Raw genomic sequence first — 112477 nt, 5'->3', positions numbered from 1 at the left:
TGGCCATTTATCTGCATATACAACCACAAACTCAATCCTCCATCAGAGGCCTAAGGGTCCTGGTACCATGTACACTTATGAACAACCGTACAGTATGTTTGGACAAGGTGTCCATAATAGACTATCATGACAAGCACAGAGCACAAACCATGACACACCATAAGGTTCAGATCAGGCAAGTTGTTGGTCCCCTCCATTCCTCCCTTGCCCGTGACAAACCCCTACACCACGCTAAGGTGGCAATTCTCAGAGGTGAGAGATGAGTTTTGACACTAAAATGTTTAAAATAAAGCAGTGGTCCCCGAATTGAATGCTTGCATCTTCCTTTTCTTGTTTTGATACTTTTGATACAAGATAACGTTCGATGCTTATGGGACATAAAACAATTATGTCTCTATAGTATTCTAAAAAGGGTTTTAACAAAGACCCACTTCAATAATTCAACAATTTCACAATGTTTTTATCTGTGTTTCTAATAAATGCAGTGGTTGACTTCTACCAGCTGACATTAACATGCATTGATTACACCTCTCAAAATGAGAAATGACATGTTCCCTGTCAAAACCAAGTGTGGAAGCAAATATGTAATGAAGATGTCCTGTGGTAGTGTGATACCATCCAAATACATCTTTTAGAATAATACAATGTACAACAATAAACAGAAGATTAATGCAGCTCATATAAGCCACCGTGGGGCAGCCAGGGGTCAAAACTCTGCTCCTGTGTGGCCGGCTAATACTCTCCTGCTCTCAGTACAACAAGAAAAAAAAAGAAAATCTTTCCATCACTTATCATTTGTGTCTTCACGGGAATTTCTGAGTCTTTCTCACCTCTCGCTGGCTCTGTCAGTATCACCTACTCTGGAGTAAATCATAGGGCACAGTATTACTTCTTGAAGTTATAATTAAAGGAGGAAAGCAGGAAGCTGTTGATAATTTATTTAGTGAGTACAGACAGGGATTGCCTAATTCTTGGGGGGGGGTATAATCTTTACCATGTGAAAGAAAATGCTCACTAAAGATGCAAAATATTATTAATTCATATTATAGTAATAATAAATTATACTTATTTGATCGCCTCTTATTATTAGACTGCTTCATTTGAATTTGTGCATGTTTTTGGGGTATTCATGTGGTGTTCATTGTGGGCTGGAGTTTAATTTCAGCCGAGCTGGAAATGATCCACTAAACTGATTTTGTTACAGCAGTTGTGTCCATGCTACAGCGAAACAATGCTCACGACTAGAAAAAGGTGCCACAGTCTCAAATCCAGTATGATTACTCATCCAGTACTTCACGACATTAGGCAGCACTACCACCATGTGGTCATAATGCCTGAATATATAGCATGATTTCAAAAAATGTAAAAGAAATTATTTTTTAAAAATGACATTTATTTTCACACTGCATCTGATTTTGTTTTTTTGGACTTCATGAACAACAGGAAGAAAAATAGGTTTATTAACATAAGAGCAAATTTACAGACAAATTTAAAAATAAGATACAACTACAATTGTCCGAATAATGACGTCTCATTATAAATTAGGAACACGTACAACTCTAATTTAGCAATTCAAGTTTAAGCCAATAGGACTGAAAACAGTTTTTGTATCTTACATTATTTCTCACTTGTATAGAAAATGTGTTGAGTCAGTGGTGAAACGGTTTTAAAGTTTCAGTGCAATTACTTTAGTCACATTGACTTAAACACTACAAATAATGTCCACCTCCATTATCCAAACAAGGGAATTCATTGAACACAATAGATTAGTGTGAATTCAGTTGCTGTAACTTTTTATTGAGGGATTGTGCACATTTTTGAGGAAGTGATTCTACAGTTAGTGCTCATATTTTTGGATTTATTACAAGCACTGAAAACACCACTTTGATTATGGAGAAAACCATCCCACAATTTCTGAGAAGTCCATGATGATTAGATTTCAGAGGCATTTGCTGGAAAACAGTTCAAACTCTCAGGAAAAAAAAAGAACAGCAAAGTAAAATTAAAAATCAAACAAGAAATAAATACATTAGTAGCAGTAAAAAACTGGTGTTTGATATGAAATTGATATCAACTGCTGCATGTGTACAGTTGACAGACAATAAAGAGAGAAATGGGAAACAGTGCCATATACTTTGAATTTTGATTGTTGTGTTGGCTGTCTGTGCATCAACCAGTGAATACCAAAGCCAGAAACCCACTGAAAACACATCAGTGGCAAAAAGTTCACGTCCACCTAAAATACTGACACTTGGGAAAGACTGAGACAGTTTTATTATTTTCTATTCTCGATGTAACAACTTGCAAACATGTGTGCAAAAATGCTGCCCTACATAGCCAAAACACAGTAACCACATGTACTTTCATTTTCACATCTGTTTTACCTTATATCAAAGCTCTTGACCAAGAAATGCAAAAACACAAAAAACAAATGAAAACATGTAAAATATGCAGGAACAAAAGAGGTAAACTGCAACCCAAACTGCAAGATTGCATGTTAGCTGATTAACAATTTATCTACTTGTTTTATACAGTTTACTGTAACTGAAATCAATTTGATGGACCAGTAGGTCAGCAAGTCAAGTTGTTATTCACTATAGATGTAGCAGTGGCTGAATCATCACATAGAAAAAAACAGCAGCTGAACTAGTTCAGCTAAAAGCTAACTAGAAATCGGTAGAAATTGGGGAGGGTTGCATCAGGAGGGGCATCTGGCGTAAAAACTGTGCCAAATGAACATGCGGACAATGATCCGCTGTGGCGACCATGAGGTCACGGAATAAGCCAAAGGACAAAAAAATAATAATTATTAAAATATAATAATATTTAAAAAATCATTAATTATTAGCCTTCCATTTTCAAGCCTATGCCAACCTCACAGTTTTTGTAGTTACTGCTCTCTGCTTTGGTGAGGCAGTAAGCCCGAACACTGTTATAAAGACGTAATATTGGTCAAGAGGTGGTGAAATAAGCATTGACTAAATACTAAAGCACTGGAGAAAAATACAGCAATTTGATGTGGGAATTTTGCAAATCGTTAAAGGAGCACTGTAGGTGTTAATTAGAGGCCTCTTATGTTGCACTGGAGAGTTTGGCAGTAACAGCTGACGAATAAGAGCATAAGCAGTGTCAGTAGTTATTTGGTCCGTGGTTACAGAGAACACACACACACACACACATACCTGAAAACAGCTGGAGAGTAATGAGAGGAAAACACAACACATCATGTAGACTCACACTTCTGGTAGGTAGAAGAGTCAATAGACTTAGAAAAGCTTATATTGGAGGACTTTTTCAGGAGTCTTAGTTTAGATGCACAACAAGTGGTGGGAGGAAGCAAAGCATTTCACCAGAACCTTTTCTCTCAGCTGCTCTAATAAGAAATCACTATGCATAGAAGGGAACCATTTCATCGTGAGCAGAGCTGAGTCTTGGATCTCGGTTTACTATTTTCTGTCTTAAAGGTTGTGCACATCTGTTGCCTGGTTCTTGAAGCTCTTCTAGAACTTGAGGAGTTACATTTGACTTGACATGAAATATCAGGAAATCCATTCAGCTTAAGAGCAGTGCAGTCGCATGTAATTAGACCTTTCTGAAACAGATCCCTGAGGAGCATCAGTGAAGAAACAATGTTGTTTAAAGAGCAGTTTTCAGCCTGGAAATGATACTTTAGGCCTAACCATACTTTAAGCTTTGATCCTCCAATATTTCATCAAGTTATGATTCAGTGTGATTGGCTGAAGGCCAGCAGACGATCTTCACATTCAGGTGTACTTTGTGAATATTAGGAATCAGCTGTCAGTGGACTCCATCCTCCAGAGATCCTTTAGCTTCCCAAATCTTCACAGTGCGGTCACTGTTCAAAAACACACACCAGATCACATTATTCAATACCGGCAGCAATATCTCACTTCCATTCCAAAGTTCAAGATATTTGCTATAGTCATACGTCACAGAATAGGCAAAAAGCATTAAAATTCAACAGAACATGTTTTGAGGCTCACTCTGAGGCAGTGAACAGCTGGCTGCTGTTGGTGGCCAGACCGTTGATGGGGCTGTCATGTCCCCGGACCTCGCCGAGAGGCGCTAGCGAGTCAGTGTGCCAAAGGCGAAGCAGCCCTCCCCTGCATCCGCTGAGCAGCACCTGGGAGCCTGGAACCACACCAACTGCACTAACCCAGTCTGCCTGGGCACTGGCAGACTGCTGAAGGAAATAACAGCCAGTTGGTTAATGCAGATATTAAACTGCATCTCCAATCATACAGTAATTTGTTTTTTAGCTCATACAAACACAAAACTGGAAAATAGTTGGAAAATAGAATAGTAATCTTCAATCCCTCTACGTTTGATGCCTCCTGAACGTATACAATGTTTCAACGGCATTATCTCACCTGTAGCAGCTGTTTATTGGCTAAGTCCCATTTCTTGATGAAGTAGTCTCTGGAGCCGCTGTAGAAAACATCTCCATACATAGCCAGAGACTCGACTCCATCCTGATGGGCAGGCTCAAATGTGTGGCTGGAGCTGATGCTACCCTGAGCACCTTCCATCACCTCAAACATCTGAAAAAGAAAGCACATTTACCCAAAATGCATTTGGTTCTTGTGTAGCTGATTTCATACACATGTAATCAAAGTGTCTTTTATGTGTCTACATGTCTCTTACTTTAACATGATGGTCCTTGGAGCCAGTAAGGACAACATCTTGGGCATTACCTAACTTATCAACTGTCAGACACATGACGGGCCCCAAATGGCCGGTCAGTTTGCCTGTGGAGACAAACCTAAAGAAGGACAGGAAAAGTGAGGAGATTATTTCTCTGCTGAGAAATTAATTGTAGGCCTAAAACTCCAATCTCTGTTTAAACTTACTTGCGCAGGTCCCACATACGCACAGAGTTTCCAGCAGCAGCATAAAGGAAAGTGCCAGAAGGGTTGAGAGCAATCTGGTTGATCTGACTCTCTCCTGGTGGGATGGATAAACTCCTGACGGAGGCACAGGTGTCCCCTGAACCCACCTGGCCAGACGACCTGCCGCACAAAATTGTGTATTAGAGCCCTACTGATGCATTGAGCATGTAGGTAAAGTAAAGTTAGGCTAAGAAAAACCTTAGAAGTGTGGGTACTAACGTAAGTGTGCGGATACACTTAGCAGAGTCTCTTATGTCCCAAACTTTGATGTAGGCAGTGGAAACAGTAAAGACGAGGCTGGAAGTGTACCTGCAATAAAACAAAAGCAGGACAAACAACAAATAATCTGTAGTATACCACGATTACTGCTATAATACTTCTAGTTTTACTGTAATAGTATGCGCGTACCTGACTGAGACGACACTGCTGGGATGATCTGCTAAAGACATGATCTCCTGACCAGTCACCAAGTTCCAGACTTTACAGGTGCGGTCTGCAAACACACGCAAAATAATTCATGATATGTAAGAATACAGAGACATATAATATGTTTCCAGCTATTTTCAACTTGTTCTTACCTTTAGATCCTGTGAAGAGCAGATCATCTGTGGCATCCACGCAAAGAACAGGCTTGGTGTGGCCCTCTGCTACATAGACACACTGAAGTTTGGCTCCACGGCTGTTCTTGGGGGGTGGCACAGGGTTGATCACACCTCTAGATAACTCAGAGAAAAGTATAAATATGTATTTTCTGGTTAGCCTCTGCTAGGCGTTGTAGGGCTATACTACAATTCCTGTGACTCATAAAATAAAATAAAATACTACAAACAGTGTTTTGCATGCAAAGATCTGCAGCAGCAGCGATTCCGATTGAAAAAGCTGATACTAAATATAATAATTAGTAGACGGGATTACCTGTGGCCCTCAAACACAGGTGACTCATCCAACCTGACAAAACAAATTATTATTAAACTGTTGAAAGCATTTGTTTCAAAACAATAAAGCAATAAAGCCATCAGCTATGGAAGCCCCTCTATGAGTATGGGTGTAAGATATTTAAACCTAAACCTATAAAAAGAATTCTAATTTTATTAACAATTTGTGATTTAAATAAAACATCAGGATTCAACAAAGTTATCCATAAGTGGACATGAAGCAAGATTTATGGCAAGGTTTATCAAGATATTAACTTAATAACTCAAATTACTTATTTTGGTGCTAAAGAAAAGCCAGGCCTCACCAAAATAATTGTGTATTCCTCCAAATATTCAGGCAACACATTTTAAGTGTTTGACATTTAAGTCTAAAAATAGAGGCTAAAAAAAACAAAAAGCTGATTTGGTACTGTGTACTTACAGTGATTTGGAGTCATGGGATTTCATTTTGCTTTCTGTTGTGCTAACTGGAGAGGTGTGTGTAGGTATTGTAGGTCCCTTGTCTTGCATCCTCCTTCGGGTGAGAGGTGAACGCTCCCTTTGTTTCCTCTCAGTCCCTGTAGGTGACCCGGATCCAGACCTATAAGAATAAAAGAGTCCAGAACAGTTTTGTAAATTGGTAAAGCAATAAATAAATGACTTTTTCTGTGTTCTTGCCAGAGTTTAGGTAGATCTTCGAAATCACAAAACTGCCTTGCTACCAACAATTTTGATATTTTAGTACTAGAGTACTGAATGACTAAGTTGAAATAATAATTCTCCAAATAACCACCATTTCAGAAAATAGCTCCCAGGCTCCTGATTTGTACATGACAGAGAAATGCTGCCTTGAACACTTACAAGCCAGCTGCCGTGGCAGACAGTGCAGATGGGGAAACTGTGTGCTTGTGGTCAGGGGTTTGACCAATAGTATGACCCTGCATATCAGCTGGCCCTTCCAGGCGCTCTGAGGGGGGAAGCAGAGGGGCCGGGAAGTCTCCGGTAGGGGATTCACACAACGGATCTCCACTGCTGGCATACAGCAGCTCCATCTGGGTGGTGGTTCGCCTGCGAGCCTGAAGAACCAGATTTTATTTTTTTTTAAGCTCAACATTAGGCTGACTTACAAATCAATGGAGCAGTGCTTAAATATCCCATGTGCTAAGAATAACTACTCTGTAATGGAAAAAGTTAGAAAAAAATATTCACAGTTGCTGTTCACACATGTAGATTACGAGAAAATGAGAAATTGAAATCCTACATATATTATTGACAAAATGTTGTGATGCAAATTACCTTATTTCTAGGTCTGGATTCACCACACAGCTTCATCAGATCTGATGCCAACATGCTGGAACACAGTCAGGGTAGCACAATCAACTATGACAGCTGCTAACATCAGATTACACAATGGGGAGCCAAGAGCCATTCATTCATTCATTCAAGAGTGTGGTGGTCTCCAGTGGCAGACCGGAGTTTTGTCAGGAGTGAAACCAGCTAGTATTGGACATCTGCAGTTTAAGTTCTAACCATGTGAAGAAATGTGCCAGTGGCATTATGTGCACAATATTAGCAGTGAGGATCTGCTCTTGAATTTAATTTTGCATAGCTTTCAGAGAAATAGAGATAACCTGTGAAATACAACTTGGTTTGGCATTTGTAGATTAGATATGAATCTTACTTTTGTAACTAATGTCTGTAACAACTTCATTTGTTTCCTTCAATCTATTATTACTGAACATATGTGAACATGATGTGAGAGTGTGCTTACCTGCCCTCTGTGGCTGGGCTGGGGGTGGACTCATCACTACTACTGTCATCTGCATTTTCTGCACACATACACATAAATTGGATTCCTCACTGAATTTGCAAAGCACAAGTTATTTTTTCTTTTTTTTTTTAATGTTATAGCTGCAAACACAAATTATTTTCACAGGTCACCAGGTTTAGCTGTGGATAAAGGGGAGCAGTCAGGAGTCATTAGTGTAATGTGACTGGAAGCTACAGAGCAAGAGAAGTGGTCCTTGGTAATGGTTGCATAGAAAAAGAATGAAGAAAGAGACTGAACCAAAACAACACACAAGCAGTTGTGTACACGAGACATAAGCCTCGAGTCCTGCTGCTGCATGGGTTTTGCTGCTCTTTAGTATTAGGGACGACAATGTCATTGAATGGGACTGACAAGCAGGTGAGGCCACAGAGGAAACACAACGGAACCCGTTATAAACATCCTGACGCAATTACTTCAAAACAGTTTAATCACACAACAAGATTTCTGAATCAAACATAGTAAAAGTAAAAGCGTGAATTTAAAAATATTCTAAAAGCCCCCGTGTCTTCTAGGGCACAACAACTAATGTTAGTGCAGATTAAGGTGCTATTTTACAGACTTTTTCAAATATGTGTACTTTCTTAGTACGAATAGATGTTTTTCTTTACATATACTCTTTAAAATTAAACAAGAAAAGCTATTTGCAGGAAAGTAAGACTGTGTTACATAATAAAAATACTTAAGTCTGTTGTAGACAAAAAGCAGCTTATTTGCAAAAAGCCTCAAAAAAACTGACAAGGTATTGACAAGGTTTCTTGCTAATGTTATTTGATGCATCAGTCAATTTGAGATCATATTTTCATAAATCTAGCGGAAATCTTGTAGTGTGTCCTGCTTTCTCAAACACAATGACATACTGCTAATCTCTCTGACTTACCTGGCGACAGGTAACCTAACTCTTTCACACAAACAGAGAAAACAAAAAGAAACCAAATCAAAATCAAACCAAGGAATTATAAAATGGCTACTCTTTATTTTACAGGTGTGATCCTAATTCAGGGAGAATCAGGTGTTTAGTCTAGATTAATCTTTGCACGAGTAAGAAGAGACTGGAGGCCTGTAAAATAAAATTTAGCCATATGGTGAATGAAAAGATGGCTGAAAAGCTTATTGTGACTGACATGCTCAGACTGGTCCAGATTTATTTGTGTTTCATACCTTGCAGGGCACTGCCAAGCAGGGCATCAAGCTCCGGGTTTATCTCAGCTTTCTCCTTCAGCATGTGGAAGAGTAGCTGGTTCTGGGTGGCACTGTTGATCTCTGTCTGCTTCAGCCTGCCCTCCATCACCTTCAGCTGGGAATCCTTCTGAGCTGCCTGCAGACCCTGACAGTGACCAGCACAGAGGTTGTCACAGAATCATTTTCACTGTATATCTGCAGACATCTACTGACCTGTAACATCTGTTAAACACAATTGTGAAAACAGGAACAGTCCATCTTTAGGTTTGATATATTGATTTAATAGCTTCCATTTCTTCATTTGTACTGTCATGTACAGGGCTGCTAACACATTCCCTCACTAAACCAATTGGGTTTCATGACATCTAATATTATCTAGTGTAATTTACAAATCATTTAATAAAGTTGTTTCATTTAAAGTCTCAGAGTTAAATCTTATAAAGGCTACAAAAGCAATATCTAGATAAATAAGAAAACTGTAGGGATGTTGCCACAACAACCAAATATATACGTTACATTAGTATTCAAAGTAAAATTAAGATACATTGTAGATAAATAATAAAATGAGGGAGTGCTAGTGATTGATCTGTGTTAGATTAGGGGACATGGCTTGGGGTTGCATGACTCACATGAGCATTTGTTCATTAACTTTATACATTTTCAGAGGGCACTAAGAGGCCATTAGGCCAGGCACTTAGGCTGACATACAAATGACATGTCATGTATGTGTATATGTTTACTGGCCAAGTAGTTACAAAATGCACTGTGGCTTAGTGGCTCTAAAAACAACATACAGGTTTCATTAATGTGCAGATGATTGTGACACAGTTTGAGTAGTCCCCCCCCCCTCCGGCCATGGCCCCCCTATAACTTTCCCTTATATTGTGAAATATAAGGCTTTTTGCTATAAGCCATAGCAAAAAGATATAAAGATATAAGTCGGATCCACCAACACAAGAAGAATGGCTCAAAGTATTCGGTGGAATATCTGTTATGGAGCAACTGACCCATAAGATAAGAATTCAAGAGGAACACTGCAGAGAGAAATGGGAGAAATTGATCATGGTTATGTGTCAACGACAGGATGAAGACTGGAACATTGATACATCATAAAAGAGATGTAGAGATGAGGCAATCCATAGTGTTCATGGATTCAGTTTTTTCCTCTTTTTTTCACCTATGGGTTTCCTTTCCATTGTACTTATGGACAACAAAATAAAGTGTTAAAAAGAGGAAAAAGTGGTAAAAATGACACAGAAACAACATTAAGTCAATTTGTGGTAGTTACCTTATTAATGGCCATAGTCATAAAATGGTCCAGAAGGAAGCGGGCTTCCGAGAGGTTACAGGAGCTGACCACTGCAGCTACATCCACTGTGTCGCCTTCCTCCTGTGGCCCATAATTATATGAATACATTCTATAAGGCAGCACTGAAAGTCGGTCACAGGACAGTGCATTTAGCCACATCTATCTACCAGCACATCCAACACAAACTACTTCTTATGCAGAGAGTAGCTACAATGAAATATTTACCAGGCCTGGTCAGCTGTATATCATGACAAGCCAATTGACAAAACTAATTCGTCTGCTAAATTTTTCAATCAGAAGAGAGGACATTGCCTATTATTGACAAGCATAACATGACACAAAATGACTAAAACCACATATTCACAAAGTGCTACACATGCACCTTTATAGTATAGGCATCATTTTGCAGGCTGAAGCTACTCATACACTTCACTGTGATTATCACTGTGGCATATCTGACTATAAAAATCCTTGCATACATCTTAGCTAAACTTGCAAAACATTACAAAAATATTTACTGTAACCACTAGAAAGTAATTCATTTGGATCATCTCACCTTGGCTTCTTCCATTTGCATGATGTTCCCCTGACAGTCAGCAATACTGTCGTTGATGTAGTCGATGTTGGCGCTCAGAGACTCCAACTCCTCGTTCAAGGAAGCCAGGGAGCGGTCGGCATCTGTGCCCTCCACTGCCATTTTTTCTCTCTTCCTGGACACACGCTCCCTCCGCCTGGTCAGCTCTTCACGTTGCTAGGACGGAGGGGGGATGGAGATGAGAAAGGAAGTAAAGAATCCCAAACACTTTCTAAGCACTGATTATTATGTCCATATTAGATCAGCCAGCAACATGTTAAGTAGCTGCATGATTACAACTCCTCCATATTCCCAAAGTTACCTTCAGCAGTCTGTTCATATCATTCTCCATGTTGGAGATGGTCATCCTCTGCATGATGATGTCACTGACACGTCTCTCTAGTGACTGCCATTTGGCCCTTGCGGTCCTACTGAGGTAGGTACCTCCCACCCTTACTGGTGAGATCCTGAGGAATGTGACAGGTTTTAAAACCGCTAATAGTAGCACTCCTTAATTACACACCACATCAAACATAAACCTGCTTAGGTGCCATACCTGGCTCCGTTTGAAGAGTTCGCTCCAGAGGCCTGCAGCCTTCCTTGGCTGGCTCTATGTGATGGCTCCTGTAGAGGTTCTGGTAAGCTCACTTTCCTGCTCACCTTTCCAGACGTGGGCCTCACCTGCCGCCTAAGAGCTGTCACCTGACAAGGTTCATGAAAGAGAATTACAACAAGATGTGGGATAAAGTGGCTTCAAACTCCAACAAAGTCCTATTTGTCAGTATTTTTCCCCCTGCGGCATGCGACTCTCTATCACCCCACCTCTTCGTTCTTCCTACGCAGAATCAGCTCCTGTTGTCTTTTGTGGGCTTCCAGCTGCCTAAGTTGATGCTGTAAACAGAAACACAAAGAGAAATTTTAATGTACTGTTCATTAGAAAATAAAAAGGTGTAACTTAGTGTAATTGAGAAAGTAGTTCTGACAAGAAGCAGGGAACTACATCAAGCTATATCTGGTATATTAAAGGACAGTAAGTATATATCTAACTTAAGTCAGGTATTTTTTACTCTTAACTTTATCCCCACTCATTTGCAAAAAGTCTAAAAATGGTGATATGAAAATAATTTCTATGACATGAAGCTCTGTTTCCATCCCTCTTACCTCTGCTCTGCGCTGGTCTTTCTTCAGCGAGGCGATCTCCCTGTTCCTGCTACACTCTGCCGCTCTGTTCCTCTCCTGCTGCTCCTTCATCTGGCGCATCAGCACCACCTGGTGCACATATGCAGCACGACAGGGCATTTTAAAAACCACCTTCAATAGGACAATTTTGCGAGAGCTGCTCAAAAACAGAACACTCACCTTAGTCTTCTTCATCTCTGCCACATCCTGCTGGAGTTTCTTGAGCTGTTTCTCGTACTGCGACTGGTTCTTCAGCAGGCGAGCATGCTCCTTCTGAGCTGACTGGAGCTTCTGCAACTCTTTATTCATTGAACTCAGCTTCTTCTCATACTCTGCTTTGATCTTCTTGGACTTTTCCTCTGTACATGACTCCACGGAGCCTGGAGAGGAAAAGGACAGTGATGATAGCATAGTATGGCTCAAACAGATTGAGCTGTTTTTGTCATCAGTTACATTTTTTACAGTAGTAATTACAAGTCCATCACCTGCTTGAATATATCTCTTACCCATATTGTGCAGCACTTTGTCCCTCTCCAGTTGTGTGTCTCTGATCTTGTTCTGCAGCATCATCAGCTTCTGCTCATACTGTTGTTTGAGAGTGTGCAGGCGCCGCTGGCTGTTCTCCAGCTCGTCTATCAGCTTCTGCTTGATGGCGATCTCACAGGTGATGTTGGCCAAGTCAGCCTGGACGTTATCTACAAGCAACCATCATCAGAGTCTATTGCCACTTCTATTTTATTACCATTTTTCTCTCAAAACAAGTGTAGTGATTTGGAACATAACAGGAAATAACTGATTCCCCTGCTAAAGTGGAGTCTACCTTTCTCTTCCAGCTCTTCAGAGTCAGACTCATCAGATGTCTCCTCTACGACCATGTCAAAGTCCTCCCCCTCTCCATCGGCATCGTCACCCTCTTCATGATCGCTGACCTCCTGCTGATGTTACACGAACAGGAGAAACCCAATAAAAACACACTCACTAACTGAGTCTGGTAACATAGTAACTAATAATCCAAAAGCGTCATTCAGAAGTTTTTCACCTACCACTTCTGCCTCCTCATTGCCTCGATCTTGGTCATTGTCAGGAACGTCTTCCTTGACAGTACTACAAAAGGACATGAGATGAGCATTAGCACTGTCTTTCAACCAGGACACAAATCTTAAAATATGCATTTTAATTAAAACAATGATTTGTAAGGGGCACATGCAAATGATTAGATAAGGAGCAGATGTGGAATCAGTGTTGATTAATTCACCGATTACATGGGGGGCACCATTAATGATAAGCTGGGAAGGATAACATGATTGAAAATGAGTCACAGATATTACCATCCACATTACCAACTGGTTTCACTGTAAGAAGGGCTGCCACACTATGAAGATGTGTTGACCAAATGCTACAGCCTTGGATCGAAAAAAGCTTTTTGTAAATCAACCCTTATATTTCTGCATTTTTCCTCAACATGGACAACAATTCTCATCTTTTTTTTAAGGCTGAGACACTGAGTATGATCTGATCAACATCTTCCAATGTGTGGTGAAGACAAAAAATGATTAGGAGCAAAAGGGAAAGAGTGGTTAGAAGCTGGTAAAGAGATCTGCTTCCCTCCAGGAGAATAAAACACTAGTGGGTGCAGAAGAAGAGTTCAGTTACTTTGGGAACTTGGGTTAAACTCGGGTCAAGAATCAAGTGAAATCCTTTCAATTACTTCGTGCATTACAATCTCAACACATAAAGGACATTATCTGCACAGCTGGACCACCCAGCTGGTAATTGAATTAGTTTCAGATTGTGTCTTTAACCCCATCCTGGATGGGATGTAGCAAACCTGGCTTGTTTAACCTCACGGTCGTGATTCTCCTCATATCGCCTCAGTCTTCAAAGTGGGGGTGAGAATGGTCAGACGTGGAGATGAAAAGGAGAGGTAGGAGAGAGACAGGTTGCGGAAAATGGGGCAAGTGGGGGAATATTACAAAGAGAGTCAGAAAACTGCAAGAGAGACCAGGTGAGAGCAGAGACTCTAACAGTGTGTTCAAATCATGAATCCTGGTTAAGAAGATGTGTGTGATAAAGACAGATGTCTGCTAAAAAAAAGAAAATCACCAGATCACTTCTGATGCCTTTCACATGTAGAGAAGCCAAAGAGCAAACTCTCTCTCTCTCTCACACGCACACACAGAAAGGGGAAATGATTCTTGTGCTACACCGTGCCACAGATTGTCCGACAACCATCATCATTAACAGTGGTCACAATCATCTTGTCTAAATCCCGCATACACTCCATTAAAGAAACATCAGGGTGTACAGTGCTAATGCAGGGAGCCAGGAAGTTATTACCCATAACTCACCCTCACCATGGCAAAAGATAAACATCAGACATATTTATATTTTGGAAAAAAATCCCTGTCATGCTAAGTCACCCATGAGGATAATCCAGAAGGTTTTTGCAGCAATAATATGACCCTGACTTCTCAACAGTGGGAGAAAAAAAAAACTGGAAGAACCACAACAGGCTGTCATATACCTCTTCTTCTTCTTTCTCTCCTTCTTCTTGAGTTTTTCCAGGTCTTTCTTCGCCATCTCAATGACCTCGCTGGCCTCTTTCTCAGGGGCGAGGAGGGCAGAGGAGAAGGAGCTAGGGCCTCCGTACATTGAAGAGCGAGTGGAGGCCCGAGACAGGTTCTTCCTCAGGTTCTCATTTACCGCCTCACTTTCAAGAAGTTTAGCTCTGCGAGAGGAAGAGTTACATTCAAGTGTGCTGGCTTGTTCCACGTCTTTTATGGCCTCTTCAAATTTCATAAAATGAGTATATGTGCAATTATTTAGAAAATAATCAGCATTCCGGTCTTGTTTGTGCTTATTTAACTACTTTATTGTAGAATGATAATTAAAGAAAATAAACATTAAGTAAAATCTGCACACATACCTGAGCTCCTCAATTTCTTTGATGTAGTTCTGAATCATGTTTCCAATCTCTTCATTACCTTCACCTACAGTATAAGCAGGCATCACTTTAGTGCCTAACATACATTCATGGAGACTTGTCAGGAGCATGTAACTTGAATCACCTGTTACTTGAACTAAACTACTAATTATTAATAAAATACTTCTTGAAGACCTATTTCAGAAACATTGTTTCTTATTAGCAATGACAAGCATTTAAAAAAAAAACTGCAAAAATCAGCATGTTAGCACTATGAATACATCTGATAGGAAGCTGTAATATTAGTGATATTTCTATTACACTATATCATATTTATAACTGCATACAAGCTATGCTGAATATTCACATACGCCTTTGTGTATGTGCAGTGATATTTGACAACAAAAGCACCTGTCTCATAGATTGTCTGAAATGAAGATCACGTTGAACACAGATGCATCTACTGACCACTATCATAATAAATACATATAAAAAAATATACTGCCTGCTAGTTGTCTGCTCCAGCAGTATAAATTGTACAATTTTTTTCTTTTTTCTTTTCATCATACACAGCCTACCTCCTTTAGCCAGAGCCTGGTTGGCCTGGTCACTGAGGATCTGTGTGAGTCTTGCTCTCTGGGCATCGATGGTCTCCTGCATGGCCTTCACCCTCACTCTCAGGTTGTTGTTCTCTGTTTGTAGCATTGAGTTCTCATGCACCAAGTCGTTGATGCCCTCCATCCCATCTTCACCCACCATACGCTTTCCCTAGGCATCGGACAGAGCAGTTTTTATAAGGCAATAATTGCATTTTTCCTATCATATCTTTTACATTAGTTTGAAATTTTCATCCTTCTCCCCGTCTCGGTTCTTACCGTCCTGTACTCCATCAGTTCCATTTGCAGTCGTGCTATCTCGGTCCTCAGAGCGCTAATCTGCTGGCTGGCTCTGTCCTGGTTCACCATCACCTTGTTCTTAATGTTTCGAGCCCGGTTGGCATATTTCAGGGTGTTCAAAGTCTCCATAAAGTCCCGGTCTGACGGGCTGATACAGGCGATCATCATTGTTTGACTGCACAACACGCAAGGAAGATAAGATTTATAACATCTGCTGCATGGAATTATTTCCATCATAGGAACAGTAACTGAAGTTTTAATGGTAAAAGACTTTAGTTTGAAGCTCTTTGATGAAGTTCAGCTTCACAAACCTGTTGCCACCTAGTGAATCCTGTAACAACCTGGTCAGCTTGGAGTCTCTGTAAGGCACATGAGTGGAGCGCTTACTCCTGTCTCCCAGGGCACTGATGACATTTCCCAGGGCAAGCTGAGGTAAAGAGTTGGAAAAAACATTGAAAACTGTGATGGGAAACGTGATGGTGAAAATACCCAAACTGCAGAATAAAAAGAATAAATGATAACTGCACTAAATAATAGTAGTAGTGAAGTGTGTAATTCATGTTCTAGCCACCTGGGGTCTCTCTCGTACCACAAAATGTCCTGTCACTGAAGGACAGTGCCAACACAATGCTACATTACAATGGATCAAACGCATAAACACAACACATGACTTTGTGCAAAATCAGATATGATCCCAGCTTCCTCACCAGCCCACAGTTGATGGAAATGCCCTCTTTAGCCCTGTCTCCTGTAGCTCCGGTTCTCTTCAGTCTCTCAGAACCAGCCAGGTCAACAAAGTGAAACTTGGCTGTCAACGTCTCAAACTCATTAATCTCTGAGTCATTAGCCAAACGGTTGTCGGTGACACTGTCCTGGAAGAAAGAGAACAGAGCACAAACACTAAAGCCAGCACTGTAATTGTAATGTTCTATAGTAAAATTGCAATTGGGTGATAAGTTTACTGTAGATCATCAATAACAGGTTCTTTAGGAGAAATCCTGTCTGTTAGGGTGCATACGTCGTTGTCAGGAGAGCAGACTCGAACTTGGCACAGGTGGATTGTGAAGATTGCGTGGGAACGTGAACTCTGGACGTTCATCTGGGTGCTGGCCGTGGTGCGGGACAAAGCGCCCAGCTTCAGACACTGTATCATCTGCGATGGAGGAGAGAAATCAATTCGACAAAATTGATGTATTCTCACATCACTGGTATATTTGGCTTAAGTGCACAGCTACACAAGAAATCCACGATGATGCCAGCAGTATAAAAACTGATACAAGCAGAGAACTAGTCTGTAATCTTCATTTGGGCAAATGTAGGTTTGCCGCAAAAGGAAACAGCTTTGTGGATGTGTTTACGTGTGAGGCTGACCTCAGCTGCAGACGTGACAGTGCGGGTGGTGACCCCCACGGTGTAGATGCCTCCATTTGCATCCTCGTGGATTTTTACGTTGGACTTCTGTTTCCTGGTTTCAATGTCCCGCACTGTGTCAAACAAGTCCAGCACTTCCTCATTGTACAGCTGTACAGATAAAGAATGCAAAAACAAGAGACAGAAACCAGATAGCAAACTCTGATTATTGTAGAAATACTCAATTATTGATACATCTTCAATGCTGTCACAGCCCTACACCCCTGAGTCCCTTCAGCTGCTTCCTCTCTAGCTGTTGGCAGCCACTTGTTGGTGGTTAAAAATAAATCCAGGTGTTGACCACAGAGACAAATGAAAGACAATTTAATGGCTGTTGGGTCATGTGGAGCTAAACCCTCTGCTGACCTTTGACCCCTGGCTGTCTGCCTGTTTTAGCTGCGTCTAACTAATCAAGTGGACTGAATGTTTCTTAGAGTAAACTCCCAAACCAACTCCCAAATACCTAAAGAGACTGTCTGTTCCCCGACCAACTAAACCCATCAAAAATGACCACAAGAGGAGTTAATCATAATAACCTAATACATTTAAGACTACTCCTCTTACAGAACAAAACCCCAAAACAATTAAATGTGAATTATTAATTATCAGATCTCTCTCATCTGAATCTCTGTTAGTAAATTACTTGAAATGCGATCATCAATTCGATTTATTTTGTCTTACTGAAACTTATTTGCAACAGGAAGAATACGTCAGTCTCAATGAGTCAACCCCCACATGTTAATTATGGACTCATGTTAATTATCATGTTCCTAGGAGCACGAGGTCGAGGTGGTGGAGTAGCGGCAATCTTCCACTCAAGCTTATCAGTAACCCATAGACCTAAACATAGTTCTAACTCATTTTAGAGCCTTACTCTCAGTCTTTCACACCCAAACTTGAAAACTCAAAAACCACTTCTATTTGCTATTGTGTAGCGTCCTCCAATCCCCTATTCTCCTACATCCGTCCCAAGTAAACCCCCTCACTCTTTTAGTCACACCCTAGACCTTGTAAATGGTCTGCACTTATATAGCACTTTTTTACCTATTGGCACTCAAAGCACTTTACACTGCTTCTTATTCACCAATCCACACTCACAATCACATACTCTCACACTAGGATGGGGGAGCTGCTATGCAGCTGGCCTACACTCACCAGGAGTAACTAAGTTGGGGTCTTACTCAAGGACAGTTCGAATGTGACTGGAGGAGTCAGGGACCGATGGAAACCACTTTACCTCCTGCACCACAGCCACCCCAGACAGCATTGGAATTGATAATTTAACAGTATTTATTCATAATTCTCTTTTGACTGACCAGTTTCTAATAACATTTGAATTTATAATAATTGACTATTCAGCAGTTAGAAAACAAATCCACTAAAGTAGGTGTTTAAGTGAAAATGCTTTGAACAAATTTAAGCAAATGATTCTTTCATCATTCGCTTCACCATGTGTCAATACAACAGGGAGTAGCCACCTTAACTTTACTCCTGTACAAGTTGATTATATTGTTGCTAATTCTGCAGCCTCACTACACACACTCCATACTGTTACCACTCTGAAAAAGAAGGCAGTAAAGAAAAATGGTACAGTTTATAAACTTGCAACTTAAAGCAGGCAACCCGAAAGTTAGAAAGGAAGTGGAATTCCACTATTTTAGAAGAATCCAGTCTAGCCAGGAAAAGCGGTTTAAAAAGCTACAAAAAAGCCCTCCATAATGCCAGAGCAGCATATTTCAGGTATGTAGCCACAGTGACTAAGAGTATTTCCTTAACTCTGAGCAGCAATGACTTCATGACTTTCTTTATGAATAAAATTGTAGTTATGAGAGAAAGAATTCACCAGATCTTCCCCCAGGTATTACAGATAGATCTTCATGGTCAACAGTGCTAGAATCATCAATCCCTCTTAGAATGCTTTTTACCCAATGATCCCGCTGAGCTAACTTCAACTATTATCTCATCTACACTAACAACCTGTCTGCTAGATCCTATTCCAACTAGACTGCTTATAGACACGGTCGTATTAGATATCATTCATCTATCTATAGAAACAGGCTATGTACCAAAGGCCTATAAAGTTGCTGCAATCAAACCGCTACCTTATAAACCCTGTCTTCACCCAGGTGTTTTAGCCAATTACAGAACAACATCCAAGCTCCTCTTTATTTCTAAAATCCTTGAAAAAGTAGTTGCGAAGCAATCATGCGACCACCTACACAGGAATTATTTGGATTTATAGTTCTGCATGACCTTATCTTTGTCTGTTCTTTCTGTTTCTGTTTTTCCACTCCACTGTTACCTAGGACTTGCTCAAGGGGGATTTGTAGGGTTTTCTCTATATATCTTTACATATTACAGTGAAGACTATAAAGTGCCTTGAGATGACTTTGTTGAATAAAGTCGAATAGAATTGAAATGAACTGAATTAAAATACACTCACTCATTCGAACACTTGATAATTCCTACATTTATACCCTGTGACATCTCTCAGTTTTTAGTCAGCCTCTGTTTGTTTTTGTGAGTGTTTCCACACCTCTAGGAACTGTGCATTGATCTTGAACTCCGGCACAGGCCTGCCCTGCTCAGTGGCAGCCTGTTTGCGTGCCTCGATGCCTCTGAACAGGTGGTTGACAGCTCGGGGAATGATACCCAGTTCGTCCTCTCCGATATTGACGTCGAAGCCGGTTCCCATGGTGTAGGTCTTCCCTGAACCCGTCTGGATGTGGGGGAGAAGAAAGAAGCATGACTTACTTGTGTGTAGTCATGTTCTCATCACAGTGTGCTTTTCTGTGTGCTTTTCATCAACAAGTTTCTTGTCCAAACTGTATCACTTAAACATTTAACTGACTCAAACTACTCAAGTCTCTGAGACTCAGGGGTCGGGGTCCATCTCTGAGTAGTTAATCTCCAACTTACTGGGGTGTGAGGGGATGGGGTTGTCACCATGGTGATAAAAAGAGGTATGCAACACTGAGCTCAAATATCACCATGAAAGGTGTGTGTTTGTTTGTAATTGGGTGTGATGATATATGAAAATGTGTGTGTGTTAGTGTGTCAGTGTATGAGAAAGACAGCGTGTTTGTATGTTTAATTCCATGTGACCACACCTGTTTGAATACTTTTTGTGCACTTGCTTTTTTGTATATGTGTGTGTGTGTGTATTCAGCTTCGACTGGGCCCCGTGAAAACCCCTATGACAGCAACACAAGGGTGGCAGGAATAATGGGAGCAGAGAACAAGGAGCAAGAAGACATGGAGTGGAGGGAAAGATTAGGAAGAGGGGAATTTTAACTGCTGTGTTCATCTAGAGTGTCAGCAGTCAGAGAAGCTTGGAATGAGTTTTGTTACTGATGGAAGCTGATTTTTTACAGATCTTAGCACCTACTTCATTTCGTTTTCTTACTGTAGACAAATCCTTTAAATCAGTTTAACAGTTACAGTCCAAATAGATCAAATAGATTTTAGGGAGTTTATATCAACAGCTCATAAATCTCAATAAATGTGCATAAAACTGTTTAACTTGTGTTATATACATTTAACAAATATGCCTAATATCTTTCTTAGATATCTCTAGTCACGTGCATAAATTCCTTCAGAGGAAAGTTATGTATTTATCCACAAGCTGTTTCCTTCCTTAACCTAAATGCCTTTCCACAACTTAGAAAATGGGCGTGAACGAGATCCATTTGTTGTTTCACACATACTATGGTGTAATAAAAAGAAGAGCAACACCATTCTCAGTGAAAAACACCATGTAACATGTCTGTGGCTTCCTTTCTCGTCTACCAAGACTCCACTGCTCTCTCCTGAGCCCCAGCTGCACTAATCTCTGTAATTTGCTATAAACAGATCAAAAAAACTCATCCTGACTTTTAGTCTCTGATGATGCGCTGGATTTACATGTGTAAAAATGTGCCATATAGTTTTTTTGAAAAGTGCAGCACTGAATTGTCAGCGGGCAGGTTACTGTTTCAGCTGTTTAATACTTCAAATATGTTTTGACTTCAGGTTTAGTTCCCCGCTCTGGAATGAGGTGAAGCAATCTGTTCCCACTTTGCTTTGATTGGGTAATCAACTCCCTTTTCTATCTCCCCCACTCAGGCCAATTTATCAGAGCCAATATAAAGCAGTGGGGGTGAGAGCAGGTTGGAACATGTCAGCTGATAGCGTATTGACAGAGCTGGTGTGGCTGAGAGGCTTGTTCACTCCCTTATTACTTGTCTGAATGAAATCAGCTTCATATCAAATGCTGCCATAAATCTTCTGGAAGCAGCTCCTTCCCTTCAAGCGATTCAAACTTGAAACATCAGTGAATTTGAACCCTCTGCCACTGTGCTGATCTACTAACCTGCAAGAGAAGACAAAAATAACAAATGCAAGCAGTACAGAGGCTCATGTGTGTGTGCCAACCTGTCCATAAGCGAAGATGGTGGCGTTGTAGCCCTCGAAACAGCCTTCAATAAGTCTCTCTGTGCAGTGGGTGTATATGGTTTCCTGCTGGGTGTCCATGTCAAAGACGTAGTCGTAGGTGAAAGCCTTGTCCTTACCCAGAACCACCTGGGGCTCCCCGGGCATCACACATGTACAAATGTGACAACCCTCAATCTTTTCTTTGGCCAGCTGGGGACGGATCCTGGTAGACAGAAAAAGACAAAGTGAAACCACGGGTAGGGACTGTTAAAAGCCAGTTCAAAATGGTACAATCAATCAAAATCATATGTCTCTTAAGTTATCAATTCCTTTTGTCAAAGCGGACATGTCTTCCCGATAGTTACGCATTGCAGAAACTCATGCGTCATGAACAACGTAGAGGATGGAGAGGAAGACTGTTTAGACTCAGATATAACAATACAACTGTGTTGATGCTAAAAAGCAGTGTAGGTCTAATTGTTTTCACACAAAACTCGATCAGTCATCAGTAAAAGAACTGATAAAGAATTGGACCAATAAGCAAAATAGATAATGGTGTTTCACTTTCATAGTAATCCATTAAGTCACTGTTGAGTAATGTCACCGAATCATCAGAATTATCAACCTCATGGTGGCACTAGAACATGCATGTGAGCAATACCAAATTCAGTTTAATTCATCCTGTAGGGAGCATGAACGTGCAAAAATGTATATTCACATTTTAAATTCATAAACTCTGAGAGACTGTCGAAGGTTTTGGTTAAGTGTTTTCTACGGGTGTGTGTGCAACTGAACTACAGAGGGTAATATTTGTCACTGAGCTGCAAGCCGATGAGTGCAGCCACTGTGAAGTGTGTGTCTGTGTGTGTGTGCTTGCGTGCGTGCGTATGTGCGGATTTGTGTATGAAGGAGCATGCAGTGCCAGTTCACAGTACAGTGACCTCACTGTTCACGAGAGAGAGAGAGAGAGTTAGAGAGCTGTGGGTAAACAGTGCCACTCTGGCTTTCCTTAAGGAATAACGCTGTTTGCTTTTATTCAAATAAACACACATTACATAATTTCCTCCCATGATGCATCACTGTCTCTCATCACTGAACTCCTGTCTCATGCCCTATCCACCTGAAGAGGAAGTGGAAAGATCGTTACCAGACCAAGGAAACATTTAGACACAAATGGAAGCATTCAAATGTGTTTGTAGCTTCAACAGGAAAATACTAGGGGTCTCTACAAAAGAATGTAGATAAAAAATATTGGAGATAGTATAGAAATGTTTGAAAAAGTAAATATCTTATGCTAAAATGAGAAATATCAGAGATTAATGAGAACTGCATTGAAAAATGATAAGCCAGACACCCGAGGATCTCAGAAAACCATAGTGAAGGGCTACTACTGTTGCTTTCTGCTGGTAGGCACTGACACAGTGTGTATAAGCTTTGCATGTAGTTTGTATACTGTGTGCAATGCTTCTAAAAAGGACTCACATTCATCACAGTAAGAGTCTACAGAAGAAGTGAATGGCATGAAAGTACAATGTGAGAGAGAGAAACAAAAAGAGAGAGACAGAGACAGAGACAGGGAGAGAGACAGAGACAGAGAGAGAGACAGAGACAGAGAGAGAGAGAGAGACAGAGAGAGAGAGACAGAGACAGAGAGAGAGAGAAAGAGAGAGAGACAGAGAGAGAAACACAGAGAAACAGAGATAGAGAGAGAGACAGAGAGAGAGAGAGACAGAGATAGAGACAGAGAGAGAGACACAGAGAGAGAGAGACAGAGAGAGACAGAGATAGAGACAGAGAGAGAGACAGAGACAGAGAGACAGAGACAGAGAGAGAAACAGAGAGAAACAGAGATAGAGAGAGAGACAGAGAAAGAGAGAGACAGAGATAGAGACAGAGAGAGAGACAGAGAGAGAGAGAGAAACAGAGAGAAACAGAGATAGAGAGAGAGACAGAGATAGAGACAGAAAGAGACAGAGAGAGAGAGAGACAGAGATAGAGAGAGAGACAGAGACAGAGAGAGAGAGACAGAGACAGAGAGAGAGAGAAAGAGAGAGAGACAGAGAGAGAAACACAGAGAAACAGAGATAGAGAGAGAGACAGAGAGAGAGAGAGACAGAGATAGAGACAGAGAGAGAGACAGAGAGAGAGAGAGACAGAGAGAGACAGAGATAGAGACAGAGAGAGAGACAGAGACAGAGAGAAAGAGACAGAGACAGAGAGAGAAACAGAGAGAAACAGAGATAGAGAGAGAGACAGAGAAAGAGAGAGACAGAGATAGAGACAGAGAGAGAGACAGAGAGAAAGAGACAGAGACAGAGAGAGAAACAGAGAGAAACAGAGATAGAGAGAGAGACAGAGATAGAGACAGAAAGAGACAGAGAGAGAGAGAGACAGAGAGAGAGAGAGACAAAGATAGAGAGAGGGCAAATCAGAACCCAAGCGAGGGAGAAAAGATGACAAAGAGAAAAGCTACATCCTCTGAGGTGTCATTGTGTGTGTGACATCAGATCCCAGCTATTTAGCAGACACTCTCTGGGAATAAAACCCTGATGAGAAAAGAGGACAGAGCCAAGGATGCATGATAAATGCAGATATGCGAGCGAACACCGGTAATTCACTGAAAAAAAATCTCCTAACTCTACGTGTTGACTGGAATATCTAATAAAAAAACTTATATTTTCTTAACAATATTTTCTTAATCCAATGCCTTGTCAGCTACAAATGGAGCTCAGTAATTAAGACAGAACACTGCACATAACAGATGTTGTTTTAGGTAAAATGACTACTACTCCAGCTACGTTGGTTTTACCGGGGTAAAACCAACTTAGCTGTTGGTGTCGGAGGGTTTAGGTCATCTGAGGAGACTGTGATTTAATAGTAGGATGGTTTAGTGCATTACAGGAGGGAATCTGCATTAATCCCTTTGGCCACTTTCCCAAAACTTGGCAGGGAGCAATTTCTGTAATCCGGTGTAACAATGGAGGCACTCACTTCTGCTTACAGTGAGGGCATTAAGTCACTGAGGTATTGTTCACTTCGAGTGCTCGCAAACGTACGCTTGAACGAGGAATTTGAAATTCAGCAATAAATGACACGTCACAAAATCAGTCAGCGTTCGCTCAAAGTGAACCAAAAAGACAAGTGTGTATTAACGTAGTCCTACGTAGTATGTTTGTCCATGTGCATGTGTTTTTTCCTCCCTAAAGCAGTGGTGACATGCTTGTCTCTTCTGTGACACCCCCAGTATCCCCCATTCATAAAGTGACCCAGGGTGGGTCAAAAAAGCAGGGACACAGACCAGACGTAATGCTTGCACCCCAGACAAAACACAAATGACAATCTCTGCATTAGGAAGCAGCCACAGTCCCTCCACTCAGACAGACCTATTATAAGCCTGCATAATGATGGGTGTTCGAGTAACAGGAGCATCACACTGAACTGATTCAGTACTGAGGCTTAGCCTTTGTTGTTTGTTTGCTTGTGTTTCGTCAAACAAGATTTGTGGTTGAAGCAAATGAAGAAAATGCTAACATTATTCGATAGCTGTAAAAGAGCCGAGAAAGTCAGATGTGCTACTGTGTGGCTCACACCACCAGCTTCTGCAGTGCTACAGAAAACATATTGGCTGCAGATAGATGCTATGAAGGTTCTAGAGAATGCGTGTTTTGCATCATTATATTTTCATGGTGGGTAACAGATGTCAAACCGACAACCTTTAAGTGCGTTTTAGTGTTACATTCATGAGCACAATGTGCCTCTGTTGCTTCTTTGAGTGTTTTGTATTCACAGCTTTTACAAATTGTACATCTCAGGTGAAGGATAAAGTAGGTGTGAAGCACATCATGCTGGTGTGTTATTAGTGGGACTGACTGACTTTAGTGATGATCTTGCTGGCTTCACTCTGTGGTTCAAACACTCCTTTTCCCCTTTCTGAATAAGGGCTGCCCTTCAGCGCTAATCCACCTTCTAGAGTGACATACAGAGGCTCTATACGGGTTGTTTCTTCAGGAAATTTAACTCCACCACTGCCTAAAGTTACATTTTAACCATGCGCACAGAGCAGCATAACTAAACCTTTGAATAATAATAACTGCTCAAAACTTTAATCAGCTATGACATTTTAAACCTGTTTGAGGGAAAACAAAGAAGGAATACTAAGAATTTTGTGCCCCAAAGATGCTGCTAAAATTATATCTTTAGTTGTTTCCCCCTATTTCAAGCCTTTATGTTCCTCCGCTTTAGGCTTACACTCTCCTTGTTCCAGCTTTGAACTAAGAGTTGTCCTCATTTAACTCTGGATATGAGTGATGTTAGGAAGGCCGAGACACAGTTCACTGAACACTAAAGGGATGAAAGGTAGGAGCACGCTCATACACATACAGTATACACGTCTACCTTTTCAAACACACACACAGAGGGTCTTTGTTGGGCTCTCCCCATGTGACAAGTCCTGTTAGTAGGCTCCAGATTTTAGTCTCATTACTGCGATTACAGAGGCGGCCTAAGAAACAGTCACCCCCCTCCGACTAAATTAACAGGGAAAGTGGATGAGACAATAGAAGAAATGATGAGATGCTTTTTTTTTTAAAAATGGAGATGAGTCACTCCCTCACTACTGAGCTCACCCTTTCTGAAACACAGTTTCATCACATCCTGACATCACTCCTCCTGACAATCAGCCATTCAGTTCACTCCCCAGAGATGCAGCTGATCACTCAGCATATTCACTGACAACAACATATATCATTCCTACCTGCCTAATCTAAGCCACAATAATTTAGAAATTGGTTTAATGTTTTTGCTTACTTCAATCACAGGCTGCACACAGTGATTCAGCAGAAACAGACAGGAACATCTGAGCCCATGAGGCAGCAGACAACAAGACTCTTTTCTCCATATTTCATCCTGCTACTGGCTCTGACTCATCAGCTGACACCAACACATATACAGTGGCCACATACTGTATTTCCAAATCTCAAAATACTGTAGAAAATACTAAGTGAGATGTTAGTGCGTTTAAGCACACTTGAAGGGCACTTAATGCTTTGATAAATGACAGATTTCCATTCGCCAGCCACTCCAGTGCTGCCCCGTCCCAGATTTCAGTTTTTGATAATTAATTTAATAAATATTACATTTGCTAAATGTCATGTTTTCACTTTTAATGCAGGTCATTGAGTGTTGACAGACTGAACAAAATCCAACTTTAAACATTTAAAATACAACAGAAAATGCAAAAACAACTGTCTCCATATCTATACACTAAAAAAAAAAATGTCAGGTCCACTTTTTATAGTTTGTCAAATGTACATATGATACAGCTAAATAACTTTGTTTTGTTGCCTCGTTATTTCAAGCTTGTCCACATCTCCCCAAAGTGGAGTTTTATACAAACTGTGTTTGTCTCTGTAACTCCATAAACACATCTGCTGCTCTGTCTTCCCCTTCCACCTCCTCTGTCACATTGGTTATTTGGATATAAAAGTAAAACTATACCCCAGTGGTATTTGCTCTGTTTCTTGTTGCAGTTTAAAGGTGAGGGCATATTGCACAAGCCTTAAAGCTTCTCTCGCCTCTGCAGAACTCACGCAACCTCAGTGTGTGTTTGTGTGTGTCAGAGAGAGAGCTTCAGATACATTACCATGATTTACTTGTGTAACAATATGCACAAACACACAGCACTGCTCTTTTGTAGTGCATGAACCAGAAAGTGAACTTGGGTTTTTGTATTTTCTGTGTATGTTGGAGTGCATCAAATAAACGTCCTGAGCAACATGATGAATGAGGGGAAAGAAAAATGATGGAAGGATGGAGATGAAAGAGGGCAGTTAGACTTTATGGACAGTGAAAAAGGGACTGGCCACAATCAGCAGCTACTGTTTAAACTCACCACAACTCAGCAGTACAACAAGACTGTGTTTTTAGTAACAGTCTTTACATTGTCTGGCAGCTAGAGCTGAGTCCCAGAGCTAATTTATCACACTCTTCAGTGTACTTCTGTAAGCAGCAGGCTCAAACAAGTCCCCAACCTGTGAGAGGCTGATTACAGCCAAACCTCATGTACATAATGCATCTGTACACAGAATAGGATGGTAATAAATAATCTATTATGAAGGCAGGGATGGATGGGTTGCATCCAAATAGTAATTTTGTAACAGATTAAAAATTAATATGCACCATGATACTGGATCACTTCACCTGATCGATTAGTCTGACTAGTCTGAGATAAGGAGCATAAATTACAGGTTGTATTTCAGCCATTTTAGCATTATTGTAACAAACTGGAATAATATTTCATTTACTAGTGATCGTGCATAATTTAATTATTGTAAACCTTTTTGAAAGAAAATACTGTGTCCAATAATTTAAAATTTGTGATTTGGTCATAACACAAAAATTCATGCATTGAGGCCTAATGCATTTTTAATAACAAAACTTCACCTCATATGCATTGTGCGTAATGTTTCAGCAAAATCAACATGACTGTAAATTTTTTGTTATTATATAATAATTAGCAAATGCTAAAATGCAGATCTGAAACTATTTATTAGTCTGTCATGGTCAGTCAACATAAAGGGTCCTGATGATAGTCAACTCCTTATTATTATTATTATTATTATTATTATTATTATTATTATTATTATTATTATTATCATCATCATTAGTATCATTTCTCTAGTAAAAAAGTTAACCACTCCCTAAATCCACCTGTTATGAGAGTTTCCTTTTTCAATTTATATGAAGAAACTAGATATATTTGGATTTCAGACTTCGGTTGTTCCAGGACTTTGTGAGGGCAATTTTTTACAATTGTCCAATGTAATAATGAAATAACTACTGAAGGCAGTAATGGGCAAAATAAGCATTACTTGCAGCCCAACTGACCAACTTAATAAATTCACACACATCCTCTACGTCCTCTTTTTTTTTAAGACAAATGAGATCTAGTACACACTTTCATATTTTTCAGTGGTGAACAAACTGACAAGGACCTTCCCTCAGAACAGGAATTTAGACCGAGCGCCAAACTCCTGTTCTCCATATTGGGACTAACTGCCATTCACTGTGGCCTTCACTGTGCTCCCAAAGCATTCAAATGACCCACGGACACCATGGCAACAGCTGAAACAAACTCCTACAGGGAAATTCAGACCAGGTCACTGATCACATGGTCCTGGGTTAAAGGTCACTGGGCAGGAAGGTGGGAGAGGTGACTGAGAATGCTGGTTGTCTCACACACACACACACACACACACACACACACACACACACACACACACACACACACACACACACACACACACACACACACACACACACACACACACACAGTGCTGGCCTTCAGAACTGATAACAGCTTAATGGAAACTTTCCTTTTCAACGAGAACAGTTTGGCCCAGTCAAATGGAAATTCAAAATGACAACTCTAAAAATGTAGTAAAACCATGGATGGATTTCTGAACGGACCTACTGTGCACAGGCCCTAGGGCCAGAGCGGTGGAGAGGACAAAGGGCCAAAGCCTCTGGCGTCAAACAGGCCCAAAGTCACCAAAAAGAAAGGGTGAGGGTCCTTCCCTCCATGAGTGTTATCACAATATTTGTCCATGTGAGTAAAACCTAAGTTTAATGTAGCACAGCAAAACATGACATTTTGCAGAAATGTATGGTTAATTCAAAGCTGAGAAGAGGTGAAAGTAACAAATCCTGAAGTAACAGGAAAAAAAATGTTTTGGTTTTTAAATGCAGATAAAGAACATAAATACAAATGTTATATTGATTTTATATAAACTATGTTCAATTAACTACTTCCTGTCCCAGTTAGGAGCTACTGAATATGTCAGTAGCTGCTCTATCACATGAGAGCAGCTGGCAGATGGCCTGCAGCCTGCTTTGCTTTGTGTCTCAGTTCACTTGAGTTGGTTCATGAATATTTATCATGAATATGCCTGGATGGACACGGGTTTGTGCGTGTGTGCAAACACATACACATGCACATGCATGTGTGAGTGCGTACAATGCCTTTATGTAATGGCAGCAGGCTCACAGACTTTGCCCTCAAACAAAAACCACAAAGGTAAAAAGGGAGGGACTTGTCTCTGATGGACACTGATGTTGGGGTTTGCTTAAGTCTATTTTGCAATTCTCATTGTTTTTGCAGTTCATATGATTAAAATTATTTGCTGAAATAAGGATTTTTATGGAGTAGAATCTGGTAAAAACGTTCAAATTGACTGAGCAATATGACAAAATGTACGGTCAGATGATTTAAATTTGCCAACATTAGTATCCATGTTAAGGTCTGCAACTAATAGTGACTAACTCATTATTAATTAAGTTAAAGAATATTTTGTCATTTAAGAGTTTACCTTTAATTTTCTAACTTACTTATTTTGTGTGGCAAACTGTCCAATCCCCAAATACATTCAGATAACATTAACAGAAATTTAGCACACAAGAAGCTGTAACCAAAGTGTGTGTGTTGTTGGTATTTTTGGTTGACAATTCACCTAAATGACAGCTGCCATTGATGTGACTTGAGTTTTAGCAAATGCAAATCCCACCTGACATGGCAAAGCAAGCCATTCAAACATTAAAGTGAAGATTAAAAACTAGTCTGCCGCTTTCAAAAGCAGACTATTAATTCTAAGAAATTAAACAGGAGGAAGCAGGAACTATCTGATCCAAATTCAAGAATCCGAAACCTGAATCCTCGCTACTGGCTAATTCTGTCTCTCAGCTCTAAATTATTAAAGTTGCACTTTAAAGGCACTGAAAAACTAATAATTCACTTGAGTGGATCCTTCAGGCAAAATCTGTACCTTGATAAACTTCCTGAATGAGTGGTTAAATTCTTGTAATGATTTTTCATGGAATATAGGAGAAAACGTGTGTATGGCGGTGCGTGAACACACATACACACAGATGATGTGCAACACACACACAACACATTCACACAAGGGATAACCCAGTGTGTTACTAAAGGGCCCCATCTGCATGCCATCAGGTGTGAAAAAATATTCCAAACCTCAGATGGCAGCACAACAAACACATCTCATGTTTAAAATAATCTTAGTGAAGAGCAAGTGCACTTCTAAAGATACAACTTTTATGTTGCATCACCTTTCCAGTAATAAATCAAAACGCCTTTCCTCCATCCAGGCCCAAACCCCTTTCTTATTTGTTCTGCCCGTTACCTTAAAAACAGAGAGAGAATTAAGGTGATAAAGGAGAGTTTCATCAGTAAGGACCTGTAGGTACGAGGGGATTAGGAACTTGCTAACAGACAGAATTAGCCTTGCAGGCTGAGGCAGGTACTGGTAGGCAACATGCTACCTGATCACTGCAAACACACGCGCACGCACACACACACACACACACGCAGTCAAATCTTTTCAGATGCTGTAAAGATCAGTCTCACCACAACGACAAAGCTTCAAAATAATTAGAATGTTGCCACGGCAATTGATGGAGCTAAAAACACCACACGGAGCTGTGGTTAGTTGTTCAAAGGCATGAAGTCATTGATTTAGATGAAAATTTATGAGTATGACAATGATTATCAAGCGAAGATAAAGTAAGCTTTCAGTTAAAGATGATACATTTCATCACCTTTGGTAATACCCTCACAGTTAGGGAGGTACACCTCATGAAAGAAATCGAGAAAACGTTGACTTGACTTGTGCTGTTTCAGCTTGTATTTCTGTGAACTTTGTTATCAGAATAAACACAGAAACAGACATGGAGCTGGTGTCAAATATTATTGGTAAAAATACAGAAAAGCTGTTTACAGCTTCGCACTATCAGCTCAGCAGACTGCAAATCAAGTATAATGGTGTGTGGATATTATAATATCATTACACACAAGTAAGTTATTTATAGTCATGGATGTATTAATGGATTATATTTGGCCACTTGAGGCATACAGTTACCTTCTATACATTCAGCAGGCACAAAGCAACATTAGCAGTATTTTCTCATTGCATTTTATCTGATTTTTAGTCTCCTTTTAATTTGGTTTTTGGTCTTGACTAACTCCAGGCTGTTTTTGTGTTGTGGTAGTTAGTTTACCGTGTATTTAGGGACACTTCTCTGAAAACAGTGGCCTGCCACTATTTGAAATGCTTAATGAAGGTAGTAGTGAAGAGAAACTACAAAGTTGCAGACTAACAAACTAAAGTACGGAGCTAAAAGACACTAAAATCCCCTGTAGAGCTCAGGAAACCACAGCTTGTCACTATGAATGACACCTTTCATACTGTACGGTCACTTGATCTATTCCTTATTTAAATAATGAGTAGTGCATTTTTTAAGTAATTATCTAGTTTTTACGCTTTTGTTTTATCAGTAAAACAAAATGTGCTTAAGTCCAATGGAAAATAGTAAAAATGCTACATTTCCACAATGTTTTCTACATTTTTAAATTGTTCTTTGTTTTACTGGTGCTCTTTATAATTATCACTGCACCTCAAATTTATGTTTCTACTTGTTACATTTGGATGGAAACCCACTTGTACCAAAGCTGGCTATGCACATAATAATCTTAAAGGTTGCTGCATCCTAATTAGTCTTGACAGCTCCAGTGTTCAGTGGTATTATGCATGATGTGGCAGTGTTGCTTCCTGCAGGGATATTTAAATGGAATTGAGTCATCATTAATGTTATTAGCTCCACCTGAGCCTTCATTTAATGACAATCATTTCCAAATTTATGTGGTGACAAATGTCCACACTCTTTTAGGCAAATTCAGACTATAGAAAGTTGTATTCGAGACAGATGAAGGTGCTGGGCACAGTAAGATTAAGGAGCTTTGTGAGCTTGTGAACCAGCTAAGGAGAGTATCAGTGACAGGAATTGGATCTGCTCATCTTATCTGTGTGTATGTGGAAGAAAAAGAGATTAGTGACCAAGCATTTTCAGGAGCAGACGCTGCTATTTTTATAGTATCAAAATCACCATAATATAGCCTTTAATCCTTAACCAAAGTCATTTTATCTGCCTAGTATGCACTTGTAGCTTTAAGGAAAACTCCTGTTTAATGACGTTAATGGATATAGAACGAATAAGTTAATGGAAAAAAATAATAAAATAAATAAAGAAATAATGAAGCGTGGACTTCTACATAGCCTATATATTATTATCCTGATATATATATGTGGTAATGAGCATGTCTACAGTAAATTAGACAGTGCCTCCATGTGTGTAATTAGGAAAGCAGAGATATGTGATCTAAATATGATTTATATGAATATGTTTTTAGTAATGAGACTGTACAGCACTGAAAGACCTTGATGGGATCTACTGGGAGATTATTTATTATCTCTGAAGGAGAGAAACTGGCTAGTAAACTGAGTTGGCTCAGTAAACAGATTTCTGGGTCAAAGTCTGAACACACAATAACAAGAGGCCAAAAGAGAAGGAAGAGAAACATGAGAGGGACGAGCTTTTGTTCTCTGTCTCCCATTGATCCAGTTCACATGACGCTTGTCAGATATGTCTTTCTAACACACGCGCACACAAACACACACACAAACATACACACACTTACAGTCAAGCACCTGCCTGATGTCAGCTGCTGCCCTGTCATATCAGAGTATTTATGTCTTCGTTATTTGTCAGGACTTCTCTATTAATTTGCCCACACACACAGGAAAGACCTAAAAACACTGATGCAACCATGTAACCAGACAGTGACTGTCAGTTTCTCGGCTGTGCAAGTGACAGCATGGATTGGCCTTGGGGGACAAGGGTCAGATCAGCATGATACAGGAGTCAGACACAAAACTCAAACACTAAAAAAGGCCCTAAAAACGGGGAGATCAAATAGTCACAGTCTGAAATGTGAAGCCTGTCTGTGGCTACCAAAAGCGGTGTATGCTCTATAAATAATGTCAGGACTCTGTTGTTTCATTCTGCCTACAGGAGACACACTATAAAAGAAGAGTACAGCCTTTTCCCTCACTTAATCCCTCTGCACACAGATCTCCATTCATGAATCCACTACACTACACAGCATGTGCAGCAGTGCAGCCATAAACAAAAGAAACTAGTGTTATTATAGACCACTGGTGTATATCTGGTGTATAAGTCATGCATTAACCATAGAACTTACAAAGCACATGTTGCAAGATAGCGTCAACATAAAGGCACATTTAGGAAAGGGAGGGTGGGGTTGGGGGGCTTGTTTTGGAGGGATTTGATGACACAAAAGCATTACGGATGCACCTGCAGGGCAGGTAGCTTAAATGAATGTATTTCTAAAGACCGTTGGTTGAAAACAAGCCAATACAGGCAACAATAGCATGTGCACGATTTTAGCAGGTGTGACTATAGAGCATCTGTAGAGAGGAGGGTCCGCCGCTGCATCCTTACCTCAGGGCGACGCGCACCGAGCTTTCGTCCGCTCCGCTGGTCATGTTGTCACCGCAGGTTGGCTAAGACAGTCCGGTTAAAAATAGCAAGATTTCCCCCTTTTCTTGATCCTCTTACAATACAAGAGAGCACCGCGCCACCCTCGTCCCTACTTCCACCTCCCAGAAAAGCGCTTCTATCTTGAACTGCCACCGCCGCCGAGCTCACCTCCTCCTCCTCCTCTTCGCCCGCTTGGAAACAGAAGCCATGTTTCATCCGAATATAGCACCTAAATGTAATTCAGTTCATTGTTTCCCATAATCGGCTAAATGTGATCCAGGCTACGACGCTGGTCACCTCTCCGGGGGCATCGCCTCAGCCTCCAGCTCCGGGACAGACAGCAGTGTGACTGGACGAGCCTGGATCCACTTGGCGTGTGATTGTCAAGACGCAGGACGTAAGCAAACTCCGCCTCCTGAGCTGGACCAATCCGGAAGGACGGGGCAACCTCACGACTCATGAACACACAGTAATAATAATAATAGTAAACAGTGAATTTTAATTACTGATACTGATAACATTACTACAAGCTTATTTTAACGCCCTAACACGGTGTTTAGATGTTTTTATCTAATAACTAGGATGTGGATTAATTTATGTATTACTGATTCTGAGACGTATAGTAATTAAATAATTGTAGTGGATTAAAAGCACAATGTTTGACTCTGAAATGCAATGTAATGTAAGCCAAAGTAAAAGGTAGCAGAGAATGGACAAGTAGAAATACATACAATTTTTACTTAAACTACTTGGGTAAATGTAGTTACTTTCCACGACTGAATACACAGATAATGTTCACTAAATCAACGTTGCTACTTGGACGTGCTGTCATCATGTGGTCCACTGTTATTATTGCAGCTCGGAGTCGCTTAAATCAAGTATCAGTTGATTTGTCCAGGAGATGGCGCCTGGTGAATTCCGCAGCTGTGACCCAGTTCCAAGAGGAGCCAGAAGTAGTAACACTTATTGCTCAAGTAAAAGCAGTTCAGTAGAAGTAGAAAGAGCCTCACAGTTATTCATTGAAGTTGAAGCACTACATACTCACAAAGACATTGATTTCATTCAGACTGAGGTCCTGATTATTTATTAATTTGTCAAATCTGTATTTTACACCATTACACCTAATGCTGTTCATATTATGGCTGTGCAAATCTAGCTTTGAACCCACAATATAACAGATATTGGTTCTGCAGAAATCTAAACTCTTCTGGCCTACAGAGAAAGTACAAACATTGGTAACATTACTTCTTTAAGAGCACAAACAAAATTTGGATTAAAAAGTACCCACTGTAAATAATAATCGTTGCATAGTGTAATCTATATGTTATGTTACTGGCAAACAATGTCTGACACATTAATATGTAACTATCTTTACTGTTGAAGCTGGTAAAGGTGGGGCTACTTCTAACAGCTGGGTGAACACGGTACACAGTAGTAATAGACTTTGTTTTAAGAATCAAACTAACAAAAGCAGTGGTAGTATGTGAATGTGCTGGAGTTAAATGTACAGTGTTGCTCCTCTAATTTGTAGCAGAATAAGGTGTCTGATTTCTCCAAAACTTTACTTGTACAAAAAGATCAGCACTTGAGCATTAACATTATTTCCTCAGCATAACAACAAGTAAATTGAAAAAGTTTTCTTTTGTGAATGGTATTCAAGTCTTCCGACATATGGATGAAATATAAACACAACATGACCCACTTTTCAAGGTTGCACAGTATTGTTTTTATTTACAAGAAAATACATCTTCATCTTTCATTGTAAAGTGACCTTAGTACATGATTTTTGAACAGATTACTTTTTGTTGATGTACCTCTATTAGTTAAATGTTAAAGAATACAGTTGCCTACATGTGCACAATGAGATTCATTAAAGAAGGGTTTGACTACTGTTACAGAAATTCACAATATAAAATATAGTAAAAAGCAATTATATTAAGTCCAAACTTTAGTAATCCCTGGGTTTAAGGGAAAATCACCAGTTGTTGTTTCTGTGGTCCAAGACAATCTAATCCATATCTCAAAAATGTGATTAACACTTTCTCAGTCTTTCATAAATAGGGACTAGACTGTTTTGTACCAGTTAATTATTGTGAATTTTAATTTGGGAAGCATTTTCTTTCCCAAAACACCATTATATGTAGAGTAAACACAAATTTAAACACCATGTGTGTCTAATAAAATAACATTACATAAACTGTTAACACAATTATAAAAATTCTTAATTATCTCTCTCACACACACACACACACACACACACACACACGCATATACAAGAACTTGTATGACCTGACCCCATGTATTCAATGTCTTTGTAACCTAAAGATTTGCATTATCATACATGATGGATACATTCAATCTCTTACTTACAAAAGGGATGATAGAAAGAGAAAGTATCAGTACCAAAGTTTTGTTAGTAAGGATGTCATTAGTGTAAAGCAGAGTCATAAAGTTTAGCAGGCCACTACAGGCCTGATTTCACTAACAAGCTATCTTGTTTCCTTAAGGGATAAGAAATAATGAGGAGCCTCGATTGATAAAGACAAATTAACAATTTACATACAACTTCTGTCTAATACTCAACCTGCAATAACTGATTTTGCCAACTTGAAGGCTTATTTAGACGTCTGGTAGACCATGGATTCATTTGGGGACCTGATTTGGCCACGATAAAAACAAGTGTAATTTTCATTCTCCTTTTGCCTCAGGTGTGATCTCTACCTGAGGCAAGTGTCTGACTCTGTAGCATATGCCTTAGAATCTAACAATATTTTATATTACAGAAAACAGACAATTAGCAAAACGGAGTAAACTGAGCTGTAATTTAGCAGCTAAAGTAGCAATCACCCTGCAGCAGCCCCGTGTAGCTGCTACTGTGGCCTAAAGTAAGGGATCGGCAGCGGTCACCCTTGCCCCACTCTCTGTCTGCCCATATCAGTTAGTTCATCAGTTAATATGATTGTTTCAATCATCTAATGTTAATAAAAAACACTGATTTAGGCCACGTTAAAGTCATAAATGTTAAGAAAACAAACAGATTTGATTGATTCCAGGTGGTAAATGCTCTGCACTTATATAAGCTCTTTTTATCTTATCAGTACCCAAACCGTTCTGTGTCTTGTCCAAGGGCAACTGATTTCGTGCTTGGTTAACACCTTCCCTACCTCCTGAGCCACAGCCGTGTTCTTGTTTCTATAACCATGTCTCTCATTGATAACTAGAGAGCTTTAGTCTTGGTTAGCTAAACAAACCCACAGACCAATCTTTACTAGAATTCCCATGAGACCTTCCAGAGAAACACAATTTAGACATCAGAAAAGATCTATGCAGGGCCTCAAGTGGTGAGAACCTCATGATTTCTTATCCCAGCCTTTCACTGTGAAATCAAAGCATTTCTAACTTCTTAATTATTAAAGCTATGCTCATGCCTATGAATATCAGGCACTATCTGCCACTATCACAAGCTGACCTCATGTTCCAGTGTAACTTGGCAGACTCTGTGTCATTCAGTGGTTCATCAATCCTCTGTCAACAGAGACCGACCGATAGCACAGAAAGGATTTCAGGTCAGAAACTCTAGTACAGAATGCTGTTGAAAAGGCTTGACATGGCATCTGTACGTCTGCTGCAGGCATGCTACTTTGCATACCAAATTATCTGTGTGCAGTCCAGATTATATTACATCATCACAGAGCACTTATCATACCAATAAATATCAAAAGCATTACAGCTTTTAATGTGTTACTTTTCTTCTTCAGTCACATTTGGGGGTTAAAAAAATATCTAGGTTTTGTCCTAACCCAGCAGCCATCCCCCTGAGCAAGGCTGCACCAAGGCTGCACCCAGAAGTCCTTGTTCCACTAAAAGCCAAAAGAGGTTGCAAAGGTGTAAAATATACAATGAAGAAAAGATGTCACACTTTTCAACAGCTTGGATGCAGCCAAAGCTCAGGCTAACAAAAGGCCAGAGGAATTCAATAAACCTAGATGTGCATATGCAACAAATATACATTATAAGTTTCATACCAAATTAAATTAGGAAGGTGAGCAAAGTTATATACCTTCAGCATATAAAGTACTTAACTAACATTATTTTTTGCAGAGAATAACAACGTGTATTCTGAAATGCAGCAGTGAACTTGTTTGTATTCTGCTGACGATGAGATTGTCCACTCTGCAATGAGAAGCCAACACCAACATGGTGCTGCTCCCTCCCCCAAAACAGAAGCATATGAAATAGAGAAATGAACGTTACTACACTGTGCTAGTCACTTGGTGTTGAAATGACATGGATTGAGCTTTGTTTGAAGTACAGTATGAGAAGTCCTTTGCATCCTGTGCTTGTGCAATATCTGGACCATTCATACAAATACACACAGATTTCACTACAGCCACAATTCTAATGTTGTCCTACACATGAACATGAATTTTGCTGTGAAGTCAGAATGGAAATGTTTCCGTGTTTTGTGTTAGCCATTCAAATACAGTAAAACATGTAGCATTTTAGGTGCAGTTCAATGAATGAAACAACATATAAAGCAGTATGTCTGTAGTGAAACCTGTTTACTGTAACTTAACAGCACATGATCGCCTTTCATAGTTATGTCAGTACAATCTGACAGACAAGACTCAGCCTTGATCATTGTCCTTCAACCTCTTTATGCAGCAATGACACGATAAGAATGTACACACACGTCTGAACCACAGAAGAAAATAACCTAAGCAGCCACGATCACAGCTTCAAGCCACCACATGAGAACAAAGCATATATGAATGTTTTATCAAACCTAAAATGATGTTAATATAACAAATCTAACTTCACAGTATCACAACTCCAGATAAGTTGCTGGTAGTAAACGAAGAGGCTAATATAGGAAAAACAATCAAACTGGAAAAGAAGCTAGAAAAGCCACCAGCAACTCCGGGTCGGATGTTGATCAAGAGCTGAAGTGTGTTTGTGCCAAAAATGAAATCTTAACCAGCCCCAAAGTCTGCAATGCATAAACAAGCCTAACCTCTGAACTTAATATTACTACATATTTACACTTGCAAATTTGATCCTCATATACTACAGTTAAATATCATGTGGAAAAGAAGTCTGTAATATTAAAGCACATGTAAGCACAGGCTTAATTTGAAACAATTATCAGCTTCCACCTTAGAGAAGTTGGACATTATCAAAGTTAGATGACGGCATGTGCAGTTTATTGGCATAGTAGGTCATCTGTCCACTAGCATCATGCAACAATGTGCATGTAAACAGGCTCAAATGGACCCACAGAGCACGAGCAGCACTACTGACAAAGGAGGGTCCCAGCAGGCATCTGACACACAGCAGACGCACGGCCAGTGTGTGCACATGCATCTGACTGTTGTACCATGTAGAGTTCAAAATGTACATGTGAGGCTGTTCAGACAAGCCTGACTACTAGCTCCCCTTCTCCCTCCTTTTAGCTCATTGTATTTATTCAAAAAAGCAGAAACCTACAGTTTTGTAGTCAGGCCTGCGTCACTAATTACTCTAATAATAGCTGTTGGATTGACTCTGCTAGCCGTGTTTGAATCTGCAACTGAGCCCATCTTAGTGGTTCAAGGATCTGCAATAAGCTAACAAAATCTAGGAGGAGGTATAACATAACTGTAGGGGATTGTACTGCAGCTAATACACTAAAACCAATTTGTCACATTAAGTAAAAACTAAAATCTACAGCTAAATGATGGAGATAAAAACATATCTGAATGTGGACCTTGCACAACTCAGTGCACTGGCACTGGGCATGGAATACTGCTTTGGACATTATTTAGTGGTTCTAAATAAAATGTTTTCCAGCTACCACCTGATTTCACTGTGAACAGGAACATCATTCTGAAAGCAGAGTAAAGTGCACTAAAACAAACTATTTATCTCGGCTAGATCCATCAGTTCTACCATCTGTGACTGTGGCAAATAGATAAAACTCATCTATGTTAATGTAAAACCTGTAAAATCTACAACTGAGTAAGAAGTATGATGTCTGTTCAAAAGGGGAAAAATGCTTGTGAATACATTTCACTCTCCTCCTCCATTTCTCTCAGCGGAGGAAGGCTAATGAGAGATTAAAAGAATAGGAAGAGGAGGAAGACTAGCTGGCACAAGCTCTCTAGTGTGCTAAAAGGAGAGAGTTGGAGCTAAAAAAAAAGGAAAATCTAAAAAAACAAAAACAAAAAAGTACTAAAGCCCCCTCTCGATTTAGTTTTGTTTCTTCTAGTCCCTTCTCCTCTTAATTTTCTCCCTCTGGGCCTCTCTTCCACCCTCCCCAGCCCCCTCCCCTCACTTTCACTCCTCGGCTGTTTTGAGGACAGAGTCGTCTCCCAGGATCTTGCAGAGCTCGTTGAGGCGATGCTGCATCTTGGGAATGCCGGCCAGCTGGGCCTCGAGCCTCTGTTTCTCCTCGGTGAGGGAGAGGCGCGTTGCTGTGTCCAGCTGCTCAAAGCGCCACCCTCCCTCCCCGTCGAACTGCAGCAGGTGGGTGTGATACTTCCTGGAGGAGGAGAGGAAGGATTTTAAATAGTGGTACTTTTCAGCAGAATAAATGTACTCTTTACTAGAGGGTTCAAATGTATGTTTTAAAGAATAGAATGAAACAGCTTAGTGTGACGTGTCTTTACCACAGGGAGGGTCTGTGTGTGATGGAGAGCAGGGAGATGCCAGCATCCTTGGCAGCCTGGAAAATCTTTCCCTCTACGTCAATGCTCACAGCGCTGGTACACTCATCCAACAGGGCATATTTAGGCCTACCACACACAGGAGAACTAGTTTTAATAATTGTTAACCATGCGGCAAATAAAACTGGTTATGTAGTGACTGTAAACCTGGAAAGGACTTATTATTTAGGTGATACAGTATTTTATTTTGGCATGTTGGTTTTTTAATGCACATGTTTAAAATGACCACTTGAAAAGGCTTTGAAATGTACTTTTTTTTTAAAAAATACTGATAATAATACATATATGAAAAACAAAAAAGCCAGACTGGAGCAGCTTTAGCAATGCTGTTTCAGTCTCAACCCAAGTGGTGGGCTGACCATCTGCCATCACCAGATCCTTAAAAGTTAAAAATGGTTATGTGATAGAAACAAGGGTGCGAGCTCATACTTTAAATGTATTATGGTGAATTGGTCTCAGCGCAAGACATTGAACCCCCAACAGCCCATTCCCCTTTCCATCTGTGCAGTGCCGGTCAAGCCCGGTAGAAATTGGGGAGGGTTGCATCAGGACGGGCATCTGGCGTAAAAACTGTGCCAAATCAACATGCGGACAATGATCCACTGTGGCCCTGAACTCACGGGATAAGCCGACAGGACAAAAAACAAAAGGTCTGTGTAATGGCAGACAACAATGCTGTTTCTTCTTACCTGTGGTAGAACATGCGGGCCATGCCCATCCTTTGCTTCTCGCCTCCTGACAACACATCCTTCCAGTCCAGCTCAGCATTCCACCCTGAACAAAAACAAAAAGAAGACATTGCACTACCTTCACATCATTTTCATCTAATATGTTATTTAAAGTGATGGGGATATTTTGGGATTACACTAGAGAAAATATTCTAAAGTTTTAACAGCATATTTAACACGATGTGACACAAAATGTTTATAGTGAAATGTGGAGGTCTCAGAAAGTGCACCACCCTACTATTTTATGCCAGTGAAGCCTCTAAGATACATTAGGACCTTTTAGAAGGAGTTAAATTTTAGCAAAATGTAAGCAGACACGTTTTATTTGGCAGGGGAACGGCACTGAAGGTATGGTTGCTAAAGGTGTTCAGTGAAACAGAATATAAAAGGAAATCCCTGGCTGCTTGGTTATGTTGCATGTGCACAAGTTCATTGAGGAGCGTGATCAAGACCTTTCTCACCATTTTCACAGTGCAGCCATTCATACATTGAACCCTCATACAGCTCAAAGCTTTGTACAGCAGTTAGTTCACAACAATAGGCCTGTTTGTTTGGAAGTGAGTGGAGAGTGGTTGCAAATTAGCCACTGACTCAAGTTTAGGTAATACAATTAATACCCTAGTGCCTAAGATCAAGCTTCTGGTTAGTACGCATACATAACCTCATATGTTGGATCTCAAAACTCCAGAAAACTTGCACTAAAGCTTTATTTTACAGTGGAAATATTGCACCCTGTAACTAAAACGTGACAATACACATTTTTAAGATTTAAATTGTTTTTCATTTAAATGTTTATTTTGTACATTTTGTTTAATGATGGTTTTGTCTGATAGTTATTTTGAATTTTGATATGATGTGTTTTTAGCTATTGTAATTTCAGCTCATATGTATTTATGTGCAACAAAGTCTTTGTAAAGCCGTCTTTATTACTTATCATACCTCCTTCTCTAGTGACTATGTGATTCAGGTTGACAATGTCCAAGATGGCCTCCAGGTCTTTGTCACTCAGACCTCTGACAGACATGTCCTCCACAGTGTCTGGGTAGATCACTTGATCCCGCAGAGAACCTATGGACATGTATGGTCTGGGAGGAACACACAAACACACACAAATTATAGACTGTGTTTTTTTGTTAAGTGCTTCAGACGCTAAAGACCAGAGTGTGAGTACACAAAGTGATACACACCTATAGAAAATATGCTAGAAGAGAAAGTCACCCATTATTCTAATGTTTCTATTGTGGATAGTGGAGTGGACTGTGTTACAGCTTCCAGGTGGCTGTCTCATCCTATATATAAAATATTCACCACTCTGTATGAGGCCATCAGTTGAGTCTGCAGTCCTAAGCAGCCCTGGATAAGATTACTTCAGTTCAGTCTGAGAGCTTAAAATTGTTCAAGTACTTAAAATTAATTCCCACATCTTTTTATTCTCTTTTAGAAATTCAGAACCTAAAGACCACAATCTGAGTTTCTATGCTCACATCTTAACCTGCTTCTAAACTGTGACTGTAATTTTTCACTAATAAACAGATTTTCAACTGTGGGTTGGATGAAACACATTTTAATGTTAACGTGGGTTGAGGGGGACACTGATGGTAATTTGTCTCTTTTTTCTGAGGCAGGCAAAATGCTGATTTAATTAATTGAGAAAATAATCTGCAATCAACACACTGATCCCTCTAAACAATGACGAGCTCATTAAATGTCAGGTGATTTTTATTACTAAAAGGTCAGCAGCTAAACTTTGTCTAGTTTTAGTGGAGCAAGAAATGGGTAGAAATGGCTGATTGTGGTATCCATGATCAGTCACACTACATTACAAACAGCAAAGATTAATATGCACTAAAGTATCAGATTTTTTTTCTTTGTGATCTTTAGATTCCATGTCTTTGGGTGGTATAATGAAGACATTACTGTAATTAGTATTTCAAGCTTTGTCTCTGTGGTAAATATTTCACTGTGGCCAGAACTCTGGTTTCTCTTTGTCAGCCACAGACACAAACATACGCAGATCTTGTTACAATAGATTAGATTACTGGTTCAATGGTGCAACGATCAAAACAAGGATTATTTAGGTTAGGTTAAGTCACGGCTGTGTGACAGAAGAACATAGGATGCGTGAAAGAGGATGTTTGTGTGTGTACCTCTGAGGGATGTAGAACATATGTTGAGGAGAGGGCTTTTGGAGATGGCCACCATAGACAGGCCACAAGCCGCTGAGGATCCTGAATAGCGAGCTTTTCCCACAGCCATTAGGCCCTGTGATCAATAAATGCATGCCCTCCTCTACCTGAAATGGAGAGACAATTTATAAATTCACCTGGAGCTCAGTCAGGCCTCCGGATAATTACAATACAAACTGCTACAAAAGCCTCTCCTTCTGTCAGGACATGTGACAACAAGGAGAGTAGAAAGCCATGTCTGTCGGGCATTGTTTCCTACAGTATAACTCAGCAGGTCTCAGGTCCAGAGACTCTGAATTGTTGAAATGCTAATTCAGGGATTAAGCCTATAAGGCAGTAATACAAAGAAAACACTTTGGAGTACTTGAGACTTGTCTAAGTGACAAAGTAACAACGAAAGACAAAAGGTTTGAAACAAAAGTTTCAGTGGGTGGGTGTCTTAAAACACAGTGGCTGTTCACACTGCATGCAGGGAAATTCAAAATGTCAACATCAGGACTGAAAGAACTCTCCCCAGAGATCCAGACAGCTGGAAGCCAGATCACGACGCCTTACATTTTTGCCTTTTGTTACAGCAGTTCAATCTTTTGTTTCCTCCTAAAGTACAGTAAAGTGCAAATTCATGAACATCTGATACTTAAATCTCTCATCTTTGTCTTTAATGTTTATGATATATTGATTATTATGCTTAAATATTTCAGAGCATTTTGGATGTATGCTTATCTTTTGGTGTGAACAAACTTTCCTGCTACTGTATCTACCAGCTCAGTGTCAGCAGGGTACTGACCCCGACCCTGTGTTCATAACTGGGGCCTGGTGCAGTCTGCACAGAGGTCTGTTTGCATGAGCTGAAAGAGAGACTCCCCTCAGGAGATTGTTTTAAATGATAATGATAAAGTAAGAGAGGATTTGACCTGGTCCCGAAGCTTCAGGCATCGTTTATACTAGGGAGTAAAACACCTCGGGCTACTTGGACTATTAAGCATGTGTAGCCTAATATGAGGTTAGGCAATCAGTTCTGTATCATATTATGTGCGTTAATGAAAATAACTGAACTTAGATTATTTTTTTGGTAATTGGAGAAAAATGTAGTCAATAAATTAATATTGAGATGGACACTATATGCAATCATTATAGGAGGGGACATCTGAAGGTATGTGGTTGGGCAATGATGTCATTATAAACACGTTACAGTGGCCGACAGCCAGAGGCCAGAGCCAGAGGTTGACCTCCAAAGTTTGTTTCTGTTTCCTAATGAGACTACAGTGGGTTCGTCTTAATGCTAATAAATGCTACGTATACTAAAATCTAGGGCTCATGGAAAACTAGTCCATTTAAACTGGATCAGATTGCAGTAAAGAGACCCTATAGAATAGAAGCAATGCTGTAGAACAAAGTAGGACCGACACTGAATAGAGAAGAGCTGTCTCACCTTAAAGTTCAGACAAGACACTACTACATCCCCGTTAGGTGTGATAATTGGTACATTTTCACACACAATGCCTTTGTCGACATCTATCACCTCACCTGGAGAGACAAAAGAGAAAAAGACGGATCAGAAAGAACAAACTTGTGTGTGTGTCAGAGTGGAAACAAAGATTAGACTTGCTCTGCCAGGGCATAAGAATGTACAAGTATACAGAGACCTATACCTACAGCGCAAGATTTATGAGGTTAAAATACATTTTGAAACTCATGCACTGAGACCAACCTTTGACCTTCAAACTGTTTGTTGCTTGTAAGGTCTTGTTGGTAATCTGAGAATTTATTTCGCCCAGATAAGTGCTTTGGCTAAATCTAATACACTTTGCACAAAGTGTGTCCTAAAAGTGAAAGCAGCCTACACAGTAGTGAGTATAAAACAGAAGCCCTTTTCTGGAAAGTAATAACAGATTGGAAAGTGTAAAACTGATAACTCATTATAATGTTTTCTAAATTTTACTTCTTAGACAATTAAATATACGGAAGAATAGTACTTGTATGTGTGTGTATAGCAGAGCAGACCTACCCTTTATCTCCAGAGGTCCATCTATGTGCATCTCAGGCTTGCTCTTCTTCTCTGCTCCTGTGGTGGCCGATAGAGAGGAGCGCTTGTAAACTCCCTTCTGGACATCCTCAAACACCAAGAACATGTTGTGGACCCGAGCAGTGTAGCCTGCCAGCTCTGTGACCTGTCCCAGAGCACACCCAGAGGTCAATGATCAATATCCGGTAAATGTTACCGTGACACAGAGTGAGCACCTGAAACTCCTACTGTTAGAATGTGCTGTGGCCTCTGAGAGAGTGGATAATGTACAGTACGTTGGAAATGACATACATTAATTTAGCATTTAATAATATTTAGAAGATGTACTAAACCAGCTGCAGTGATTTTAATGGCACATAAATGAACACAAGATAAACACAAGCTGCATTGAGAGTGTTTTGCATTAATATGTAATAATGAAACTCCTCATGAAAGGAGCAAAAACAGCACAAAAATCACCCCCTTGCTTTGGCTTCAGTGCTGCACCCTGCAGCGAGACAATGCAGACTGTTGATGCAGCTTGATTATATTAAACAGCAAACACCAATTCTGGGAATTTGTGGACAACATGTAGAGCTTCATTGATGTGACTGGCTCAAAGAAGAAACAAAGCAAAAGATGACATGATCAAGAAACTTTTTCATTATCTAAGCCACAACCGCTTATTGCTTTGGGGCTTTGTGTTAGGATTTCTTTAATTACTGATAATAAAACATGACTGTCCAAAACTAATAAGGTTCAGTAAGGAACAGCTTGAAAACCTACGAAGAGCAATTTGACCTGTTATAATTAAGAACTTCTAATTAAGACATTTATAATACGAAAAATTAGAGTTTAAACATCATGTTTTTGGACATTTATTGCAATTATGTACAGTTACAGAATGTTTGGTTTCGGCTGTGTACACGTGGGCCTGTGTTACTTGTTGTCTCGTAGCCCAGTATTAGAAATCTATGTCCATGTGATCTGCATAAAATAACCTAATGTGCCAAGAGTGTTACTAACCATCTCAGTCAGTGTGCCATAAGTCAGAGCGATTAAGGAAATACTGTGAGGGAAAAGTGAAAAAGATATACAGAAGGATGGAAGATCAACAGATGGGGGATAATTCACAGCTTGGCTCAGATCTGAGAGAAGGAGCTCTACACACACACACACACACACACACACACACACACCTTCACACACACACACACACACACAGCAGTGCTGATTCACTGCTGGCTGACCTACAGTGACATTAGTGGCTTGAGATTCAATCTTGAAGTATTGATGCCTATAAAATTTGTCTCTATTAAATTCTATAGTCAGAATCGAATGTAATCAAGCACATATCAGAAGACCTATTTGTCACCATTGTCTTATCGCAGCAAAAAATCGGACATTTACTTCAACTGATGTGGAATTATTATTTTATCTGTAACTTGCTCTAACTGGAAGAGTTGAATAAATGAAACTCTGTGAGTTAAGTGGTTGTTTCAATATTTATAAGAAACATTGTTGGAGACTTAAATGTGGTCAGTTTTGTTTTTTTGTACTATGAAACATAAAGTTAACTTTGATATTATAGTAAATATTAAATTGTTATCTCAAATTAACTAAAGAAGAAGAAGAAAAAAGAAGACTAATCCGGGCAAATGTTGGTGTTGACTCAGCCTCAGAAGGTGTCTTTGTACTAATTTTTGTTATTATAATAATAAATTAAATGAGGTTTAACAGCTGTGACAGTAATGTCTTTATGTTGTGGGGCAACAGATTCTCTACACTGTGTAATGTTAAAGAAATTTGCCCATTTTTGTTATTACTAGTAATATAAACTTGATTTATTTACTGCATCTAGTTAATTTTTTTATTTACAACATAATAGGTTTATTTCACCTTGTGTAGGAACAAACTGTTTAAGGTAAATTGTTTCCACTTTCTAGTATAGTCACTCCATTTGGGTTCAAAGTGCACTCTCATTATATGGCCTAAACTGTGTATAACGCTAACAAATAAAGCTTATGACCACAGACAAAAAAAGAAGAAGAAATAAACAACAGCTAAATCTACTAGATGAGTAACAAACTACCATGAGCTGGAACGTGTCACACGGCCATCTGGCCAACTCTCACACACACAACAAACTGATACACACACTGTACACTGTCATATTCAACAGTCAGTGTTGACTGACTGTTGAAAATGTGAGCAGGGTACACTTGCCTCAGGAATGTGCTCCATCCCTGCTGCATATCAAGCTGCACACACACGTCTTCACACTCACTTGGTCTTACGTGCAGGGGCTTGCTTCTGCACCCTCACAACAGAGCTACACGCAGGCTATAATTTATACTCCCCTACGGTACGGTTTTGCACCAGGTATGTGCAACAAGAGCCAGTCATGACCATCTGCTCTGCTACGTTCGTGCAGGAATAAACTCTTTCGATTGGGAGATGAATTCTAAAATTTCACTACTTTATGTTTTCTGTGTGCTTGTAGACTCAAGCTTATGTGTGCTGGCTGCTGCAGGATTACGTCCTAGTGAATGTAAGGCTGGTACAGTTGATAGTTTTGAAAGAGGTGACTCACATAGTTAAGGAACCTGACAACGGCTCGTTACACTTTTGAATAAGTTTCAATTCCTCTTTCTCAACACAAGCAGACTGTTCAGTGACAAGTCACAGACACATAAAATTTGTTGGTTCACCTGACCTTTGCTTGGATGCTGCAGACTTACTGGGAATTACTGGGTAGTCTAAAAAAAAATACATGCCCAAACCACAGGGTGTGCATATGATCAAAAGTAGATGAGTACGAGCCAACTCCACTGCAATACATGTACTGCAGCCAAATCCTCTTAATGGCCTCAAAATGCAGCCTGCAAGTGAATGCATGAATGGGTCTTGCTTTTTTTCCTTTGGATAAAAATGCAATGAGAGATCGGGGGTTTGGCCCCGAATGAATAAAGCTATTCATTCACTGATTTCTTTCTTGGCTATTTCTTCTGGACTCAAATATATTCCTGTGCATGCAAGGTGGGATTCAATCATATCCCAGCCATCCATGTGTTCAGCCACTTGTCCCTATGAAAACTGTTCATCCTTACTGTATCTATCTGTTCATCATGTGAATAGAAGAAATTAAAGCCTGAAACTCACATTCTTTAGAGCCAAGAGTCAGGTTTATTCCAGAATTGCATATGATGGATGGAAAAATCTATTTATACTGGAATGTCACTTGAATATGATTCTAGATGTCTGACAGATTTCACCTGTTGTACAGAGAAAACCATTCAACAGATGAATTACAGAGAGGTTAAATCACTGCTTGAAAAAGAAGATAATTAACCCATTGTCAAAATAATTGAAGATAACTTTTTCCACAAACATATGCTAAGCTAGGGACATGTGGTGGCAAATCCACCAGTTGTTTGTTAAATAGCGAGTTAACCTGTATTTTTACTACTTTATTACTTTTTTAAATTTCCTGTAAAACTGCAGAATTACAGGGCGAGGAAGCAGAGTCTTTAGGCACGAGCAGTGTGGCAATGTGACAAAACTTGTCCTCACCTCTTTGTAGGAGGACATGATCCTCTCGATGGCGTCGGCTCCCGAAGCCAACAGATTACGAGCGGTGGTGAAAGCTTCCGTCCTCTCGCTCACCATCACATGTGTCTGGCCATCTGCAGTTTCTAGGGGACAGAGAGAGGGACAAAAGACAGACATGTAATTCCTTAAATAGGTTCTTTGAATAGCAGCAGTTAGTGTGGAACAGTAGCACACAAGTGGCGCTGATCACTTATAGCTTTTTTTTTTTAATGCAACTGTAGTGTCATCAGGAAGGTGTGGGAGGGAGTTGCGGTTTTCACATGTTCTAATTAGCTCTTGCTTGAGGAGAAAGCTCTTGGTTTGGAGATGCTAATTCTTCATTCTGCACAGTGAAATGTGCTCACACAACAACTACTATTATTATAGTGGCACTAAAATTAGGTTTACCACACACCAGATAGAGATATGTGAGCTGGGTTTTGTTTGCCTTTCAGTCAGGCTTTGGCATGTGGTGACAGTGTGATCAACCCAAGAGTGTGTCTAACTTTCACCAGAAAACACTAGTGACACCTTCTTACCGTTGTCAGCAAAACCAGTGGCTGTGATGATTGGCACGGCCACCATTACAAGCCCACTGCTGCTCCACACGTACTTCATGAGGAACTGCTCAATCATGATGTACCAAAGACGCTTGGACAGGATCAGGTTCATCTGCTCTGCCAGAGACCGGTAGCATTTCTGCAGCTGACGCATCTCCACCTGCAACAGACGGTATTTTACAGCACATAGCACCACAGTCATTCATCACTCAACTACTTTGTCACTAGTTGTGGTTAATACAGACAACAACAAAAAAACAATTATTTTTGTTCTTGAATAAAATAGTGCTTAAGCAAACGGACATATTGAAATCCTACAGTACAGCAGTTGATATGCCAAACAGCCTCTATGGTCTGCAGTGGACTTGATAGGAACTGACGCAAATTTCTGCTGGGGTTTGACTCATTGAATCAATCTACAGTATGCGGACTGGTGAGGCTACTTCCATACTGAGAAATATGCCACCACATATTGTACTACTGATCTATATAGGCCATCTTATGCTGATCATAACTGTAATTACACCACATTTTCATTCTGCTGTTGTGTCCCAGACATCATTGACCCCAGCCTACCTTATGCCCCCTGTAGAAAGCTATTTCCTCAGCATTTGCAATGATTCTAGAGTGCACGTAGCGCAGGTAACCCTTCCGGTGAGCCTCCTCCGCCACCAGCTTGCCAAACTTGGGCGAGCATGCACGGAGCACCTTCGCCGTTGCAAAGACTACCAGTCCGGCCAGCAGGGTCGGCCCGGTCGCGTTGGCTCCCCTGGATTTGGCGGTCTGGATCAGCGTGTAGGAGGTCAGCATCACATCCAGTATAGGCTTGGTGAGGTTAGAATAGAGATGGGCCACAGACTGGGAGAACATCATTACGTCCTCGGTGAGAGACTGATCCGGGTTGGCGAGCCTCCCGTCCATGTTGCTGACTTTGTAGTAGGTTTGATCGGTGAAGTAGGTCCGGTAGGCATGGTTCACCAGCCGGGTGCGGAAGGCCAGAGCCAGTTTGCACTCCAAGTACCGGATGGCGCTGTTGACGAACGTGGCCGGGATTGCGATGAGGAGCCATTTGATCAGCTGGATGATGAAGCTTTTGGGTTTTTTCTCCACGATCGTTTTGACAATCTTTCCGTCCAAGCTGGCCACGTATATAGATAAAAACGTCCTCGATATGAGCGCAACCGAGTGCAAGGAGAGCAAACCGAGCTCTTTGGACACAAGCTTGGGGAAAAGGATTTTGCCAAGTTCCAGAATCTGCTTGAAAAATTCAGCATTTACTCCCGGGGATGCCTTTTTTTGATCCTCGCCATCAATCTGCGATTTTCCTGAACACGCTGAGCCGTTCTCCGCCTTTGAAAACCGGCGATTATTCCTGTGATCTTTGTTTTTGCGGAGCTGCTTGCAGATGATGGGGTACAGTGTTTTGACACCGTAAGCAGCAGCCGCAAGAAACACGGCTCGCTTCGCCGCAGCCGTGCGGTCCCATCTCACTTTGGACGCCGCATCGAGGATGTTGGACATTTTTCAAAAGTTATTCGCTTCTAATGGCAATCCTTACAACACCCATACCCCGAAACCCGACCCACCGCGCCGACATAAAGAGAGAGAGAGAGAGAGGACTGCTGACGGCTGGATTGATGTGAAGCAAACCCTATACATGTACCGCTACATCCTGCTCTTGTTTTGTACCAGCGTCACTAAAAACGCGCTTCAGAAAATACACTTCCGGTTATAGATGCCACAATAAAAGCTGAAGCTTAACATCCCTCGCGGACGTGGGAACTGTACTCTCACTTCACGTCTGCGTTTGTCATGGGTTTTACATTACGCTGTCAATTGGACTAACTTCCCGACTTACTATAGTTGTCTTTACTAAGTCTGTGCCACTTATTTCCGTCCAACGCCTTGTCAGTGGCTATTTTCATTGGTCGCGCCCCCGACAAAACCCTATTGGCTACGTGATGGACGTAAACGAATTACGTGTGTATATCTATATATAGATATATATATTTATTTTTTAATTTTCTTTGCTTCCTTTTTTTTTTGCTTTTTTAAATATATATTGTTGTAACCATCTTTGCTCATTGACAGTTTTGCATGAAGTGGTTAAAAGACATTTATATACGTTTACGAACATTTATCGAGTTGCGCGTGAATGGTAAACGTTAGTCGTCTCTGCTCGTGCGTCAGTTAATTTGCTAGCTAGCGAAAACTTTTATACACAACTTAGTTATCGACTTTTTGTTTTTGTACTTAATATTAGGACACCCAGGCAGTAGTAAAATGAATTGGGTTGGGGGTTCAAGGTAAGAGTAGGTAGTATTCAGCTGTTGTACTAATATTTAGTCTTGATTCAGGTTACAGAAGCTCTACGAACATGAAGGTAACGCAATGACTTCTTTCAGGAACCGGTTAGTGATGAAGAATAATGCCAAAAAGCAAAGGGTGAGGCAGCCACATGATATTCAGACGGCAGCACTTTAGTGTAGTTTTTAGTCAAATGAAAGTGGAGCGAAATCTGAACATTTTGTCCTTTTCTCGCAGGAGTTTTTTGAAAAGAGAAAATTGCAACAAAGACTGAAAAACGTGGGAATAGCTCTGCCAGCATCGCCTTCAGGAGCCACTGCTAGTAGTATGGACCTGGTGACTTTGTTTGTTGTCAACCAGATTGCTGCTAAGAAAGACTGCAAAGGTGACAAAGGGAATGACAAGCTTCCAACGAACAATTAGGACCCTTTCGCAGTATACACCATTCTTACCTATTAAATTTATAACATTTCATAATGCTATTAGATCTAGAGTACGCTGAAAAAAGTTGAACATCGGATGACACTATATTCCAACCACGAACCCATGCTGTGTGTTAAATGAAACATTTGTTAACGTTATTTGTGGCTCTTGGATATGATTATAGACCAGTGTGTACCTCTTTATTAATGTTTCAGCATGGCAAATGATTTAAGTTAAAGTGTTTGTGGTTTTCAGATCCTCCTAAAGTGGCAGTTCTTGGCAGCTGTAAAGGAGGATCCAAGCACAGGAGAAATAGGTCTGTGGTGCTCCCAATGAGCCCCTGTTCTCCATCACACCTAAGTCTTGCTGAGAGTCAGTCTCATTACAGGTAGAGGAGTGTGTTTTTTGTTTTGGAAAGCACCTGTGTCCATAACCAGAATATTTCTCTCAGTGTAACTCGGTTCTGTTAGTGTTCTTAAAAATACTGTGATGCAGTGTCACACAGCTTTACTGCAGTATAACCAACTTCAGTAATCCCACTGCTTGAGGTGGCAAAAGTTATCAGCGCAGAGGATATCTCATGTATATAAATACTCAATATCTCTTCCAAGGCATATGGCTTTCGAACATTCATTGTGTAATTTTATGTCAATATTTAGTGTTCAAGGAATGACCAAGAGAAAGCATATTATTCCTCAAGGGTTCAAGTGTAGGCAGGTGAGGAAATTTCCAGCTATTCATATGGTGCTTTTTTTTTAAGCTATCGTAGTAAAATATGCTTAACACGAAGAAACGTTAAGAGTTTCTGGCTAAAAAGTCAACTACTCTATTGTTGTCTAGCAGTCTCCAGTCCTAGAGTCAGCTTTCTCAAACAATAGTGTATCTCACTACCTGCAACCCATTGATGATCCCCTCAGCCCATTTTCCTCTGCTTCATCAGCTTCCTCAGGCCAAGGTGGTAGTGTGAATTACTTTATAAATCACACCTGCATGAAATAAAATAAAAAAAAATGTTAATGGAGCTGCTTATTTTCAGTAGGTTTATTAAAGCCAAATCAAACTGCTCTCCACAGGAACATTCCCCCTGCAGCTTAGCTTTCAGCAGAAAAGCCAGAATCCAGCACAGCTGCCGCCCCACTGCTCGCCTCCACCCTGGGACTCCTTTAGACAAGAGTGGACAAAGGTAAAGAAAAGAGAATATTATTTTTTAAGAATTGTCTCACATTATTCTAGCAAAATTATTCAGTTGTTATAGTTGCATTTGTAAAACAGACAAAGAAATAATTTGACACTACAAAGAGTCAAAAATCAAGTTTGACTTTAATTAGCTAGTTTCAGCCTTTCTCGCAGACCAGAGACATGACAGGTGCATCAAACCTGTACCTCCACCAACTGGGGACACCAACAGCAGCCCATGTTCTGTTTGAAAATCCAGAAACCGAGTGAGAATAACACTAGAATGTAAATTATTATTTTCTATTCTTGATCCAGCTGGTCATTTTGTAAGAACTGACAGCATGTGTGTGTGTTGTCACAGTAAAACAGAAATAAGAGAGCATGCAAGACATAAAGTCAGTTTCTCTCTCAGCCAATCAGAGGTCAAAGAGTGTGCATTTGACTTCATGCTTGACCAATCAGAAACTGAGCAGCAGTTTGAGGAGGATGTTTTTAGGGGCTTCAGTAATGAAGAATATGAAGGAGAAGGTAACGTGTGCATCACATTTTTTAATGAGCATGGTAACTTTTTCTAGAGGTTATCAAATTTATTTTGAGCTTTTTATTTAGGAACTGCAAAATCAAAGATATATCTCAAAGATGAAACATCAGTTAAATCTTCAACACCACAGTAAGTTTTCATCCTTTACAATAATCTAATAATTTGTTATAAAGAATGTGAAGTCAAGCTATGCCATGTTAACTAGTGGGGGACACTGTAGCTGTCTTCTGAGGTGTCAGTACTTGCCTGTTTTAGTGGTTATAATGGGTTACCTGCATATCTTTTGTTTGGCTTTAACAACCTACCCTGTGAGAAAAATCAACTTCAAATTCTATAACATGCTAAATGTATTTCTTGACTTTTAGAACTGTCCCAGACTCAGAATGCATGGGAGTTGAGGTAAGCTACCTCATACATCAGAATAAAATTAGGCTTCTATTGCCCCCAAGAGGTAGAATTTGTAGTTGCCACGAAGAGAAACAAAAAATAGAAATCAATGTTATGTGGGTGGTTCTCCAGTCATCAGAGCTTCTAACAATTTTTGTATTCCTCAGTATATAAGAGTTAAGTGCAATTTCTATGTGAGCACAGGCACTTTTTACAAAATATTTTTGTTGTATCCACAGTTCCCCAACTGCACATACACAAATGTTTGTAAGTTTGTTTAACTTTGTCCAACTAAGCAATCCATGTGTGTATGCTGGAGAAAGAACTAAAAACTCAATCGTTTTTTTTTTTTAATCTGACAGCAGGTTCTGGACATATTATCGCCCCCATGAAGGGCTTTGACTGTTTGCCAAGTTACTCTTGTAGAGGAGGTTACCTTAGTTCAGATTCAAGTAATGTAAGTTGAGCTATACTGGAAAGGTTTGTCCTTCCGAACTTTCATACTGTACCTCAGAATAGATTGATTAAATAAAATGATTTTACTAGTCATTAGATCTGTTCAAGCCCCTGTAAAGTATAGTTTTAATTATTTTTATTTTAACACAGCTGCTGTAAATTAAGTAACTACACTACTTTGTATTTGAACCCAAACAGTGATAACAAAGCATCATGCAAAACAACACATATAGTATAATAGTCATAAATTACCAATAACTACTAAAAATCAAACCACTATTAAGTGTTCTCTGCCGCATCTTTAAAATAGGGCTTTTCTTATGGTGCACTGGATTTCCCTGCACTAACAGGGATGTCTGACTACAGGAGTAGAACTGTAAGCTGAACTTGTAATGTAAAGGTGGTTAGTTCTAGTTTGCTGTTCCAGTTTTTTTTCTTTTATTGTATTGGTTGCCGCTTACATTTTTGTTGCATGTGTTCTCACAGTGTTATGCTAATTATGTTAATGGTTGATAGAATGAAGGAAAGTTGAGTTTAATCTTAGAAATATTCTGCAATCAAATACATAAATAAATCAAGTACATCACTTGCTTTATTTATGTATTTTGAAAAGCAGGCCATCAGTACTTTTTTAGGAATATATGACAAACACTTTTCTAACTATTTTAGGAAGAAGAATGCTGTCAGCCATGTCTCTCTAATTCTGCTTCTTCAAATATTGGCCAGGCCTGTGCTGATACCCCAAACTCTAACCAGGACTCACAGGAGAAATCCAAACAAAGACACTCCCAGTTCAGACCTCTTACCCCTCTCAAAAAAAACAAAATGCAGGAAGTTATGCAGAATATGCCCTGGCAGGAAAAATCCTGCCAAAATAATTGCCAACAAATCGAAAGCAGCACAGTTCCATGTTTATCTCATCACACTCTGGTTGTAACTGAGAGCTGCGGGCTTTGCAACTGCAAAAAAACATCCTGTGAAACTCAAGATGCAGGAACTCAGACTGTCAAAATCTTTACAGCAGAGACGTGCGATGCATCAACTCAGTGCGACAGTATGACCAAAGACACTGGGTTCAGCACTTACCTACCACCTGTTGATGTGTCAGTACAGCTTCCAGCCACTGGGAGGCAGACTGATACTTTTGTAGAGTCTAACACACACGCGCTTTCACCTGGCAACGGGAGGGGAGGGAAGCCTACGCCCTGGAGCAAGAAATCCAAAGATGATTTCCTGTCAGGAAGAAGCACTATAAACACAATCAACAACAGTGACAGGAAAGCAAGCCCTCACACGCATTCCTTTCTAGATGCTCTGAGCACGGCTGATAACAGAGGTATGACATGCAAATGGGTATATTGTGTGTGACTTCATGTGTACAAACTTGAATTCCACAGACTGAAGGAAAGTAATAACATGTACAGAGCTGAATTCTGTTTTTTCCTGCTGTCTTTTTTTTTTTTTCTGATCTAGTTAAGGAGAATGGCGAGGTTAGAGGTGAACAAGAAAATGTCCTTCTGATGAAAGGCTGCTCAAATGTGAGGGAGGAGGTCACATCAACAACCAAGGTTAACAGACTCTCAAAAGAGACCAAAACACTCCAGGAAATAGCTGACATTTTGCTTCTGCTCAAGCAGTTTAAGAAGGAGGGATAAGATGAGGAAAGTAGCTTTAAGCTCCTAAACATAATTATCCAGTGTTTGTTCTTAATAGGGACACAGTGGAATAAAGCCCCAGAGCACTATTCTGATTCATATGTTTATTTCTTTCCCCATGTACACATTCAAATGTTAAGATTTCATGAAGATATTTATTTTATAGAATATAAACTCTAGCAAAACATTTACAGCCTGAAACAATAATCAAATATACTATACAGCACTCATTTTATTAGTATTTCTGTAGTTCCTCATAAACTGTAGAAACACATGTAATTGTTTCACTTAGAAATAAAAATTGCAACTGTTTCACCAGAAGTACACAATAAATGTCCTTGCTGTGGTGGAGGACAGTGTTAACACAATTGGATGTTAAGGGCTGAACACCATGTCATCTTCTGCAGTCTGAAACAATCACGTTACTTATTTGGTTTACACAAGTTTTAATAACAATCTGTGTAACAGAGCAACTGTTTAGTCTTTAATAATACTTTCTGTAATAATACTTTCAGTACAAAACTAGTTTGGGTGATTTTGAGATGGCCCAGATGATGTAAACAGACAGTAAAATCTGTGCCTATACATTTTCAGAAATGTATTGGTGTAGAATGTTACTAAGGTATATTTGCTTTTTAATGCACGATGGGTCAGATCCTACAAACCCCACTTGCAGATGATACTGATCTGTTGCCAGTTAACCTCATTATTTGTGAAATGGTGCACCCAGTGATGTTTAGTTGTTGTTTTTTTTAACAATACATAACTTTTTCAGTTTTATCACACATTGCTGGCTTCAAATTCAAAATGAGCATATAGAATCAGATTTCCAACTTTCAACATATATATTGTCTTTGTACTATTTACAACCCAAAACATTTGAAATGATTTGCAAATCATTACATTCTCTTTGTATTTACATTTTACACGGCATCCCAACTTTTCTGGAAATGGGGTTTGTACATACTAAAAATAATGGACTGTCCTAACTTGTGCTGGGCCTGTTCCTCATTATTCACTTGTTTTTTTACAAAAGTTCCTCTGTAACCTAAAGGTACTCAACCGGATTTGTTACACAGAAACCTGTATTTGTAACATTAGCAAATTACGCTGAAGCACACTCCTTCACTTTTGACACAACCACCACATAGATGATACGCTCTGCAGTTTGTATATAAGGCTATGGAGGAAGACAAAAAATGTATCAAATTATAGTAAAAAATAATAGTAATCTATCACAGAGAAAATGCTAATGTGTCCATATTAAATTAAAAAAAGCTATGTAGCCCCACAGTAATTAGAATAACGATATAGAACATACTCACAGATGAATGTGATGAAAAATGCCCATCAGGCCCCTCCACAATGCACTGGCTCTAATATGTTAAAATAAAATAAAAATTTGAACAACTTAAATGATAATAAAACCCTAAACTTTTTTTTTTTTTTCAAAAAATAACATTTTAAGTTTACCACTACAAGTTTACCAGAAAACAAACTGGTTGCGTTTGCTAGATATTGAATGTACAGTAAATCCAGCAATAACAGCCAGGAAGGCTTCATGACACACACATGTTCATAACATTGGTTGATAGTGTGGGTTTTGGCAAACCTCATTACAGAGTGACATTAAACTGTAGATAAGATTGTGTTAAAAACAGCATTTTAAGAAGCAGGTAATACTGTTGAAGGCAAACCTGACTGAGAAAAATAAAGTATTTAAATAAACCACAGCAACAACACTTATACCTCTCAGTGCTACTACAGTGGAAAGTGGTTTTGTTTTTAGGCATCTACTGACAATACATGTTTACTAAAACAATATTATGTACATCTCTGTTGTTTGATTTCCATAACCACTTCAGACTGACATCAAACTAAGACGTTTTATCACGAGGAACTGAAAATAGTGTGCTATGCTACAAGCTTTCAAAACATGGAACACACGTGTTTTATGAAGAAAGGCATGATGGTATAGATGCAGCTGCTGTTAACAAAGGTTCTGTGGATGCACAAAACTGGTTTCCAAGACCACATTTACTTTACATTTTCATTCTCAATGGAAACATATTCAGACATGACGATCTGGTATAGTTGTATACTTTATGCACATTATATATATAAATAATAATGATATTTACTCACTGAATATATAAAATTTTAAAGACATCTTGCTAACACTGGTGGAGCAGAAAATCCCCTCATATTTTTTATATCTTTCCTCTGTTCACTACTTGTTTTCTGCCCAAGTGTCCATAAACTAGACACAGACACCACACTATTTATTTATTTATTAGAGAATATTATTATTATTAATATTAATATTATTGAGAATTCAGCAGGTTTGGTGTCAGTTCATGTTCAATTCAGAGAACAAGCTGAATACAAATCATTAATACTCCTGCTAAAGTGGTGTTGAGAATTTTGGATTCTTGAATTGATAGATTTAAACAGGAACGAACATTACTGACACAAGCAAAAGGCCTTTTGAAACTTTTCTTTTGAACCTCATAGTGATAAAACCAATGGCTCTTCAGTTAGCACACAAAAAAGGAGATTAGAAACCCAGCTACCCTGCATGTTGGAGTAATTACTGAAGGGAAACCACACAGATTACCAGTGCTAAAACCGTCACTAGTCCACATCTGATGCGTCGTTGTCTGATAGATGGTAGTTTGAACCTTTAACACGAATGTACTCGACCTGCCGTCCCTCGTCTGAATCGGAGGCACCGCAGGAACAAAGCTGATTTTCGAACAATGCCTCAATCTCCTCTAGACGCCGGGCTTTAGTCTCCGGCAGGCAGCCGTAGATGAAGATGAAACCCAGCAAGGCAAAGCTGGAGTAGAGGAAGAAAGCTCCTGCAAAGACAAGACATAAGAACACACGTTTACCAAGGACAGACATCCACAAATACAAGAAACACACTGCCATGACTTTTATTAACTGAGTCACTTTTCTGCAGCCTTTGTTTGTTCTCATTTATGAAATGGAAAGGAGGTGAAAGATAAACCGAGGGCAGCTACTAGATGTTTTACAGAGACAGTCTGTAAGTGTCGAGTAGAAGTAACAGCACTCTTTCAAAGAGGAATTACAATGAGGGTAAAAGGATGGAAATAACCACATAGAGACACCTAACTACCTAGGAACAAGCATTCCTACTAAATACTGACGGAGGCTTAATGAGATTTCCTGGCCACTGTGATGTCTATTTTCCCCTGTCAAAGGAGAGTTGAGAGTGTTACGTTAAATACTATTTCCATGACAACATCATTACGTTATTTCACCCTAATTTTTTACTTTCAGTAAACAAAATCAGACCAGTGGGTGAACAATTCAAATCAATCAATAACCCACTGCATCACCTCTAATAGATTGATGTCAGCTCCACAAAAGGTCAGTTCCATCCTGTCTTAGCAGGAACCTGCAGTTGGACTGAAAGAGGAAGTGTGGAAAAGGATTGGTGATGCCTTAAGGTAGCACTCAGTTGTTTCCTCGCTGTTAGTCTGGATGTAAAGTACGAGTGAATGCACGTTACACAGGGGGGTTTCGTAAGCATTGACAGAATTGGATTAGGACTGGCAGTAATTGTTCCTGACATTCTGATTAAAATTACATTAGTTCAGTTTGACTAAACCTCGTGATAGAGTTTCCCTACTACAAAAGTAAAGACTAAAAGCTCTAAAATTCTTTTTTTTTTCCCCCTCAGAATTCTGCAGCCTAGAGACTGACCGTAGTATGTGAAGTACTGGGCCAAGTGGAGGAAGGTGACAGACACCAGGATGTTGAAGGCCCAGTTGACTCCGGCTGCACAGGCGTTTCCAGTACTTCTTGCCCACAGAGGGTAGATTTCTGAGTTGATAGTCCAAGGCATTGGACCCATCCCTGAATAAAAGAAGAAACGAGTCTATTGCTATTCCTTCATGAAGAGGTGGAAAGATGAATATAAACAGAACCGACTGAAAGGTATTTTGTCTTGATTTATTAATGTACACTCACACTGCATGCATGTCTACATTAGCCTAAAAGTTATTAATTCATCGTCTGTGTCACTGGCCATGCAAAACCTTTAATATAAAATACCAGGACTGCTCTGCAAACATTTGCTACTAAGCAATACACTACATGTACAGCTGATGCTGATGGGAATTTGCAGGCATGTTCAAACCAAAATATTGGGCAAAGCAGAATTCAAATGGGGATCACTGTATTTAATATCTTCGAATCATGTGAGGAACAGGTATGTCTGCCAAATTTCATCTCAATCCGTTCATTAGTTGTTGAATATTTCACTCAAGATCACAAATGTCAACCTTATATTGGCACTAGGGAAATTACACCAGATAGCTTGTGGCACTAGACAGTCATCTCCAGGGGATTGGGAGTGTCTGAGATGTTTGTATGTTTACAAGTGCAACCAGAGAAGTTAAACAAAATGCAAGATTCCTTAGACTGCAAGAAGACTGAAGTATAGTCCCTCCTACCTGGAGCAAAAGCAGCCAGGTACAGTACCAGGCCAAGTAAAACCAGCCAGGAATACGAGGTGGGGCAGTAGTTGTAGGCCCAGTAGGTCTGATCTTTCATTAGACTGGAGTTGGAACAGCTGAGAAAAGGTGACACATTAATTGACTTTTTGATAGTAATAGATCATATTGGAGGTGAAGTGTGTCATTTAACCGTAACATCTGAGTCATACTAAAATCCTTTTTCTAAAAAACTTATTACAGCACAGTGCTGCACCCTAAAAATACATGTGCAGTATCCTGTGACTCACCTGCCCCACGCTGCTTGCTCAGTGGAGGTCTTGACTGGAACACAGGAGGAGGTGAGGAGTGCCGAGCCATTCTCACGATAACAGAATCCACAGCCAGGGTCAAGCATGCACGGCTCGCACAGCCTTCAGGACACACGGCAGACACATTGCACATTGTTAGAATTTCTCTGAACACGATCGATTGAACTGTAGCTTTTGGAGTCACATTGCTTTACTATTCATTCTTTTTCCTATAATTCATCTCTTTGCACATTTTATGCGTGACAGGACTATAACAGAAAACATCATTCCATCTACTCTAATTAAGGCTTGCATCATTGCCCATATGAAATTAACATGTGGACTGGTTCCACATAAAGGTTGTGACAAATCAAAATTAGAAACCAAATACAAATGGTCCGTAAATTACCACGATTATATTGTTTTCTTGTCGTGCCTCTGTTATGTGTTAAACGTGCATCATGCAGCAGTTCACATTCAAAACGGTTTCAAAATGATTACAACCAAAATTCTCACAAGGGGACGACATGTTTTCCATGCAGCTTCACCAGGTTTGTCGTAGCGGCGCCAGAAAGAAGCGCACGAAATATGTTTTAAGCGCTGGATGTTTTGCAGTCTGCTGATGTGTGTGAAGGCGCCTTGTTCTATTTACACACCGAGGTCAACAAGACCAAAAGAAAACTATGTGTTATTGCCTGAAGGATGCAAAGCAAATAATGTGGGGGGTTAAAGAGATGCAACAGCTTAACTTAGTACTTTATTACGTCATCTTAATAAATATTGTAAATGAATTGGCCTTGTTATAATCTGACCTTAGCAACTATGACATCTGGGCCTGTGTCTGGAATCACTCACTATTTACTATCTAGTGAACCATATCTACTATACTGCATTTAAGCTAAGGGTGTATTTCTGTAAATATAATTCAAGTGCATCCTGTATGTAAACCCCTTTTTTACAGCGTTCGTACGTATATTTAAATGGGACCTGAAGACGTTCTCAAACGACAAACTTAGTTATCTGACTTGCTAAAACAGATTACAGTTATCAGTGTCAGCTAAACCTATCAATCCTGCTTTTGCCTACTGCCGCTTGAATTTAAAGATCCGCCTGTTTCAAATTTTACAAGAAATTTCTATGTTGTGAATTTGCCATTGTAGGATAAAGCGGGACAAGAATGGAAAGCGTGACAGGTGTAGCGGCAGTAAGGAAGAGGTGCGAGGCAATAACAAGAAGATGGTCAATTGATGAATTTAAAGTAACTTCTGTCTTTTCCACCTAGAGTCATACTCCATCTTCTGAATACATCAGTGAGTGTTAGAGGCCTGTGGTGGTTCTTGTGCTTCCCCTGATGCTGTCTGTTGTGGTCAGCCAGGGCATGTGTGGGCTCACATGGAGTAAAGTGAACTCAATGGAGCCGCTATAGTCTGGTAAAAGCACTCATCTCTACAAATTACTTCAGTGTTTGTGTGTGGACGCAGTGGCGTCTGCTACAGTGCTGGATAGTGAGTCCATTAGACGTTATTTGTTATTATGATGAAAGACTGTCGTTACACGAATTTCATCTTCTCTCTGTGAAAGTGAGAGTAAATTGGAACATAGAGGCATCTGATCCATGGCTCGCATCAAAACAACAAGTGAATTGGACCCGATTTAGTCTTATAGTTTGGATGATAATACAAGTCATAAAGATGTGAACAACTTTTACAGAGCATCTTTACCCATTGTTTTGCCCAGATAAATGAATCAGAGGAACAAAAGAATAAATTTTTTTTTAATTATATTATTCAGTCCTTTCTGATATAAAGTTGTGCGTTAAATATATAGACCCAATGTTATGAACTGACTTTCAGCTTGTCTCTGCCTAAACTCCATGAGATAATTATTTTCCGTCTCTCTTTTCGAAATCGTAGCAAATAAGTTTATCACAAAACTCTTTTAAATCTATTTAAAAACTCTTATTTGGATTGTAAATTCAGGATCTGTGGCATCTTTGTGCTGTAATTTCACAGTATTTTTGTCTCTTGTTTGTTAAAAGGGGGCATGTCAGCATTCTGTAGAGGAAAAAGTTGTTTTTTGGCAGTGTGTGTCTCAGCGAAAGCTAGGCAACAAACAGAACCATGTCTAAACAAATTTGTGTGTGTGTGTGTGTGTGTGTGTGTGTGTGTGTACTCACTGGTACATGGAACAGGTAGAGTTGACCATGGTGGGGTCTAGTGGGTGGAAGGTGACAGGAGGACTGTGCTGGGCAGACATCAGAAAACCAGTGGCCAATAAACTCAAACTCAAACATGTACCTGTGGAAAAAATGATACCAAAGAATCACTATAAGCATCTGTAGAACTCTGTCTTGGGTATTAAATGACCTCTTCCTTAACCTGCACTGTACCTAAAATACTGCCCAAGGTAAGTTTCCTGCGTCCAACTCTCTCCACCAGCCACACTCCCAACAGGGTAAACAGGAAGTTTGTGAGGGTGGTGAGTGCCGACAACCAGATTGCAAGCCTGTCGTCCCGTACTCCTGACATTTGCAGGATGGTGGCACTGTAGTACCTATTTACACAGAGAAGGAAGAAAGTTAAGCTGTTGTTTTGGGATTGACGACAGATTTAGAGCCCAACAGTAAGGAAATTAGAGGTTTCTGGTTTAACTTCTTATTTTAGCATTTTTGGGCAATGTTTGTTACTTAGAAACAGACATGTCAACAGGATAGGAGATGTCAATGAATGGCGGAAAGAAATTGCTGGCTCTCTTTATTTTAACAAGGGAATCTGGAGAAATGTCATTAATGGTCACGTTCAAATCCAACTTACTAGCAAAGATTTCCTGTTGACTGTTGTTATTCATCACCACATACGTAAAAGACCCAAGAGTCTATGTCGTCGTGATAGAGATTTGTAGGAATAATATATTTTAATAATTATAATAATAAATGATAATATTTTTGTAGGCCAACCTGGAAGTTAGCATCTCCCCACCGTTACCAGTTTATTGTCTGTACAATAAAGATCCAAAACTAGTAGCTGGTGAACTTTGCTTAGCTCTCAGAAACTCTCCCTATACAACGTACATGAAGTAGTTCACTCAGTAATGAGAATTTAAGTCTCATATTCCGTCATCATGGTACTGAGCTGGGCCTATAGGGTCCCACACGAGCCTCTCTATCCCCACATTTCATGTCAATCTCTTTACTGACTGTCTACTGAATGCAAAATAATCTTCAAAACATAACAATAATGAACAACAGTCTTGGTTGCCTCTCTACCTGAATACCAACCACTCTTCAGCAGACAGTTAGCAATTAGCTATAAATAGTCTCTCACCAGTCATATTCAATGGCTCTTCTTCTATTCACTCTCCCCCTCTTATACAGTATAATTATACTCGCAATTCTGGCACCATGTTGCTCAATGTGGGAAGCTTAGCTCCAATCATCATCAACAAGGATTTAAAGTGCTTGTGGTCAACAATACAGACACCTGCATCGGGTCCACTTTGCACGTCATTTATGATATCACGTAACGAAGATGTTTTGTTCTAAGAGTTGAAAAACGTGAATGAATTGGCGGATGATGGCCACAGAAACACATGCTGCTGGATTTCAGTGTGCCAATGATGTTCTTAATGGCAACATTCATATAAACATATAGTTGATAAAAAAAGAAATACCCAAAGAGAACACAAATACAAAGGAGGCAATACTCATTAAAAAATGAGTATTGTCTGTCTCTCTGTGTATCTACAGGCAACTCAGAATTAGCATTCTGCTTTTCATCTCTTCAAAAGCATTGTTATCGCTCTCTTGCTCTCTCCCTTGCTTTCCCAAAACAAAGACATTCAATAGAGGGATTTGCATAATAGCACTTTACTTCCCTGCCACGGTATTCAGTCAGTCAGAACGAGAGAAAGAAAAAGAAATGAGGTGGCATGAAATTCTCATTTAAACACCTGACCTACAGTAGTATCAGGTGTGTATGAGGTGATAAAAGTTACAGGAAACCTTATTACTCATCTGCAAATGGATGTTCTGCGTGGACACACAAAAAATGAGTTGGTTTCGGAGCAGCAGCGAGAGTACAAGCACTTTTTCTGTTTTCATCAGTAGTACGTGCTGTGCTGCATCTTACTGTTTAAAGCACGCACACAAACACTATGTTCTGACTTTAAAAGCGACTGTGAATAACAGCCTGCAGAAATAAACGTATCATTTTTCTGACCACTGTGCCAAGAAGTGTGTGAACTGTTAAAAGCAAAGGCTTCAAAAGCAGAGACTCGAGGGACGACTTGATCCCGTCTAACTTCTAATAACAGCGATTACACATCCACGGCACCCTAGTATGTGTTCTACGTGCAAGCAGTAAAAGAACTGCCTGCATCTTTCATGTATGCACATGCTATGGGCCATCGGCTTAGTTTATGAATGAGCTTTTTAAGTTTTAAGACAAAAATAGTGATTTTAATACAAGTGATCAAAGAAGTGCTGCAGCTAATTTATTAATCAATTGATTAAATAAGTCTTTTTAATGGGCACAGTGAACACCGTGGTACAGACAGTGTTTAGCACTTTGGTCTGTCTGGGGTGTTTTATAAATGCAGAAGCAAGTTTTTATACTTTATATTGTGACATAATGAGGCTTCTTGCTATGTGAAACTTCTTGTCTGTAGTTTTTTCTTTTTCCATGTGATATCTTTAGGCTTTTCAGCAGAACAGGTTTAAGCTGTCACTCCCTGCTGTCACTCAGTTTGTCTACTCACTACTTGTCGGAGAGTGACAGAGAATGCCCCGAGCAGGACTTGAGTAAAACAGACCTCTGAGATGCCTGAACAGATGTTTGATCCTAAAAGAACAACAGAGTTTCCTTTGAAAACAACCTTCATCGACAATGTGTCGTAGGAAATGGGCTTTCAATAAATTGGTACAATCCCAGCACAGTTCTGTTTGCTGAAGAATGGTTTTAATGACAGGGGGGTCAGTGGTGGGTCATGAATTACGTAGACCCCTGGGACCTGCAGTGAACAAAACTGGGGTGTTTCTGTCCCAATAATATTCCACGAGTTGGGAAATCTATGCTCTTTTAGTCAAAAGAGCACAGATTTTTGATTTTAAGTTTTCCACTTTGTGAAATAGTGCTGAAATGGGTACTGTGCTGCTAAATTACCTGGCCCAAAAAAGCATTTTCTCACAGAAAACTGTTCAAAATTAGTAGATATATTCCACAAATTAATTCTCTTATTATTAGAATTTGTTTATTTTGGTCCAATTCTATTTAGAAAGTCTGGAAAATCATCTCTGACATGTGCAGGGAGCTGAAGCATGAAAGCGGAGGAGGATGCTAGTGTTCATGATCTATGGGCCCAAAAAATGTGTGTTGTGAAGGCGTGAGGATAAACCAGGTAACATTTGTGGCTATAATCTGGAAGAATGATGAATGATTGTGTGATGATGACCATGATGCACTGAGCAGGTTTTATAGTAATTAATGGGGGCCATGTTTGATCTGGTATCCAGTTCTTATAACACATCCATGACTGAAATAGGGAAACTGCAGAGCCATTTACAGTGCATCAGTCCCAGTCTGCCATCTTTACACACAGGCACTAATTAATGTGCAAACGTCAGAACCAAAGAGCCCCAGTAAAATTCCACGATGAGTAGATACAAACAAAGGGCATCGATTGTGGGGAGTATTATTTCATGTACACAAAGAGTAGAAGTATAATCTCTGTGTTCCACAAACACAGACACACCCACTGTCTTTTACATAACAGGCCCTGTGGAATGCCGGCATGAAGCAAACAAGAGAAGGTGTGATCCGGACCTGACCCCGGTAGGAAAATTGAAGCATGGATTTACATTCCTGTCACGTTTCAATTTCAAACCTCTCACCGAACACATTAAACGAGAGGGACAAACAGATGCAGTGGGGACAGAGAGAGACATAGAAAGAAGAGAGGAACAAACAGAGACAGTGAGACTGCAATAACTGGGCGGTGAATGGGTGAGGGGAGCGACAGGTGGAAGAGAAGAAATGCACTCATACAAACACAGGTCTCCATTTCTCGTATTGTATTTCATGACCTTTTTTGGAGCATGAGTCGTGTTCATGAGTCATGAATTTTGAAAAATAATTTGTGCACTTGATTTTTTGACCAAGATTTTTAATGTGAATTTTTAACGAATTTAAACAGTAATTTAGCCAGCCATTCTGTTTTAGGCCTATATAAAGTAGGTCATAAGGATCCATATGCACAGTTTGCTCTGTGTCGGTTTTGTAGCAGTGGAGGCCGTTGGAGATTCTAGTGGATTGATTGGTCCATGTCCACTGCTGCTCCATTGGGAAACAAATGCTATTGGCTGTTTCACCATGTTGATTTGAGCATGATTGTTTGCTCTCGCTGTCGTCCGTGGAACTGGCAATTGACATCTTTGTGCGCTTCTTGGTTTGTCTGTTAAAGTGGGTTCGCTGTCCGGGCCATTCACGCTTCTACTTGTTGGTTGGTCCACTAGTTTAAATTTGACATCTGCGTGCCAGATGATTATTTGAAGCAAATTGGAGTTGAGGGATGTCAATGAAGAACATCTATGAAATTCTCAAACTTCAAATTCCAGCTCAAAACTTATTTGTTCAGACTTTCATATGTGAGTAGCTGGCCTGCACAGATGTCTATACAGATGACGATGATGTTGATGCTGGGACAGTTGTCCATGTCTAAATGCACTAAGGATAGTTGGCCTTAATTTTACGGTTTTTGTCATTTGACAGGTTTTTATGATTACAGTGTACAGGATCGTCCTGGGGACTGCAGACTGTTGTTAGTACACAAAATGTGATCTTAAAGGAGCAGACAGATTCAGCCCATTAACTGCAAATTATATATAAATGCGAACGACTGTAGAAAGTAAAGTTTCCCATTATCTGAAGCCAAGAGAAGATCAGTGGTGACTTTTACAGTGCTGTTTCTATCTTGAACTCTATCTGTCTCTCTCTCTCTCTCTGTGTCTCTCTCTCTCTCTCTTTATTTATATATATATATATATATATATATATATATATATATATATATATACACACACACACACACACACACACACACACACACACACACACACACACACACACACGGAAACTACAGGAAAGGTTTCCTGTCACCTATAACAGAGAATGAAGTAACAAAAACTGACTTACTTACAATTATTTAACTTAATGGTTCAAATGAATTAGTGAACAGCTTTTTGAGTAAGACAGTAAGTGACAAGGTGTGACTGGAGAAACAGAAGGAGGCTGGGAGAGACAGGAAGAGAACGAAGGCGAGAAAAAAGAATGAATGGTTGGACAAAACAGAAAGAGAGATGTGGGTGGTAAAGCAAGAAGAAATGGACAGACTGGAAAGGATGTAGGGTGCGAGAAACACAGTATGTGAGAGAGAATTGGAGATTCCCATGGGAACTGGCCTATTTTTCAAAAGAATGCATACAAACTCAGAGCTGCATCACTTTTATGATCTGGAACAAAAACTCCAAACAGGTAGACTGCAGATTGGATATTCACATCCGGAAGTATACACACACACACACACACACACACACACACACACACACACACACAGAAAGCATCACCTGTCACATCCGCAATTATTCAGTAACTGATGATGCAAATAAAATGTACATTTACAAGATAAATCACTCAAAACCTAACATGTTTAATTACATTTGAGTTAAATATGTGGACTGTGGCTGGTTGTAAAAGAAGAAGAGGAAGAGGAAATACATTCAATTCTGTATTAGTCATCATGGTGGAAATGTAAGAAAATGAGAAAGGTTAAAAAGTTTTTGTGGCTGCCTAACACCTGCCAACATATTTCTACTGTGTTCATAGTTAGCTTGTCACCTAACTTGCTAGCATATCACCAATTATCTCTGCTTAGTTACAGATTTTTCTAATTTCATTAGAATTCTTCTCATTACCATAACTTGCCCGCTCTGTGGTTTAATATCTCTAGTGTTTAGAATAATTACAGGGTCTAGACATACACTAGTGTTTTCCTCATTAATTGTTATTTTGCTCAAGCTGAATTTATCATAAGCAATATTAACCTTGATAAACGTGAATTAAACGTGCAAAGAGAAACGAACATAGGACTTCTTAGGGAGGGAGATGTCAAAACATGGTCTGTGCACACGCACAGTCCTAAGAAGAGATTTAATCAGGCAGCACAAGTCAATTAAGTAAAACTGAGTATCCGTCTGTTAGTCTTGGCTGTATTTTGTCTGTCTGCTTTATATACTACATTATGTAGTAGCTGATTTTGTAGAAACGTGTATTATAGTATATGTGCAAATCCCACTAAATCTACAGGAAGAAAGCATTCACCATAAAGTGCTTCTTGCTGCGATGGTTTCTGTGCATGTTTTTTATTTGATTAGAGGGAAAATTAGAATATTTCCCATTGAAAAGGTCTGGCTGTGACTCCACTGGAGACAGTGGAGGAGGTTGGCATGATAAGCTGCTTATGAACGCTTGAATACATGAAAACACACACAGGCCCACATAAAAAAAAAAAAACTCTGTGTTTTTTGGTGTTTGAATTTTGGCATTTATCTTTACACATGCACACACACACACACACACACACACACCACAGTGGACTCTGCCAGCTCCCTGTGGGCCTGCCAGCAGAGTGACCATGTAAAACCAGTGTTTCGTGACATTTCCAACATGACATTTGTCTTTGGTACCATCTGTGAGGGCCAACTGGTCTCTGACAAAAGCAAAAAGCATAACTGTCTACTGACAACAGACACTCAGCATCATATTATTCTGTACAGTATATCATGTCACAACACATTACATCACATCACATCGTACATTGTCACATATATATTTCATGCCAGATATATAATATCAGGCATCTTTGCGGTATTAAGTGTTTATTTCTTGGCCCTTTACTTATGACATCACAGATTTACACTGCAACTAAATATTGATGTAAAGGCTGAACCATAGATTTAATATAAACGAATAATGTACCAAACGATTCAGGCTTTACTTAAATATGATTCAGAATATGATCTTTTAGGCGACTGGCATAACGGGTGTTAGTGTAAATAATTAACTAACATACCCAGGTGGCAAGGGAGACACCCAAAGTATGCATATTTCCAAGATAAAGCATTAAGTAACAAAGATATTGTTATATAAGAATAACAGCTCCAGCTCCTAAAAAACTGCAAACACAAATTCCTTTTCATCATAATTCATTGTGTATATGGACACATTTCTGACCACATTTCTCCTGATCAGAATGTTCTGTTTTTTATTTTTCACACATGGACATCTTTTGGCTATGTAATACTGTAAACGTCTCGGGTTGTTGCATCTGATGAGCCATTGTTTCTATTTTAGTGTGCAGCCATTGGGATTGGTTTTCCTTGGCTACATAAACCCTCTCGTTCTTCTTGAAAAACTTGGACTTATAAAAGCACAAACGGCTTAACACAGTTGGTACAATTCAGGTGAAAATTCAAGGAATAACAACAAAAGAAAGAATAACAGAGCATGGTTTTTTTTTCCATTCACAGCTCCTACAGTCAATGTTTTCTGTCCCTTTTGTCTGTCGACCTTTATAAATCTATCTTCCCTCCTTCGTTTTGCTTTCAGCCCCCTTCACACCTTCCTCCACCTCATCACTATCACTGTCATTACTGTCTCCTTTTTTCTGTCCTGTCTGTTTTTCCTTACCTCTCATGCTCAATTAATCTCTCTCTACCCCCACCACTCTGTCAACACAGTCTGCTGACCTGCTCTGATAGGACACACATACACACAATAGTCCCCACCAGCCCACACTGACCTTTACACGCTAGATTATGTGGCTAATTTAATCAAAATGATCCATTGGCTAATGGGCAGGGCTGATCCCTAATTTGACCCACTGCTGTACCACATTGTTCTGCATTTAAGACTGAACGAAAAGAATCAAAATGTGCATAAATAAAAAGACACAGTTGAGAATGATTATGGAGCAATGTCATCCCGGAATCTGTTCATCTATGTAATCTATATCCATGTGTTCATCCTCTGGCAGACGGTCATGTGGGGAGGCATTCAGGGACAAAACTCATTGGGGCAGAAAGACAAGCAGACTGGACACACCAACTGACACTTCTTTGGTTCCTGAGAGATGTAATATTGACAAAAACATCAGTCATCACATGGGTTTCAATGTTTTTGAGTTTGTGTGTGCGAGCAGCCAGGTTATTCATCTAACAACCAGAGAGGTCAGAGAGAGTGTGTCTGACATATGAGTTCAGCTCAATCTGCCCTGAGAAACCGCGTGAGATGTGTGGTTATGGGTGCATGCACTAACGCACCTGTCGTGCAGCATATTCTGCAGCTTTCAGCACAAAAGATATGCCTGCAGACAGAAAAACATCTTTAATGTGCTGTCCACTGCAGTGCCTTAAACCAATCTGGCTGGTCTTGTTTTTAGCCATGCTAGCAGGTCGGATATGGATTTCTCTAGAAATGTGGCTTTTTGTTAAATAGATTGCCATCAACAAAGCTTTAAAAATTTGTTTTGTGAATACCTGCGAAGGTATACACTGCTTTAATCTGCAGCTAGTCTCCAATCTGTAGACTTGTGTTTACTGGCAATTAACAGGTGCATGCTAACCTGCTAACTTAACATAAGTATTACATCAGCATATTAGCGTTGTTATTAGCATTTAGCTCCAGCTAAACTTTAGTGGTCTAGTATTTTCTGTAACTGGGTGGCTGCAACAGAAACATTATTTGGGGTTTATGAGGGCTCCGCAAATTGAACACTGGCTATGAGTGTAGTGGGTTTTACAGAAATATCCCAATGGAATAAAGAGTTTGGTTAATTCTCATTTTAACATGTGTGTATGCAGAAATATAGTGTCAGTGACTGAACAAGCACTTATCATTTGTAAAGTGTTGTTACTGTTGCGTTTAAATGTAGAAAAATAATTTATACTGACTTTAAATTCCCATTTGGCAGAATACCGTAAGATAACAAAGCATCTCAGTGGGAGGCTGTGTGATGGGTGACTGCTGGACTCCTGACACACCTGTGAAAGTGGCCTGGCTCCATCACACCTCTGCTGTTTACAGCCTCTCTGTCCCAATTTTCTCTGTCTGACAATCTGCCAGCCTCTGTGTACCCCCTCTTTTTTCCTGTGCACCTGAGCTACTTCATTAAAAACAAGTCACCTCCCAACAGGGAAAGATGGAGAGTAAGGTGCTGCAGCAAATATTCAACTTCGATTGAAACAATTGCAGCAATTTTTCCACTAAAGTCAACAAAACTAAACATGAAATATCAGACTTCGCTTTTATTGGTTGAGTTGACTGTAAATTTTTACATCCGGGCTCACTAAATGAAGAGCTTTGAATGGGACAGCCTCCATATGAGCGTATTTGACATGGAGAAATTAATCTGTGAGCTCCATCAGTCTGTTCCTGCGTAATTCCCAGCTTGAAGAAAAGCAGAGTGACAGACAATATGTGCTTTGTCTAGTTCCTTTTTCTGCATTTTTAATATTTGCCAGTCTGAGAGCCTGTCTCACTGCCCTTTCCTTGTTTCTCTGTGCCAGCCTGGTGGTTTAATCAAGGAAAGCAGCTGGGGACAGGGAAAGTGGAGCTTGTCTCTAAGCCTGGCTGATTTACCGGTTCCCCAGACCTTTATATCTCACTGGCTCATAGGACCAGCCTGGGCAGCTCTACATAGGAGCAAAACGGCAGGTGGTAGACAGGCCTTAAAAGCATATCCAGGTACGAAGCAGTCTTTCCTCGCCCATCAACAAGGTAACCTCAGTGTCCAAATCACAATTTCTTTTTGCTCTCGTCACCAGAAGGAACGAAGGACAAAACCAGACGATACCTTCAGTCACATACTAAACCCCAGTTTCACAGTGTGTGCAACATTTACATGTGTATAAATTGAATGTGCCACTGGGAATCTGAGAAATCTTAGCCTGCTGTCACGGATCAATCCAAATATTTTTTAATTGTTAAACAACTTAAACTCTCAGAACTTCCTTATGCAGTGTAAAGTCAGAGCATCCCTGTCCTATTAGTGCCCTCAACAAATTGTCCCTGTCCTTGCAGTTTCACTTCTTGGCTGTTGCTTATTGCGTCTCTGTCCGCTGCTTCCAGCAGACAGTATTGATTATAGGCTTATCTAGAGGTCTCTGCTCAGTCTCTGCTGTCGGCAGTTTTGTCCACATCCCTCTCCTCTACATCATAACTATGCGTAACGATATTTTACTGACAACAATGTTGTCTTCATTTAATAAGGGTTTTAGGGCTATAGTCTAAATATAACTACAATAAAATTGGCTCTGTTCCATTGAGTGTCCAAGCAGCACGCTGGAAGTAGTTCACCTAAATGCAGTATAACCATTACAAATAATATGAATTAGACCTGCAGTTAAGGTTTATAACACAATGTCCTGTATTTATTTTCTTGTATTGTTTTTAGGAGTTTTATAACGGACTTCTGGGATTTATGCAGAGGCATATTTATTAGACACACCCCTGATTGGAGGTAGCAGCCTAACACACCTGCTAGTGACAAATAAGGACTGTTCTAAAATATATAACAGAAATTCATATAGATTTTAGTGTACAAAAATCTTTACCTGTTTTTATTTATGGACTGGACACGGTAAACACCCGTGTACAGTGAGTGTTCCATGTCTTTACCAGCAGTGTCTTACAGGGCTCTGTTACACTTACATGAGCTCCTAATAACTTTTCCAAACAAGAAACAGAGCAAACCTGACAGCAATCAACACAAACTGAGTCACTGTTGACAAAAATTGATTGTCACCAGGATGAGATCTTTAATGCGATTTCTGAAGGATGTAATTATCACCACAGTGGGCATTTTTTACGAATGAAAGGGCAATCAGATTTGAAACTGTAGACCCGAGACACATTTTAATGTTCGGTGTAAACCTAACAAAATCTACACAACATCTTGATCGAAGACACATTAACGCTCGGTGTAAATCGGTCATGGCTGACACGTCAGCTGAAAGGCTAACCTTTTCAGAAGGCTGGCAACGACAGGAGATGAGGGTAGATATACAGACAGCCACACACATGTCTGTGTGAGCACACGTGTCACACACATCACGCAGGTGCACATGCGCACAGGTCAATAGTGTCAGGTTTTCCAAATAAAATGACACAGACGAACCCAGGCCAGGACACATTTATCCTATTGCTCTCACCTCTGATGGTTGCTAAGAAACAGCAGATAGTCCCAGATTGTTTACGGTGCCTGTAATATAGTTCATCTAAGAGGGGAGCAGAGACAGAGACAGATGACACAATCTCCTCAGATGGAAAGATAAAAAGAATAAAATAGGAAAGGTGGTCTGTCCGTTCACAGGGAAGTGGGCAGTAACATGATGAGGCTAGTGCTGTATGGTGTGTTATGAAAGATGAAAGTAATGTTTTATGATTTTCTACAGTGCTTCCGAAGTAAAGACATGTCTCAGCCTCTCTCGTGTTGAAAGGGGAAGACAGGAGAGCCACAGACTCCGTGTCATGTATCATCGTTTTGATTAACCCTGTGGGTGAAACGGATAAAGGCCACACAGCATCTACAAACCTCACTTCCAGAAAAGTTGGGACACTGTGTAAACTGCACAAACATAAAGAGAATGAAAGTCATTTCAAACCTATTTTTGATTTGAACCCATTTTTGGATTAATTGTTTTTTTGAAAAATATATGGTTGTTTGGAATTTAATGCCAGTAACACATCTCCAAAAAGTTGGGGCAGGGGAAACAAAAGAGTGGTAAAGTTGTGTAATTACAAAAGAAAATAAAAACACCTGGTGGAACTTCTCACAACAATGTGGGTGATTGACAATAATTCAGTATTATGACTGTGAATAAGAAGAGCATCCAACAGAATCCCACAGAAGCTGAGGTTGGGGTGAGGTTCATCACATCACAGTCAGAAAATCTAAAGGTATCTCTTCACACACCATTCATCTGCGATGAGACCCTGAGGTAAAAGGAGGCATGTTTAATCACACGCCTCCTAATCACTCACATGACCGTGTTGATTCCTGAAAGCTGTTGGAACATCTGAAGTCCACATCCCACCAGGAGGGCTCGCCGAGTGGGGGGGTAGGTCAGCATCCGCCAGATCACCGGGCTGTCTGGAGACACAAGCAAAGGCACAGCAAACAGTTTCATTCAAAGGAAGACGATAAGCCACCAACACCAACATCTAGAAGTACGTAGCTGATATAAAGTAAGGTCGATACAAAGGCAACATTTCTCACTAGTTAGGTTTTATAAATCATCCTTTCCCACTATAAAAAGCTAAAAAATTACTCTAACACTGACTTTTTGTAGGATTTACTGTGCTTCTGTCAGAAATGATAAGCTAGACACGAGGGTTGAAAGCTTGGCTACAGTAGATCACACAAAAAAAAACAATCATCACATTTTATTGGCTGATTTACTGTAATTTTGTCCTAAAAAACATTTATTATTTAAATGTCACACAATGAGAAGAGATATGTTGTACTGTGTTTAGCTAAGAGCTCATGTCCATCTCATAATACACAACAGACAATGTTAAATACTTCACACACACACATATACAATGTATCCTCCCAAACCATATCTAAGCAGTGGACCCAATATTCATATGTCCCTACAAAAATAAATCATGGCTGACATGTCTGTCCAGGCTCTTCTTCTTCTTTTCCTTTCAGCTGTTCCCTTTCAGGGGTCGCCAACACATCCGTCAAGACACAATGCAGAATTGATGGACATTTTAGAGACGCGTTTGGACAGAGCCAGGATAGCTATCTGCCTTAGCTTAGCATTTACTGGACTGAGCAAAAAATTAATTGAGCACATTTTCCAAAATATCAAACTGCTCCTTTAACATGAGGGGAACAGCACACAGGCTGTATGACTGTAAAACGTATGTGTTATATTTCCAAAGCACACAAAAGGAATTTGTTCATTATATTACTTATGTTAGTTAATATATAATTTTTTTTGGCCATCGAATGTATATTTGCCCATCAGGTTTGCATAAATATACTGTCTGTATGTCCATATTTCAGCACAGTAACTCCATATTTTTCCTTCTTAAGATGATACATTTCTCAGTTTGGGTATTACAAACTATTTGACCCCTGCTTTGGCCAAGTGGAATCCCACTTGGCTCAGCAACAGAGACAGACTGTGATCTCCAACACACACAGACAAAGCCGTTCCTTTGGGAGGAGAATACTTAATAGGATGAGAGAGCGGCTGGACAGGCATGGAGCTGTCGGATAAAGAGGGGGAGAGTCCGAGTGCCAAGAGATCAGGCCTGAACGCACGCACATACACACAGGTAACACATATAACCGTCTGGATACAGAAGTGCAAACGCAAGCGCATACAAACAATGAATTCACGAGTCTGCACATACTGTATCAGATCACACACGGGCTGATTATTTGGGAGCAGCTGTGTGTGGGAGGACCCCTGGACCACTGAACATCTCCTTTAACTGTTTGACAAGCTGAACAGACTCCTTGAAAGAGGCTCCTTCTGACACACAAACACACTTAAGTCTTCTCTATGATGCTGCCTGTCTGACATCCTAGAGGGACGTCGCCATCTTTCGTTCTTTTCGAATCTGAAATTCTGGCTTTTTATGTGTATGTGTACATGTATATGTTGCTTGTCTATATTTACATGTATGGACTGCTGTGAGATGATTCTTTCCATATGTTTTTGATATAGTTGACTCTAAATCACCCAGAGGTGTGAATGTGAACGTAGCTTGTCTGTCTCTATGTCTCGCTGTCTACGGTGTACGGATTGTCTCCACCATCCCCACGACCTTAACAGAGTAAGCAATGTAGATACTGGTTTGATTGATGAAAACATTTTTGGAAACATATTGACTAAAATTCATGAGATTATTTGGCATCATCTTAATGTGACACAACATATTTTTCATTTGTAGTTTTATTTCTGCTTTTAGAGTCAAGGTTTCATATGAAGTAGTGAGTTTAGAGCCTGAGTTACTTTCATGATGCTAACCGGGTGCAACATGTGCTGTGTTGATCCCCAGAGACCAGAGCAGAGGACTCTTATCTGATTAGCTCAGAGGAAAATCAGGATTCATGGGCTGAAGTCAACTATGAAGGGAGTTGAGGCCTGACGGCCTCGTGAAGAAGAACAAAATATACTCCAAACACACTACTGGATACAACGGATCATGCAAGCAGAATTTCTCTTTTTCCCACACAGAATCACATAAGTTCGAACACCGCTTCATTTCCTCGGCTGAATGCCAATCAACTGTAATTTAATCAGAAGAGACACTGAAAAAGACGGATGGGAATGAAAACCAAGACACATTACGTCTCAGTACACTTCAGTTACTGTAAGTCAGTTTTCTGCCTTGAACATTTTTATATGTACTGTATTTTTCTTTTTGTCCCTTCGGCAAATATATTATATTCTACATTTATTTGAATATAATTTGTTTTGTACGGTAACACCACTGCAGCAGTTTAAATTACACAACATGAAGGTTACAGCTATTGAATAATACAAGGCAGACGGTGCATGTGCACACATACACACACATACACACACACACACAAGCAGTTCACTACAAAGACTTGTTCCTTATGTCAGTCTTCACATACAAGCTCTGTGATCTTTCCTCTGCTGCTGTCACTACCTGCTCTTTGATTTCCAATCTAAATGACATTCAGTCCAGCAAATACTCACATGCTCCAGATCATTATAGTAATTGTTTGTACAGCAAACAGGTGAGGCCTATGATGTACTTATAAAAAGCATCAGGTCAGTCTCACTCTTCTTTTCTGCTCTTCCTCTTTGATATTCAGCGAAGGAATCTCCAATTACCTCCTCCTCTTAGGCTACCTGGTTTCATCCAACTTCTGAGCGTAACACTGTCAGTTAAAGCACCAATTTAACACAGTTAGTCCTGACAGATGATTCTTCTTATTCACAGTCAAAAGAAATGTCTGTTGGCTTAATGTAGCAGACAGCAGGGAGTGACAGGAGGCAGGCATCCATCCGCAGGACTCATGATTACTGATACCAGTACAGATTTGTAAACCGGTAAAATGTATTTTTGTTCATGGGTCAATACATGGTCAATAGTATCAGACTGGGAAAGCTGGTTTGCACAATGGCCAATCAAAGACACTAAGACGCCCGATGGTGGTCGATGAAAGCACAGGAGGATTTAAGTCCTTCTACAGTATAAAGAGGACTGAAACCACTTTTAAGGTGCACAAGAGTAGCACTTTCTATCCATCCAATCACTGTGCACTCAGGAAGTACAGTTGAAGCGAGCCCCAATCAAGGGCCGAAGCCTGAGCATGCAATCTGCAGACCTCCTACCTCAACTTCCATCTGCTCTCTAATTATGTCTTCCGCATATTATTCCTTTCAGTTCTCCTTTCTCCTCTGCTTCCTCATCAGAGTAGGAGCATGACACCTTGCAGTCTACACAGTCAATCTCCGAACAGAAGGTCAGGAATAATTGAGAATAGAAATCAAGTCTCTCACTGCAACAGTTGTCAGAACCCTTAAATTAAAGCTTAAACGTGCTCACATCTTGCGTGATTCATCTCAAAATCAATGTGGTGTTTTACAAAGGCAAATGCAAAAAACATATACGTACATTTCAATATTTATGAACCTGACCAAAACTACATCGACGCTGCAAGTGCTGCAAGTGCTGCAAGTGCACTTTGGCATCAGTGTTGCATCCTCCAGGACCATCAGCTTATGACACCACAGAAACAAATTAATATACACACAAAAAATACGTCTGCAGGTTTAGGGAAACAACTTCAGGGCAACGTTACTTTAAGAAACAACAATGGTTATGGTTAGGCACAAAAACTGGGGTTAAGGTCAAGTTAGAAGAAAAATTCCATTAAAGCAAAATGCTACATACAGTGACAACAGCAAACACATACTTCCGTATTATTATATACATAAACGTGCCCCACTTTGTAATACAACCATCAATAAAGCACACAATGTCTTACACTAGAGTCAAACCCCAGTCTCCCGGGAAAAGTCATGTTTCTTATTGTACCATCGACCCCCCCCTGTCCACCTCCCTATGAGACTCTTTCTCTTCTTATTTTACATCATTGATTTAGGCATAATGTACTGAAGTGGCAGGTTTTCTAATCGACTACACTAAAAGCTCCAATCCTCTATCACCAATGCGTATGAATACCTTAAATGTCAGCATTTCATGCAGAAGAGATACGCTTTTTCACACCTCGAGAATAAGAACAGGCTGCAAACTGCCAGGAGACAGTTAGCTTAGACAAAACAATATAAACCAGAAACAATTGCTCACAAATGTCTCTAAAGGTTTTCATTATGGTAAAATAACCCAGATACAGCAATTAATATGGAAAATACCTGGAGCAAATATTAATGTTTCTTCTGGGTCCTCAGCCTGAGTCTGGCCTAAATTAGCATTTGACAATTAATCTAGCTGTCAGTGGACACTGGAGCAAGTATGGGACCAGCTGTGGAAATAACATCAGACAGACATCTGTCTCATCTTGTCATTGTTCTCCCTCTAAATTTGGAAATATTTAGTATTTTTCTGGCCTTGATGACAAGTGTGTCCAACAGGCTCTTGGAAAATGGTCACATCTGCACCAGCTTTACTTGTTCCAAATAGCACGTAGTTTTAAATAGTTTTTACTGCATTTCTTTTTTGCCCATGGGATCTTTACATTTAGTCTAACCTGGCTGTCTTTGGACTACAGTTCTCTGTAAAGATGTAAATATGCATTATGCCACACGACCCCTTGAATTGGGGTAACTGTAAAACCACTTGAAAGTTGGAACAATGCAGGAACGTTTAGGAAGCCTTCACCAGCTTATAATACCCACTGAACAATCTTAACCACCTTGGAGCCAAGGTACTGTATGAAGTAGAAAATCCAATTCGTCAAAGAGGATCCTGTCAAGAAAGGCAATTCTTGTGTGAGCCAGAAATAGCATGGGGCTTGTGACATGTGATACTTGTTTTGGTTATATTTTGCTGCCTTAAAAGCTTCAAAATCTTAAAATATATTTTATGGAAGGAAATTCTTTCTTGGGTCAGTACATCTTGTAACTGTCTGAAGTAAAACTGACACAAAGCCACAGCAACCTGTTGATTATGAACATTTAGTATTTGAGCTAAAACTCCATGTGAAGGAATTTCTCACAAATCATTGCAGTATGGAAACAAATTAAGTTCCTTGGTAGTGTAAGTTGCAGAGTATGTAAACTATGTGCTCAACACACAGCACACCTTAAACCACATGCCAGTCACTTTGTATCTGCATGTGTGAAACAGCTAATCCGATCTTGTCAGTAGCCAAGACTCATGTCTGCAGATGCAGGGGAGCAGCTGTGTTTATCTAAGGGCACTGAGGGGCCAGTGGTTGCCAGGAGCTGTGCACCAGACAGATGGATAGATGGATGGATGGAGTCACAAACTGTCACCAATAGACTTATGCAAACCCAAAACAAATCAATCAAGCAGAACCAGAATGAACTCAGCACAATGTCTATTGTGTTCAATAGATTCTTCTTCCCTGTCAAAAGCTGGCAGCAGCATTACACACAACACAACTTGATCTTTTCTAGATGCACAACTGACTCTGAAGCCAAACAGAACTCAGATGATGAGGTGAACAGATGCTCCTGTTGTGGGGGACCTGCTGATCAATTGGCCTCTTTGATTTTAGAAATGAGTGAGGTATTTGTTTTAATACTGTAAGGACGCAAGGCACAGTGAAATAGCAAAGAGAAAGAACTGTGAACCAAGAGCAGCTGCTGTCAGACCTGAATCTCACAGTGCCTTTGAAAGCTTCAGAGTCTAGGGGTGAACGTCAACAAAACCACCAACTCTGCAGTTTGAAACTAATCAGATCAAAGGAATCGATCATTAGAGCACAGGTGGTTGCCTTTCAGGTTTTCATGTCAGTCTGTGATGCTGTTTCTGTCTGTATCCACGGCCTGGTGGCAAAAGAAGGAGCATTAGAAAACAGGAAACAGAAGGGTTTCTTGTATTATAATGTAACTTTTCTGACCGTGGTTTAAAAAGTGTTGAAAAGTCACCAGATGGTTATATAACCCAAAATCAGATAATAACAACCGTGACGCCTGAAGTTGGAGGGAGGTGCAAATGCATTTTTAAACTCCAACTCAGGTTTCTGTTATTCCGTGGTTAGACAGCTTTCCCTGCAGACCTGCTATCTGACATGAAAAGATGAAAAGTAATAGAGCAAAAAGCTCAAGGATATAACTGTTTTTCATTTCCTGTACGGGAGTAATTCTGTGCCTCAAGATGACAGTTCAGTGGTTGAACTCCGCCCATCCACTGTTTGTTCTCTATGAACAAATCCTATGCAAGAATCAGCTGCTGCTACGGTCAAGTTGACCATAACTGCATTGTTAGTCAGGAAGGACACAGGTACAGATATAATGAGTGTGAGAGAGAGAAACAGAGAGAGGGAGGGAGGGGGAGATCGCCTAAGGGGAGTAAACAAACACACACCCACACACACATACTGAAAACTGTACACACACAATTTACATTCCATATTCTATTTTTCTGCAACACAGACGGACATTTGTGCTGGACATGCACATTGTCATATGCACTTTGTAATGGCCAAATAACCTGTGGGAGAAATACTACTGGGAAATAGTGCAGTCGAACTAAATACCACGTATACACACAACACATATAAACACTGTATTCCTTTTGTTTTTCACACATCCTGTCTTATCTGGCACCTGGGGGTTTTCTACTACAGTCTGAGCCAATGTATTTGCACTGGCACAAATTCATTATCACATTTTTAAACAGGAAAATAATGCAGATGCTTCTCCTCTAAAAAAAGAGTGTGAGAGTGAACACGTGTGGTTTTAGAGCCACTGAGGGCTTCTGACAGGCATAGAGGGGAAATCATGATAGATCTGCCACTGCACAACCCTTGCTCAATTATTAATAAGCTGCTTAAAACCTACGGGGGAAAGAACCTCGGAGAGAGCTCGGAGAAACAACCTCTTTTTTCCACTATTTGTCACTGTTTTTTTTCCTCATGACTTGTTCAGTAGCACTCATGAAATCTCATCAGAGTTAGTTTGAAGACCGGTAACACATGTTGCAAGAGGCAGCAATTTCTTTTGCTAAATTTTGGTTTTTCTACTTAATCCGACAGTCAAAGAAGCCCTCTGGTGTGTCTATGTTTTATTTAATTGTCAGTAAGCTACATTTTCAACTGTCTTAAGACCTCAAACTATCCCCTTTTTAAATGTTGGAGCCTTTTAGTGCGCGGATTTTAGGACCTGCTTGACTTTTATGTGCCCACATTGCAAAGGCTACTTAAGCATCTTTAAAATCTGCTGTCTTGTTTGTCATTCAACATGCATTACAGAGACCTACATGGTCCGTTTGACTGCCACTACACCTATGGATTTGTAGCACTTGCACTTTACATTTGATTATAATGGTGAGGTGGAGTAAAAAAGTAAATGAATGCTTTTCTTACTCTAACCTTTTATCTCTGGCATTCATGTGAATTTTGTACTTGTTTTACTTCCTGATTGTCTTACACAGTGCTTTACATGTCCTAAGTTACATGCTACGGCACTGAACATCTATGTAAACAGAACTGAATCCAGACTGAAATGGGTATAAATATGATGATAGGTGGAAGAGCTTTACAGTCAGTTCTACAAAGGAAGACATGATTGCTCAGTCACATTCCACTTATGTCAAGAGTCAATCACTAAGCAGATGGCACATATTTTGAATGCAGACAGTGGATCCAATCTGCTCACCAATCTGTGTGGAAGACAAGTAATGGAAAAGATGAGTCACAAAAGCAACGTGATTGGCGACATCTGGGTTTCAAAGAGACACGCTGGTTAAAGAGTCTGTTAAGCAGCAGGAGAGCAAAGTGTGTGCTGTATTTTAAAAGGTGAATAGTCGACCTTCATGTCCGCTGGGTGGCGTGACCTGTGATTCTGAATCTGATCTCGTTCTCCTGCAGAGTCAGAGTCTATTTGAAACAGTCAGACATGTTTTTCAAATAGGAGAGGAAAAGACAAGGAAGAAACTGTAAGTTCCTCTGCATCAGTGTATAAATAATAGGAAGAAACTAAAAGACAGGAAAGAAATTAGGTGGCAGGAAAGAAAAGTGAAGGAGAGTAAAGTAGTGTAAAGGAAAGAGAAGGTGAAAATTAGAGAAGGGAGAAGAAATGAAAAGAGAAAAAAATAAGAAAGTGAATTGATAGGAGAAAAGCAAAAAAAGGAGAAATAAAGGAATGCAAAGAATGGAAAGTAGGAGCATAAAAGAAAAGCAAGAAAAGAAGGGGACTAGGAAAAGTGAGGAAAGGAAAGGAAAGCAAAGAGAAGCACACAAGAAAAAAGCAAATGACAGGAGGGCAGGGCAAATGGGAAGAAAGTAAAAGAAACCAGTAAAAAAAGGAAAAGGACTGTAGAGGAGAAGTAAATGACAGATAACCAATAAAAAGGCAGAGGAAGGAAAAGCATGGGAGAGGGCCAGAAAAAGGAAAATGGAGGAAACCAGCTGCTTTCAGACAGGTTGGGAGTTAATGTAAGGTAAACCACAAGGGGAAAAAAGATCTGTTGTCATTGGAAACAGCAGTCAAGTGGGAAACATCCATATTTAACCTGCTGGCGTTTTAATTGCCATGGCATCCTAATATATATGTTTAGTTGAAATAACTCTGGTGCAAAAAACTAAACACATTTGCGAACCTGTGACTTAAAAATAGTGGATCTTTATATTTTACACAGTCCAAAACGGAGGAGGCCTTTCCCAATTCAAGGCAGAAACAGGGACAAAGCTGCTGTTACAAATTTAGCAGCTTCTCTGATTTATTGTGTTCACCGGGAGGCTGGATGAATTTAGTGGAAAAGATCTTCTCACATCTGATCAGGCCACAATCTTTTTAAAAGCAGTCTCTGTCTGCATGAGTCACTCACAGTCTTAGCAGCCTTGGAATAAATGGAGTGAGTTCGGTGTAAAGCCTGTATACTGAACAGCTGCACGGAGGATAGATAGGGACAGCTGTGCTCAAAGCAGAGCCTCTAAAAGACGATTAAGGGAACAAATCAATGTCTGGATGACTCGTTCAAACAAGGTAAAAATTCTGAACAATGTGTGGACAAGACAAAGTGACAATTAACATTCAAGAAGAAACCCCACATTTCAGGGGAAAGATACCAGCTGGAACAGCAAGATAGAATGTGTGAATGAAATGCTGCAACTTCTTATCAGTCACCTAAATGCAGGTTCAGTGATCTGACAGAGCCACAGGCATTTATATGTGGAAGAAGGAAACAAATGTATGTTGACGAGATTTAGGAGATTTCTGGCGGCAGAAACCAGCAAACTGTGGAACTACAACTATTTATTCTCCTGTGAGATATAATCAGAAGAAACACATTAACTGATTTGTTGGGTATTTAATCCAAGTCCAAGTTTTTTTTATGAAACCCCACTGCAGCACATCCATCATTGCAATTGTCTGTTCTAGTGTCCTCCTATGTGTCCTCCCAAAGTTAAAAGGAGAAACAGCTTAGCTTATGTAACATCCTCCTTACATGATTATTGATTATTGATGCCACCACTTGAAACAGGACTAAATGAGAAAATCATTTAGAAGAAACCCAGATAAACAGGTTTGCTATAAACGCACCCTCATGGGTGGTTCAAGCATTCGCAGCTGTGTTCACAAACCAGAGACATGCGCATGAACACACATTAACACATGCTCACCCTCATCAATCCATCCATTCCCAGGTTTGCATTTTGGCCAGTAATAAAATCCCTGGAGCCATTTTGAAGTCTGCTTGTAATCAATCGAAATGAGTTTTTGAGATCCATGACTTCCCAGTTGCACACCTGCCCTAATGTAAATGACAAGAGTCTTCCTTAGGGGCACACACACACACACACACACACATGAATAAGAGCATTGGAGAGGCTTGGGGAAAACAGAAAACATTGGCTTTGTTACCCTGATCTAAATGTCCAATTCTCCATTCCACATTAAAGCCTATTTGGATAATAATTTTGCCAAAATATATTTTACTGAGCTAATAACCCGACATCTATGGATGGAACATTTGAGTCATAACCATTACTGTGCTTGTTTATTTCACTCAGAGCTCACTGTGCCCAAAACGTACAAATTCAAGAAGTGCATTTTAATTGAATAAGGCATCTCTGAATGAGTCACAGTTCCACTGCTGTCATTGCATGTGGAAGCTGGGACACTGGATCTTACAATGACATGACATCTTCAGAGGAATACTGCTGCATGTTGAAGTAGCCTTCATTTCAATTACATTGTGCTCTGCCATTCAAATAATTGCAAAGCTCCAGTGGCGCCATTAAAAAGCTCCTCCATTTGGGTCGAGGCTGACAAATTGCAGTGCACTTAAAAAACCCTCTTCAGATTTTTTGATGAAGAAAACCCCAATTCCCTCTTTGCCTTTTTCTCTACATGAAATATGAACATGACATGTTGTATTTCTGTATGTAATAACAACATTTTTGTCTGAAGCTATTATTTTGAAAGGTAAAAATAACAGATCTGAGGCCAAACATACCTGTAGCCCCAGAAAGGCATGAAAAGATTAGACGCGAGTGACAGATTTTCACATAACCAAAATGTGAAAGTGAAGCTGCAATTGAAATCTAAAGCATCACATGGGGGGCCTGCTGGACTGAAGGGGTTTAAATGTTGTAAGATGATCCTACATGGACTTCGTTTGAAGGATGCTGGGGCCCCCAGGCCACCTGGCAGAAGCCTATGAAAACCAACTTATGTACAGCTAGAAAGTAGATGGATGAGTTACAGAACCCAGAACTTTCTCCTTAGGTTGCTGATTTAGATTTCAGTGTTCATGAATAATTCCATGAAGGTCCTAAATACATTTGCAGCAGCCATCATTTGGCTTCAATTTGTAATGTCAAACTATTTGTTTAAACCATCTTCTACTTGTCGCAGGGCAATAAACTGTATATGTTTATGTTTGGACAAATTCATTGTACATTCATTGTATACAATGTGTACAATCCTTATCCTCAATAAAACACAGCAATTACCAATAACATTCATGCTCTACCATATCGTTGGTCGATATCGTTGCTGCAGGATTTCTCTAACTTTTCTCTGAACTTTTTAGATGATCTATTCTTTCTGCTGAGAAAACACCAACCCCTAGCTGCTAAGTGTGTATTGATTATTTAACAAAAAGTAATGAACACTCTTAGCACCTATAAGTGCCTGCTAATACTACTGTGAAGATTGTTAGAATTCTGCAAATGAGGAGGAGGGATTTTTTTTTAAATAAAATATTGGATACTTGGATCTAGAGTTGAATTTATTCCCACTTTTGTTTGTAGATCTACAAGAGCAAAGTAGATAGAAACTAATTACTGAACTTATAAGGGCAGATAGTTGCCTAATCTCTTCTCTGCTTTCATCAGGAGCAGCTCGACTTGCTTTGCATCTTCTGCTAATGCAGCCTCTGTGATAATTTCCCAGTTGGGACTTTGGTTTCATGTCCACGCACTTCACATTGCAACCCCTGCCATCACCTCGGTGTTGTTCAAACCGATGGCAACAAGGGTAGAAACGTGCTGTTTCTTCTTATCTTATATCAAAATATTTGCTGATTTTACCCGTGGGAACACATCTGACACCAAGCCCATTTAGGTTTGGAACAGGAAGTGGGAAAGGAAAGAAGTGGGAAAGTACTAGAGCAGAAAGCATATTTATTGAAAAGTAGATTAGGAGAGAAAACAATGCCTCTGGCATGTTTCATTTAAATTAAGTCTAATGAGAGAGCAAAGCTATGAGCCCAGTTTACATCAGCAAACAGTGATACTTGGCTTTCAGATGAATGCCACGAATTTGATGCCAGAAGAATCTCTAAGTTATCTTTTATCTGAAGAAGTTATGTTTAATAACTTATTTTACCAGTGCATAAATGTGTTGTATTGTATCTGTCATTCTTTAAACTATACAGAAGAGGTTGTCTAAAAAGTTTTTCCTCAGTATGAAGCCCTGGCGTCATTATGATTTTCTCGTAGGTTTAAACAGGCCCAGAGGAACATAAAATGTTTTATAAAATATGATGAATTATTAATGATCAGTGGGAGAATTAGGGCCACAACGGAGAGAGATGCTAAAACTCCCTCCGACATCAATTACGTGTGTGTGTGTGTGTGTGTGTGTTTAGCATGTTATTTTTTTCATAGGTGGTCATATAAAAAGTGGCAATTATAATAGTATAAAATGAATATTTTACATACATGCGGCAGGAACATAAATTGACAATGCTTTTGTTGATAGCCGATACAGCGAGCCAATCAATTATGTGGAAACAGATGGTTAAAACATTCACAAGTCAAACAGAAAAGATGGTTAAAGTTGAGATTGTTTTGGACCTCAAGTAAACACAGAGATAAACAATTGTGATATGAATAAATAAATATAAAATTAGCTCTGTATAGCTCCAATTTAATACCCAAACAGATGCTGCGATAATGTAGAAAGTCTGTCCTTTAAAATTTGGGAACTTCCAAATGAAGTCATATTCATCTTTAAACATTACAAGCATTCATCCTGATAACAGGCTGTGTCTGTTTGCCTTCCACAACATCTCATGTAATGCAGTTATCACACTGTGCTATATTCATTTCAAAAGTGGCTGACAACAATTTCCTTTCATCTCGCCCCCTCAAATCAAACCTCAGTCTAAATTCAGGAACCAAAGAACAACCCCCCCCACAAAAAAAAACTTTAAATCTGTCCTTACATAACCACCTTTTCCCAAGGCTTACAATATGGAGGGTATGCAGTACTTTTTACACCAAACATATATTCAAAAATACACATAGAACCACTGGGCTGCACAGCAGAGAAGTGGATAGTCCTAATAGAGGCTTCGGGTGATTCGGGTGCCATCTTTTAATCTATACAGTGTGTTTACCTGTGCCTGCTACAGGGGTCAGAGTGGGTTACCTGCATATCTTTGTTTGGCTAAAAAGTTGTTCAAGTAACTGAGATTTCATGGAGATGGAAAGAGATAAACACCTGGGGAAATTAGCAATACCAATATATATCACTTTATATCACTATAAATGAGTGAAGATTTGCTAATACAAATACAGTCATACCCATAAACCATAAACGTCTGACCTACTGTGATGCACCTCTGAGAATCATGACAGAAATTCAGCGCAACAATCGCTCATTCATAATTTCATGTAACACATTACAGCTACATATAAGTCTACACAATCACCAATGTTGTCACTCAAAAAATGTTATACAGTACTCATTACTTGTTACTTGGTTTAAAATGAATATTACTTGTCAAAAGTAACTTGTTATGTTACTTTTTTTAAAGGGTTAAGGGCTAAAAGACAAACAGATCATCATTAGTGAAAACTCACATTTCAACCATCGCACATGCAGCTTCACGCTTCATTAGTTCTTTGTTGCTTGTTGTAGCTGCTGTCGAGAATCCAGTGTAGTTGTTTAGCCATTAAAGACAGTAAATTAACTGTCTTTGCTGAGCTGTGTCTCCATGAGCTTTACATTGCTGTGCTGCCTTAGTGTTTAACGAGGTTTGAGGTCACGTCACAGAGATAAGAGTCACAAATTTTTTCATCCTCTCCACATCATTTTCCACCGTTTCCCAGGTGCCTACACATTGTACGATAATGTTCTTATCACATTCTTATAATAGCTTTTGTATCATGATCTGGCCCTCACAGTCACTTCCTGCCCTGGACTTTTATTTTGTCCCTCTTTTTCTCCACTTCCTGTCCCCAGTTAATTTCTCCAGCTTACCAGTCGTCAACAGTCACAATTGTTTTCACCTGTTCCTCTGCCTTTTAAAAACCCAGGTCTCCCCTTGGTTTTCTGTCAGGTCATTGTTTCTCTTATCTGTGCAACTCCCTGTTTCCAAGTCCACCCATCTCATGGTTTTTATTGCTGGCTCCTGTTCATGTGGGTTTCTGTAATCTGTGTCTTGTTCTGAGGTTTGGTTGGATTTTTATTTGTTGTCTTAGCCAATTTTTGTGAGCATGTTTTCTGGTTTGTTTTCACCTTGTTACCAGTGTTACATTAATGTTTAGTCTGTTCCTTTTCTAGTAGTGTCCAGGTGTTTTTGTTCAAACCCTCATGAGTTCATTCACTCCTTAGTTTGTCAACCTTAATCTCACTAGTTCTATGTTCACTCCCCTCATTTAGACTCTTAGTCCCCATCACCCCTGTTTAAGTTTAGTTTCTAGATGATGGTTATTGTTGGCCTGACTCTGCCTGTCTCTCTGGTTCAGTGAGCAACAGCTCCCCATCATTCTTGGCCTAGTGCATTTGTGTCTTGGATGTTGTTTAACCAGATGAATTTTGTGTGTTTATGAAATTGTGTCAGATCCTCGTCTTCCTTTGGGAGCAAATTTGTGTTAGGTGTCCGTTCTTGGTTTTTGACTATAATCGTCAAAGCCGTTTTCTCCCATCACCTCCCTCTCTCCTCGTTGCACTTGAGTCCACCCTAAGAACCACCACTGACATTTTGTCCCAACAGAATCAAAGTAATGGGAATATTTCCAGCTGTTGAATGTAGGCAGCTTAACGCTTATGATGCTGCTAAAATGTTGTTCTCAATATTCTATGAATATTAAATGTCAGATTTCAAATCAATCTTTGCCACAGTGACAAAAGTAACACTGTACCAAGTTGTTTTTGGAGGAACTAACTGTAATATTATTAATGAAACATTTTTTCTAACTCTTTACACTACTTGTTACTTGGTAAAGTTATATTATTACAGGCCAAATCTAATACTCACCAGTCTTTCTCTCCTGACTATAAACATCAAACATATCTCTTAGTTACAGAAATGTCATGAACGACCGCTGCGTGTAATGTCTGACCAATGCCTCCATCACTCAGCGTCTGCACATGCCCTTTTTTTTTTCTTACCGTTTCATCTGACTCTGATGCCTGGAAGAACAATTGCTATGAACAAGCCTTCTGAAGAAATCAATGCTTTCAATACAGAGCCCTTTGTAGTTTCTCATGAACAATAACAATTTAATAGCTGAAAGAACTGGTCTGCAATATTGCTGCCACAACACCTATTTTCCGCCACACTTCCCCTTCACCCCCAACACCCAATAACTTGCTATAGATACCATACCCACTACGGAAAATAATCAGCTTTGATCTTGATTGTGTTCTTGTCTGATACAATATTTCATCTAAGCAATAGTTCAAAGTCTCATCTGTCATATTTACTCAATGCTCCAAAGGTTTACAGTGGATGACAGGTCTGGACTATGGGCGGGCCAGTTTAGTATCTGGACTCTTATGTTGCTGTTGTAAAACCTGCAGAATGTGGTTTGCCCTTGTGTTGCTGAAATAGGCAAGGTTTTCTATGGAAAGGATCTTCTCTTAATGGCAGCATGTTGCTCCAAATGTGTGGTTCAGTAGTGGAATCACAGATGTGCAAGTTACATAATCCATGTTTAAAGATGGTGCTCCTAAAGACGGGAACATATTTCATTTGTTCTTCCTTTGACATCCGCTTTGCCTTCACAAACTGGATATCTATCCTCAAGGTCAACCCCTGCTTCATTCTGGGGATATCCAGAGTAATCTTATGCTCTTTGTGGGGATGATGACTACTGAGATCAGCCTTGCTTCTCTGCCATTTACTTAACTGCCTGTTGAAACATGATTCCAGTCCACAGATGAGATTCTCTATTCAACTGCATTTTATTCTGATACTGTAAACACGTCTCAAGTCTTTTAAGGAAACATTTCAAATGAAGTCTCAAGTCTCTGTTTGTACAACTAAAGTGCGACTCAACTCTAAGTAGCAGACTCAAGTCCTACACTCTGGTTGATAGCACTTAATGCGGTGCTTCTCGTCTTTAGCATGGAAGATTCAATGTCCATGATCCAGGAAAATGAATTTAAAATATTGACTCATCAGACCCCAGGACAGTTTTATGCTTCACCTGAGTCCTTTTTAATTGAGCTCAGAGAAGACAGCAGTGTTTCTGGATTTTGTTTATGTGTACTTGTTTTTTTACATTATAGTATTTTAATTTGTATTTATGGATTCCGCAACAAACTGTGTTCTCTGTTTTGGTTTTAACTGGTGTTGCAAAGTCCATGCAGTAATTTTCACTACATATTGTGTCTGTTGTTAATGCAGTGCTGCTTGAGGGCGTGAAGATCACGACCTTGTTCCTTATGTACAGAGATTTCTCCAGATTCTGTCTTTTAATAATATGAACCATAGATGATGAAATCCATAAATTTTTTCCTTTGTCATCTTGTAAAATGTCGTTCTCAAGGCGTTAAACAGCAATTGTATTCATGTATTTATTTTTATTTATTTTAGTTATGAACCTCAGATACTCCTCTTTATATTAAGATTTTCAAGACAGTTCACACAAAGACTGTTTGCACCAACTATGACACATTTTTAGTCTTCTATAGCCCACACTGTGATGACTGAGTAAACTGTGGACAACACACTTAATCACTGGACAGGAATGACTGGTAATTCTGGGGAGAAACACTCCTGCAAATTCCACGAGAATAGAAATTCTTACATGTTCTGGGGCAAAACAAATATGTTAGTGACGGGGAAATGTGTCTTTAAAAACAGTATAATTTGCACATAATAAATGTGAAAAAAGCAGTGAGACCCTCCATGGAAAGGCGAGGACAATGTGGATGATTAGCAAATCATTACCTAATGTGGTCTGGGGTATGTTTACAGTATGTTTGTAGTAAACATTTTATGATAATATTATGATTATATCCAGACAAAAAGTTTTAAACATTAATCAGCAACATTATGTATTGTATTTAGTAATTTAATCATTTTTATATTTCATTCTAATTCAGAGCACTTTTTTTTTTCTTTCTACCATGCAAGTTCAAGCACATGAATGGCCAAAAATAGTACTACATGTAAAATGTACTTTAAATAAGGATAGTGACTAAACTTTGATTGGAGGTGATGACATGTGATGATACCTTTGGAAATTCATGATGTGTTAAGTGTGTGTGCATAAGAGATTGAGGATGAGAGGGTTATACACACACTATAATCAATGTTACAGCTGAGGTGAGAGGAAAGTGAGAAGTGTTGTTTCCATGGTAACCGACATGTCAGCGAAGGGCCATAGTGTGCGTTTGCTTTTCTTTGTGACTACACACACGCCCACATACACACACACACATACATGCTACAAGGCTACATGTAAACATCTAGATCAAATCAACACACAGTTGAGCTGATTTATAATTGTGCATCATGCAGTACAAGTAACTACAGTCTTTTTAGCTCCATTGTTAGGCAACATTTTAGCTGTTGTTCTTTGTAGAGCACTAAAAGAGAAGAATGATTCATTAAAAGATTAATTATGGGGTCTCAGAACTGAACCAGGTTTCTCCTTAAAGAATCCTCAGCTGCAGAGTCACAGCAGACTTAATAAGTATTCTAAAGGGCAACAAAGACAAAGTGATGGAGGCCTTCTTTTCTTTAAAACCTTGGGCTTCACAATGCTTTAAAACCTTTAATGTTTGTCAAGCCGTTTGTCAGACCCACACTGCTGCACCCCAGACTTCTCCAGACATTATATGGAGAAGCAGCATGTGAGAACACAAATATCTGACTTTACCCTGCGAGTCCCCCAGTACAAAGCCTGTGTAATATCCTATAATTACCCATTAGTGCATAGGGCATTGAATTGTCTAGAGAATTTAAAGTGAGACTGGGCTTGTTGACGTTTTTATTTGGTGTCAGACTATCTATTTGCCTGACACAGCTTCAATCTGCAGCAAACCAAACATAGTTCCCATCCCAAACTAAAACAAAAGTCCCAGTGGAGGCTGAATCACATGGACTATTTTTTTGCATTGATATTTAAATCTGTATTGTTTCTTCTTTTGGGAAAAACGGCTTAAATCAATCTTAAGATGGGAAGATCAATGACTTAGTTTGTTACCTCACTGTATTTGTTTTAACATTCCTTGCTGCAACTTGTGAAAGTATCGAGTGTGGTCTGTCTGTTTAACTGTGAAGTTGTTTTATTTCACAGATCGGTCCGAGTCAAGGCTGCAGTCTAGCATCAATTTGTGAACAAGTTATGTCCAGTTCAAAAGGGTTATTTTAACAGCTACCATATGAGAAAACTGAACTGTGCAAATGCTCAAACTGTGAGATGGCTAAATATCTGACAAGCCAGAAATGTCCTCCGAATCTTCATGTAAATCGACTGGGCAAAAATTAATCCAAAAGACGGTGTTATCAATGGGCATATTTACTCTGTACGCATTTTATGGTAGCATGAGATCTACCCAGCCCTGTGTTCACAGAAAAAAACCCTCTGTGTCACCAAGGTAACGGCCTCAGTTTACTTAGTAAATGACTTGTCAGGACTAAATGTTCACACATTTGATTGAAAAGACATTTTGTACTATTTGTACTATGCCATTCCTGTCAATGCATTTCCTTTTTTGTAGACAGTGGTTTAAAAACACCTGGATACTGACGCTCAGCTGGTTTGACCTGAAAAAACCCTGTTGACAAGAGGTCCTGCTCCTACAGGTCCCTCAGGTGTGTGTGTGTGTGTGTGTGTTTGTGTGTGTGTGTGTGTGTGTGTGTGTGTGTGTGTGTGTGTGTGTGTGTGTGTGTGTGTGTGTGTGTGTGTGTGCGTGTGTGCGTGTGTGTGTGTGTGCGTGACCAAAGATGATTGAGCTTATCAGGAGACTCAGCAATCAAAGTTTTGAGCACTCTGCAATTATTTTCAGTTTTCATGAAATAATGTAGCACACATGTTGGGCTTCACTTTGGATTTTGTCAAGAGGGTGATTAAGATCCCACAAAAAAAATGTTTTTGTGCATCGAAGAAGTAAATTAAAAAGGTCAAATAATCTGTCATGTAGTTTCTGCCCTTTCTATCTGATCCCTCACAAAGGTAAAGTTTTTAAAACTTCCTTATGCTAATCTCACACTCTGAGTTTTACAAATTCCACTGTACATTTAAAGAGTAACCACACCCGTATTTTACACATGATTACAAATTGGCATTTTTGTTGTTCCAATAAAACCCACGTGTGTGTGTATAATCTGCCTGTAAACAGGTTGTCAAATTGCCATTGGTGTGATGCAGTTCCATTATTACCATCCTAACCACAATCAAATGAAAGATTGCACTGTTTACAAAATAAATGGGATGGACACTGAACAATGGCTCTGGTTTGTCTGCCACACTTAACTAGAGTTAAAGGGAAGTTCACATTTGAAACAAGATCATTCTTCAGTCTGGCTCTATCAGTTAGGTATCAGACTATATCCAGGTGGTAGCTGGCTACAAAATAACAAGCAGGCAGTGAGAGGAGCCCACCTGCTGTGTCTCTGCTCATACACAGTAAGTGATAGTGACCGTTAGAGTGATGGGATGGAGAGAAACTGAAATGAAAATGAAACACTGAGTCAGATGAGAGGGACTATCCACTGCTTTGTGTGAGTGTGTGTGGTTTTATCCATCAGCTTGTGATTATTTGTGAGTGCGACTGAGGCTGCTTTTCACTGCAGGCCACATAGACCCAGGGGATCTCTGGATGCCACTCCTTCCCGAGAAGGCTTTTCTCTGTTGTTGAGGGTTTATTAGTTGCAAGATGAATCCATTGTCCTCCTTTCTTCTTCTGTTCATAGTCCCTTTCTTTTGCTTTTCATCACTCCTCTGCCAACTGACCCTCCTTTCTTTTTTCTCCACTACTCTGCAGACTCTGCTCACATAGGCCCAAATCAGCTTTGCAGAGAAAGCTACGGAAGCAAAAAACTGTGAGCATCTATTTCTTTTTTACTGTGCTTTTGTAAATTGGTTTGAAAACTTTCAAGATCGCCCTAAGTGTTTGTAATGAAACTGTAAAAATTGAGCTAAGTCAGTCACAATTCTGCCCTCACTGAGCAGACTCCACAGTACCAAATTGTCCCAATGGACTCCTTCACTACCAGAGCGTAAGCCTACTTGCCTTTTTCTCACAACTCTCTAGCAACTCCAACCCGATGAGGCATATTCCTGCCCACTGTGACCTTGTCTGAACTTTTATTCCATTGACGGAAGGTTTTCTTTTCCACTGTCACCTTTACTGCTCCCTTAAAGGCCATTTGTTGAGTTTTTTAAACATATCTGTAAGGTCCTGTCCTTAATGACTAAAGTGCTTTGAGTTGATCTTTGTTGTGTGTTGCTGCTATATGCTTAAATAAAAGTGCAGTTATAAAGAACGCATTTGCTTTTTGTGTATCTTCAGAAGTATCCTCAGGTAGGGACAGTGCTAGGTGAAAGGTATATGATCAAATTGGCGTTTTATGTTTAATCTCCAGATTTCAACAATAGCTATATGCATTCAGTAATTACTTCCATAAATAAATGTTTTCATTGTTTCTGCTATTCCCTCGATGGACTGAAATTGATGTCACGTGTACAGTATAAGTGGAACTATTTATTTATAAAACACGATGTAGTTTGCTAGTTGTGACACGAATAAGCATTGGACTTTGTCATTTTCAGCTGTTTTTAATATTGATTAGATTTAAATATGCCGTGAACACTGAAACAAAAAGTAGCCATTTTTTGTTTGGTTGCACTGTTGTAATTGTAAACAAGCATCTCAAGAATTGTCTGCTGATGAATTAAACTACACATATTGTCACTACAGGTGATAACAAATGAGCCCGACTGCTTGAAGCATGGTGCCCTTTAAATAACCAGTTAACAACCACCTGCTGTGAAGCTGTAGGTCCTGCTCTAACATGTTACACAGGTACATAAATAAATTAAAATGAAAAGGTCAATGCAAAAAGCTTTTTTGCCTTTCTTGCCTTTCAGCCAGTCCACCCTGAACCACTCCCCCCCTGCTTCCCTTCCCATGTGCTCACCTCCTCCACTGTCCTTCTCCTCCTCCTCAATGCTGTTCTTGATGCTGTCGTACTCTTCATCGATGTTCTGGTTGCCCCGGATCTGACTCAGCACGCGGCGGGCCTTTTGGGTCAGCCCGCGCTGGATTAGCCAGCGAGGGCTCTCCGGCAGGAACAGGAATCCCATGAACTGAAGGATGGCGGGAAGCACCGACAGACCCAACATGTACCTGGCGAGGAAGGGTTTTGATAAATGGAGTGAGTAATCTTATTATGATCACAGGAACTAATACATAACCAGGTGCCCAGAGTTTTTTTTTGGGGGGGGGGGGGGAAACTGTAACTGTTATAATTTGTCTTCTCTTGAGAATAAGCAAAGTCAATGAATGAAAAAACAAACTATGTGTCTACTGAGTTGAACTTTAACTTTTTTTACTTGTGCTGAGGGTCTCCAAAAAGCCATAATCATGTAGGAATCACCCATTTAAATGATGTTGCTATCTCCAAATCTTTGCAAAAAGGACAATTCTTATCTACAGGCTTCATAGTGGTGGCAGGAACGGATGCAAACTGAAGCAGGAAAGAGCAGATAAAAGAGAACAAAGATGCATTCTGTATCTTTCAAACACACACTCAGCAAATGTTAGGGGCTGACCCATGCATGTGGTGACATTTAGAATGACTTCTTTAGGTATTTTATAGAAGTAACACAAGGAACCCTTTCTAATATCATACCATATGATAAGACTTTAGATCCTTGCAGGATTTACAAAAAGTAACTGCTACTGTCTTCACTTTGTCACTTTTTGGTGTTTATGAAATGTGTATCTGACCTCCAGCCATCATGCTGCAGGTAGCTGAAGGCGCCGTCAATGAGGCTGGCAGTGAACTGTCCTCCAGTGATGAAGAGGCTGTTAACGGTTACCAGCTGACCCCTAAGGTGGGGGGGGGAGGCCTCAGCAATGTACACGGGCACTGTCATAGAAGCAATACCTGCACAGGAGTGGGGAGGGAGAGGCAGCCATTAGCAAGGTTAGCAGGAGGTGCATTTCTCAAGAAAAGAAAATACTAATCAAATGAAGTTTGCACACATCAACCCATCAAAGCGTAACTAAAGATTAATCAATTTACCTTTAAAGATGCTCAAATCTATATTTTGATGCATCCCACGAGTTTGTATAATGAGAAAATGAACTGTTGTAGTGATACCCTCCCCCCACTCAAATCTATACGCATCTTTTAGCTATACACTGTTTGTAGCTGAATAAATAAACCCACTGGATGCAACATTCCCCACACCAAACAGCAGGCAGGCAAAGTATGGCAAAGGCAGCTATGTGGTGAAAATATGGTAGGAACTTAGTGACTGAGGAATTCGGGAGAGCAAAAGACAGGTAGAAAATAAAATGAATACTGAACAACAGAACCCTAATTCCAGATGTCAGTAAAGGTTCTCATCATTCATGTTTGGTTATCTGGAAGATGAGTCATGGACTTCTTTCTTCTTATTGTTATAAATTATAAATTGTTCTTATGTTTTGGTGTTTTGTCCATTGGGTTTGACAAGTCTCTGTCTTACTGTATTAGTGGGTTTGATGCAAACACGTATGTGGTGTTTTCCAGAAACTTCTTTGCCGTTCCAGCCACGTAAGAAATCACGATGGTTTTTTAATCTAAATCTGAGTCTCTGCTCAGTCCGTCATCTTTCTCCTGGATCTGGATGACATCGCCCTTTTTTAATAACCGTAGGCATTGAGAGCTGTCCTCAGATGTCTGTCTTCCTTGTGTTTGTCTTCCTTTGAGGTGGGGATGTGTTGCACCCTATGGTGCAGGGTCTTAATGATTCCTAGTTTTGAAGTGGGTGGCAGGAGTCAAACTGTGGGTTCTGGTCAGTGTATGTGGTTTTCCTGTAGATTTCTATTTCTAGGTTTCCACAGGTCCTGGCACTGTTCAGGAAGGCCAGTTTGTTGTCCTTAGTGTCTTTCCTAGTAAACATTATGCTAATGTGCATTGTTTTTATGTGATCTGTACATGTTGAGTGCTTCCTTCTCCACTTGCTCCATGTACATGTTGGGACCAGTAGTGATCACTGGGGAACCACGGCACAGTGGTGTTTCCGTCCGGTTGAGGTTGTTTCTGGTGTGCAAGTTGCTGTCATCTTCTCATCCTCTGTAAAGGGCAGTCAGGGCATCAGTGATGGGGATGCTGATGAAGAGGGACCTGACATCAAAGGATGCCGTGGTGTTATCAGCATCCAGTTTCAGCTCCCTGATCTCGGCTGAAAACCCAAACTCAAATACATCGATCAGCCACAACGTTAAAAAAAACATGGTGATATCTGCAGACTAGTCAAATAGCTTATGCAGACCACTGTCCACCCCAACAATAAACGTCTCAACAATAACTAATACATTTTTCTAAATTTCATTTACTACCTTTACATTGATGTGTATTGTATATAGACTCAAGTAATATTTGATCTTAGAGGTATTTTATATGGAACATTAATAAATGCAATTATGGGAACTCTGAGAGCTCTGTCAGCTTGATAAAAGCATTATAATGTAGTACGGTATTAATATAATGATATTAGTTTATGTTCACCTTAACTTCACAAGGTGATTCTACATCACTGTAGTATGACACAAACATACAGTACGTAACTTTTTCAAATATTTTTTTACTACGTGTTATCAACTTCACTTGACTGACTCATACTACGAAGAGCTACACAAGCCATCATTTTAAGCGAGCCTCTCTTTGTTTACTAGTCAGATTTAATCAATTTCTGCTTCGTTAGGTTTGGGGAATTCTTATTAGTTGCAATTTCTACAAAATAATCATACACATCCTCTCAGTTATCACTGTGACAACAGTTGTATTTGTCACAGACACATTTGATAACTAACCAGTAAATTTTGTGTGTGTGTGCGCATTTTATAAACAAATATTTTAAAAAGATTTTGATTTCAACATCAAGAGCAGCTGCAATGTGGATGTGAAATAAGCCCAGGAGACACAAACAAATACTACAGTCCATCTCAGTAATAGGCTCTGAGCTGCTTCTGTCTCACGCACACAAACACACATAGTATACACTCTCAAAACAAACATGTACAGTCACGTGGTCATTTAGGTACTCACATACACACTGAACAGTGTGTGTTTACCCTGAATGTTTCGGACGAGGTGACATGTGACCTCAGCTTTCTGCAGCTGGCTCCTGATAAGCTCTAATAATAGTCTGCCACTCCCACCCCCCTCACCTCCCATCCTCTTCCTGCTGCCATCACCCTGCCCTCAACGGCCGCCATGACTACGTGGCTACCTGTTGCCATGGGAACAACTTGCTGGGAATCCAGCCGTGGTGTGGCAGAGTGGGCACCACACTGTGGCAGCACTGGGAAGACGAATTGATAATGAGAGAAAAGAGGATTTGTTTGTGTTTTTTGCAAACTGAGCAGTTTTAAAAGGGACCTCGTCAACACTGTTATATTGGCGGAGTACATATAATCAAACATTAACTAGAAAACACTTCTCTCACAGTGTACTTCGGGAAAAGTCATGGCTCAAAGCTCAAAGCTTTGTAGTCAAGTCTCTGTGTTCACTGTTGAAGGATCCAAAGAAAATCACTCTTAGACAGAAAATCTCTAGCAAAATCATTCCCGTCTTACGTTTTCATCCAAATTGATTTTGTGACTGTGTAAACATACCATAAGGTTTTGGAGTCGATCTTTGTCTTAGTCACGGCTATAACAGAATTATCATCTGATGGCGGAAATCGGAGATGCAGATCACTGCTGAAATCTAATCAAAGGCTCTTTGGCATGAAGCCTGTCTGCTCAGGCCAATTGGATGGACATCCATTCATAAGCCTTGCAGGGATACTGCTATCAGACAATCATAAGCAAACCATAACCTGTATGGCAGGGGTTACAGTGGAGCAAGCATTTTAAAAGTAACAAATGTTCTTAGCAAATGCAGTTTATTTTGTCTCGTTTGCAGGGTAGATACCTTATGGCATGTAGTATCTCCGATACCGCTCATACGTTTTAAATTACAGTCCGACCTTTGCAGATGAGCTGCATCTTAAGATGCCTGCACACTTGGTTCAGCATTTAGCTGCGTTGGTCAAAACCTGGTATTGAAACATTAGCAGCACACTCTAAGATTGCTTTTTAGCAAAGGACTCCATCATTAAAGTCTTTTTTAGTAGTCTTTTTCCCCCAGCAGCTGCATTGAGCAGGGCTGCTGTAGAGTCATAAATGTCTGCATGAGGAAACTGTACTGAAAGCACATAGAACAGACGTGTGTCTGAACGACTTCTCCAGTCCTAGTTGTGATGGCTAGACAACTAGGTCATAGTATCTTCAAACAGCAGGTCTTGTGAGGTGGTCCTGGTTTTTGGTGGCACCACCTATAATACTGTACTTAAACATTGTTGTAAGTTGTTGCCTTGGCCTTCAATATCAATCTCATCCAGCGTCTATGGGATGAGACGTTTTGGTGCCAGATACCTGAAAACGTGCCAAAGCAGTGGTATAGAATTTGTTCGAGATTATTTTAAGACAAAACTAGCCAAAACTAATGCTCTGGCTTAAATTTATGAAACTTGATTTTGATTATCCTGTATAATCTAACATTAATTATATTATACTTTATTTTCGAAGTGGTCTTTTTTAAAAAAAAATCAAGTTCTACTGAATTTCTATGCGAGGTGGATTTTAGTAACAAAAAGGCCTGTCCAAGGGTTAATTTTAATTGTTATATTATTTTATTTGTAATGTATATAATATTTAAATAATATGCAGTAAGCAAATTGGAATTTTCTATAATTAAATGCAGCACACGGATTTCTGGTAATCTACACAGCAGTTAGCCTAATCAGTGGAGGCAGCAAAAATCAAAAGTCATGAAATGTGTTTTCACTCCTTTCTCTCTGACAGCTGAATTGTGACAGGGTTTATTAGCACTGTGGGTACAAAATTCTTGCGTGACATTATGAGGATGATGAACACACATATAGACATGAACCAAGACCTATGACTGCTATGATGCTGTTAAACTTCTCACCCAAAACTAACTTGTTGCTCCTCCCTCTTCTGTCTCCTGTTCTATCTGTCCATAACCCATATGTATCACCAGCTTGTCTCTGTCCAAGCCACGCCTGCTGCCAGAGACAGCCCATATGCCAGTGAGTGAGATGCTGCAGCTGATGTTGATGTGTCTACTGAGAAATACATCATTATCATTTCACATCTTGCTGCATGTGGTGATGGGAAAAATATGTTAGAGTTCATTAAAGATAATCCTATTACAGGCCAATAAAAATGTCAGATACTGAACAGGTTTTAAGTAAAATGAAAATGTAGAGTGAATTTAGCTGGGAGCATCGTCATTAATGTTGCACTGGCAGAATTTATTGATGATGTTAGAGTTTCACCTTATACTCATGAGTTTGTTTCCTCTGGCCCCACAACACGTTACACCAGCAGCTTAAACTAACAAAAGGCTTGAAGGAGGATGTGGACCCAAGTGTAGATTCACAAACAGGCGGGAAAACCAGTTAACATGGGGTCAAGATAAAGTCCACACTGAGCAGAATATCTGGTAAATGGCAGAGAGTAGAAGACTTAAAATAAATAAATGTACTAGAGATTTGAAGAGGGAAATGGCAACAGGTGTAGTGGCTGTGGGAGTCAGGATTGGGTCAGTGAGTGACAGACAGATGAGAGACAAGTGTGCAGGTGGGGGTGGGGAGTCAGGTGACAAGTAGGAAAACTGAGGGAACAACAGTACAGGGCAGCGAGGGAACTGTGACAAACTGAAAGATATGAACACACTTGCTGGCCTGGCAACACTGTCTGTAAAAGATTCTAAAAGAATTTTTGATGTGATCAACAGATCCTCGTTCTCTTCCTTGAATATGACAATCCAGACTTTTTCAAGCAATTAGCCTAGGCCGTTTGATAAACTTGGCTTTTCGGTGGAACAAGGTATTTGTATTCTTTTGATGTTCCCTCAGTGGAACCGAAATTTCACTGAAAGCAAGGAAACTTACCTCAACCAGTGGCTACATTTCTTCACTCGCTCGGATCTGATTTTCTTACAAGTACAGTCACACTGTGTTTCTCTTCTCGCTAATGAGCTCTCCTTTCAGCACCAGGGACAGCTCCTAGTCCTACATTCTTCTCTCTCTCTCACTCTCTCTCACACAAACACACACACGCACACACACACACAGGCACAGGCATCGTCTGGTCATGCTCAGTCTCAAAGCAGCTCAGCACATTTTAAACAAAGGATCTGTCTGGTCTTGTGAAAGCAGCCTCTAGTCACGCACTACAAAGCTCTGGGCTGACTCACTTGATCATAGTACAAGACAGACACTTCACTAGACCCCCATTGACTATGACTGTAGTAAGGGGACAGGCAGAATGTTCTCTGGTACTAAGCAGCCAATTGTTACAAACGATGCAAAGGAGATTAATGCAGGATTGGCTTTCAAAATGCATATTGTGTAGTGTGTTAATGCTTTAAATGTAATGGTAATAGCAGTAGAAGCTGTGGCCTTTAATGAGTTCACCTCAGATTTTGCATATTATTGCACTTGACATTTTAGAGATGTGATTTCCACGTTATGACCATAATATGCAAATAAACAAACTCCTCATTAGGGCTACTTTTAGCTTGCTCCTAGTTAGGACCAGAATTGTGACTCAATTATCTAAACCCACCAGTTCTTTGTTACGCCTCTGGGTTCAAATTAAATGTTATCACATTGTAATTACATGATAATTTCTATGCAGACCCGTCATCTACTTAATGAAAACACCTCAACTTTTGCGACAGCTAGATAATGTAGCCAGAAATTGTGATTGTGCAAACGCTGTGAGGGCAACCGTGTGTGTGCTCTATGTGCGAGGTAATGGATTATAACTTACTGCAGCTGCAGGCATCACATTTCATTTTAAGTTCTTAATGGATGTTGTACAATTTCAATCACACAACATGGACAGGACAAAGAGAATCCAGTGCTTTATTAGGAGTTCGACTAATCCCACATGTATGGTGAGGGTCACGTGACAGATGATAAAATAAAACTGTCGTCAGTGGAGCTTTTCTTTTTGCGCAGTGACGCAAACACAAATATCCCTAAAAAATTCCTAAAACCTGCTAAAGAAAACAAAACAAAACGCCAATAAATAGTAAATCATTTTTATAATTCATTACATCATTGTCTGTAAAAATTCAGAGTTACCAATCAAAGTTACAGTAATGTGGATGCAAACTCACCATATTGTACTGCTGCTGCTTCAAATTCTAAACATGGGGTGCCCCCAGTGTAGGACATTGTTAATTATGGTGAACATGAGGCTTGTTGGAGTGTATTACAATGCTTAGAGTAAAATAAGTCCTTTAATGCGACACATTTCAAATTGTTTTAAGATTGAAACCCTCAACAACAAAGGTTGTGTGAAAATAAAACCTCTTCTTTCTATCTCAATTTCATAGTCATGTAATAAATCCCTGTCAGTCATGACAGTCTGGTTCAATTCTGACTGTCTGCTCAGACTAGAAACAACTCGCATCACACAACAGCCCCGGTGCTCAAACAAAGGTCAGCTCAACAACAACCAGCCAGGAACAGACATAGCGGAGGCTTATGGGTGGAAATACAAGGAGTTGGGGCACGGTGGCGTCCTTTGCTGGTTTGACAAACACCTCCAATGACCTTTTTGGGGAGTTCAGTTCAGAAATGCTAAGCGGTCTGCTTTCCTGAGAACCGGCAGTCATGTTAATGAATGCTCTGGTGACAGGCTGGGTTAATAGCATGCTATGAAAAATGTTGCTTTATTAGCGTCTCCAAAGACAAGACTGTGTTTTATTATCTGTCAGAGGTTGTCTCATGCATTCCTGTGTAATGAAGATCGCTCTATGGTAAAAGACGGTGACAGCAGACTTATAATGAAAAAGCCACTTATAGCTGAAATGACCCAGCTGATTAGTTTCCTCCCTGCATTAGCCATCAGAGCCTGTGTGTGTTTATAACAGCAGCAGTTTCAGTCTTCATGTGTTTCACCTATTATGTTTTTTTTTTCTTCTTTTATATGAATTGGTATTTTGAATTAAACTGGCTGCTAAAGGATAATGATCTGTTCAACAGACAAATCCACCAGTCAAATATAGCCGATAATCAAAGGAGCACTGGGAATTCTCCAACGGGTGGAGCGTTAACATTTGGAGCATTTGGTACTTATGTACTTTAATCAACACATTTGTCTACAACTAACAAATGTTTTCACTGTTGACCTGATTTGTTGAAGGTGATGGAAAAGCCCAAGCTTTTTTTTAACCAACACAGAACATTCAATTTACAGTGACTGAAAACAGAACAGCAGCAAATTAATTAATTTTAAATAAAGACAACATTAGAATTAGCTAAAGAAAAATGCCGCTGTCTAATGTTTATGTGGTTTGTGTGCTATAATTTTTTTCATTGCTGTAAGAACATAATAAGTAGCTCCAACATTTCCCATAATGTACAGTCACCAGACGCCCTCCCCACTCATTCAAGGCAGGGTTCTCTCAGTAATTGTGGAAGGAGAGAAGTGTTGGTTCTTCTGTTATCAAAGAATCATGTACATTCATTATTATTCTCTATTTCTCCATCAGACATACAGTAGTCCACTTGCAGTCTGCACCTTCTCTCAAAGCTGTGAAACCAGTAACAACCCTGGACGTGCTCATTAGTTTGCCCCCATCTGCCTCCAGCACAGCATGAACAAGTGACAGCCCTAAGATGTCTATCCTGTAAAAAAACAACCACACATCCATCTCTGTCCGTCCCTATACGCAGGGTTGTTTTCTATGTCCAACCCCGTTTGTCAGTTATACTCCACTGTGTGCTCTAGAAGCAGTCCCAAAGAGCCCCCTCGGCTGCTGGAGACCACTTCCTAAAGAAGCGTGTTGTTCTTGGCCTGGAGATACACAATGTTATGGTATTATTTACTTAATGGGGGAAGAAGAGCTGCTCTGTATCGTTTGCTTATTGGAGGTCTGTTTCCCTGTTCTTTCAGGTGGGGCAGTCATCAGTCTGATGTGTCATAAGGCTGAAGTCTCCAGATACTGTGATGGCAGCACCGTGATGTTACGTCTGCAATAGTTAAGTGGTTGACATCACATGCAGACAGAAACAGTAATGGCATGTGACATCTCTCTTGGTGTGTAATGTGGTCACTGTCTGCACAGAAGTTATTTTAGCCATGTTTTTTAATAATGTAGAAGGAGCCTAATTTAATTAGTTTCAGTTGTTATTCTTTTCATATCAGCACTTCCTGTCAATCAACTTATTCCCATTGGGAAAAGGTCCTAAAAAAAACAAAACTAACTTTACTGACACATCCACATCTACTTACTTTAGGTGCTTTTAGAGCTAAATGAAAAATCCACACAGCGTCCACCAAGCACCACAAAATAATTAAAAGCCAATTAAATGTAAACAGGACGCTTCTTTTCTCCAGCACTAAAATACACCAAGGACCATTCATCTTCTGCACTTTCCTAATTCCAAGTAAACAAATATGTGCTAAAGAGAGTATGGCTTAAATGGTAGCGTTATACATCACACACCAAGAACACGAATTATAGCTGTTTATCACAGCAGAAATGGGACTATAATGGGTCTGATGGCGAATCTGAACAACATTGATATTAAGTCTGTATAGGGGAATCGAACACAGAGCTCATCACTTTGGCCAAACTTGTTTATTAAAGAATTAAGTTTCCTCTCATATCCCAGTGGTTTACTAAGGAGAGCAAATGGACCGCTGTTCCTCCACGAACCACGGAACAGAGTGCTTGCTTCTCTCAAAGGAGGAGGCAGCGGACGAGTACCATCAATGCCAGTTTTAACAGCCCTTTCCACAGAGGATGTGACTCATGACTAACAGCAGCCACTATAAATAATTTGGGGTACATTGAATTCTGATCAAAAGGCACACTGCATGTGAGAGCAGGCAGAGAGCACAGTCAGACGGAGGAGAAAGCTGAGAGTATGGAGGTACAGTAGTAGAAAGAGGATGTGTGGAGGTGTGTGTGTGGAGGGGAGGAAGCAGGTAGTCAGATAAACTCAAACATCATTGTCTAATTAAGGCAACCTTACTGACACTTAAAGTCTCCTGCCAGCTATATGTCTTTATTTTAGGCATGCTGGGATGAAGTGTGCCTCTTATTTATCATTCAAAATGAGATAATGGCAGCCAACCAAATCTAATACTCCTAATGATGATAATAATAAAGCCAGCAAGTTGCCCAGCAGACAGCGGCATGCTGCTTGAGGAAGCAGAGGGCCATGCTGTGTAATTAGAAACGGAGTAATTGCAAATACTGTATCCGGCCTGAGGTAGGGAGTGCACAGAGAGAGAGAGAGAGAGACAGAGACAGAGACAGAGAGACAGAGAGAGAGAGAGAGAGAGAGAGACAAAGACAGAGAGACAGAGAGAGAGAGAGAGAGAGAGAGAGAGCATCAAACCAAACCACAGTGGAGAGAAAGGTTTTTAAGACCTGTGACCTTAACAGGGCACTTAAGACGATTCTGACCTTTTAACTTTCTAATGGAGAGAAAGGCGAGGATTAAATTAATAATTAATTAATTAATTAATTAAAGTATCACATTATCACTAGTGTTTCAAGAGTTGTTGGTTCATTCCAACGAATAGCAGCTTTGTTTTAGCCCATTGACAATCTTATTGTAATTAAGTCTTTTAAAAAAGCCATTTAAATCTAATTTTAGTGCCTAATAGATGGGTTCTGATTTTATCCCACGTCTGTCTTCAAACAGCCGTAACGTGCTGCCATGAACACAAACAGGTTGCTGGGATCAATTATTCTCTTATCAAAGGCCTCCAAAAGATCCTTTGTGTATAAGATATGGGCACCAAAATCAGCCAATCTGTACAAAAACAAACAAAGAAGAAAAAAAATGTTTGTCTGAAAATAAATTATTACAGAATCATCCAAAGCTGTAATGTTTGTAGTTTAATATTCCCTCTTTTTTCATACTTTCCTTTAACTCAAAGGGGGAAACAAAATGAAAGAGTTTCTTTAACTTGAAACATATCCACTTAATTTACCCTGAGTGTTTAAATCTCATGTAAGCTTTCAAATAGCTTTCTGACTGTGGGTTTTGGAATTTTAAGCTGATATCTCTTATTTTGTGGCCAGTATGATGAGGAATGATTACAGTGCTCACGAACCTGTCCGTTAACCCCGGGATTTATTTTTTCTTTACTTACTTGCACAAAAACAACATGTGACTGTGGTCTGTAGGATTCTCAAACTAAACTTAAGTTACAGCACAGACCGAGGGAAGAGCATGTTGAACACATCTTACCCAGACCGACTCCGACGATGAGTCTCCCCGTCAAAAGCACCTCCTTTCCAGGGGCGGTGCTCAGTACGATCCCCCCGACGCTGAAGAAGAAGCTGGCCAGCAGTATACACACTCTGCGCCCGAAGAGCCCGTTGAGGAAGCCGCCCAGCAAGGCAGAGAGCGCGGCCGCTGCCACAGTACTTGATATGAGCAGCTCCTGCCACAGGGCGCTCAGGTCCAGCTCCTTCTTCAGCAGGAGCATCGCCCCCGAGATCACCCCGGTGTCATAGCCGAACAGGAACCCCCCCAGGGCGGAGAAGGCTGCCAGGACGTAGACGAAGCCGGGCGTGACATCCTGCTGGAACTGCTTGCGGGCTGCCCTCTCCAGGTCCCCGGTGGAGGAGGAGGATGCTGCTGATGCTGCTGGGGCACCGGCGGTGGAAGCTCCGGCGGATGCGCCCTGGCTGCTGATGCTGGCGCTGGACGGAGCCTTGATGAGACTCCGCTCTCCTCCATCGTTGACTTTCTTCCAGCGCTCGCCCATCAGGTTGCTCATACTACGGAGGCTGTAGTCATGGTCGACCTGCTTTCGAGACATATGGGAAACACACCACAGGACAGTGCTGCTGAGTTGTGTTTAATGCTTCTAAAAGAGAAAACAAAAAAACACCCACCCACTCAACTAAATGACCCCCCCCCCTTGGTCTGGAGTTACTGTTGGTTTTCCAGGTCCACTGCCAAACATAGAGTTGCTCCCCAGCTTTGTGTGTATCAGTGTATCACATCCCTGTGGTCCTGATGGGAGAGTTGAAGAAGAGTGGAGAGGAAAAGGTGAGATAGGAGGAGTGTAGTGGAGCAGCTCGTCACGACCAGCGTCGCCATGACGCAAAGAAATATTGTTTTGGAGGCCCAAAGCTGGAGTTGAGAAAGTGGATTATTTATGGTGAGGAGCACTGCCACAATTCAGTTATATGAGGAAAATAGAAATACGGCCAAGTACTAAGCAAAATAAGAAAAAAAAGCAAAATTACTGTTGAATTACAGGGAAATTAGGATTTGTCTGTCAGTTGATCCATGCAAACTAAAGGAAAACAGCTAGGATATTTTATTTTGGGGTAGAAAAAAAATCGACGTTTATTATACCATAGATAAGTGAATCTTTATGGGTTAGTGTGTATACTAAATAACAAGTGTACACATATAAATATAATTTTTAATCAAACACATTTTAAATACGACTACAGTATATCAACATGTTTCACTGTACAACAGGCTGCTGCTTCCATAATGGGAGAAAGGCTGCCCTCTGCTGGACGCAATGGATTATTACAGAGCCATATTTCTATGCAACTCATACAAAAACTCACCTGGACACATTATGAGACGAGTACACACCGTTCCCCCAAACTTTCTCAGGCAGTCTCTTATATCTTATTAGTCTATTATATTTGGTAATTTTATCTCTTGCTGGTCTTTTTGTGTCTGTTTGACTTTAAGCTGTCTCCTTTTGGTCGTCACGTCTTTTTGTGGATCATTCGTTGTGGTTATTTTTCATTAGTGTGTGGTCATTTTTTGAGCTTTGGACAAGAAATATTAACACTCTTGTTACAGTCGTGCTCTTGGACCCCTGGGTCTGTGCTTGGCATGCTCGTTCAGTAATCCTTTCAAGCACACACACACGCACACACACACACACAGATGTGAGGGGACAACACATACCCTAACATCCATACTTAATGTCCACATTTGTAAGATAATAAGTTTTTTTAAAAACAATACAATACATTTATAAACAATACTGTTTCTGTCTGCATGTGATGTACAGTATTTTACCTCACAATTTGTTTTCAGATTAAAAAAGTAAATAGCCACCAGTAGCAGACACTGTCAGACATACTGTCTGTTTGAATGTTGCTGGTTTATAATGAGTTAAATCCAATTAAAGACCTTATCTATTTTCTTCCCATTATTGATTGGTTTTGCTTATCTGCAAAGTCTGATGCAGAGCAGTTGGATGGGGATTTCTAACCTGAGACAGATGGATGTGAACAGTAAGGCAACAAGTATAAAACAAGGAAGAGATAGGATTTAGGATTAGTGATGAGGGAAGATAATTGCCTTTACTGTGTCACAGTACAAGGCTCATCAAGGGATTCAGATTAACAGAACTGGCATCAGTCAAGTAGGTTACAGCACAACTAGTATTGTCCAACAAAAATTAAAAACCTGCAGACATTTAGTTTAGTATCATAGAAATTAGTGTAAAACATTGGAAAAAGTTAAACCAGGGAATGTTGAAAGAAATGACTTGAATCACTGAGGGTCATGCAATCATTAGCCACACTCTCCTTTTAAAGCTAAAAACTCAAATTAAGAGCTCAACCATTTTACACTCGTAGATGTTATCATTGACTACCTTCGCCATTATTGATTAAACATAAAACACAGAAGAGAGATAAAAAGTAATCTGTGTCAACACGCCGCTTGGCTGTAGGCTAGAGAAATGGATTCCTGTGTGCTGTGGATCAATATGTGGACAGTGGTGTCTCACAGAAGCCGAGAATGAGTATGGCCTGATAATGGCTCATGATTGAGTCCATTAGAGAAGTGGTTCCATACACAGAGTAGTATACAAGTGTTCATGATGACACCCATCATTTCTCTCCTATGAAAGAGTGATTCCATTTGCTTTAGCTCAGCGAACAGCAGGTTGGCGAGGTTTGTCAGACTGTTCAGTTGACTTGACAGCTGAAATTAAACTAAAGATTCTGTTTAGTTTCCCTGATGGTCAGGAAGGTGTCCTTCCACCACAACCTGGCAACTTCTTTTAGGAGAAAAACCTAAGAGAGAGGAGAGTCAGAGATTAAATGATTAGATTAATGTATTTGTAGAAGTGTGTAGCGTGAAGAAATGAAGAGCAGAATGAGTCCAAACAGATCTTTGGATCAGATTATCTACAAGATATATTTACAATTATTTACAATATATCAAAGTTTCATAATATAAAATCTAAAATGATTTGTATCTTGTGTAAAATGAGAGACAAACAGCAGTGGGACATTAACGCTTCACTGTGTCTTGTTTCTTTTGGCCAGTGTTGTTAAACAAACAAAACAAATACCACAGCAAACAACTGAAAAAAAAAAAACACCTCAAAAATTCAATTTGAATTTTAATTTAAAAAGCAACTATACTTTACTTCACTATAGAAGGTGATAGTGAAAAAATTAAATAATCACAAAAAGATCAAAAAGTAGCACATGCAGGGAAACCTGATTTCACAGAGAACTCAAGTATCACTAGCAGTGAACTTAACGATCTAATCTCGAAGGTTTTCAGAGGTGAAACTTTACCCAATTTTTCACTTTTCCAGTCAGGCAACTAACTGACTCAGACCCAGCAGCCTCAAGCAAACGAACTTCTTACTTTTTTGCCTTCCAGCTGCCTGCAGGGGAAAACACACAGTAACAACTCTTTAAACTCTTTAAGCTCATGTTTACTACATGGCTCAGTCCCACTGCTGCCATTTATACCATTTACCAGCAGCAATAGCTGTAATTAAATACTGTTAAATACTGTTAATTTACATTCTGTACTTTATGCTGCACCCCCCCCTCTCTCATTTTCTCTCTCTCTCTCTCTCTCTCTCTCTCTCTCTATATATATATATATATATATATATATATATATAATTTCACTACAATGACCAAGTTACTATGTCTTCTAGATGTGTAAATAGACAGCTTGCTAATGCTAATGCTTACACTGTGGTTTTTTTAATGGGACAAAGTGTCCCCGATTAAGGTTAAGTCATCACAATGGTGTTTTTGCCAATGTGCCCAAAGCAAGGTTGTATGGGTGTTAGCTGAGGCCACTTTTGCCACTTGTGGAGCGTCACAGTAACCAACCAATCATTAGTCAAAGAAAGTCCTAAAGAATTTTGGTGAGTGTGTCTGTATCAGTCTGTGAAACTGAATGCGTCAGAAATGTCTTGTTAGCACCATGGTTTCTTTTTTCGTGCCAACATCTGAGACGTTTTGATACACAGTGATCTTTCCACAGGGTTTTAGTCTTTATAGCTGCGTTTAACAAACTAAAACATGACTTACATGTATTTATATTTACGGTTAGTTACACGCAGAGAAAAAACTCCTTAGTTCTACACTCACTACAGATTTTAGCTGGGCCACGTAGTATCTTATGATGGGGGAAGGAGGTTTAATGTTGCCAGCCACTTAATCCTTTTATTTCCACATGGATTGAAGCTTTGTGACTCATTTTGGAATTCTGAATTTAATTGTTATATGACAAGAAATCTCAATAGCTGCAGAATGCATCTTTAAGTATAGTGTGACACTTTCCTTTAGTCCTCTAACTGAAAAATAACTGACCACATCCTGGTTTTTGCACCTAGGCATTGAACTGTCCTCATTTCCCACATGTTAGAATACTTCTTGGTTGATAATGCAGGGTTTAATATTTTATTCATTAGGTGTGTGCTTGGTGATGCTCATCCTTTCTTTAGAAATGTGCACTATGTTTACTCAGAAGTTTGTGGTGTTTGAAACAGGTACAGATGACAAGTTTAC

The 112477-nt window shown here is 39.9% G+C and overlaps 4 protein-coding genes across 16 annotated transcripts; 1 reads left to right on the top strand and 3 right to left on the bottom strand.

Moving 5' to 3' along the window:
- Positions 1 to 1372: 1372 nt before the first annotated feature.
- On the bottom strand, positions 1373 to 34320 carry LOC137106729 (kinesin-like protein KIF21A). 5 transcript variants are annotated; one of them, XM_067490448.1, is made up of 37 exons: positions 33908 to 34320; positions 21539 to 21761; positions 19662 to 19844; positions 17087 to 17236; positions 16734 to 16868; positions 16423 to 16587; positions 16027 to 16142; positions 15695 to 15890; positions 15398 to 15587; positions 14823 to 14886; positions 14421 to 14624; positions 13725 to 13772; positions 12940 to 13000; positions 12717 to 12831; positions 12403 to 12591; positions 12077 to 12276; positions 11879 to 11986; positions 11540 to 11608; positions 11274 to 11419; positions 11040 to 11184; positions 10700 to 10894; positions 10123 to 10224; positions 8814 to 8979; positions 8533 to 8553; positions 7596 to 7653; positions 7121 to 7175; positions 6686 to 6900; positions 6267 to 6425; positions 5826 to 5858; positions 5489 to 5625; positions 5319 to 5403; positions 5130 to 5219; positions 4872 to 5030; positions 4666 to 4783; positions 4392 to 4562; positions 4005 to 4204; positions 1373 to 3856 (listed from the first exon to the last, which is right to left on the bottom strand). In XM_067490448.1, exons 1-37 carry the CDS (start codon positions 33949 to 33951, stop codon positions 3799 to 3801), a joined length of 4773 nt encoding a protein of 1590 aa, XP_067346549.1. In that variant the 5' UTR covers positions 33952 to 34320; the 3' UTR covers positions 1373 to 3798. The 5 variants fall into 5 exon arrangements, with proteins under 5 accessions (XP_067346549.1, XP_067346550.1, XP_067346552.1 ...); XM_067490449.1 differs by having other exon boundaries at positions 4005 to 4201; XM_067490451.1 differs by lacking the exon at positions 5826 to 5858.
- Positions 34321 to 35648: 1328 nt separating this feature from the next.
- On the bottom strand, positions 35649 to 51394 carry LOC137106508 (ATP-binding cassette sub-family D member 2-like). The gene is made up of 10 exons (XM_067489879.1): positions 50297 to 51394; positions 49700 to 49880; positions 49143 to 49264; positions 45573 to 45735; positions 44997 to 45091; positions 43526 to 43671; positions 42318 to 42463; positions 41340 to 41424; positions 40594 to 40719; positions 35649 to 40466 (listed from the first exon to the last, which is right to left on the bottom strand). Exons 1-10 carry the CDS (start codon positions 51239 to 51241, stop codon positions 40262 to 40264), a joined length of 2214 nt encoding a protein of 737 aa, XP_067345980.1. The 5' UTR covers positions 51242 to 51394; the 3' UTR covers positions 35649 to 40261.
- A 4-nt stretch (positions 51395 to 51398) lies between these two features.
- Positions 51399 to 60500, top strand: LOC137106509 (regulator of DNA class I crossover intermediates 1-like). Of its 9 annotated transcripts, XM_067489886.1 has the most exons (16): positions 51748 to 52026; positions 52126 to 52165; positions 52265 to 52412; positions 52706 to 52838; positions 53110 to 53167; positions 53291 to 53405; positions 53524 to 53633; positions 53789 to 53892; positions 53988 to 54154; positions 54236 to 54296; positions 54533 to 54566; positions 54794 to 54821; positions 54917 to 55011; positions 55680 to 56346; positions 56484 to 56578; positions 60375 to 60500. In XM_067489886.1, exons 1-16 carry the CDS (start codon positions 52004 to 52006, stop codon positions 60387 to 60389), a joined length of 1893 nt encoding a protein of 630 aa, XP_067345987.1. In that variant the 5' UTR covers positions 51748 to 52003; the 3' UTR covers positions 60390 to 60500. The 9 variants fall into 9 exon arrangements, with proteins under 9 accessions (XP_067345984.1, XP_067345987.1, XP_067345986.1 ...); XM_067489883.1 differs by lacking the exons at positions 51748 to 52026; positions 60375 to 60500 and adding an exon at positions 51399 to 51700 and having other exon boundaries at positions 52078 to 52165; positions 56484 to 56773; XM_067489885.1 differs by lacking the exon at positions 60375 to 60500 and having other exon boundaries at positions 55737 to 56346; positions 56484 to 56773.
- LOC137106510 (proton myo-inositol cotransporter-like) lies at positions 56755 to 108703 on the bottom strand. The gene is made up of 10 exons (XM_067489890.1): positions 107910 to 108703; positions 97348 to 97507; positions 96536 to 96744; positions 75533 to 75641; positions 63829 to 63992; positions 63616 to 63736; positions 61440 to 61562; positions 61150 to 61268; positions 60398 to 60550; positions 56755 to 59526 (listed from the first exon to the last, which is right to left on the bottom strand). Exons 1-10 carry the CDS (start codon positions 108484 to 108486, stop codon positions 59300 to 59302), a joined length of 1962 nt encoding a protein of 653 aa, XP_067345991.1. The 5' UTR covers positions 108487 to 108703; the 3' UTR covers positions 56755 to 59299.
- Between the last annotated feature and the right edge of the window lie 3774 nt (positions 108704 to 112477).

This window comes from Channa argus, chromosome 21 (assembly GCF_033026475.1).
Source record: "Channa argus isolate prfri chromosome 21, Channa argus male v1.0, whole genome shotgun sequence".
Lineage (NCBI taxonomy): Eukaryota > Metazoa > Chordata > Actinopteri > Anabantiformes > Channidae > Channa > Channa argus.
This window is presented reverse-complemented; position numbering and strand designations above follow the sequence as displayed.

What these genes read in the sequence shown, in the direction of transcription:
- LOC137106729 (XM_067490448.1), bottom strand. Translation starts at nt 33,951, where the DNA reads ATGACCAGCGGAGCGGACGAAAGCTCGGTGCGCGTCGCCCTGAG. An exon ending in AAAGAAATTGAGGAGCTCAG is followed by an intron (nt 14,625 to 14,822) that starts GTATGTGTGCAG and finishes TTCCTCTCGCAG; the next exon opens with AGCTAAACTTCTTGAAAGTG. An exon ending in GTTAGGTTACCTGTCGCCAG is followed by an intron (nt 7,654 to 8,532) that starts GTAAGTCAGAGA and finishes GTATGTGTGCAG; the next exon opens with AAAATGCAGATGACAGTAGT.
- LOC137106508 (XM_067489879.1), bottom strand. Translation starts at nt 51,241, where the DNA reads ATGTCCAACATCCTCGATGCGGCGTCCAAAGTGAGATGGGACCGCACG. An exon ending in GCCCGCATGTTCTACCACAG is followed by an intron (nt 40,720 to 41,339) that starts GTAAGAAGAAAC and finishes TGTGTGTGGTAG; the next exon opens with GCCTAAATATGCCCTGTTGG. An exon ending in ACACACAGACCCTCCCTGTG is followed by an intron (nt 40,467 to 40,593) that starts GTAAAGACACGT and finishes CTCCTCCTCCAG; the next exon opens with GAAGTATCACACCCACCTGC.
- LOC137106509 (XM_067489880.1), top strand. Translation starts at nt 52,004, where the DNA reads ATGAATTGGGTTGGGGGTTCAAG. An exon ending in GAGAGTCAGTCTCATTACAG is followed by an intron (nt 52,839 to 53,109) that starts GTAGAGGAGTGT and finishes GTCAATATTTAG; the next exon opens with TGTTCAAGGAATGACCAAGA. An exon ending in CAGAATGCATGGGAGTTGAG is followed by an intron (nt 54,567 to 54,793) that starts GTAAGCTACCTC and finishes TTGTATCCACAG; the next exon opens with TTCCCCAACTGCACATACAC.
- LOC137106510 (XM_067489890.1), bottom strand. Translation starts at nt 108,486, where the DNA reads ATGTCTCGAAAGCAGGTCGACCATGACTACAGCCTCCGTAGTATGAGC. An exon ending in CATCGTCGGAGTCGGTCTGG is followed by an intron (nt 97,508 to 107,909) that starts GTAAGATGTGTT and finishes ACTCCTGTGCAG; the next exon opens with GTATTGCTTCTATGACAGTG. An exon ending in CTGCAGCATGATGGCTGGAG is followed by an intron (nt 96,745 to 97,347) that starts GTCAGATACACA and finishes CTTCCTCGCCAG; the next exon opens with GTACATGTTGGGTCTGTCGG.